The following is a 144,179-nucleotide window of genomic DNA, read 5'->3' on the forward strand; positions in this document are numbered from 1 at the left end:
AAGATGAACTGGAGTGATGCGAGGCCTCAGCAAGCTGACACACTGCCCTAGTCATTCTGGGCCACCAGCATTGTCTGAAGTATGGGCAGTGCAGAAAGGTGTGGGGCAGGAGAAGTTACTTCCAAAGTAACTGGATGGGAGAAATGAAATGGCAGCAACTGTTACCTGATCGACTGCTGTGTGGAAAAAACAGTGCAAGTTGGGAGATGGTGCTGCACTAGACCCGTGCTGTTGATTCCAGGAACTCTACTCTGGAGTGCTGAGCATTACCATAGCGTCAGACCTCTGGCTCTGTGCTTGGCTCTTGAGACTTGCACACATGTACAAACCTGCAAGGTGGCTCTGTTTATGCAATGTCCTAACCAGGTCCCACGCACTGGAATGGTAACTCGAGTTTTGTATGTTCAGTAATGTATTTCAGTCACATATCTGATTGTAACGTCACACTGTTGGAAATAAATTTCAGATTTCACGTGTAATGACTACTAGTCATGCCTGGTTTGAAACTAATGCTTCTAAAATGAAATGTTTTTTTCCCCACAAAATTTAGCCATCACCAATAACTGAGGGTAGTCTGCACTGAGAACAGTGCATTATTCTACTTATCATTTGCATAAATTTTTTACAGACAAAACTGGGATTCTGCAGATTTTTCCTGTACATTTTCTTTGAATTAATGAAATGAATCAACATTTGCTGTGACATACGGTTAATCCATCCAAACTTACATAGAAACATTGGCAAAAAGAGATAAGACAATGATCCCAATTAACTACAAATATTGATTTTTTTGGGTAGCCTCTTGACATTGTTATGTAGTTTTCACCTGAAGAATCACAAAAACCTTGGCAAGCCAAATGTAGAAAGCATACACACCAACACCACAAAACTAAGATATAAAAGCCATTTATTCAAAAAAATGTGGTGGTGTCAAATCACATACACAAGCCAATATTGAGCTACAAACACAGACCAAACAGTTATATAAACAGAAATTGGAGTGTTCATATACCATAGTACCTGAAAAAGACCGTTAATAAAAAGGAGTCCATAAGTATTTAATTTCACTTTTTCTACATGGCTCCTTGCTGAACGTCTCTGCCTAAGTTAGTGTACAATGAGCCAGAGGTAGAGTCCCAAGTAAAGCATCTAATGCCTCAGGGCTCCATTAAAATCCTTTATTCTTCTAAACAAAAGGAAAGCCTAGCCTATAGTTTTCTGTATGACACTGAAGTAAAGCCTCTTTGCTTGAACAGTATGGCATTCCAAGCGCATTTGGCATTAACCTAGATTGAGATTGTGCTTCCTCGAACAATGTCAGTTCTCCTCCCCTTCAGACTCCGACTCTAGAAGAGAAAAAAGTACAACAATTCATGTAGGTTGCACAAGGACAGTGATGCAAGTAATTCTGTAAAAATAAGAAGGTATCCTCCCAAAATTCCAATGAAAATTTTCATCACACCCAGTACTTCCTGGGAAAGGCTGTCAGATGAAACAGCAAGCCAGAAAGAGGCGCACGGCTCCAGAAGACTAAGATGATCTCTGCTGCCCTCCAAGGAGCAGCTCGTCATTTACAGATCTCTCACTAGAATTTTAACCAGATCGCTATGAATTACTCCAGTCCCCATCTGCAGAGCCAGGCAACTGCTTACCTGAGATTAAATCAATAAAGGATCAGCGTTATTTGGTTGCTCTCCTAATCTCTAGGAGTAGGCTGTACTGCCATCATCCAGGAAACACCCTTTATACTTATTTGCTCTGCAAATATCAATCATCATCATCATCCAGCCTATCTAGAAGGGCTTCTGTGGTGTTACCCTACAGCAGGTATGAAATTGTACAAACACAATTCTTATATGATTTATATAGCATAAGACAGAAGTTATTTAGAAGTAATTTAGAAATAGGAACACACATGGTATTTTTGTCACCTAAAGCTACTTTGCATCATGCTGTATTTCTGTCTGTGTTCATCCGACAGGAAAGGGTTTGCAGCCAACAAATATTACACGCTGGATCGGGTTTCTCAGAGTAAACATGGTCTGTGTGTTCTTACGGCAACATTTTGCCTCCATTTGTACTGGACTTTGTAATTAAGGACATCTGGCAGAGGGGGCATGTGGGAAAGGATAAAAATAAAGAACAGCTGAAAGGCAAACGAGGAGCAGATTTAAAGGGGAAAAAATGCTTAATCCAACCAAGATTGCTAGTCTGAAGTTTCAGTTGTGAAAGGAGCCACCATTTTTATACTGCTACCTGTACATGTGAACTGCTGCAAAGTTTTACCTGCTCCTTTGCATTACTATGTATTTGTTCCAAGTTTCTAAAACTAATTACATTAAATGGATGCAAATGAATGCTAATAATTATATCCTTAGCTATTACTCATGGACTGATCTTCTCAATTGATGTGGAATTCCTTTTCCATACCAAAAAAAGTAACTTATTTGTTCAGTACAGACCAATGCAGAACACAAAAATCCCAAACTTATGGACTAAAAAAAAACTACTTCTCTTCCCCATAACCATAATAAAGCAGCAGACATAGCCCACCCCTCTCAGCCTGACCATGCATGCTCAGGCACAGCAGCAGTGGCAGGCTCGTGTTATGCTCCTGCTTCTGGTGCAAACCTGAACAGCAGACAGGGCACCAAGACAGAAAACTCACTTGTAGGTACTTCATGCTGTCAGCAGTACAGCCTTCCTCCTTGCAGAAGCTTAAAGAACTGTCTATAGACAAAAGGTACCTGATGATTTAAGGACTTCATAAGAACACCACACACCTTAAAAAGCAGCAGCAAGTGCTGTTAGGCTCAGACACAGCTGGAAACAAACTGGAGCAGTCAGGCCTGCTGCTTTCTATTCTAAGTCTCTATACTTCATATGCCTGATTTAACTCAAATCTGGAAAAGTAAGTTTGAGTCACCTAGAGACAACCTTATTTCTTTAAATGTAATCCATACCTTCTTCAGCGTTTTGCAGCCACTCCACAAATTTCTTCATCTGGTCAAGAAAAACACTTTTGCCTTTAGCAACATGCGCTTCTTTATACCACTTGAGGATTGCTTCTTCACTCAGAACATCAGCTGAAATACAGATCAGTGTTTGTAAAAAAATCATTGGAATTTTTAGAGGTTAGAAGAATTTCAATGAAGGGAGGAAGGATTTTTTTTTAAAGGCAGCATAAAATAAGTTAACATGATTACAGTGGAACAAGCTTTGCATGAACTACATTAGGCTACAACTACAGAATATCTGATGCATATAAGGGATTTCAGATGCAACAAAAACAAGTAACGTATTAGGCTTAAAATAAAGTACCAAATATTGTTCTTCTCTAAAGGACAATTCTGTATTCTTCTGCTTTAAATACACCATGCAAGATGGTTGTATATTAAAAAAATCCAGTCTGCACATCTTTGAAGTTACCATAATAAGAAATGTCATGTGTTTTCTTGCTGTTGGACAACAGAACTGTGCATGACTCTAGAAATCCAAAGTGACAGACACCTCCTGATTGAACAGTTAAAAGACAGCCAGTAGGGATTTTCTGTAATCATTTTTCCCCTCAAGGTTTTACATTGTCTTTAGCTAGTGAGTTTTGAGGCCACTATCCAGACCACCCATTTTAAAGATAGGTGGCTCAGATGGACAGCACAGCTGACATTTCTCTGTCAAGCATAAAGAACAAAATAGCTGTCAGTGAGGGAATGCGAGGCTGACTGAGATTCAGAATAAAGAAATCCTAACAAACAGCAAGGACACTTATTGTGTCCAATAGATGCAAATCTAGGTCTAGCAACAGACCTCTAGCCCCAGGAACAAAGCTCCTGCAATCCAGCCAAGACAAATAACTCAGTAATTGATGCCTGCAGAGGCAAAATCTGAGAACCACGATGGCATTTTGGCAGTTATGTAATGCAAGAGGCAAGAACAAAAAAATCAAACTGTATTTGCTCTATAAAAAGACCAAAGACAGATTTCTACATCTCATTAAATCTTCCATTCTTTTAGTCTTAGAATAAGCTACCCTCCTTTGCTCTGCAAAATCAACACATTTACGTTGAGCTCTTCAGTGCTGCCTTGAGCTCCTTGCTGCCCTCCCACCCATCTGGCATTCCCTTACCACTGTGCCGACCCTGACCGCCACCTTCTGCTTCAGTCAAAAGGTTACAGCAGACGAGGAAGGGAAGGGAAAAAGGTAAGTTGAAAGAAGGGACACTAGAACCCCAAAGCATCTGACCAAATGAGATGAAGTAGACACATTTCACACATGCTGTTGAAAAATATATGGAAGCAACTAGGGATACATTTGAACTTCATCAAAACTATCCCAAGACATCCAACAGTTATTGAATATGAAAGTCTCCTGGAAAATCTGGAATTTATTGAGTATGTGTGACTGGAAGTTACCTTGTCTCTCAGACACTCTTGCAAATTAAAAACACTTCTGCAGTTTGCTGCAAAACTGTCAGTACGGTGAAGATGCAGACAGAACTGGACTGCACTGGCTCTGGGTGCTTTTCAGTACTTAGTGAACCCTGGAAGTGGCACACAAAGCCACATCTTCCTGAAATCACAACCCACCACAGTGGACTGTTCCTCCAATGCAACTGAAACACTGGAGTTAAGGAAGAGGTTTCAAACATGTTGCTTATGGTCACCACAAAGTACTAAAGTTCACACAAGTGCACACTGCAGAATTACTCAAGGTCTGACACTCATTATGATCTTTAGGGTTAGGCAAAGAAAACCAGGAGGGATTTCATAAATAAAATAGAAATGAGTGCAGCAACCCCCTCCCAAGGCTCTAGCTGGATCTTAGGCATTGTGGATATTTGAAAACAGGGAGTTGCTGTATAGAAGCAGCTGCAGAAGCTTGTTGCTGCATTGCAGTCCATATTACAATACTATACGAGGAAGCTCCTCCAGGTAGGCACATATCTTGGCCCAAGAGTAATAGGACTTAAGTTTACTTCTTCTGATTTGCAGACTAAGCTCAATGAGTTTGTTGCCAAAGTGGAAGAGGGAACTTCTCCCTCCCCAAACCTGGTAATAGCAGCATGCAATCTCACTATGTGCCTCAAAGATTAAAACATTCTCAAAATCAGGTGAAAGAAAAATTTGCCTGTATGTAACTCCATAGCAATAAGCTTCCTACACTAGCAGAGAAAACAAAATGTATTCAACTACAAAAAAGACAACTGCAACTCCTTGTGTTTCTGAGCAGTATTATTTATAATACATTCATGCCTCTAGTGCTTGTAAGAGATCATATTCTCCTGTCAGCACAGAGATGATCCATTAAACAATCATGCAGGACATGATCATATCATCATATCTCTAGGTTGCTTTGAAGCAACAGGAACACTGGGGGGGACAGGAGGAAGGAATGATTAATTTTGTATCTATATACTTATTTCTCATTAAAGTTGATTATAGATACATTTCAGTGGCTGAAGCTGAACGCTGGTTCGTGGGCGTGTGCACATCATTTTCACTGCAGTCCCAGGTGATGTCAGACCAAGAGAGATGGTTTTCCTGCAGGTGCAGCCAACTGCCACTCAAACCACCCACAGCCTGAGCCTCCAGGGACATCCCTCATGAAAGGGAAAAACTGCAGAGCAGAGAGACTGAAGAACCTAGTGTCTTTACTGCAGGGTTAACTGGAAAGCTACTTGAAGTTCAGATCTCAGCTTTGTACTAAATCACCCAGTTCAAATTTCTGCTTTCAACTCAAACTGCATAGCCATCGGCAGTAAAGGGAAAAGCACACCCTGTCAGCTGCCAACACAGGCAATCAATCTGCAAACTTAACTCTATTGCAGCCAGCTCAGTTGGGAAGACAGAGCCTTCAGGCAAAGATTCTTTAAATGCATGTCACCCATAGCACAGTTACAGTCTTTATGTTTTTGGGGTGTTTTTTGCTGGGAAAATTTTGCATCCAAATATGCCAAAATAAAGTACTTACATAATGAAGATTATTTAAACATAATTGTGTCCCATGAAAAAAACCAAAACCTGTGTATTGAGTGGAACTTGAAGATTCCGTTCTTGTAAGCGCAGAATTTACACACATTTGAGGAATAAAGTCTGCATTGTTTGGTCACAACATTTCAGTACTGCACAAAAGTAGCTATGAGGCCTAAATTGTGCTGCCCCACACCAGAGTATTACTTAACACACAGCTGAGATAGATTTTTTTCAGTATTTTGTAAATATTGTCTTGAATTCTAATGCAAAAAGTACACAGAGCTTTGTGCCTGCTGAGGGTGTTTGCTGTTCAAAGGATGAAATTCTTGATCCTCGTGAAAGGAACGGTTATTAATTTTAATAGCATCAAGATTTCACATTTGAAATTTCCAGGTTGGAGACAAACTAAAAATGAAATACAATGAATACAATATGTAGCATGTAATTGAGTAACAACAATGCTTATATTACCCACAGTTAAGGGACACACTGCAACATGGGATGGACTAATCAAAAAAATCAACATACATCTTACAGTGGAAGCACAACTAGCAAGGAGGCTGGCAAACACTAGGTGTCACTCAGGAGACCTTATTAATTCTTACTCTTCAACAGGCTTTTAGGTTACTGGTCAAAATGCAGCTGGCAGACCTACAATTGCACTGGCTTTAGAAAATAACCAGGGAAGTAACATCATAGCCAAAGACCAGTACAGAACTGAACAGCTTATTTTTTTCTGTACTGTACCAGGAATACAAAGATAATGATGTCAACAAGCTTTAAGTGACTCTTCCTTTTGCAAGTGAACTGCTTTTGCAGATTATACCTACAAACTGGTAAGAAGCTGCAATCACATAAGGGAAAAAAGGGCTTGAACTTCCATTGAGGGAAGATAGGATATTCCTCTTTGTTAGAGACAGAATTAGAAAACCCCAGACAACACTGGCTTTCAAGACTTTCTAGGTGCTAATGAGCCCCACCATTCCTGTTAATATATTTAGGTATTTCCAGGTAATTCTCAGGAAAGCAAAGAGCCATTCTATGATAGAAATATGGGAAGGATTTGAACACAAGCTGTTGAACATGCTGATGAGAGTAGTCATACAACTAAACTTGTGAAGGCATGAGTGGAATGGGTGCCTATCATCACTGATGACTATCTTCATGCTCAGGAAGCACTTCCTCATAATGAGCAATAGGCAATAAACTGTCTCAGTTCATGCTGATAGATAGCTGTATTTCCATCTGCTTGTCACTAGAAAAAGTCCACTGGGCACCCTGAAACCTCTCCAGAGCCTGTTACAGGTTACACCTGAAGCACAGTAGGAAAAGGAACACAGACATCTCCTGTTCCCTCACCACTGACATAGCCAATATTAGATTTTGGGGACTCTTTTCCTTAACTATTAGGAAATAGAGGGATACACTGTCATCAGCAACAGACCTACATTAAAGACTTGATGGTTTGTTTCTAGTGGGTAGGTATAAATTGAGAAAGAGAGGGTGAGATCTACCAGCACTGAAACAAAGCAGAGGCAGGTAGCGTGGCTCTGGCAAGCCAAAACCACGAGCCATTAAAACTTGGTAATGTCACATAGGAGAAAGAAGAATTGGAGGTCTAGTGCTTCCAGAATCTTCCCTGATTAAAGCTGTACCATGTCTTCACCTAATGGATACTATTTACTTTCAAAGCTGCCTTAGACAGAGATGATGTCTTCCTTACTGTGTCCAGCACTCAGAAGGGCCCTATGGCTAGTGACTACAGAGTAAAGTGAGCAGTTGCTAGTAGGCAGCAGTAAGTGCCAAGTGGGGCAGATCCAGCTTCAGCCCAAATGGGTCCAAGAAGGGCTGGCACCTGTGCAGCCACACAACTGCATCAGAGGGCAGAGGCACCAGTGCTCTGGCACACCTACACAAAGTGTTCCAGGTGGGAACAGCTCTGCTCTGGTGAGGCCTCACCTGGAATATGTGTCCAGTTCTGGGCTCCCCAGCTCAAGAGGGACAGGGAACTTCTAGAGAGAGTCCAGCACAGAGCCACCAGGATGACCAGGGACTAGAGCATCTTTCCTATGAGGAAAAGCTGTGGAACATGGGCCTGCTTAGCCTGGAGAAGACTGAGAGGAGAATCTCATCAACACTTGTAAATACCTAATCAGTGGATGTCAAGAGGATTGGGCTGCACTTTTTTCTGTGTATTCAGTGTCAGGACAATGGATATTCTGGAACACGAAAAGTTCCATTTAAACACAAGGAAAAACTTCTTTCCAGTGAGGGTGAGGGAGCCCTGGCACAGGCTGCCCAGGGATGGTGTGGAGTCTCCTTTTCTGGAGGTTTCCAAAACCTGCCTGGACATGTTCCTGTGTGACCCGATCTAGGTGGCCCTGCTCTAGTAGGGGTATTGGACTGGGTGATCACTAGATGTCCCTTCCAACCCTACCATTCTGTGATTCTGTGAACACAGACATGGCAAGTACTAAACATGCTGACTCACTCACTGGCAGGCCATACAGTAGCTCCAAACACCCTCCTAGACATCATGCAAATCCTAAACAATATTGTGGCACCTGTAGTGCTGAGGCTAAAGTCTTCTCAGTCTTCCTAACAAGCCTGCCCAAGAACATCCACTGAGCCAGAGCAAGGGCACATGGGGTGAGCGGAGTAGATAGGAACCAAGTTCTTGGAGCATGTGAAGTTTAATGTACAATTAAGTGATTTATTTTATTTTTAAAAAATACTTGACATTACTTGGTAATGTCAGGGTTGCTCCTGCAGGCTAAGGCAGTAATGAATTTATAAAAATTTCAAAGGTAATCCTACACAAGATCATTTCTGGTGTAACCATCACCTATGGGCTAACTACACAGCAGCTACAGCACCCATTCACCGTGTCTGAAGTGAATTTTCTTTTCCAAAGAAAACTGAATAAAGTGCTTGCTGCATGTTGCCATTTCAAGTGTGCTCTTGGTCACTGTTTGCAAATTACAGAATCTGAGGGCAGAATGACAAGGTCTATTGCTTTTTCATATGTTATACTGAAACAAGGACAGAAATAAACCCACGATTCACTCCTGCCCTCTGAAGCCATGAAAATATCTTAACAGTCTAGCCTTGTTTGCCTTGAACATGTACCTGGACACAACAGAGTGAAAAAAGATCAATACTGAGTTTCTACTCCTGCTTATTTTTTTTCTTCAACTATTTATAGTGAGAATGTCAGAACAAACTGTTTGGCACAATCCATCACACGCAGTGCAAGACCATTAGTCTCTATGACAACCTGATCAGAATAAACTTGAGAAGTCAGCTTCACAACAAAAACTAAATCTCTCAAACTACAGCACCTGCAAGAAATTGGCAAGGAAAGGAAAAGAGAATTAGGAAAGCTCTTTCTGGCAGGGAGGGAGTAACAAACACAACACCTCCCTGAAAAATCTTCCTACTGAGAGGACTTGCCAGGCATTTATAGAAATGTCTTCCTATAATTGTTTTTATCCAAGGACTAAACTGCACTTGAACAGACTCTGGATAGTGCTTGGATCCTGCTCACGTTTCTTGACTACAGGATAAACGCAACTGAGAGAGAAGAGCTTGTTTGGACTTTTCCTGCTACCACATGCTCCTTTGAACTATCAAAGCATAAGGTATTTTGGAGTTGAATGCCAACACAACTTTCTCATATACAAAACCTGAAGAATGTATGTTTCTTATTACATTGTACGTGAGTGGTTGACAGAGAATCCACCCACACACAGTATACAACAGTGAATATAGACTTTTTACCTTTATAAAAGAGTACTACTATCTTCTGAAAGGCTTTCATGAAGTGGATGTTGTCATAACAGTACTCCTGCACCTTCTGGAGAAGAATCAGTTCTGACTGGCCTTGAGTGCTGAAGACAGCAAGCAGGGGGGCATATTGCTGAATGGAAGAGAGGTTGAACACCAAAATCCATGTCAGTATATTAAAAAACAAAAAAAAAAAGAATCTATGCAGCATGAATTTCATCCCAGAAAATCTGTTTCACCAAAACCTTAGATTTAGTTATCAGTTGCATTTTCTTGAACACGGACAATGCATATACAAAAATATTTACCAACTTTTCTAAGATGTGCTGCATGCTGTGAGCTAAAACTCTGTATCACTTATAGATACTTAATTTTGCAAAATCAGTTAATGAAGTTCACATCTTGCTGTTTGCACATTTCACAAGGTAGCACACTGCTGATTTAGGAGTGATGCTCTACTGATGTTCATAATACAAGACATCCAATGATTAAGTGCATGAAAATACAACCCTCTAGTTTCACAGGGGTTTCAGAAGCCCCAGGAAATTTAATTAAATTATTCCAGCTTAACTGTGATCAAGTGTCAATTTTTTCTCATTATCACCATCAGAGCATTAACGACAACTTTTGCTTTGGTAAACATAGATGTTGGCAAAGCACAGTATTAGCTGCTAATGTTATTCTGACAATACAGGAGCACTACATTTTGTTGTCTTCTCCCAGAGTTTACAACAAAAGATAAAGCAAAAACTTTTTTGGTTTGCATTTTTTCCCACTTAGGTCTTAAAGTATAAACTACGTTAAGAGACCACATCCTGTTCATTCTTTCCATGAAAACTAGTGTTTATACCCATGTCTCTCCGATTTCTTTTCCTCTTAGCCTGTGACAAGTCCAGCTAAGACTGCAGTCTTAAATTTAAGGTAATATTGAGAGCGTTTTTCCAAGTTGATGAGAAGAAAAATTACCCTTGATCTTCAGAGCCTGCAGACAAAATACACATTGAGGTAACTATTTCAATTGTTTTTGCACTGATCAGTTCAGCCTTCCTTCATCATTTTCAGTAAGGCTTTTGGTTTGGCATTTTTCAGCGGGATTGGCAACAGTCTGATATGACAGAGTTCTGGTCTGTGCAACCTGGGCTGCTGACAGACACAGTGAGGTAACAAACCACCCACCACCTGCAGCACTGATGAGCATGTTCAGAAGTACATACACTTCAGGACGTCTCTGTAAGAGGCTAAGCCCTGAAGGTTTTACTCAACATGATCCATAGAATAAAACTATCAAAATGCATGAAATTCAACTGAAAATTGAAAGGTTGGTCCAGAATGTCGTTTGCAAAATAATTATTGGCTATTAATTTAAAGAGAGCAAGAAATGACACAGCAACTGTAACAAGAGGAGCTAGGCAGGCAGGCAATGTTACTACTTTGGAAGAAACTGTCTTAAGAAGTAACAATGAGAAATGATTAAATGTAGCTAACACCAGAGGCTGAATTTTTCAATCTCTTGCAGATATAGCCTTATCTTTAGAAAAAAAAAAAATCTACTGTTTTGGTAAAAGCACTGCAAAAGTTGTACAGTCGTGCTGTTTTCACACAGCAGATGTAGCTAGAAAGATGCCTGATCAAGACAAGGACAAGATACTTTACCTAATTCAGTGTTGCTACACATAGTTGATGGCTTGGTCAGTGAGATGCATGGGACTAAGCATCCAGTCAACAATATTTGTACAAAGCCAGCTATATTTCTCTTTTCCTAATGTTCAAATATTCAAAAAAGTGTTTGTTAATTTGCCCTGCAGTACTAGACAGTAAATCTCAATAAACACTCTGTTACAAATCAAAGAGATGTGATCAATTTTTACATCAAAAGAAAAACAACATTTCTCCTCCTTCTGGAAACTACCTTGTCTTTCTGCTACTATTTGGGTCACCTGAGAAGACTTCAAGGCATTTGATTTTACCATCAAATACTACACAAGATACCAAACAGGTACATTTCTAGGATGACTGATTGGGAAACCAAATTCAGATGAAAGGACAGCAATAGTAGACGCTAAACCAACGTGGGATCTCCCTAGTATGGAGAGGCATCCAATACGAGAACAAAGGAATTCAGATCAAGCTTAAGATCCATTTTACCATAAAGAATAAAGTACAGATTGCTTCTGTCCTAAGGGAAATCTTTGCACCCCTGGCTATGAGGAAGTATTCTCCTGTCCATGGATTAACGGCTTAAAAGGACTAGTTCTGATGAAAAGCCCTTCTGCCTTTGTTGTCGGTTCAAGTGTCTTGCACCACACAATTCTTTTAGACTTAGATGAGGAATATCAACCATGGCAATGCCTCTGCATTGTTCGCAGGTTTGGTAGTTTTTTTCCCACCTCAAGGTCAAGAGTTTTTTGTGCCAACATGCAACTGTGATACTATAATCCATCATCACTTAGCAAATGAAAGCCCATCTTTCTATGCATTCAGCTTTCTGATCCAAAAGGACAGTACCTGGATCAGAGTAACCACACTGTACAGTGTTCCTGGCTTATTAATTGATGTGTCACTGAGTATCCAGCTCTCACAGTCAACATCAGCAACAACTGCTTCCCAGATTCTGAACTCAGCAGTCCTACCTAGATTTAACCAGCTCTGTGCAAAGCCTGCACAGGTGCCACCTCATCATGCACCCAAAACTGCTTTGCTTCCAGCAAAGACATTGCAAAGGCAGTTCCTACAGGTTACTGGTCAGGTCTGAGCAGAGCCGAGTCCCTGTATTTGCATGGTATTGTTTTCAATGCAAGGAGCTCCTCACGATCCAGCAGTGCTGGCAAGCACAATGCAGAGGCACTTAGACTGTGACCACCGATAATCTGAACTACCTCCATTTTCTATTCATTTAACAAAAAAAGGGACTATACACAATACTTGATGTGCTCAGCATCAGCCCTCAAAACTCTAAATTTCCTGGATTTAAACAGATAAAAACTTGACAGCTGTAGAATGCATTCTGTTAATTCACAGCAGCCTTTCCCCTCTTCACCCATGTACACACCTTTAGATGTTTGAGGGCTTGCTCTGCAACCAGCTCTTCTTTCTTGTTCCATTCCACAGCATTCATGACACAGGTCCACAGGAGACCGATCACTGCCGGCTCTGGCAGCTCATTTCTTTTCATTTCCTCTTTTACATAAAGCACTACCTGGAGCAGGAAATAAACTGCTGTCTTAAACAAGATTTCCAATCAATCAAAAATGCTACTGACTTACCAAATACTTGTAGTCATTTTCAAATAACATCACAGTATAGAAGTAATAAGAAACAAAATTAGAACAAGAATAATGAAAAGGAAGCATTTAACACATTTTTACTTAACGACATTACTATTACTTGACTGTTTTTGTCCCTCTCCTCCAACCTAACAGTTAATGCAGTTAAATGAAATACATTCCAACCAAGTATAACTGAACAAAAAACCCCAAACCCCATAATCAGCTGCACTTGCAAATCCAGAGGATGTTTTGTTGCTTTAGTCTTAAGCAAAGTAAACTGGTATTCTGAACAAGATAATTTAAAGAAAAACAAGGGAAATTTCTGTTCCTCTTTACCTACTGTTGAATTAAGTCTTTGACTATTATTGCATGAACAGAAGTTGCAGAAAACCACTCTTTACCTCTTTAATTGGGCATTCCTGAGAGAGACGTTCTTGCAGCTCTTTTTGAAGTTCTTTACGAGTCCCTAGTGATTGCTGAACTCTAAGGAAATCTGAGAGCTCTTTTAGACCTGCTTCAGTGAAATACTTGGCAAAATGGTCCACATTCTGCCGGTTGGCTGGAAACAGTTCCTAAAAAGACAAGAATGCTCTCTGTTAAATAAATGATCAACTATGACTCTTGATACAATGTAAGGAATGTTTTTAAGAATTAACTGTGTGGATCACCTGGTACTGCAATTAAAAAAAGAGTCAGTCCTTGTATTAACACTGGAAAAGTCAACATCTCATCCATAAAGTTGTGTTTCATTACAGTGGAAGGAAAAATGGTGGTCAGTTAGTTATACAAAAAGAAGGTAACACCCTCTCCACATGAAGTGTGTGTACCTAAAATAGTTACGGGCTTAAGGTGTTGCTCAGAACAGTCCTCAGATAACCTGTACCTTTTTCAGATTTCAAGAGTTTTGAAGGGAAAGTACAAAGGAACAGCTGGTAAAGCCATTACACACAAAGCACATTTACCATACCCTCTCAGTGCATCCAGACATTTACCTCTTCAGTTCTTTAAGCAGCCCAGGCATTCTGGCCTGATGTCACTGCTCTGCTGAGCAACCGTTACCACTAACGCATCATTCGACAAAAATCACACATCCACTACATACTGTTAACGTTAACTCCTGTAGCATTTCTAACTAAGTCCATCCACTCAGAAAGGCGAAAATTATTCCCAAAAATGTGATGCGGCAAATGCTCCATTTTAGCTGGGATTCAACAGCATTTGCTTACCATTCAGTTCTTGGTGTTTAACAATGATTTGTGAAATAGACAGCACTTTTTTTTTCCCCTTTTACAAAGAAACTAGAAACCCTTGCTCTGTTTACTTACTGGAAATGAGATTAAGAGAATTTCTTGAAGGGCAATATCATTTGATACTTTATAGTTGTTTAATACAGCAGCATGATAGTCAATAGCTGAAAGTTTAAGTCAGTCAAGTCTGACGTAGAAATAAGATGCAGTTTACTTCCTTCCCTCCCAATGAACGGTGTAATTAGCTCATTTCTCTGCTTTATGGCAAATTATTTATGACTTGGACCCTTAAAATCAAATACAAATTGAAGAAGCTGCTTCATTTTTGAAAGATTCTTGCTTAATCATAAATTACTGAGGTAGAAACAGGAAATACTGGTGAAATTCTCCAGGCAGGGCTACACAGGATGTAGTGCATTCAACAGGATTACTGAAGCAGCAATCTTTTTGAGGATTAAAAAGAAACACTATTGATCTTCAGAAAGGCACTGGAAGAAAAAAAACACATGACTGCTGCATATTCATATGTGCTCTAAATACCTCAGGCCATTGCTACAAACACAGGTTTTGAGTTCAAAGGCTGAAAGCCTTCCTGCATTGCTTCTACTAGGTCTGCTGTCATGATTGTGTGACTGTTTATGCTACCCAGATGGCTAGTGCTGCAGAAAATTAGCTTACTGTGCTTTCACTATGCTATTTAAACACTGTTGCTTTGGAAATATATTCTAATCATAACCCTTTATACTTTATTTTTTATTTACAAAAGTAAAACATATTTTAAAAAAGTCTTCATACAACATTGTTGTTAGTGTGTGTTTCGTTAGCAGTGGTTAGATAAATAACCCATTTAATTAATTCCCAAATCCCATACATACAGTCTTTCAGAAGGCATTTAACTACAGGAGAAATACAGACAGAAGGTAAAAACACGTGATATTTAATATTTCTGAACCTGTATCAGCGCTACAGCCCTAACAATATTGCTGTGATTCAAAATATTTAAAAAATGCTAAGAGACACTGAGGGGGAGTTAACATGCTTACAGCGACTGCCATCTGCATTTTATGTCCTTCTCTTTCCCAAGGAGAGATGAAGATTATTGAAAGAATATTTTACTCACTAGCAATCTCTTATCAAGGTTGGCTTTTCTTAAAGCAGAGGTAACAGAATTGGCATCTTTCTCTGCCATCCATGCTTTAAAAAGCTTTACAGCGAAAGAGGCTGCAATCCCTGTTTGAGAAAAAACACAGAACACACTTCAGCAATTTTCAACATGGATGAGAAATGGCTGTAAGAATTGCAAGGTTACAAAATGATTACAAGAATATGGAATGAAAATACATTTATTACAGGTAGAATTGAAATTTTCTTCATTTTCTTCTTCAATGCAGCATTAATTTTCTAAAGTATGCTATATTGATTGAAAATCTTTTCATTCTGTACGACCTATCTCCATTCTATTGTTCAAAGATCTTTTTTTTCCATTATTTTCCTATATTGATTGAAAATCTCTTCATTCTGTATGACCTATCTCCATTCTATTGTTCAAAGATTTTTTTTTCAATTATTTTCCTGCCTCAATTCACAGACCAAGTCCAATGTAAAATGAAAACTTACATATGAAATCTGTTATAGGAAATGAAGACACAAAATAAAAAAATGTAGGGATATGAACTGAAAAAAACATACCTTAAAAGGAATTTTTAGCAAGTCCTGGATTAAGGTTAAATAACTTTGAAACTTATAGGTAACTGATTGTACTCCATCCTCCTAGGAGGAATTTAGCAGCTTGTAGGACTAGGCATAAATACTATGTTAAGTGGAAAAATTGCTTCCTCAAGGCACAACCTAGTATTTTGTACATGAAATCAAACAAACTTTGCCTCCACTTGCTGTAGTTTTCCCAGAGGAGCAGGAAACTATTCCCACACCTTTTATTTCCCTCTGGCACATGTTACTAGAGCAGCACCATCATGAATCTCCTCTGGCTTCTTGGCTGTGAGTGGCAAGTGCAGGGAGCTGAAAGGAAGCTGAAAGGTCTCTGAAGTGGAGACCCAGCTCATCCTTGAGGATGGTCCCCTTTAGGCTAGTTCTGCTTCTCTGTACTACACTCATATCAACATTTGCAGTGCTATTGAGAGTCATGATAATGATAACTGTGTGCTCTGTAACAACCAGTTGTTAGAATTTTGTTTCACCTCCAAACAGTCCTGAAGCTCTGAGAGCTAGATGGGAACTACTAAGGGGAAGTAGCCTTGTCATTCTTAGACACTTTATAGATAGATATCCATTCGTTTTATTTCTAGAATTCATCGACTAAATGAGTCATCAAACAGGAACAGAAGAGATTATTCCCGAGGCTGTGTAAACTTCATTAACTTTCATTCAGGTCTTGATTGTTATGACAGTTTTGGCAACCTTATTTCAAAAGCTCAGTTGTAAGGCACAATCCTTAGAGAAATACTGCCTGGAATCATGGGTGCACAATGTCACGCCAAGAGAGGTCAACAAATACTACTTAAGGCTGGTTTTACATGTTGCACAGCAGGTTCCAAGTGAACCTACTAGAAACACACCAGCCTCCCGCAAAAGATGCTTCTTTTTCTATCCACACATGACAGTAAAACACTGAAAAAGGGCAACTCTAAAATGAATCAGGCATTTGTCTTGAATTTGACAGATTTCCCGTCCACATGGTCTACCCTTATGTATGAAGTGGTTTTGCCTGGGTCAGGTTTTTTGGTAGTGCAGGAGCTACAGGGGTGGCTTCTTTAAACAAAGAGTTGCTAGAAGCTTCCCCAGTAGCCCACAGGGTTAGGGCCAGTCAACATTAAAATGGACCCTGCACCTGACCCAGGCCTGGCCAATTAGTGATGGAGGTAATGCCTCTATGAATAACATATTTGAGAAGGGGAAGAAGTTGTTGTGCAGTTGCAAAACTGCAGCAGCAACAGGGAGTGAGAATGAGAAAACATCTTCGCGGACACCAAGGTCAGTGGAGAAGGAGAGAGCTTATGGCCTGAAAGACCTGTGGTGAGGACCATGGTGAAGCAGGTTGTCCCCCTGCAGTCCACGGGAGGCCACTGGGAAGCAGAGATCCACTCGCAACCTGTGGAGGACCCCACGCTGGAGCGGGTGGATGCCTGAAGGAGGCTGTGACTCTGTGGGAAGCCCCACACTGCAGCAGGCTCCTGGCAGGACCTAGGAGTCTGTGGGAAGAGAGAAGCTCATGCCAGAGCAGATTTGCTGTCAGGACTTGTGATCCTGTGAGGGACTCAGGCTGGAGCAGTCAGTACCTGAAGGACTGTTCTCCAGATGGGTGACCCACATTAGGGCAGGGTGTGAAGAGCTGCCCCCGTGGGAGGCCCCATGCTGGAGAAGTTTGTGAGGGACTGTCTCCCGTGGGGAGGGACCCCACAGTGTAGCAGTGGGAAGTGTGAGGAGGCCTCCCCCTGAGAAGAAGCATCAGCAAAGTCCATCTGTAATGAAACAACTGCAACCTCCATCCCCCATCCCCTGCACCACTGATGGGGAAGGAAGGAGAGTCCTGGGAAGAGGGGGGGGGTGGGGGGAGGCGTTTTTAAGATTTGGTTGTTTCTTATCTCCCTGTTCTTGTTCCCTTAATAAATCAAACCTTTTTTTCCCTAGATTGAGTCTGTTTTGCCTGCTGCACGATCTCTCTATCCTTACCTCAACTCACAAACTGTTCGTTATATTTCTCTCTCTCCTGTCCATAATTGTTTCCTCATGTGTTTAACCTCACCTGCCTGCAGTATTTTTTTTTGTAAATAAAAAAAGGTACCAATTTTATTTTCATATGATCTACCTATTTTAAGCCTTGTTCTTTTTCCTGTTTTTCAATTATTTTCTCATCTTTAATTCTTCTGTAAAAAGATCTATTCCAGAACACCGTTTGAACAATCTTTTGCTCAAATGCTGACACACGTACATTTTTAGTGTATATCAACCAAGAGCCAAAAGTATATGTAAGTTCCTGATAAATGTTCAGGGCTCCTAGAAATGTAAGTTCATAACACAAATGGAATTTGTTTTAGGATTTTGTACATAATAAATGTGTTCCTAAAAATATAACACTTTAAATACAACAAATTCAGCTTTAAAAATGTGAGTTTTCAGATGCCTCTTTCTATAACTAGGAACAGCCTCTGATTCTAAAACTTTGCAGCCAATCACCCTAAGATACAGATTAGTGCTTTTTTTGAATTTTCTCCTAGTTTAATTCTGATTCCAAAAGCTGTGAGTGATGAAAGAGAAAAGCTGCAGCTGTGGCTTTTCTCTCTGCATCACTTAGAAAACAAATTTAGCATGCTGCAAACGAGAACATGAAGATAGAATACTTTGTTTAAAAAAAACAGAATACATTTTAGCTAATATATAGCTCTTTAACAAAGCCAAAAACATTTCATAAGAACTGTTAAACACTGACAGTGCATTTGCAATTATTTCAAGTAGTCAGTAACTTACAGAGACAGACATTGTTGAGTAAGTACTTGGGAAATCAGGACTCCATGTTAAATGGCTATAAACAACTAAATAAAACCCCTCAAAAAAAAAAGTCATCTCAAAATGGCATTTTATCCTAAGACTGAAGCTACTCATCTTATAGCAAACACAAGTCCAGTAACTGATCACTACTGGTATGAAGGCAAAATAAGGGTTTGATTTGTTTTTTTTTTTTTTTCTTTTGAAACATCCAAACTGCCTGCATATTCTCTCTGCTCCACTCCACACTCACATGCACAAGATTTTGACAACACTTGAAACAATGCTACCAGACATATCTCAGGAATAGATGTTCTATTTCATGCTTTTATAGTAACATAAGAATATATATTTCCTAAATTTTGCACACACATATATAACTTCCAAAAAACCATAAATCCTTTGAGGTTTCTTTTGTCTTTTTGTTGCTTTTTTCCTGTGTTTTAACTGCCCTCTTCATATATTTCACAAAGCATGTTGACTGTTTTTGTCTTATATATGCTTCTACTTCTAAATACTGACTTCTACTGTACAGTTACAGTCTTCCAAAATACAAAATGTACTGCAATAAAATATATCTCCCATTCAACTTAATGAAAGAAAAAAGTTACTACAGAAAATTACCTTCTTTAACTATATTGTCAGTGAAGAGGCTTGTTAAAATTGTAGCAGGAAGAGTCCCATTGGCTAACAGAATGCCAGAAAGCATTGCCAGCTTTGTCTGTTCTGTCTCCGTAAAGGCTTTAAGAAACAGTAGAAGCTGCAGGTCAGACAAGAAAAAAAGGAAATATATATTTGAACCACGAGCAATGGTAGTAGATAGAACAAATATTAGCAGACAGTTTAATTTCTTAATTCTCAAGAAATTCAACTATAATTAATAACCACTGAAATGTGTTCCAAAGCATGGCAGTGTCATTTCACTAATTGCTTACAATTTCACTTTTCATAAGGGCGCAAGCATGCAGAATACGGCCTTATTTGAGGACAAAAGGCCTGTCTTCTCCAAATACATGTGTATTTGCATAAAAGTAAAAGCGCTTGTTGAAGGCTTGAGACCCACAGAAATGACAAGATTACAGACTTGCTGATTTCAACAGGCTAACAGGAGCCTGTTCTTCAGACCTTGGACTAAGATCCACAAAGTTGCAGTTCATTTTCTAGCTTAAAAAGAAAAAACATTGCTCCTGCAAACAATAAAAGGATAAAGTCTCCTCTTTTCCTTTTGGGGAAGGGAACACAGCACAAATACAACAGATTCTCTATTGGATAAAGAAAAATATTTATTTCAGGTTCAGACATTCTTGATAAAGCTGACAAAGGACAAAGAACAACAAAAGTTGCTTTAAGACCTCACCATTCCAACTACAAATTAGAAAAGTGAACAAATATCTTGAGAAAAATTATAAATGTCACCATCTTAAGAGCTAGAAGATCTGAACTACATATTTACCTCTTAAAAGTCTAAAAGTGGCAATTAAGTCGATTTTAAATATCTTAATTTCATATGTTAAAATGAATGACTTGAAAGTAGATTAATGAAGTGCATTATACCTCTTCTTTACATCAGGAAAAAAGCACAAAATGAGATTTTGTTAATAGCATTACTGTTAACAACATTTTCTGAACATGTTGTTAGCAATCATAAAATGTATGATGGGAAAAAGGGTGCTAGACAGCAAAGGACAACTTCACTGCAAAAAGCTGCGGACTCCATCAGAAGCTGACTTACAAATTTACTGTCACCACAAAAAGAAAAAGAAATAAAAGGGAAAAAAAGAAAGAAGAAAGTCTGCAGACATTCATTTCTGGTTTAAAAAGGAATTCTCATTTCCTTCTTCATCTACCAGCACTTCATTCAGGCACCTTCTGCTGTCGTAACACTGTTTTTTCTTCTTCAAATGAGCAATACATGAATAGATGTAATCAGTGCAGAACAGATTGTTCTGATGGAAAATTCCAAACCAGTTTCCAACTTGGGTATTTCTTAATCACCAAGTGCTACCCATACAAAGGGGCAGAACATCACACGTGTCCCTGTGCTTGTTTGTTTCCACGGACAGGGAAGCTACTCTTCAAGATATCGAACCGGCTCGACATTAATTGCAAAGCTTTCTGAATGTCGTGATAGCTTAAAAATACGGAAAGTAATGAAGTTATTAAAACTTACGCAGTGTTTTATGAATAGCTCTGCTATCAGTGAACAGAAAACACCCAATTCATACAGTAGTACTTACATAATAATATCAGCTTTAAATTACAGCTTACACAGGCCTGAATGATTCAACAACAGGCTTTTTTTTAAGCGGGCTTCAGTTAAATGATTGCAACATACAGTTTTAATCTAAGAGAAAACATTTAGAGCTGTAAAATATCAAGGTGCAGTTTTATTTTGACAAATCACTCACAACCAAAAAATGTATAAAAATTTGGGATGCAGATGAGTGCAATTATTATTTCTAAATATGTGGATGAGAAACAAGCTGTGTGCTGTATATCCAAATGCAGTAATTAACCGGTATATATAATGGTGCAGGTAAAAGAACTCCAGGCCTACATTTAAAGGGAAGACTGGAAACATTTTTACAGAATTTCAATATAAACCTAGTGTCAAATGGAGGCCTGGACATTTAAAGGTTTTCGTTATACAAGCTTTACCAACAATACTGTATCAAAATGTATCTGCACAAGATAAAAAATACAAATTAGACCTGTTGTGCTTTACTGTAGGACTGAGACTGTTAGCAAAGAGGAAATAGCTTTGATTTCTGTGTAGTCTACTTTTCTTCCTTCAGCTCCTGAGGATTTTGATTAGAAAGCAGTCACTCTGACTACTTTAACATGAGAGACCAGGTTTTGACCTACTTCTAAGCATAAATCTTCTGAAATCTATGAACGTCACAGGATCATTGTCTTGCCTTTCCTTTGAAAAATGCTGCTTGCAAGTCTCTTAGGATGAATCTGGATGTTGGTGTTCTTTAACTGTACCCCACTGCACTGTGTTCTAAGCAGGAACCTCATCTTCTACACAGCTCTCACTACTTAAAGTAGTTACTAGCTACTTCAGGTGCTACTAGTATAATTTTTTATTAGCAATATTTTTGAAAAGCAGTTCAAATGAACTTAGACATGTCATCTTCTGCTGTTCAAGAATATTATTCTATACTTTCAAGAAACTGTGAAATGTGTTCTAACTTAGCTGGAGACTGGGTGTTAAGAAGAATCAAAATCTTTACTAAATCAAATCTAAAATCATCAAAAAGAACAAAACATTCAGTTGGAAGCTGTTGTTTCAGATTTTTATTGTTGATTGCTTTAAGAGTTCTTCTTTTAGCATCATGACTACAAACCTCAGCGGGGAAGTTACAGAACATCCAAATCATTTCAGAATAGTACTAAACCACCCACAGAAAGTTCTCCAGGCTGATGCTTCCCTGCTGTTAGCCAAGCACTGGCACTACTGCTTTTGTTACAGATACAGACCGATTTCAGGCATAAAATGCACCATTCTGGCTCAAAATTTTGCATTTCTATCACAGTTATAAGAACTCCCAGCTATTTAAGTGGGAGTTCAGAATGCCTAATAAGTACACAACCAGACCTAACGTGCTGTTCCAGGCTATTTTCGGCTTTAGAGAAAAAGTCTTTTAAGCACAGACTCTGAGTGAAAAGACATGCACAGAACATTAAAAAGGCATACAGGAAGAACAAAAGCTTCTGCTCTCCTCTTGCAATCTGGAAGCATAAATAGTAAAAATTAAGCAATTTTATCCACACAGGGAGTGTGAGATCTCTTTATATTTTCATTATCTGAAGTGGTTTGTTGCTTTAGCATCTGACAGTTTGTCATATCTGTAGACAGCACTGAATTGTCAGCAATGAAGAAGGCAGCTAACGTAACATCTATCTGCTGACTCATTCTTGCCTTAAATTTCGATGATTTAAAGCATCTCATTTTACTTCCCACTTGATCTCAGAATGTTAGGCTCCTCTTATGTCACAATTCCCAGCTTGAGTTAGCCTTCTTTCATTAGGAAAACAGGAACACAAACAAAAGACCTCGCAACATCTCCCAGTACTTCTGATGTCCTCATATGACTCCGTAATATTTACTACTAGTAGGACAAAAAAATACGCTTATCTGTACCTTATGCCAATTTTGATAATAAAAAAACCCCAACTATTTAGAATGTTACTTAAACCTGCAAAACACACACATGCAGACAGCTAATATTGCATTCTTCATCCACTGACCTGAATGGAAATACATATGCAAGGAAGATAAACACACTTTTGAAACGGCTCATTTTCCTGAGCTTACTGCAAACTGTTGACATGGGTCTTAAGCTGTCTATATCAAAAACTAGCAGGTGAGCAATGCACTTAAACGTCTTTGTCTTCTGTTGAAATTGTTTGTACAAAATAATTTACATGTAAAATTCAGACGTATGGTTTGCTTATGTCACTAGAAGAAAGAGTAAGTGGCAATTTTGGGGGGAAGGGAGTTAAGAAAAAGTATTTGAAAGCTAGAAGCACATAAAAAAGAGAAAAGGTACTGGGAAATAATGTCCTAATGACGAAATTATGAACTAAAAGACATAAAGCAGACGTTTGTGAAAAATAATACCATTTAAGACAATCTGTCTTGAAAGAGAATTAGAGAATCATATAATCATTTAGGCCTGAAAAGACCTTTAAGATCATGAAGTCCAAGTGTAACTGATGTCCCACTGAAACCATCTGCTTCTTTAAGAGTGAAACTGCCAGTATTGCCTTAGGTTTTTAGCATGACTTTTTCTGTGAGAAAAGCTAATTTTCCTCCAAGTGCTCCAGCTGCCTAATGACTCTGCCAAAAAAACCCACTTCCATTGCTGGGACAGTGACCCATGAAATAACATCTAGGAGTCACTGTCTTGCTTTTATAACTACTGATTAACTGCAGTAGTCTTTGAACTACCAGTTCCTGCAGATACACCTTCTAGACATACTAATGTATCTATATTCTGATGCTCTGTGAGCAGCTACTCTTATACAAGTTACACAGAATCACAGATCATTACGGTCTGAAAAGACCTTTAAGATCTTTGACTACAACCACTAACCTCACACTGCCAGGCCCATCAACTAAACTGTATCCTTCAGCACTTAATCCATACATATTTTAAGTATCTCTAGGGATGATGACTCCACCACCTCCCTGAGCAGCCCATTCCAATGTGAGATTGCAAAAAAAGTTCTTTCTAACGTCCAATCTAAACCTCATCTGGCGCAACTTGAACCCACTTCCTTGTGTCCTATCATTCACTACCAGAGACAAGAGACTGATCCCCACCTACCTACAACTTCCCTTCAGGTAGTTGTAGAGAGTGATTATATCTCCTCTCAGTCTCCTCTTCTCTAGACTAAACATCTCCAGGTCCCTCAGGCACATCTCATATGACTTTTCTCCAGACCCTTCACCAGCTTCATTGCTTGTCTCTGGACACTCTCCAGCAACTCAATGTCCATCTTGTAGTGAGGGGTCCAGAACCGAACACAGTACTTGAGGTGCGGCCTCACCAGCACCAAGTACAGGGGGACAATCACTTCCTTGGTCCTGCTGGTCACACTATTTCTCATCAAGCTAGGATGCCATTGGCTTTCTTGGCCTTGATCTGGGCACACTGCTGGCTCACATTCAGATGGCTGTTGATTAACATCCCCAGATCCTTTTCTGCCAGGTAGGTTTCCAGCCACATATCACCAAGGCTGTAGCATTGCATGGGGTTGTTGTGGCCCAAGTGCAGGACCCTGTACTTGGCCTTGTTGAACCTCATACAATTGGCCTCAACCCATATCTCCAGCCTGTTCAGGTCCCTCTGTAGAGCCACTGGTGACTGGCCACCAATGGGATTTAACTCCATTCACCATCACTCTTCGGGCCTGGCCATCCAGAGAGTTTTTCACCCATTGCACAGTATGTCCATCCAAGCCATGGGCAACCAGTTTCTCCTGGAGGATGCTATGGGAGACTGTGTTGAAGGCCTTACTAAAGTCCAGGAAGACGACATCCACAGCTTTTCCCTCATCCACTATGCAGGTCACCTTTTCATAGAAGGAGATCACATTGGTCAAATGGGATCTGCCCTTCATAAGGCCACACTGGCTGGGCCTGAACCCTCAGTTATCATATATATGCCTCATGATGCCTCTCGGGATGATCTGTTAGATAACCTTCCCTGTCACAGACATCAGGCTGACAGACCTGTAGTTCCCAGGATCCTCCTTCTGACCCTTCTTGTAGATGGGTGTCCCATTAGCCATCCACAAGTCCTCTGGGACCTCCCCTTAGTGAGCCAGGACTGCTGGTAGATGATGGAGAGTGGCTCAGTAAGCACTTCCACCAGCTCCCTCACCACCCTCAGGTGGATCCCATCCAGCCTCATTGACTTGTGTGCGTCAAAGCAGAGCAGCAGGTCACATACCATTTACTCTTGGACTAAGGGGACTTCTTTCTGTCCCCTGTCCCTGTCTTGCAGCTCAGGAGGCTGGGTCCCCAGAGAAGAGCTGGTTTTAGTATTGAAGTCTGAGACATTAAGTACCTCACCCTCTTCTTTATTCTTGTTCACTAAAATTCCCCCTTCATCCATTAAAGGGCGAAGATTCCCTTTAGCCTTCCTTTTCTTGCTGTTATTTTTACAGAAACTTTTCTTATTATCTTTCACAGTGATGGCCAGTCTATGTTCTAGTTGAGCCTTGACTCTTCTAATTTTCTCCCTACATGACTTCACAACACCCTTGTAGTCCTCTTGGGCTGCCTGAGGTTTCTTCCAAAGATCATAAATTATCTTTTTCCTCCTGAGTTCTAGCAGAAGCTCCCTGCTCAGCCAGGATGGTCTCTGCTCCTCCAACTCATCTTCTTGCACATGGGAGCAGCTTGGTCTTGCACCTTTAAGATTTCCTTCTTGAAGAATGTTCAGCCCTCCTGGACTCCTGTCATGGTTTAGAAAGGAGTCACTTTTGCTTGGTAACTGGCGGAGGGGACTGCAGCACAGACCTGGTAAAGAGTTCTCAGACTTTCCCCCAGCTCTGGGGTTCAGACCCATCTCTGGCCCAGCTGGGCCAATCTGGCGCCTCTGCCAGCGGTACGTAAGGACAGGAATTTGAAGTGCTTGGGAGAAGGTGTAGGTGAGGTACAAGATGGAGGCGATCATGCGATTCCCACAGTCAGAGAAGGAGAAAGGAAGGAGAAGTGACAGACCGGAGAACCCTCTGCAATCCATGGCAAAAACTCAGGCTGTGCCCTTGCAACCTATGGAGGGCAATGGTAGGACTGAGAGCCACCAGCAGCTTTGGGTGAGTGCACCTGGACGGGTGAGAGACTCTGTGAGGAGGGGGCCATGGCGCAAGCTGTGCTGGAGAGTCTGCGCGCTGCAGAGCAGCCCCACATGAGAGGCAGAGAGGAGCTGCAGCTTTTGGAATGAACACACGTTGAAGTGGCCCATGCAGGGCTGCCGTGTGTGAGGTATCCCATGGACTTGCAGGGAGGACTGGCGAGGAGAGACAAATGGCAGAAGCCATTGGGAACAGACTGACTGAAACCCCCATTCCCTGCCTCTACTGAGCCTTTCAGCAGGTGAGGAGAAAAAGACACCGGGATCAGGGCTCTGAGCCCAGGAAGAGGGGATGGGTGGTGAGAAGGTGGTCTTAAAGGGCTGGTTGTGCTCTTCACCATTGTACCACTCTGTGATATTTCGTGCTTGTTATGTTTTGGGGTTTATGGTTATGTTTTAGTTGGTGGTGGGTTAAATTATTTTCTGTTTTCTTCCCCAAGCTGACTAGCCTGGTCCCTTTTGTCTATTGGCTATAAGCAGCAATTAAGCTCTCCCTGCCCTTTGGCAATTCTAAAGTCTGTGGTACTTGAGTCTAATCATGGTCTTTTGTCCCTAGATGGGCCTAAGCCATAACAACTCCTTTGCCCTTCAGGACTGTCTCCAAAGGGACATTGGCTACCAACTTCCTAAACAATTCCAAGTCTGCCTTCTGGAAATCTAAGGTGGCAGTTCCGGTGATCCCCCTCCTTGTTTATCTGAGGATTGAGAACTTCATCATTTTGTGATCACTATACCCTAGGCAACCTCTAACCATCACATCCCCCACCAGACCTTCTTTGTTTGCGAACACCAGGTCCAGCAAAGTGCCTTGCCTCGTTGGCTCTCTCACCAGCTGCGTGAGGAGGTTATCTTCCACACACTCCAGGAACCTCTCAGACTATTTCCTCTCTTCTGTGTTTTGTTCCCAGCAGACATTCAGTAGGTTGAAGTCCCCCAGGAGAACGAGGGCCAGTGATACCGAGAGTTTTCCCAGCTGCCTGAAGAACCTCTCGTCTACCTTCTCATCCTGGCTGGGTGGTCTATAACAGACTCCTACCATGACATACCCTTATTGTCCTTACTCCTGATTCTTACTCATAGACACTGAACCCTATCCTCACCATCACTGACCTCAAAACAGTCAAGACATCCCCTAAGATAGAACTACCCCTCTGCCTTTCCTGCCCTGCCCGTCCCTTCTGAAGTTTCTCTACCCATCTAGTGCTGCACTCCAGTTGTGTGACTCATTCCACCACGTTTCTACAAGAGCAACAATGTCATACTTCCCTTGGTGCACAATGGCTTTCAGCTCTTCCTATTTGTTGCCTATGCTGTGTGTGTTGCTGTAGATGCACTTCAGGTGGGTTATTGATCCAGATATCTTTTTGAGAGAGGAAGTCCTAACTTCCTCATGATCATTTTCAGATGTGTCCATATACTCTAGTATAAAAACCCTTGTTTCCCTGCTGCCACAAAGAACTCCACCTCCCGCCTCCAACAAGGCAGCAGACCCAGGGATGTCGGGAGCAGACCATCCCTCAGACACCTGCATGCTGCCCCCTGGCTTACCTCCATCAAGCCTGGTATTACCCCTTTCACCCTTTGAATCTAGTTTAAAGGCCTCCCATAGCTGCTAAATGTGCAAAGTGAATTCTTTGAAACTTAAGAGTATTCAAAACAACACCAGTTACAGAAGAGAGGAGGCTGCTGAATGGACGTGGCATTTGCTTATTATGCCAAACACTCCCTGAAACTTGAATGCTATGAGTCAGCACTTCTTATGTCAATGATTATAGTAATCAACAGCAAGAACATTAGATTTGTGTGGGAACAGAGGTAAATTTAGGTCTTTAGAAGATGTATTGAGCAATCAGCATCAGTTAATTGGCAAGCTGGCCACAAGTGCAAAAATAATTTCCTCTATGAGCAAGAATATCTAAATTAGAGCTAAATTTATTCAGCCACAAGAGGTAGTGGTGAGGTATCATGATCCAGACTTACCCTCACTTGACCTTTGCATAAATCTTTCTAGTGTTTAAATAATATGGAAACTTACTTTAACAAACATGTTAAAGTAACATGTTTAGTCACAGGACAGGTTTTGCCACTACCAGCAGGCCTATTAACTTACAGTACAGTGCTTATTACTTATTCAGGCCATGAGAAAAATATATTGACATCTGTTGCTAAGACCACAAATTAGACAAGATAAATTTGTATTTTCTTTTTCAAAATTTTCTACCCACACTTCTCCTATCTCCTTAGAATTCAGTATCACAAAAGAGAACAGTATCCACAAATATCAACTACAATCCAACAGGCAAGTCCTGAACATTCTGCCAATGGTGATGACCTTATCTTGCACATATCTATGACCTCAAATACAAAAACTTGTAGTTAGGCTTCATTCCACAATGCAGGAATAGCTTAATAATCGTAAACCAAATGACATTCTGCACAAGAAATTTGTATGCATTCTATGGAAAAAAACCAGAGAGCTGTTCTACTAGCAGGACAGTAACATCAGCTCTCCTTAAGACCTATACCCCAAAGCTTATCTAAGTTCAGCACAAAAAAGCCTGAGGTAAGACGGTGAGTTTGGTCAAAGCAACCAATAGAAGCATTAATTCAGAAATACTCTACATCAAGTGCTGCCAGCAGTATTCTCTAAACTAAACAGTATTCTCCAAGCTAAACTTGGAGACTAAAGATGCAACCTTTAGGTTCCAACCTCTTTTCTTGTAGAGCTAAATAAAATACATAACAGTGCCAGAATTGTACATATACAACTATTAGACATTAGGTAAAAAAGGTTAACACTCAAGGGGAGACCGCTATCAACATTACCTTTTTGATTTCATCTTCAAATGCTTTCTCCAGATATTTGTATCTCCTGATAAGTTTATTGAAGACCTAAAGATAAACAGAGATTAACTTAAATAATGTCAATTGCAGTCATCCTTCTTTGCAAAAAAAAGGCAAAGGGAAATAAGACTGCCACTGTTGAATCTATAAAGAAAATCGTTGACTAATCCACAATAAGATTTCTTTTTGATTATTATCCCCATAGCAGGAAAGAAAAAGTAGGAAGCTTCTGCTGGCTTCTCACGCTCTAATATACTACTGCACAGTCTTCCTTTAGACATTTTTTCCAGGAAATAAGCAGCCAGCAGAATGATATTTCTGGAGCTGTCTGTTGTGTTGTCTCATTACAGACCACAAAACACCCTTCTCTATTAGTTTGTTCACAAGTAGAAAAATAAAAGTTTTTCAATTCTTGCTTCATAAAGCAATGTTTGAATCCGAGAATTTGCTGCAGCTTGAATCATTTGTATTTCTTAAATTTTTATTCCTGCTCTACTTCTCACTCTATCCACAGATCAAAAGCAGGCAAAAGGAGGAAGTTGTCAGGTGTAAGCCAATAGAGTGAGGCACTCAAGGAGCACTGCTGAGCATCTTCCGTAGATGTAGGTTCTCTCCACCATCATGAATGCTTACAACAAAATACACTACTGCTAGAGAAACACAAAGAACATTTGACAAAGCTTTTAACAAGTATGTTCTTGGAAATGTGTTCAGTTTTTATGTTTCTCATCATGCAACCAGAGATTATAAAAGCTGAAGCGGTACAGGTGCAGATTGCATTCAGATGGAAGAAGAGAGAAGAAAGAAATTAAACCAACAAATCACTGTTCTCACTATTGTACAAAGGGCACAAATAATGTGACTCGCTGTCATGGTTTATATAAGGAACAAGTGACATTATTGTCAGGCTGGTTAGTAGTGCAAGAGAAACTAAGTTTAGAAGGTTTCAGTTCACTTTTCGGAGAATGTAAAACACACGTGAACATCCCAAATGGCAGTACTATGGCTCAGAGCAACTGAACATCAAGCTGTGGTCATGCTGAGAAGCAGAGGGACACAGAATTCTAACAAAATAAGGTGTCAAATAAGATGCAAGATGAAAATGTAAGCTAGCATGTTGTTCATATTTCCAAATAAAAATATGTCAATTTTTATAAGTCACTGCAAATGACAGAAGACTACATAAGCAAACAACTAGCTAATATACCAATAGTAGCTTTAGTGGTTTTTTTAAGATGTTTGAACTGTTTCCATGACACAAGAGAAAACAGTCACACTATTGGTTCATTTAGAAGTCAGAGTAATTAATTAACTAGAAGGAAGATCTAAACACTATTTTAGCCTAACTGCTATTTTGTAATACAGTAAGAACTCTATTTCCTACTCTCCATGAAGAAAAAAGACAAGGTCTACAAAAGGATACATCTCTTCATGCATTAACCACAAAATGTTTTACTTTGTTGGCTTTTACTTTGAGAGGCGGAGAATACATTGAAAATGTCATTTCTCCAATTCCTGAAAGCCTATCCTTGCATTTTCCAACATGCATCTTTTTACTTTAAATTTCTCCTTGTAGGACTGGTACTGACAATTTTTATGATAAAACTATTAAAATATTCAAACTCAATCAACATGGTAGAATCAATGCTTTTACCAATATGAGATTTTCCAGAAGCAGAAGGTCCTGTTTTTGAGGGACATTAAAGCTGATAAGATATATTTGACTTCCTTTCCAGAAATATGTATATTCCACTTCAGATTTTTAAAGATGAGTCTGTAAAGGGGCTTTCTGCTATTTAGCAGAAATTTAGTAGCTATGCAGACTCTGATCCCAGTACCCTTTATATCAACCACCTTTTCAGCAGCTTCCCACCCACCCTCAACACCTTAGCAGGGAGAGTGCTTTCACTTATTGTCCGCAGCATCCCAACAAGAACTACTTATTTAAAAAGATAAATATGTTAGTCAATTAACAATAGCGTTTTGACATATGGGAGTTTCAATGGTATTGCATTTTTATGCAATCTTACTTGTATCCAGAATTGCATGGTGGCTTTCAACTTTCAATAGAATTCTTACTGTCTTTTCTCATATAATTATTATGTTCCATTAAGGAGTTACAGAATATTAGCTTCTCTCCAATAATGTTTTAAGCTGCACTGCTTTTTTTGTGTTAATTTCACATAGGCCTCTTTGTGCAAGCCTTATTACTGCAAAAATAAATTATGTATCACGAATGTAGGAGAAATGAAAGCTCTTGGAATATATGCCCAACTCCTAGCGAGTTACACAACTAAAGGTTGGAGGCGTGAGTTTTTGGGTTTTTTTTTGTCATTCATATACTTCATTTATTTCTAAAAATATGTTCATACAAATCATTCAGGCTGCATACAGAAAAGGTCACCAAAATAATAAGGATGGTGTCTAAAAAGATACTGAACTAACAGCAGACTGAAATAACTAAGACTGCTTTCTGTAAAAGAAAGCATTGCCAGCTGTGATCAGGTTATCTTAAGACATATTATTTTCTTAACTAAATTTTATAGGTTAAGACAGATTACTGGTTAATTGGATTTTCAATTGCCCTGTAACTGTATATTGAAGCCCAGACAGCCTGGAGATGTTACACTGTAATACTTTTTGATACGTAAGTGGAAAACAGTGATCAACCACATCTTTACTGACCTGAGCATAATTTCGGATGGCATCATGATCTTCATCTGCAAAAAATACACAGTGGCTGGTCATCTTGGTCTTGTCATTGTCATCTATGCGTGTGCCTCCAGGGGCTAAAAGAAAGAAAATAAAAAGGTAAGAAACAATTTCTCATTTGAGATAATGTGCTATAAGACTGAATATGTCTAATAACTCTTGTGTCAGTACCACTGAGGCAAAAAGCAAGAGTGAGAGCTAGCAGGGGACAAGGGGGAACAGAAAGCAGATCAAGCTTTGTGAGGCTGTGGTGGCACCTGACAGAAGGGACAGCTGGCTGATATGCTGCACCTAAGATCACACAGACCTCACAGGACTTGGAGATTCAGTTCACACTAAGGAATCTTAGCTGGTTTTGAGAGCTCTGAGTGTGATCACTTAGGTATGAATTGGAGCATAACCCTTGCACATATTTTAACTACTACTTTAAACCACACAATGTAAAACCTTTTCAAAGAAAAAAGCATTAACATTGTTTCTAATTTGATGACTTGGAACACCCTCCTAACCACTCTAAGGCTTGCTAGGCCCATGTAAACATTCAAAACGCTGCTGTAAAAGCTTATTTTGCAGAGAGGTTTTTTTCCTAGGTATTTCCACTGGCTTTGTCTTCCTGTATTATCTCAAATCTTAGAAAAACATCTTTTGTTTTTACATATCAAAGAGCAGGAAGCAGGAATCAAACCAACATGACCAGTAAAAAAGAGCCAACTTATTCAAAATACAGAAGAAGGTGAAAGGCACATTTTTTGCCCAAGCTGCCACTGATACTTGAGAGAAATGCCTCACGGACATCCACAAAGCACTCCCCATTATCCTTCATTACTCCTTTTAGCCAGCTTTTGCTGTAGTATCTACAAAGCAAGCTTTGCAACAGATAATAAATTATTATATTACACCTTTTTATGCTACTAAATTCCTCTGTTTCCCCCAGTTAGTGTGTCTCATTTTCTTCACCATTGCATTTATATGCATGCTGTTTCAGCCCAAGTTGAAGGCTTCTCAGAGCTGTATCCACTTTTTGTGATACCTGCAGAATACCTCACACAACCAAGTCTCTAGGTAAAACTGTACTAAAAACAATAAACAATCTTAAGATGTGAGATGCAAGAAGTATCTAAGTGAAACAGTAATATAGTTTATAATTTCCACTTTGCAAGACAGCATACTAAAAGAAGCAAGGCTGCTCATCAAAATTCTGTTTCAGATACACTGTAGGTTACCTAGCATGCTGCCAGCTACCAAAATATCAAAGAGTGTGTCAGCATAGCGGCGATAATCAAGTCGTGAGCCTGTTGCGTCCAGAAATTTGGCTATGGCCTCCAGGTCACTCCCAGCTTCATTGAGGCCTTGGACAATCGTATCCCTGAAGACTGTGGGTTCAAATTTCTCCTTTTCATCTGGAACAGAGATAAAGGAGAAGGAAAAAGAGAGTAATTTTTAAAACTTTCTATTAAAATTGTCTATCAGCCAGCAACTGAAATGACCACAGCACGTAAATATACTCTTCTGATATCAGTCATATACTGATATATACTGACATATATACTGATTCTGGTCAACAAATCAAAAGTTTGTTTGGTTTTTATTGCCTCCGGAAATTTTGTAGTGTTTACTCTCACTTCCCGCTACACCTCACTCCCCCAACACCAAAACACACACAAACATACAGGGATAAATCAATAAAGAGGAGGAAAGGCAATACTGAAATAATCTTCAAGTTTCATACTGTTACTTCTCCCGTTAAAGATAATATAGACTGTGTGTATCATTATGCATTGCAAAATCTGATAGCAAAGGGACTGTCAGTTATGTGTCATAATCTCATTGTGTGAACACTCGATTTTTCATTTCTTGACGTTTTTCCTTAAACAACTATGGCCATGTATCTAAAATGTTTACAAAACGACGAGTCTTCAAGAAAAAGAGATTAAGGTATTAATTAAAAAAAGTTTTCCTCTAACATTTCAGACCAAGCAACACAGTGTAACCAAGAATTTATCTTTCTTATTCACAGACCTAAGCAGAACCAGGAACAAAGAAATGCAGCACTAGGAACATAGAAATGCAGCACTCACAGTGCATTTTCTACAGCTGTCCCTGGTTGAACTTGATTAAGGTACAGTCTGATACCCAGACAACATTTCTATGACAAGGCCATAAGCCACTACAGATGTAACTGCAACCTCCAGATAAATCTAGGTAGATTTACCCATATCTCCTACTGCTTTTTCTTGCAAGGTGTTTAAAGTTTACTACAAACACTTGAAGCTTCTTAATAAAAAAAGTCCTGGCTTTATACTAGGGTATATACGAGATACTCTGTACCATCAAATTAACCCTGAACTTAAAAAACAAAACCATGAACAGTTCTGTGGCACTCAAAAAACAAAACTAGTTTGCCCTCATCTGCTGACACAAACGTTGATACAAATTCTTAAACCTGCACCTATTATATACAGAGGACAAATCCAGAGATTTTTTAGTTACTAAGTGTCATGGTTTGACATAACAGCCTTTTCTGGTAAAGGGGAAGGGGTTGTAAAGATGGCTCCTGTAAGAAGTTGCTTGCAACTCTCACCAGCTCTGAGCCAGACCCACTTCTGGGGCTGAGCCAATTGAACGCCTCCACGATCACTTTTTAAGAAGAAGCCGGAAGAGAAGGTTTCTTCCACCTTCTGTCCCTTCTTCTTCTTCTGGCTGGTAGTGGTGCAAAGAATAGGTACAGTGAGAGAAACAACCATGCGGACTCCAAGGTCATTCAGGAAAGAGAGGAGAAAGTGTGCTGTAGCAGAGACTCCCCTGCATTCTACGGAGAGAACTGGTGAAGCTGAGATCTATTTGCATTCCTTTAAAGATGCCTGCATCAGCAGTAGAGACTCATTTTGATAATGACCCTGTATCAGGGGCAGAGACTCATGTTGCTAAGGCTGACCCTGGACCAGGGGCAGCGATTCACTTCATTAAAGGTCCCAAGCCAGGGGCAGTGATTTTCTTCTTTAAAACTATGGCCAGAGGAGGCTGTATCCTGAGGAAGGTACCCAACATCCACAGCTGTTAACTGTGGGAACAAACCCACAACAAAGCAGCTTATTAAACTTATGCCCAGAAGAGGCCTTGTCCCAAGAGAGGGACCCTGTAACTGCAGAAACTGCAACCGTGCAACGAATCCATGCCAGAGATATTTACAAGGACTGCAACCTGTGTGAGGGACCCTGTACCGGCAGAAGCCGCAGCTGTTGGGAACAACCCACACCAGAGAAGTTCATTAAGGACTGTGTCCCGGGGGAAGAACCCCATATCAGAGCAGGGGAAGAATGCCAGGAGCCATCCTCATCTGAGAAAAGAGAAGTGGCAGAGTCCATCAGTGAGAGACTGACCATATCCCCCATTCCCTGCCCCCCTGAGCCGTTGAGGGGGGAGGAGGTAGAGATATGGGGAGCAGTCAGCTGGGCCCGGGGAAGAAAGGAGGGATGAGGGAGGGAGATCTTAAAGTGCTGGTTGTAATTTTCTCATCATCCTACTCCCTCTTTGCTTTTATTCCATTCTGTTTCTTATAGAATAAGCTTTCCTACTTTCTTCTCTAAGTCGAGTACCGGAGTCTGTTTTCCCCAGAACCGTAATTGGCAGTGAGCCTTCCCTGCCCTTGTCTCAATCCACAACAACCTTGCTTATCTTTTTACTCCCATTTCGCTGGGGCCTCCGCCATCCTAACGAGGGTGGGGGTGAATGGGGGCACTGAGTGAGAGACTGTCGTTGTGCTGCTGTGCTAGCTTGACCAAACCACAACACTAAGACAAATAAGGATTGGTAAAGTCTTGTCTAAAAGATGCTAATACAGTCTGAAGCACGCCAGCTGTGATTACTAGGAGCTCTTTGGGAGAAGCGGTTATGGACTTCACACATCCTCTGGTTGCAAGTTGCCTTTCCCTGCAATTCATAGTGCAGCATTCCACTCCAGTCATTAACCAGAACACCTTAATTTCTGATAGCCTTTCTTTCACTAATTTATTTCCTCATGCCACGATAGTAATTTGACAATTAAATAACTATTTTACACACAATGTCTACTTTTATTAGTTTTATTATTTCTAATATAGAAAAGCATGTATTATTTGCAGGACTAAAAAAAAAAAAAAAAGCTTGGTAAATTATTAACCAACAAGAGGACAACAGATCTGTCTCAGGAGTTAAAAAATAAACCTATTTTACTTCTTCCAAAGTATTTTGCCTAAAAAATTAAGTCATTCATGTCTAAATGAGGTGTTATATGCTTGGTATCATGAGTACACACAGTGCTGAGTACAAATACAAACACCATGATTAATATTTCTTCACTGTTTTTAGACATTCTTCTCCTGTCCCAGAAGTCCTCCTTTCATCTGGAGTACTCTACTATTTTCTTGTCTATCACAATCTAAAAATTTACACAGGGAGAAGGAGCTGAACTCATTGCATTAAAAATGATTTATAATTTTATTGAAACATTTTCCTACCAAGCCACTGTACTGAAGAGGAATATGCTGATGTAGTGCAACAGAGAGAGTAAGAAGCCATAATCAAGAAGTGGTGACAGTATGTTGAGCTGTCAAGTTCACAATTACTAAACAAACACAGTTTCAATCATGGGCTAGCAGAGGCAGGTGTAGTTTGCAGATGTGATGCATACAATCCAAGGCAGCTGTGCTATACACAGCTTTTCATTTTCATCTTGTTCCCAGATCCTTATTTCCTTTCTTTTGCTTCTAAGAAAATCACAAAGTACATTAATACCACTCTCCTTAAAAATTAATTGTAACCCCTCAACAGGAGTCCAACAACTGTGTTTCTGTGGAAGAAAAATGAGATGCTCTGTTTGGCCCCTCTTCTGACTTTACGTTAATGTAAAGGTGTTAACATTTCATATAAACATAGAATGGTAGGGGTTGGAAGGGACCTTTAGAGATCATCTAGTCCAACCCCCCTGCAGAAGCAGGTCCACCTAGATCAGGTCGCATAGGAACATGTCCAGCTTGAAGACCTCCAAAGAAGGAAAATCCACAACCCCTCTGGGCAGCCTGTGCCACTGCTCCGTCACCCTCACAGCAAATAGTTTTTTCTTATATTTAATTTATTCCATCACCCCTTGTCCTGTTGCTAGATACCACAGAAAAAAGGGATGTCCCAACCTCCTGACACCCACCTTTTACATATTTATAAACGTTAATAGGATCTCCCCTCAGTCTCCTCCAGACTAAACAGCTCCAGTTCCCACAGCCTTTCCTCATATGAAAGATGTTCCATTCCCCTGATCATCTTGGTGTCCCTGCGCTGGACTCTCTCCAGAAGTTCCCTGTCCCTCTTGAGCTGAGGAGCCCAGAACTGGACACAGGACTCCAGATGAGGCCTCACCAGGGCAGAGTAGAGGGGGAGAAGAACCTCCCTTGACCTGCTGGCCACACTCTTCTTGATGCATCCCAAGATGCCATTGGCCTCCTTGGCCACGAGGGCACATTGCTGGCTCATGTTTAGCTTATTATCAATCAGGAGTCCCAGGTCTCTCTCTGCAGAGCTGCTCTTCAGCAGTTTGACCCCCAGCCTGTCCTGGTGCGTGGGGTTGTTCCTTCCCAGATGCAGGACTCCGCACTTGTCCTTGTTGAACCTCATGAGGTTCCTCTCTGCTAAACTCTCAAACTGGTCGAGATCCTGCTGAATGGCAGCACAGCCTTCTGGGGAATCAGCCAGTCCTCCCAGTTCGGTGTCACCAGCCAAATTGCTGAGGGTACACTCTGTCCCTTCATCCAGGTCATTTTACTTTTTATTTTCAAAATTTTAAAATTTAAAAAAATTTACTTTTTACTGCGTAATTTTCTTCTGAAAAGAAAGTGATATGCATTGTTTTGCTTAGCTTCTTTTTATGCTACCATTTACCTTTTTGTACCAGTCTTTTAGCAGATATTAACTCTGTATCATAGGAACAAACTTGTGTCTCAAGATATTGCCTGTCAGCTTACTTAACAATATGCACTGTTTATTCCTGTTAATACTTTGGGAAGTTTTTTGTTCTGTAAGTATTTATCAACTGTCTGATTACATTAATTTTCTTTCCCCACTACATACTGGCCTTTTTACTACTCCTATTTCTTCCTGTTCTATTTCAGAATAAACAAACACATAATTTTGCATGCATGCAGTCAATACAATCCAAATCCCACATATCTGCATTATAAGCACAATACTGTACAGTATTATAAGCATAATACTGACAAGATGCCACTCACCACTGACTTTCAACAAAAGAGCAGTGTTCAACAGTACAGCGATTATCCAAAGAACTAACACTATACATACTGCTTACATCTTTCATTAGGTCAACTAATAGAACTGGAAGGAGTGGGATTCACAAGCTCCCCCTTCATAGTCCTCTCTCAAAAGTATTTTAGACACTAAGCACACTTTCAAACTTTTAAGAAAAAAAAAATCTTCTTCCTTTTTTGCTCTCTGAAAGCTCAGAAATTGTTCACATTCAGAGAACTAGTCACAGCTAGCTGACCAGCGATAAGAGTTCATATGGACAGTTGTTTTTATTAGATGCTTGACTGCCACGTCTTTATTATTAAATGTCTGACTGCCACATCATACCTTGCTGTCTCCTCAGATGGCAGTGCTCCTGGGAGCCACAGAAGGGCAAAAAAAAAAAATTATCATGGGACACAAATGAACTGGCAAGAACAAGCAGTCATCCCTCAAACAGCTCACCCTCCCCAGCATTCATGCACCTCAGACCTCACTATCTGTTGTAACAACAGAATAGTCTCTGACTGCTGAAATGCCATGATTAAACCACAGCCACTGGCCTCTGTCTGAGTGAAATTTCATGACTCCATGATATACTGATAGCACAAAAAAAACTAACAGCATGTTCTGATGCAACTCATAGCAGTCTATGACACTGCTGTGATACAAAAAAGTACCTATAAACAGCAGGGAATAAACGTGCTAGGAAGCCATTTCAATGCCTCAAGCTCTCTGCCTCTATAAAGAAAATAGGTATTGTTGTGGTTTTGCCAAGCCAGCAAAGAAGCGCCACGATAGTCTCTTGGTCAGTGCCCCCCATCCACTCCCACCCTTGTTAGGATGGCAGAGGCCCCAGTGAAATGGGAGTAAAAAGATAAGCAAGGTTGATGTGGATTAAGACAAGGGCAGGGAGGGCTTGCTGCCAATTATGGTTCTGGGCAAAACAGACTCCAGTACTCGACTTAGAGAGGGAAGTAGGAAAGTTTACTCTACTACCTACAAGAAATAGAACAAAAAGCAAAAAGAGAGCAAGATGATGAGAAAATTACAACCAGGACTTTAAGATCTCCCTCCCTCATCCTTCCTTTCTTCCCAGGCCCAGCTGACTGCTCCCTGTATCTCTACCTCCTCCCCCCTCAACGGCTCAGGGGGGCATGGAATGAGGGCTGTAGTCAGTCTCTCAGAGATGGTCTCTGCAGCTTCTCTTTTCTCAGATGAGGATGACTCCTGGCATTCTTCCCCTGCTGTGATACAGGGTCCCTCCCACAGGACACAGTCCTTAATGAACTTCTCTGGTGTGGGTTGTTCCCAGCAGCTACAGCTTCTGCCAATATGGGGTCCGTCACATGGAACATGGCCTCCTCTGGTTATAGTCACTGGCCCTGGCATGAGGTCTTTTATGAAGTGCAAATAAATCTTTGTTTCACCAGTCCTCTCTGCTGGATGCAGGGGAGTCTCTGCTCCAGCACACCTCCTCCTCTCTTCCCTCAGTGATCTTAGGGCTGCTTCTCTCTCTCTTCCATCTCCTTGCACCACCACCAGCCAGAAAAGAAAGAAGAATAGAACAAGAAGGAACAGGAAGAACCCTCCTCTTCTGGATTCTTCTTCTTAAAAAGTGATCATGGAGGCATCTAACTGGCTCAGCCCCAGAACTGGGTCTGGCTCACAACTAGGGGAGAGCTCTGAGTAACTTGTCACAGGAGCCATCTTCACAGTTCCTTCCCCCTTACCAGACACAGCTCTATGTCAAACTATGACAAGTATCTACAATTTTCTAGGCAAGATCCTCAAATATTAAGGCAACCAGGATCCCAACATATTTGAAGAAGATATTTTATGCTTTAAGCACATAAAGAAGTATTTGCATGCTAAAATTTCTGTATTAACGCTATTCAATATCTCCAACTCCATTTAAGTAATCTTTGATAAAAACCATCCCCCCCACAGTCTTTTCATTCTTCCATGTATTCAATGAGTTATCTAGTTCCCCTTCCTGTCACTGTAACAAATTCAAGAGACAGGCCCAGAATTACACATAAAATCTCTTCATTTGCTCTGCTTATTACTTGTATGAAAGTGGAGTCAATGATCAGATCTGTACTAGGACCCATTATGTCGGCAAACACACACAGTGCAAAACATGGACTTTTATAAGAGAGAGAATGCTTTCTAAGACAATTTTATCAAGTAACTTATGTACTGTAACTAACTGACCTAGACTGAATAATACATTGGATCCATCCAGTAGTATGCATATGTGATTGCTGTTACTGTTTGATCTGAAAGATGTACTTGTTGAGTGATTGTTAATTCCATTCTTCTAGCTATGTCTATGCTGTTGCTAGTCAATGCAGTGTCAAGCTTCTATTGCGTAAGGTTCTGGACCAGGCTGACAGAAAGCTAATCCTACTGGATTGGAGTAGGAGTATTGTGACATTTAATGATACACAGTATAGGTTTCTTTTCTTTCTTTTTTCAATTAGTTATACCACTGGATGTTGGATGTGTATCAGAGAAAGGACATTTTCCATTTAAGAGACTGCACCAGTCAAATGAACAGAGGAAGTGATGTGTGCAAGGGAAGAAAGACAAGAGAAAGCTGGCACTGCTTTTTAACATGACCAAAAGCAAACTATTTTGCAATTCTCATCCAAGCTCTGTCATGATCTTAGATCTTAAGACATCCACTCAGCTCTTCAGACACATGATAGAATTCGTAATTTTCTGAGAAAGGTTACAAACTCTTCTTGTTTTTCCTGTCCACATTAATAAAATGCTCTTATTTACATTATCTGTCACAAGACCTTAAGATTGGGCATTAGCTTTTGATCAGAAACGTGAAAGTCAAGATGGAAAAAGTCTATTACATGACAGACAGGAACCACACCTTTGTGCTATAATAATCTGCTATAGCAACAGCAAACCAGACTTTTCTTGGAAAAAAACTCCAAACCCAAACCATTTATTATGTATGTTTTTGTTCCTTGTCTCAGAGAATTGGGTATTTATCTCAGACATCTAAACAATGACAAATGAACTCTGATTATAATATGAGCAAGTATGTTAGGATGACACTGTACAGAATACTTGGATGATCAATATAATTAGTACAACTTAGCTTTCTTTAAAAATTGATGTAATCTTGTACATAAGAGAACAGAAATATGACAGGTAGTCCTACAATATATAGCAAAAATAATTAAAAGTTAGAGAGCTTAGTTAAAAGTAACATCTGTACCCTTAACATGGATGAAGGGAAGGGAAAAAACCTTAATCTTATTGAATTTAGAGTTATTGCACCTGCCCTTTTCCTAGTAATTTTAACAAAGAGGAAAATAAAGTAAAAAAATATAACATCACCTACCCCTCTTCCTAGTTTTGAACCGCTGGCCTGTTAGCACCGGCTTCTGATTCTTATTCATAAAATTTCTGGTGAAAAAAAAAAAACAAAAACATTTTTACTAGGCGTTTACAGACAACAGTTTAAGCTAAAGGCAAAATAAACATTCAGTGAAGCATAATCCCAACATGTGAAAGGAAAATAAAGCTCCTGATATATGCTCAAGGAATATTATTTTAAAGATGACGAGCACTAAAATTCAAGAATAACTTCAATGAGACGTGCTCAAAGCCTGGCTCTTGGCATTACTGTTCAAAGTCAAGCAGGAAGGTGACAGAGCCTCTGCCCTTATTGACAGGGCAGGAGTACAGCTGCAGTGCCCATGCAGCTTGCAGGGATGCTCGAGGGCACCAAAAGCACAGAGGCACAGGACTGGGAATCATTTTGGTGGGGCTCACCACAGTACAGGTCTCACTCTCCAGCATGTTACCCAGGCAGATGGACTGCCTGGGCTACATATCATCCTCCTGAGGATATGACTGTGGTCTAACCACAATGTTTTAACTGCCAAATCCCACTCAAATGTTTCTTCCAAGCATCACTATATTTTAAAAACTTCTAGTTCCTAAAAACATGTGGGTACCGTAGAAATAATAAAAGATAATAAAACATCTCCCCTCAACAACTTATTGTATAAATACATCATTAAGGACCGACATGGCACATCATACAACAACAGTAAAAAATACTGGGCTTATATTACTGTAGACCTTAACAGCAAACCGCAACTTGCAATGTTGTACAATCTGGTAAGTGCTCATATATTCATGTCATTTTATCTAAATAAAACTACTTTTCAGCTTTGGATAGAATTAGTTTTATCATACGAGACTCAGCTTGTGCAATGAGCAGCTAACTCGATAGCTGAATGCAAACAGCATCAAGTAAAAGGAAGCTCTACAGCACATGGCCACTCATCATGGGTCATCCCCCTGTCCTGCCAACACCAAGTGACAGTGCCGAGATTCACAAGCCACCTATTTCACAACCTGACTGTCATTAGGTCACTGTTATGTAACATTTGCTCCTCCAGAATTAAGACTTACGATGCAAGAAGCTTTGTGCTTTGGGCATGTTCTTTAAGTTTTACAAAAATTTGTACTAGTGATGTTTCTTCACTGGAAACTCTGCAGGTCTAGTTTAAGAGTACATACATTTGTCAACACTTCTTCCTACCATAAGTGAAAAGAAACTCAGGCTCTGTAGCTACACAGATGCCATCAATCACGTGATACTATCCAAGTAATTCTCTCTACCTTTGAAAGCCCAGATGGGTTGTTGAGTCTCCTTGTCTGGAGACATTCATAACCCATCTGGATGAGCTCCTGTGTGACCTACTCTAGGAGGTCCTCTTCTGGCAGGGGGCTTAGACTAGATGATCTTCCAAGGTCCCTTCCAGCCCTTAAGATTCTGTGGTTCAATAACTCTGTTAACAATGCTCCAGCATGTTCCCATTCATCAGACTACCTCTTCTAGTTGCAACATCACAACTGGCCAATTATGCAGCATTTCAAATGTTTAATTTGGCAAAGCACTGCATTCTAGTCTAGGTCTACCACTAATTTGCAGATAAAACCTGCCTGCATGCACTAGAATTGTCCAGTAAAGTTCAGAGTCAAGATAGGCTTCACTTCCTTCAAGTAATAAAAAGTATAATAATGCAACAAGTAGTTAAATGAAGAAGTTCCCATTCATCACTGAGATTTAAAGCTACAGTTTTAACAGACCAAGAAGCATTCCAGAACAAGTGCAGCACAGTCTTCTGGAAAAATGATTTGCCCATCTACAAAGAGAGTTAACAATTGTAAACCAAGACATCATGGGATCTTTTAAAACACTGTAGGATCCAAGCCTCCCTTCACAGAAGAGCTCAAAAGTCTCTTTTCCCCACTTAGTTGCCTTGGTGGCAGAGTGACAGGAGGTGTTTTGCAAGTTAATTAGGCAGATAATCCAGCAGTCAACAGGGATTAGCAACAGCCTAGCCTCTAGATGGTGACCAGATAGATTTGACATATTTATCTAGTTTGTCTTCCTGACCTTCAGTTATTTGTAAGAGACTGATATATAATACATAATATTCATCCAGGTATTTGTGATTGTTTTTATGCCTGGCCCCAACACCTTATGTTTTCTTCTGGGTCTAAAAATGTTAAATTCAGTATATTGCAGGAGAAGCCCATGAGGTTTGGAAAGACTGTCAAGCAAGCCACAGAGCAGGTAAGAATCAATCCTCTTGTCACAGCTCTTTCAGAGAACAAACGTGCCATCAGGCTGTGATCCACACTGCCCATTTCCTTAATAAGCACATAGAAGCCTTGGGGGCAATGAAATAAATGATACCTGATCTTCAATCCAGCCACACTGGTATGATTTCCCGGTTGCTATAAAAGTTATAAATGCAGATGCTACATTTTTAGCACTAGACTCCTTTCCTTTGATGTAATGTCTTTTTAGACTGTGAGAAGAGTTGCATACATTTGAAGCTTGACTATCAGACTTTAAAACTGTTTGCTGTGAATATAAAATACACCCTTTAAGACAGCTGGGAACAAGATTTTCAAAAAAGCCGTTGAAGTAAGACTCACCATTTGTGGCAGATTTAATGACTAGAGGTTCAGTGCAACAGAAAAGACTCTTGAATAGGTAATTAGGAGCAATGCAGGATCTGCCTTCTCTATTTTTAGCTTTAAATGCACTACACTCTAATCTTCTCCAATGAGGGTCAGGCTTTATAAAGCACTCCCTTCAGCACTGGGCAGGAAGAGCACAGGCACTTTCATTAAGGAACTGCAGCACGAGCCAAGTAAAATAAACTCACTGATCTATACAACAACCCAGATGTATCCAATACTACAAATGACACCAGCTACTGTAAATGAGATTTCAAAGTGCTGTTGCCACAACAACAGTTTGGATGACAGTTGAAAATTCACAAAAGCGAATGCAACATGAATTTTTTTTTTAAACTGGTAACACACAGACGACAGCACAAATGATGCCTAAAGGTTATAAATTCAAGGTGGCAGCATAAAACTTGGACAGTATCTTTGATGCACCTGCTTCTCAGGTGTCCTGTAGCTATAAAGCCTTGAAATCATAAAATACCTTGAGCTATTGTCTATATCCTCCATTTTGAAAGGTACAGCATCTGGGTAGGTCAAAGCCAAAGGCAAGTTTTGAAAAGCCAGCTATAGCAGTCATACTAGTTTCAGGGAAGTAAAGACCTTGGTGATAGGTACAGGTAGGAAGGCAACAGTCTCAAAAAGAAAACCCAAGCCACCAGTCAGACTTACATCTTGAAGTCCAACATCCTCCAGGATTCATACAACTGCCATCAGGCAAGAGAGCAAGAGACGTGGAAATGAAAGCTCCTTCGCACATTCCTTTCACAGACTCCACTCTTCTATGGATGATGAGAGAGGCTCAGTGACAGATGTTTTATTCTTGATTCTCCCTTTAGGATCCAAAAACTCTCTTGCAGAAAACTCAGATGTTCAAATTACATACCCAAATACTTTTTCTGTTAGAAAAGTAGAAGCTGGACTGGGCTGACACAAGTGCTAGATGTCAGTGTGGTACAGAACTAGTTGACACACTTTAGAATGGGCTCATTTTCCATACAAATCCCAAGATAGCTAAGCCTGTTGACAGTAACTTGCACTACAAAATTTATCCAAAAAATAAAAAGACATGACTTACAACAGTTTCACAAATTCCACTCCCACTCTTTTTTAACAGGCTTCTACAAAACACATTCATACTTAAATACCACGTAAGTTGTTGAATTGTTACAGTCTCCTGAATTGCTTCAAGTCCGCAAGTTTAGCTTTCTCTAAATCAGCTACTCATTTACATACTAAAGACTCTAAACAGTTAAAATAAAACTGAGACATCTACAGTTGTAGATATCTAGACATCTACGATACAGAAGTTTCTATGATCAATCCTTCTCACACAATAAAAACTGTAACAGATTGTATTCTGAAAACGAGCATTAATTAATAAAATTAATTTATAAAATCAGCAACAGATGAAGTAAGATACTTCAGAGCTCCAGCAAGTTTGAAGTTGCTTAATGCAATCTTTTATGCATACCTCAGGGAAATTATTATGATGATTAACTCTTAAATTATTTAAAGCCTTGATAAGGCAGGAAGTTTCTACCAAGCTAAAACACAGGAAACTTTTGCTCTTGGAAACATTGCTCAAATTAAAAACCACACCAATAAACCCAAACCAACCAAACTGAAAACAATTATACAAACTAATAATATTTTTCTAAGCATCATCTTATACTTCTTTTAACCAAAATCTCAGAATCATCTGAGATGCTTCAAACATTAACATGCTCACAGTGAATTCAAGAACAGTTGCTTCACAGCAGCAAAACTTGACTGTCCTAGTTACAGAGATGGAAAGCAATGTGAGACAACATCAAAAAAAGAACCACCATTTCACTGAACTCCCTACGAAGATTTCATGGCTCTGTGTCTGCAGGGCACTGTAATAATGGTGAGGGAGCCCACAGAGGTAGGCAGTGATCCTTTGGGCAGCCCACTGGTGGGCACCAGTGGCACTGCTCCATGGAATGCATCAATGTTGTTTGATTGACAGAGTGCTGGAGAGCTGACACAGCACAACCAACACAGCGCCAGTTCCAGCTTTCACAGGAACAGATGCTTGGCAGGAATTATTTCCATCTCCTTCCCTTGCTTGGTTAAAATAAAAGCACAGATAGGGAGAGTTTCTATGAAAGAAAAACCCCAATCCACTTATCAAGGTCAATCTTTTCCCCCTCAAGAAGCAGAATATCCAGGACTTTAAAAGGCTTCATTTGGTCCTTGTCATCCATACTATGTGTTTTCATCCTCTCACTGTTATAGTTCCAGGCTTAGGATGAAAATCTAAAGAAGGTTTTCCTCCTCTTTCAGCAGCAAGCCAGAGTTATGTTAAAAGCAAATTACTGAAATTGAGCAGCATGGAGGAAGAGATGCCCTTATACTTCTGGTGGAGAGGAAATGTGTCATCACCTAGCCAGTAGCTGTTTCTGCTCCCTGGGAAGGCAGCTAGACTAAGAGCTAACAAAATCTGTAGGTGGAAAACTCACAAATTGTTATCAGGAGGGAGGAACAGAGCAATGTAAGGGGATGACAGGAGAAAGTGATGCAATGCAGTCACCAGCTCTCACCAAATCCTTGCATGGCCTCCTACTTTGCACCTGAACACTGAATCTCTGCATGGATTCTCCCAGCTCCTCGTTTTCCACATGCACTTTCCAACACAGTTAGAGGTGAGCAACAATGCAGAACAGTCACGCAGTGTACAGTTGCTGCTGCATTCACTGCTGTGACTGTGGTGAAGCACTGGCTACTTTCACACAGTTTTCACACTCTTGCAGAGCTATGAAATCCATCTCAGCTGCTGGAGTTTCCCAGGCTTGGTCAGCGTGAAGGAAAAGTGCATTCTTTAAGCATTCAAGGCGGTACAATAGTTTGTTCACAAAAAAAAGTGAGAACGCTCCCTATCTCCTGCAAAGCGCACTTTGATACTCTTGAAAAATATGGAATTAATCAGTTCTACTTGCTGCTTCCCAGAGTCCCAAGTGCTGAGGATGGGACCAGAGCGTTACTATTGAGCCACCTCTCCTCTTTCCTTCACTGCACTTCTAGGGAGCTGAGAAGACCAAGCCCCTAAAACCAGTGAGACCTGCCAAGTTTTATTTACACAAATTGACTTGTGCTATTTCATGAGCATTTTCTGACTCCATCTCTGTATTCCTAAAACAAAGGGGCTTTTAAAGGATTGACTAATAACCTGGAGGTGTCTAACTTCAGCCATGGTACAAGTCAGGAGGAAGAGCACCACTGGCAGTGGGAAGATTTGTCTTGCTATTTTGCCCACAGAGGCCACCAGCAGTTACAATGTTGATGAAACCTTAATCCCAAAGGTCCCACTCATTCCAAACAGTAAAGCCAGAGCTAGGCTCTCACCATGTTAAAATTCCCTCACTAATTTTATTGTACAAAAAACCTCAATGCAACATTCAGGAACTAAGCAGTCACTTAATGATGTGCAGAGTAAATACAATCAAATCTCATGTCTTAATATTCGCATGAAAAAAGGGATACTGGCATTGACATGGTTATTGCTAAAAAATACATCTTCTGCTACGGATTAAGTTTTCTTATGAAATTACAGTACACAATGCAACAAGACACCAACTTTTGATTTCACACTTGGAAACATGCCCTAGTCACCAGTGGCTATCATGTAGGATCTTAAGATGGCATTATAGCAGGCTTTCAACATGCACCAAATGTCCATCTTTCCCCAACCAGCCCTCCAGAAGCCCTTAAAGCGTTTAAATCTTTTTAAAAAAACAAAATTAAAAAATATGAGGGAGCGGTGTTTTTCCACAGTAAAGACTAAGTATCCAATCCTGTAAAAGTGCTTGTTCTGTATTAGTATGCCTAGTGGGAGACAGAAAGCACGAAACAAGTGGAACTGATTCCATTTAGTAGCAAGTACAAATACCAAAGGAGAATAAAATCTATCACATATTAAATAAAAATTTAAAAAATTGTGCATTCTACCTGTAAGTGGTTATTCAGATGAAGCATAAGTAAGCCCAGAAAAAATGAGCAAATTCATCAAAATTTGCACCATAAATCTCATCACCTAGCTGCTAAACTGGGACACATATGAAGATGGCCCTTGAAAAACAGTCAAAAAAACCTCACTGTCACCAGTTATCGCAAAATCACATACTGAGATCCAGTTCATTGCACATATTTCAGGACAGTATGTATTTCTTAGGTCACTAACCAAGAATTTCTGCAGAAGTGGCTCAGCTGAATAACAAGGTAGAAAGACAGAAACCTCTCATGACTGAAGCACTCCAGATAGACCTCACAAGGTCAAGAGAACCATAAATTGAACCACCAAGGCAAAGGACTCCTCTGTCTCACAATCAGCAACCATATGAAAAACACGCAAGTTGTGACACACATTCAGTGAAAAAAAACCAGACCAAAACAAAACACGAGAGGAAAAAAATATCAGAACCATTGGTAAGTGAGAATCCAAGTCAAGAAAATGAAAGTATACATTTGGGTTGACACACAAAAAAGCTATCTTTCAGTAACAAGGTTTCTTTCACCAACTAAGAGAAATAAATAGATATAACTTTTCAAGGACAAGGTATGGATAAGAGCTTCTCTCAGACTGTTGAGAGCTCTCTTAGGCTGCTGTGCTCTTAACTGGAGCACCCTGAGATAACGGAGATGGTGTACTGCTACAGATCAGTTCATATACAATTAATATTAATTTTAAAGTCATCAAACTACAAGCTTGTATGTCTTGTCAGCAGGAAAACCTCTTAGAAAAAGAAGGGAAGAAAAAGGATTGACAGAGACAAGGACCAGGTGAATTTAGTGAAGACGGTAACTCTTTCAAAGCTAACAAGGCTTCTTCCTTATATGCTAAGCAATCACGTATAGCAAAGTTTCCTCTGTTTTGCACAGACACGGATGTTCTCAAAACACATCTAAATTTCAACAGTTCAGCTTCCCTTTTGTTGTATCTGGACATACATGACCTTAAATGTAACATTTCTCTGAAAATGCAAATGTACAAAGCAAGAACACATCCTTGCTAGTAATCCAGATTCAGCAGACTTTGAAGTCCATCAAACTCAAGATTTCAATATCTGTAAGCACAGCATTGCAAGCAATGGCTATTAAAATGCTATGAATGCATTTCAATATCTTTGCTCCTCAAAAAGATAAGTTACAAACAATTTTGATCATAACTGCAATCAGATGAAAATCCAGTTCTCAAAAATACATTTATACACACAGGTGGCCAGAATATCAGAACTAAGAAACATTGCCATGAAAGGATGTTAAATAAAATTGCAATATAATTAATCTAGTTAGGAAATAATTGAATAATTAGCCTTTTGCTTCATTAATTTATATCTGTTTTCCCATGTTACTGTCACATGCTAACACCATAATCATATTAAAAAAAGCTAGCAGAAGTTAGAGACATCTGCTTCACCTAGACATAGACCAGAGCAAATATACAATATTTTACTCCGCTCCATCACAGAGGTAGCAAATCCCACCTGTGGACAGTACAGTTCACACTGCAGCAGATCCTGAAGTACGTGGTGCCCACACACAGGAAATGGAAGCACAGATAGCTGTCAGTCATCAGCTCAGTTTGATGCAAACTGCAGCAATTCAATTGATGCTACTGCTTGTGAGGGCCACTACCCATTTCACTGTTTATCATTTTAGAAGACAATCAGCTAAGCCAAAACCCATATCCACTTTTTTTTACCAAATAGTCAACTTTCAGAACGCCAAAATGAGGTACTTTTGACCTAAGTTTAAAAATCAGTGACAACAGATATCTAAATCCAATCTGGTGATCCTAATCTCTTTTCATCATCAATGGAGAAATGTAAACATTTCCAGGAAACAGCTTAACTAAAATATTCTGCTTTCCCATTTTAAGGTGAGATCTCCAGGGATTTCTTTGTGAACAGCTTGAGGCTTTAGGTACTTTTTAGATATCTGAGCTAGATCAAACTTCCCCCATCAGTTTCTACAATTAAAATTCATACCTGCAGATTGGCAACTGTAGGAAAATCTGTAGCTCAATGACACCTAAAAACATCTAGAGTTAAATGTTTAATTATGCACTCAAAATTAACAATAGGACAATTACTAATGGTATATTTTTCAGTTCTGTAGATAAATCAGTAGACCTACTTGTTTATCTTCTTAAATGATTCACAGAATTTCCATTGTTATCTGAGAAGTTTCAAAATCCAGCATATCACAATTACACTGAGAGAACAGGTTCAGCATCAGACCACAACCATCCACCCACATCCAACCCAGATTCCGAAGCCAAGTGTTACTGCAGCAGTTATGGTGTTCTAAATCAAATAGCTTTCATATCTTTTCAAATGGACATAAAGCATCACTACATTAGCCAGTCTGGCTTCCTTTGGCAGAAAAAGTATACACACACTTTGCAGTTGTTTGGGCTGTATCAGTATCAGCTCAGTTCAATGATATTTGACACTACTTACAGGAAAATCTATTTTCTTGTTTAGAGCATCATTGTTCACGCACTGGAAAGGCCAATATCAGCAATCTACTTCTGCAAATAACCTAATAAAGGTTCCATAGAATGTATACCTATAGGTGTATGTATACATTTATATATACAAGAGAGAATGTCACTAAAAGCTATGTTAGATTTCCATAGCTCACTTCATATGAGGATGTCAGGTATAAAGAATTTGAAAAGCTTTATTAACAAGACAGCTAAAAGACTTTTTTTTTTTTTTTCTGGAGCAAGAAAACACAATGAAAGGCTTGGCTGGTTTCTCCGAGGACTTCATGAAGACATGCCAGTTAACCTAAGGTTCTCGAATGGGAATTTTAAAAAGGATTCAACAACATATATTTACTTTCAGTGTTTCACCTCCTGTCCTTTCAAAAGAAACAGAAGCTCATCAATAACAAAAAGACACATAAACAGACACTGCATCTATCATTCAACAAGGAAAATAAAAGTCATAATTACTTCTAATTTGAAGAATTGAACTGATGCTAGATCCCAAAACATAGATCTGTTCAGTCATGGATACAGCAAAATCCAAAGCCAATGAACTGACTGTTAAAGCCCATGCAGACCAACACATTTGCATCCCATCTCAAACGCTGCTTTGCCCAGCTTGATATGCTTTGCAGAGCTGAAGAACTAGACAACCTGTCATATGTTCTTTGCTAATGGAAAATAAAATGTAAAGGTAGCAGAAGTGCCAACATAATTTTTTTTTTAAATCTAAAATAAAAGAAACACGACTCTCAAACAGCAGCTTTGCAACAGTTGGTATTTTTCCTCCATTTTAAAACACTAATTAAGGTAGCTATTCAGTAATCTAATAATCCAGTTATTAACAGGAACTGAGTAATTTATGGTGGGATTACCAAAAAAAAAAAAAGTGATCTTGGCCTACACTAGGAAGACAGTGCCTTTTTCCTCATCACTGACAACTTGCTCATAAGGAGGAAGCTTATGAAGCTCCCTCAGCTTCATAAGATTTTTTTTTTGTTGTCTCCTTCTGCAGTGATGACACCTACCAGGTCAGACTGAAAAGGTCAACAATGTTTAAACTGACAAGACAAAAACGGGGAAAGAATTAGGCCTTTTTATACCCAGGAAACAATTGAGGGAGGGCAATAAGCTACTAAGCTAATGCTAGTATCAAATAGGCTACCTATGAAATGCTTTAGCTTGACACATTTGGCTTCAGGGAGCTGTGGACCAAATGAAAGTTCAAGAAGCACACAACATCACAGGAGAGACCTGAGAGTCTGATGCCTTGATGATTTAGCAGTGTATGTCACTAAACATCCAGTCCGCTGTCATAATGAAGGATCTTGGAGGCACAACAGCACTGCAGGTAAACTGACATACTGATGGCAACACGCTTTGGGAAGAGGGCACCTTTCTGCATATGCCAATAAACATTTTAAAAGGAATAAAACAACTGAAAATAAGCTCTTCTGTTGGCTCCTTTGGAAAAGCAAATTATGAGTATGCTTTCCTTTCTCTAATTCAAGTCTTCTAATAAAGTTCCAGAAAACAAGATAGCCAAACTCAAAACCTGGCAAAAGACATCATCCAAGCATATAAGCCCAGGAGAAGCAGGTGTTTCCCTGTGCTGGGAAGGGAGCTGAGACTGATGCACAGGATGACAAATTTCAAGAGCAAAGACAAGGATTCAGGTAGACCTCGGAATGTGCTGCCTGGGGTCTCTTTTTGCCTCAAAATGTAAGAAAAAAAACCTATCTCAGACAGAATATGGGATTCAACAACACACCTGGCTTTCATAGAACTGGCTAGTGGTTGGGGAATCCTCAAGTATCGGTCACAGGAAACCATGTGTTAAGATAATATAGTCAAAGCAGATCTAAGACAGGAAAGATTAAACAGTATAGGCTTCAGAAGCAACCTCAGAGAGGCGCACAGACAAGGGACAAAGTGAGCAACAAGATTTTAACCAAGCTCATATCAATATTCGTGCATATAGAGACAGCTGTGGATTGAAAAGAAACTCATCATCACCCCTTCTTTCTAATGGGTTGAACTCTCCTTGAATAATTAAAAACAAATAACATATTTCATTTTCCTAATTTTCTATCATCTGAGGCATGAAACTGTAGTGAAAAATCAATTACAAGCTCTTCATCTGCTAATGCTCAGAAACATGTTCCTAAGATTTCACTTCTGTGCCTTATCAGAAGAAAACTAACATGTAACTTGAATCCACTGAATGAAATTTCCTTCCTAAAAACACTTCTAGAGAAGTAGAGGATTTTATTTATAGAAACAAAACCTAAAATGAAAAGATCACTTAAGCTTGCAAATTACAAACTGCTGTACTGCTTAGACGTTTTTCTGCATGAAAACACATGACAGAATGGCTACTACAATGAAGTACAGTCCCTAAGCCTTCTCTTTTTTTTTTTTTTTGCCCGCAGTAGCTGAAGGAGCTGCAGAAGGGTATAACTTATTGGGATCCAAGGCATCACAGAAGATGCTTCTTGCTTGTCTACCTGACCAATCTCTCTGTCCGAGACTGGGTTTAGCATTTTCCTTGCCTAACCTGTCTATTGTCAATTCTAATTCTCACCAGAGGTAATCCATCCTTCTCACAAGCTGACTCGAAGTGAACTTGAAGTGAAGTCTCTTAGATGCATAGCAACTAACAGTTCTTATGGACAAAGTCCTTATTATGGTAGGAATGACTAATTTACTTCCTGGAAATATTTTCCCGACTTGGCTTTAAAAACCAAAATACATAATAAAAGATTGTTTTATATGGCACATGTGAGGATTTTTTTTTCCATATTAAGACATACTTAGTGATAAAGGCATATCTAAAGATGGAGTGGGAATAAGACTGAACAGGAAAAATCCCTCTTAGCACATGTATCAGCCATTACCCAAGGTTTCAGCTTCCGTACTGACCCATGAGCAGTTGACCTCTTAACTACTTTCCCTTTGCCTAAAAGTAAACGCTAAGCACTTCCTAGTCTTGCAATCTGATCTACATGAGCTATCACTTGCTCATATTCGACACCATTGCAAAACTGTGATCCAAGTCAGAAGGTTTACCAGCAATATATTATAGCTATACGATTTCCCTTCATTGTGCTTGCACTATACAACCACAGTATACAGAAGACCAAAGCTGTTAATCCTGAAACTCAAGTGTTTCTTTCTGCTCCAAGCTTTACAGTACCAAAGAATCTTGAGAAAAACTACAGTGTTATAAATATGGCCACCACAACATTGTAACAATAACAACCCTTTAGTCACTGGACTCTGTTTTGGTATAGCTTTTACTGTGATTTTTGCAGTCTCTTAACAGACCTACAGAGAGATTTAAAAAGTCTGGTAAAGCAAGCTCAAAAGGGTTTTAAGGCATGGTAGAGTATTATCGCACTCGACAGACCTCTCTAGGGAGAAGCAACAGATTTTTTTCAGTACTTCTGAGTGACTGAATATTTTAGTAACCTTTGACCAGATAATTACTATTTTAATTTAACAAGTAAGTACCACTGAAGAGAGGATTCATTTAATCAACAGATCACATAGAAAAAGAAACAGCATCAGAAATCAAATACAGCTTAATGGGCAACCACAGCAGTTCATGGGTGAAATTTATTGCCACAAGATATCAGAATGGAATTACTCTACCTGTAGACCCAGGTAGCGAGACAGATATAAGTGACAATCTATTGCCTTATGTGCATCACAAATGTAAGAATTATTGAATTGAAACAGGAGGAATAAGGACAGAAAATAAGCCGAGTAAGAGACAACTCTTAAAGCAACCTGAACTTAACAGCACATATCCATTCAATACATAATCTTATTCTTCTGTCCTAAACAATCACCTTAAGCCTGCAAACAGGTACATATATCTGCAGATAACTAAGCAGAGTTTAAATAAACTTGTTTTGTGTTAAAAAGTTACTCTCAAATTACATCAACTAGATATGCTTAACCCAATCATCTCCACCATTCTTCCCCAGGTGAAAGGCTTAATTTGTCACTGACTGATGATGACATTCCCAGGGTCTTTATTTTTCCCAGTATCCCAGGATTCCCCAGAAGTGGTGCAGTGTCTATACATGCTGTAGTTTTTTCAATGTCCTTCTACACGGAGATATATCTCCCTTGCAGTTTTACATCATTTTATTTACATCATTGAAGTATTGAATTTATTTTAGCAACACTTCTCTAAATTTATTTTAGCAACACTTCTCTGACATTGCATGTCAACTCTTACCAAAGCTGTCCTAATGCATGATTGGGTTATTGCCACCACTTCCAAAGCTAAAGCAGGAAAGAACTTAGTTTTGCAAAGGTGCTCCACCCGCCCCCTGAAACATACTGGTCTGCAGTCGCTAAACATCTCTCAGTCCTTTATCAGCAAATAGTTGCTTGTATGTCATTTCTCCTATTAAGCTTACAAATAAAATTCAGCTACTTCTCTATGTGGAATTCACATGGATGAAACAAGTTGTTTGAAGTCCAGATTTCTCTTAATCAAAACCTATCATGACTGAGTCTCATATGATGAAAGCCAAAAAGATTTATTGTCTGAGCAAGATGTTTGTACTAGGATGATCTAGAAGAAATAATTAAGAGCATATGAAATCAACCTGAAAGAGAGCTTTTTTCCCCCCCAAACTACAGATCCAATGTTGAGTATATAAACAGAGCAAGGGGTACACATATCTGTTTTTGTTAGGAAAACAATGCTGATTTTTTTAGAAATAGGCTTTTAACCAGGTAACTGAAATGCACATTTATCTCAGGCACTCATATTGCCCTCATCATCACAATACTTGAGCACCTCAGAATTCCTTCTTTGCACTGTTAATCTTCTCACAAATGGCTAAGGTTATGTGACCTACCTTTGCATGATTGGCATTTAAAGGTATATACAAAAATAAAAGCATTTACTAAAAATGCACTTAGCAGCTTATAAAAATAAACTTCAGAGTAGTTTTCTCTAAAGAAACCTCTATAGATGGCTGCTACGCTGGTTATACTCTTGGTGCAAAACCATCAAGGCACATTTAAGAGCAAACCACCAACATTCACGCTAAATTGGAATACTAAACCCTGTCAGCACCATACAGTTATGTGAACCTTCAAGTCCAAAGCTGGTACTTTCACACTGTTCTATATTTCCCGCTGCAGAACGCTGCTTATCTCATCCCTGTTCACTTAGTGGTCTGGACCAGACAGTATTTTGGAGGATATTTTGCTGTCCTTCGATTCCATATGCTTGGGAATCTTTCAAGACAAGATGAAGTGAGCACAGGTCACATTTTCCCAGGCTTTGGATACAGCTAGAGATAAGCGTTGCGATTTGCTCATAGATTTCCAAGTGTAGAGAAAACCTAACTTTGTGCAAGATCCCACAGGGAACTGGTAGAAGACAGACGTCTCTACTCTTGTATCAGATGAGCACCTTGACTACAGGAATACCTTGTCATTCAAAGGTATACCTGTTGTGTTCAAAGATGTATTGTGCTCATCAGTCCCTGGCTGCTTTGAGTTATTCTTTGACCTTCTTTTGACAATCTAACTTCTGCTACAAAACAAGACTTAGCAATTTTGACAGATCATATAATACATCCTGTGATCCAAACCCATATGAAGTCTAAAAAAAACCCGTCACTTACAATAAAATAAAAATACTTCAGGAAGCCAGAGCTATACAATGCCAACCAACTGGAGGAGAAAAAGTAACCTATCCACGGACCAACATTGGTGAGCTCTGAGAGTTAAAAACAGAGACTCTTTCTAGCAATAAAAAGCCCTTGAACCTCCTTGCGTTAATCTGAATAATCAATAATCCTATTAGATACTCATCATTTCGGTCAGGATATAACTATAAGGTTTGGACACAGCAGTACCAAAATCCAGCAGATGTCTATCTGAAGGTCTATCTTCACACCTCCATGTGAAGATTTCCCATAGCCCAGGTCATGCAGAAGACAGAATCATTTCACAAAAACACACTTGAAAACCATATCAAATGGCTTTTATATAGGAATGCCTAAACAAATCTAAGACTTGAGCTTGGCAAAAAGACAGTGGCAGAGGATAACACAGGTCTGTCAAGGCATGACTCCATGTCAGGAGTGAATAGGGAACAATTTGTCATTGTTTCCCAAAAGAGGAATTGGAGGTTGGGGGTGGTCAATCAAATGAAACCATGAAGTAGCAGGTTCAAAAATAAAGAGGTCCTTTTACAAGCAGCTGTGAAAGTTATAACTGTATGATGCTGTAGACACAAATTTTACCTAAACTCAAAACACTCATGTCAGGCTTTCAAATACAAAGGTAAACACCATCTTTTGTTAGGGAAGTCCTTAGCTGTGAACCAATGAGATAGGAGCCAGGACAATAAGTCACAGGAATGTCAGGGCTTGTTTGACATTTTACTTTATCTTTCCTAGATAAAATGTAGTGGGTCCCATTATGTTTCTGATCATGCCAATCCCAGGCACAGAAAGAAGATATAGGCTGACTCATACTATCACTAGCAGAGCAGGAGACTATATGGCCATAATTCAAGCTAGTCTCCAAGATGCAAGCGAAGGCTTCAAGCTGTTTTCTCTCAATGGCTGTAGCCTTCACTTGTGTTTCCCCTCTTCCATGTCCAAAAACTGAAGGTTTCATGGTGCACTCTTGAAGACATAAGGCAATCTCTTCTCCCCTAGCTTGACCCAAGAACAGTTCACTGTTTTGTACTTTCACCAAAAGTGAGTACTACTCAATTAAGTAAATCCTTGTTATTTTCGCTCATGAAACTTGCTCTCAACAACTGCACAAAACATCAGGTGTTTCAGACCACCTGTACATTTACTACAACTGCCATTATAAATTCCCAGGAGCAAATTGCACACACCAAAACCATCAAACTGCAGGAAAAAAAAAATGTCACCATTGGTACCTGCTTCACAAATCAAAAGTACCAGATGTATCATGGATGAAGAAATGGCGGGGGGCTATATATATATATATACACACACACACACACACATATATATATATATACACACACACACACATATATATATATATATAATACTGACAATTTGAAGTCTAAACAATATATTTAGTTGTAGTGAGGTTAACATTTCCTTCTCCCTCAGTAATACTAAAAACTTAAATTATTCATTACCATACGGTAATACTCACAATTTACATACACAGCAAACAAATACAGTCGAATTAAAAAAACACCAAAACAAAAATGCATTAAGGGGCAAGACACAAAGGTACAGAATCTATATTTTCATGTTCCATTTCCTCACTCTGACACAGACTTCCTATGCTGCCTTGCAAAATTCACTTGCTGGCACCATGTTTCAAATTCCATACATAAAATGGAGGCAATACTGTGTCGTTACCTCATCATGGTCTCACAAGGATAAAGCAAAGATTGTGAAACGTCTGCATAGTAAGGGATTGAAGGTCATACAGAAGCCTTTTATATATAAGAGTAAGAAACATTTTTAACTACTGTTAAAGTATTTTATTACCCTTGCAGATGGAGCACTCCTGCAGTCTTAGTCACCAAGTGGGCTCCAGTGAGGTTGCCAAGGAAAAATTCACTGTGCACTAGGGTGCAATGACAGTACTGACATTCTCACACACACAAAAAAAAGGAACATAATATGCATACTTTCATATATTGAATGCCTGACCGGTGATTTTTGGAATATGGAAGGAAGAATGTAAACTCTTGTTATTTAACAGTGTCATAGAGATTATCACAGTACTAAATATCACAACATTTGTCATAGCAGGTAAAATTCCTACCCTGCAGTGAACCAACAAAAGACCACTTACAAGCTAATTTCATCCTTCATGGTTGAGCCAGTGACAACCTCCTGTTAACACTACACAAGGATGTCTTTCTGCATAATAATGAAAAAAGGATTTTTGTCTTTAAAGCACCTCCTTCAAGGCATTTTCTGTTTCCCCGCAAAAAAAAAAAAGTCAAACAGTCTCTTATAGTCTAAAGTGTAAAGAAATATCTCTTATTTACACTTGTTGATTCAAGTAGAACTAGATGGTGGTATATCCCCGTTTTTCTATTATTTTTAAAATCAGAAAAACATACTGTTTTTTTCTGTTTTATTCAAATAAAACGATCACATTTTGGTTTTGTATGCAAATAGTTACAAAGATATATTAGATCCAGAAATCGTGCTCTTCTATGAACCAGAAAGCAAATAATGGGACTTCGCCCTTCCTTGAAAGTCAGGCATGCCATTCACAAATGTGAAAACAGAGAATAAGATTAATATTTGAGAGATACACTCCAATATGTAGGCAGCTATGAGAAGACCTTCAAATAGTAACTAAAGGAAAAAAACCCAAACAAATCAACACCTTGGTGATAAAACTATGTCTTCAAAAATTAGTTCCACGAAAAATTAGGTATCCTACAAGAAAGAATACAAAAAAATATACATTGAAGAGAAAGATAAAGAAGGGTAAAAAAGTCAGCACCAAGTACCAGGGTTCTGCTCTTCTCTCTCATACAAATACAAGCAAAAACGAAGGACGTTAAGCCTCAGTCTCTGCCCCTCGCTGAGGATCTGCAGTATCCTCCCTGTACCTACCCAGATTCAACTGGAGGAGTGGAAAGTTGGACTCGTAACAAAGATCATTTTTCCACTGACTGTTTAATTTTAGAAAGGCGCTAACAAAAGGCACTGCTCTAAATACCCCAAACGCGTTACTTCCCAATTCATCAAAGCCTACTTCGAGACACGATGCCGTGACAATCAGGGCTTCATTCGGCCGCTTAAGCCGAATGAACAGCTTTTTCCTGCCTAGAAAAAAAAAACACCTCAAGAACCAGTACCATCAAAAGGCACAAAAGCGGCCCCTGCGGAAGGAAGACGGAAGGAAGGAAGGGCCGCCGGTCACCCGGGCGGGCCGGCAGGCCACGGTGCCAGCCCAACCGCCGCCCGTCCCGAGGGCCTCGGGGCTCCCAGTGGGCTCCCTCGCGCCCGCAGCAAGCGCCCAAGCGACCCTCGCGCCCGCCCAACGGGCACGCAAGCCCTGTTCCTCCGCGGACACCTGGTCAAAGTGGCCTCAGCACCCTGCCGCCCCCGCCACGGCAGCCACGCACAGGCCCCGCGCCTCGCCGGCCCGCCTGCCCGGCGGTGCCCCGCCGCACCCCGCGGACGCCTCCCGTCCGGGTAGCGCCGCCGCGGGGATGAGGCGCCGGTCCTGCCCGCGGCGGCCGCGCTCTCTGCGTGAGGGGCGGCTCGGCCCTGAGGGCGCCCGCCTGCCGCACCTGTCGGGTGGTTGCGCGGTCCGCGGAGAGGAGGGCAGGCGCGGTGGCGGCAGCTGCAGACAATGGAGGAGTGAAGGACAGACACATTGACACACGGGTGCCTCTGCGGCCGCCCCCTCCGCCCGGCCACACCATTCCTGGCACCTTCCGGGGGGGAACGAAGGAGAAGACGCAGGGAAACCGGGAATGGAGCAGCAAAATAATACAAAACCCCATTTCTTAACTTTATATCTAAGGAAGAGAGAAACAGCCGCCTTCTCTCTGGTAGAACCTAGCTAGGAATCCTGTGGAGAGGGAAAACCGACATCAAATCCTCCCTACGTTTAGGCAGGAATGGTTTACCCCACGGCCGGACCTTGGCAGGGCGGAGCTATGGGCGGAAGTCGCCATGAGGTGCAGCGTAGGGGGGGTGGGTGTTGCTGGCTTCGCGACAGGGAGGGGGCGCTGGGGGTGAGCTGCCGGGCTGAGCTCACCTCGCCGGGCTCGCCTCGCCGGGCTGAGCTCGCCTTGACGGGCGGCACCGTCCCGAGTTCGCTTTTTTCTCCGCGGGAGGCAGGGAGGGACCCATGGCTCCCGCTAGGAAAGGTGACCTGAGCTCGGAGGAGAAGGATTTACTGGGAGTGATCGCCACAGGTGAGCCTGGCCCTCGCCTCTCCGCGGCGGTGGCCGGTAGTGCTGCCCTGGCGGGCCTGGCTTCTGCGTCGTCACTGCCTCGCCGCGGGCTGGGGAGTTATCACCGCCGCTCCTCCCGCTGGAGGCCGTGCGGTGCTGGGCCCTCACGGTGCGGGCTGCAGCTCTGGCGGGCCTCGTAGAGCCTGATTGGTTACCCCCTGTACAACCGCCTGTACCCCTGTACAACCTCGCGCGGACCACGGGCTCCCATCTGTCCCGAGCCTCAGGCACGGCGGGTTCTCGGGGACCCGTGAAACGGAGCTGCCCGTCTTCCAACTCCCGCCTTTGAGCCCCGTTCCGCTGCTGTTTACTGAGGAAAATAACCGTTCCCCGGGAAGCGAGAGCGGGCTTTTCTCTCTCTCTTGTCAGAGACCCAAGTATAGGATAGTCTGTAAGGAATTTCTTCTGTATCAGAATCTCATTGACTGACTTACTTTAATCAGAGTTTCAGGCCTTCATCTTGCAGACACTTCTGTCTCATCTAGTGCTTATGATTTGGATCATGGGATAATTCAGTTTGGAAGGCACCTCAGTAGGTTTGTAGGCCAACCTCCCGATCAAAAGAGGTAAAACGAGATTGCTCTGGGCTTTATCCTGAAAAGGCCTTAAAAATCTCCAAGGATGGAGACTGCACAGGGTTTTGGACAACCTGTTCTGCTGCCTTCCTGGACTCATAGTGAAAATGTTTTTCCTTATATCAAGTCTGAAGCTTCGTTTAACTTCCGCCTGTTGTCTCAGTCTCCTACCGCATTGCCTGCAATTAAATTGCCTGGCTGCAATTTTAAGCTTTAGCCAATTCTAGAAGTATGGTTTCCAACTGTTTAGTGACTTGTTTGGAAATCCTTCAGTGTTTTGTCATACAGAACTCTGGACTTGTAAGTGCAACTTTTCTTTGCTTTAGTTGCATTAAAATTTTCTTTGAAGATCACCTGTTTCTGATGTGTGTTGTTTTGGTGGGATATTCTTCTGAAAACTATTCCAGGTCTTAAGAAGCTTCTCCCATGTTTAGAACATAAACATATACATGTTTGGAGAGGTAGGCTAGTTGACAGCACCCTGACTGTCAGTGTATTTTACTGGGTCTTTTATCAAGTGTGGGAGCTGACTCAGGTGACTGGCTTTTTTTTCTGTGGAATAGTTTGTTTTTTTAAAAAAGGAGTAAAGAAACTGGTTTAGTTAAAACACACCAAATACTCTATGAAAATAAATTGTTTCTAGTATTTGGGCCAAAACTGAAGTTGTAAGAGTTAATTTGCCAAAAATTTGCTGGAAGAGCACCTCCTTGTGATACAGTGAAAATAGATGTGAAGCTTGTTGTTGATGAAAGGAATGTAACTTCAGTTAAGCACATAGTTGCTGAAAGGGTTTTGCTTATAATTAAATCAGTGATCAGAAGTTTCTGTTGATTTGCAATAAATTTGATTTCTTGAACTTCTAATACTTGAATGTTCTTTTCTTTCTGTTTGGATGCCTGTTGAAGCTGCATTGATATTACTGAGTAGTCCTTCAGTGGGCTTTAAATCAGATTCTTAGATCTCTCTCTTAACTGAAAGGATTCTTCTAGTAAATTGAAAAATTCAAAGTTACAGCTTATTTTTCTGTGCACAATTTTTTATTTTTTTTAAGACTTCAGGCGCCTTCATGCATTTGGCAATTTTTAGAAAAGTCAATGATCAAGCTGCCTTGGGCCTGGTCCTTTCCACCTATCTTCTTTATTACTGAAAGCAAATTCCTTCCATTTCTGTGGGCCTGAGAGGTGTGATGTTGCAAATTTAAAATTTAAACAGGAAAGGAAATGCAAATAAACAAAAAAAGCATATTTCATTCAGACCAGAGAAGTCTGAAATGGGATCATTTCCTTTTATAAGAATTTAGATAGCTTGTTCAGGCATAAATAAGCTTCAAAAGAGATCAAAGTACAGAATACGTTTAAATGCTCAGTATTGGTTTTTTTATTCAGATATGTTCTGTTAATGTTAGAGACATATTAGCGTCCTGTTCTTGTGTGTGTCTTAGATCAGTTACTTCACAGAGAGTTGATATTTAGTGCTAGTGTGCTCTCACACCACTCTTCGATGTTTCAACTTTTGGCTTTTAGCTTCTGGAACAGAACACTAGCTAAATGAGATTGATTTATTGATGGTTAATCTATATCTCAAGCGATTCATTTAGAAAGATTTTTATTCAGGAATGCAACTGATCTTTTTCATCTTCATTCTCAATTTATTCCCTTTCTCACCCCCTTTCTCTCCGTGTTGTCTTTTTTTGTTTTTAATTAAAGGAAACACCGAGGAGGCCGGAAGGCTACTGGGCAGCAAGAATGTCCGCGTCAATTGCTTGGATGAGGTATAGTAAAACTCTACCAGTATTGTGCTGAGTTTGGGAAAGAAAATAATGTGTCTGAATGCATTCTTCATGTTAAATAACACTGCTATACAGACTCCTGGAATCAGAGTTATTCTGAAGACATTTCCAGCCTGATGCTGAATAATGAACCTTTGAAGAGCTCTTTTTTTAAAAGAAAGTTTAAAGATTGTTGCTTGAAGTACTACACTGTGTTTTCTCTTAAGTTCTGACAGGAACTTTGGTGCCTGTAAGGTAAGATCAATACTGCAGGAAGACATCTGGAGGTGCTCCCAGACTTCTTGTCACTTTCACCAAGCTGTAGTCTCTCTACTTAGATAGCAGCAGATAGTGTGGGTAAAGAATACTTGTCCCCATCTTGTGTTTTCCACTCATCACCCAAAGCCCTATCTTTGCAGAACCATAAACATACTCTGAGAGCGAGCAGCTGCATCAGAAGTAAAAAGCACAATGTTTTTTGCAGAGGCAAATATGATAGACACGTAGAAGATAAACACTTCCTGAAGATGAGAGGAAGTTGGTGGACAAAGGAAGCTTGTGTGATGTTCCTATCTGTTTCCTCTCCTTTGTCTTTTTACAGTGCATGATGCTACTATGAAGTGTAATGTGGAAGCAAAGCTGTAATTGCTACTATGTGTGTTAGATCAATGTGTAATTTATCAATTTAAATGTCAGTTTGTATTTTTTCCCAACTTTATCATTTTGTAGTATCCTTGGGAAGTTCAGGTCGGAAGGGACCTCAGAAGGGACCTCTAGTTCAGCTAGACGAGGTTGCTCAGAGCATTATCCTATCTGGCTGTGTAAACCTTCAAGGATGGAGACCACACAGTGTTTCTGGGCAACTTGTTCCAATGCTTTACTGTGCTTACGGTAAAAATGCTTTTCCCTTATGTCTGAATCTCTCTTTCAATTTGGGCTCATTGTCTCTTGCCCTTCTGCCACCATAACTGAAGAGCTTGGCTCTGTCTTCTCAGTGATCTTCCTGTATGCACTGGCAGGCTGCTGTTGAGTCCCACCAAAGCCATCTCCTCTCCAGGCTGAACAAGCCCAGTTCTCTCTTCATTCCACAAGTGCTAAAAGTTCCCACTGTGTCTTGGTGGTACTCTGCTGAACTCCCTGCAGTTTATCCATGTCTTTGTTGTACTGGAAGGCCCAAAATTGGACAGGGTATTGCAGATGTGGTGTCATGAATGCTGATTATCTTCATAGAACTTTGTTAGCCTTCTTTGCACTGCTAATGGATTAATTTTCTGATTATACTTAAATACAGTTAAATATTTAAACCTTAATTTCTAAAGTATGAATTTCAACAAGTTTCTGACAAACTAGTCAAACTAAGCTTTACAACAAACTGTAGGAGCCCAAGACAGCATGTAAGTATCTTTGCATGTGTGCTTTGTTGTATGGACTTTAAGAGCATTTCTTTTAGTGCAATTGCACTAGAGAGAGCAACTGCACCCTTGATGCAGTAGTACTGTAACATGCAGTATCACTCTTGAGAGGATAGGATTTATTAATAGAAATCATAACTGAATTGTGCCTCAGGCTATGGTTAAAGAAGAAATAGTATTAGTAATACTTGCTTAATGCTTACATATTACTAAATACACTCAAGGCAGATAAGATTTAAAGTCCGTGCAATGGACTTCTTGCAGTCTCCTTTTTACCTCCCAGAGAGGTCTGTAGTGATGCGTATTGAAGAGGAAAGGGGTGAGGTTTGTTTACGATTCTTAATCCATCGATCATCTCATGTCAACTTTCATACTTTTTATATTATAAATGATTTTCTGTCTAATGTGTTATTCTAATATCTGCAGTAAATAGAGTGTGTGAAACCCAAGTTAAATGTTAATTTTATCTGTTAATCTATATTGCTACAACCAGAGACTGCTTTGAATGCATTTGGTTTTATTTTCTTCCTCTGCTGTCTTAGCTATTTATCCTGAAATTCACATTGTTACTTATGTTACTGCTGCTATCTATTTTATTAATGTTAAGAAAAGAAAAAAAAAAACTAGCCTTGAAAATTGATGGCATAGATGTCTGAAATGGAAATGCAATTGGGAACTAAGAACTCATTTACTTCCTTAAAGTCCTTTTTACATTAGAGAATCCAGAGAATAAGTACAGATTTAAAGTAATTCTCTCTTATTGTTACAGCAAACATGCAGTCACAATTTAATAATTTCCACAGGCTGGAGAATCCTCAGCAGGCAGAAGCAGGCTGTTACATATTGCACTTCCCAATTTAAAAAAATAAGCACATAATATCCCTTTAATTTCTTATTTGACCATATATTCTAGCTGCTTACATCTGCTTTTTTTCTAGATTAAAAACTACTGATAATGAGCAATCTTTTCTCTGTGTGCCTTTAGGAAGAGGCCATGTCACATTTTAACATTCCAAATGCATTGACTTGTTAATTTTCTTGTTAAAGTTACTTTTCTTCAGCAACTGATCTGTAGTCACCGCCTCTTTCCCATTTTTTTTCAGTTGTTTCAGCTTTTTACAACAAAAACAAAGGCATGAGCTGGAAACAGTGTTTTAGCGTTGATTCTGCAGTTACATGTATTTAAGTAGTAAAAAAGTGCTCTGCTAAGTTTATTTCCTTTTCCTTCTCATGTGCCAAGACTCACTCACCCTTCACCTCCTATCTACAGTACTCTACTGGGAGCAGTAGATCATTTGAAAGCAGAGCAAAGATCCTTTCTTCAAAACAGTTTGACTGATGCCCACCTTTCAGTAGATTTTAGATAACCAGCAGATACAGTCTTGTGTTTTTTCCGAGCATCATTTCTGATGAAAGGGGTTTTTTTGGTGGTCATTTCTCTGTGGGTTTAGGTAGTTGGAGAAAGGAAAGGTTTTTAGGCTTAATTTCTGGTTTTATGAAAAAAAAGAAGTACATACCTATTTCACAAAACTTGTCTTTAGCAGTTTGACAACTTTAAAACTTCAGGGACATTTTAAGCTCAGGTGTCCCAAAAGATTAGGGCAAATAGATGGGCAATGGAATTGACTGCAAAATAAACACACATATATCCCACTTAAATGCACACTGTGTAGTTGGGGGTTTTTGCCCTATTTTAGGTGGTGTAGTTGCTAACTTGGAAATGTTTTGTGGAAGAAAGTGTTCAGGAATTTTCACTGAGGGTGCAGAGCTCGTAAATAGTGCTGTGACTTCATGTTGGCAATTTGTTGAGTTTAACTCTGTGCATTTACAGGATGTGGCTAAGGTCTTTCAGGTTATTATGGGAAGGCAATCTGGAGGAAATGTGTGGGTTTTCCAGCTATGGAAGTCTCTTCTGGTCGTGTTGGTAGTTAAGGCTACAGAGGAGCACTAGTAGTGCTACAATCCCATATTTTCTGCAGATCTATGCATAGCAAGCCAAGAGACTTGAACTGAAGAAGCTTCAGAGGCTTTCTGTCTTTGAAATAATTTTATGGTCATTTGTAATCTTCTTATACACAGAACTATCATTTAGCATTAGCAGCATTACTTTTTTCTTCTAGTTTGGTAATTCATAGAATCATAGAATGGTCAGGTTGCAAGGAACCTTTTGAGATCATCTAGTCCAACCCCTCTTGCAGAAGCAGGTCCACCTAGATTGGGTCGCATAGGAACGTGTCCAGGCAGGTCTTGAAGACCTCCAAGGAAGGAGACTCCACACCCTCCCTGGGCAGCCTGTGTCAGGGCTCCATCACCCTCACAGTGAAATAGTTTTTTCTTAACGTTTACATGGAACTTTTTGTGTTCCAGCTTCATTCCATTACCCATTGTCCTAGAAAAAAAGGGATGTCCCAACCTCCTGACACCCACCTTTTAGATATTTGTAAATATTAATGAGATCTTAGTCTCCTCTTCTCCAGACTAAACAGCCCCAGTTCCCACAGCCTTTCCCCATAAGGAAGATGCTCCAGTCCCTTGATCATCTTGGTGGCCCTGCGCTGGACTCTCTCCAGAAGTTCTCTGTCCCTCTTGAGCTGAGAAGCCCATAACTGGACAAAGGACTCCAGATGAGGCCTCACCAGGGCAGAGTAGAGGGGGAGAATAACCTCCCTTGACCTGCTGGCTACACTCTTCTTGATGCATCCCAGGATGCCATTGGCCTTCTTGGCCACGAGGGCACATTGCTGGCTCATATTTAGCTTATTATCAATCAGAAGTCCCAGGTCTCTCTCTGCAGAGCTGCTCTTCAGCAGTTTGACCCCCAGCCTGTCCTGGTGCATGGGGTTGTTCCTTCCCAGATGCAGGACTCTGCACTTGTCCTTGTTGAACCTCATGAGATTCCGCTCTGCCCAACTCTCAAGCCAGTTGAGATCCTGCTGAATGGCAGCACAGCCTTCTGGGGAATCAGCCAGTCCTCCTAGTTGGGTGTCATCAGTGAACTTGCTGAGGGTACACTCTGTCCCCTTATCCAGGTCGTTGATGAAGATTTTGAACAAGACTGGCCCCAGAACCGATCCCTGTGGAACTTCACTGGCCACAGGCCTCCAACTCAATTCTGTGCCACTCGATTCTGGGCTCTCTCATTCAGCCAGTTCTCGATCACTGTGGACCTCACTGTCCACTGATCCAAGCCACACTGCTTGAGCTTTCTGATGAGGATGTTATGGGAGACAGTGTCAAAAGCCTTGCTGAAGTCAAGGTAGATGACATCCACTGCTCTCCCCTCATCTAGCCAGCCAGTTATGCACTCAGAGAAGACTATCAGGTTGATCTGTGAATTTCCCCTTGGTCAATCCATGTTGACTCCCCCTGATAACCATCTTTTCCTTCATATGTTCAGTGATAATATTCAGGATTAGTTGTTCCATCACTTTTCCAGGGATGGAGGTGAGGCTGAGCAGCCTGTAGTTTCCCAATTTGTCCTTCCTGCCCTTTTTGAAGACTGGCATGACATTGGCCTTTCTCCAGTCCTCAGGCACCTCACGTGTCCTCCATGATTTTTCAAAAATGATAGAGAGGGGCGTAGCAGTCACATCAGCCAGCTCCATCAGCACTCTAGGATGCATCCCATCAGGATCCATTGACTCATGAGTCTTAAGCTTGGCCAACAAGTCTTTAACCTCTTCCTTTTCTACCCAGGGCAAGTCTTCTGCTGTCCTGGCCATTCTGTTATCCTTGCTAGACTGGGCTTCCTGAGGGTCAGCCTTGGCCGTAAAGACTGAAGCAAAGAAGGCATTCAGTACTTCGGCCTTCTCTGCATCCTTGGTCACCAGGGCACCCTCTGTGTTCATCAGCAGGCCCATACTCCTCTCAGCAGAAGTCTTCCTTCTGCTGCTGATGTACTTGAAAAATGCCTTATTACCGTCCTTAACTTCCCTAGCTAAATTTAATTCTAGAATGACTCAAGCCTTCCTAGTTGCACCTCTGCATGCCCTGGCAATGTTCCTATGCTGTTCCCAAGAAGCCAGCCCCTGTTTCCACCTCTCATAGATGGCTGCTTTCTGCCTGAGTTGTCCCAGCAGAGCCTTGCTCATCCATGGAGGCCTTCTACCTCCTTTTCCTGCTTTCTTACATGTTGGGACACACTGATGCTGCACTTGGAGGAAGTGGTGCTTGAAGATTGAGCAGCTCTCTTGGGCACTTAATGTATTCATTTCTCTAATAAAATGCATCTTTTCAGAAACAATCTGCTCCTGTATGCTAATTACAGAACAGAATGCGTTCTGGGATTTACAGCAGTAGCCAGCTTCTTAGTGTATGAGATGTGTAGCTTTAGTCATACTGATTATGTTCAGTAGAAGCTTCCTCAGTCTTGTTATTCCAGTGTGAATTTCCTGTGCTAGCAGAAAAATGACAGGTCCTTGGCCTTTATTAAAGAGAAATATTTCAGTCTTCTGATATTTTTTTACATAGTATTTCAAGATACACAAACCAAGAAAATTCAGCAGCTATTAAGAATGATCTGTTTTCAGTTCAGGTCACTGACTGATATAGAGATTAACTTTTCATCATTGTAGATGGACAGAGGGATCATCATGGGAATCTAATGTGTTACATATGTGAAACCAACAGCTCAGCAGGGTGGCTGTAAAGGAGGAGGCCTATAGTTATGACCAATGCTCACTGAACAGTATCTCATGTTCTTTTTAGGTCATACTTAGCTATAGCTACAGTTATTTGTGCACGTGTCTGTTGACTACCTTCCAAATCCTGCTTGCAGTAAGCTCAAGATAGGTGAGGGCTATCTTACTCCAAAGCTTTAAGAGTGAAATTTCCAAAGGCTTTTATCTAGTGAAAATTCAAGTAACGTATTTCTAGACCAGCAGCATTCAGTACCATTCCTGTTAAAAGTCAGAAAAATTTTGCAACCTACTTGCAAATGCCTACCCAAACCCATCTTAACAAGTTGGTCTAATGTCAGTAGTACTTTTCCTTTTTATTTCAGAGAGTTGTTTTTGAAGACATAGATCAGATAGTACTTCAGCATTCCCTGCAGTACCTGCTCTTTTTGCATCATTTGTTTCCTTTTTAGTAACTTCCCCAACACTGTCTCAAATAAAAGCCAAATCTGTGGTCTATGTGTTTAGTTTGGAATTTTATGAATTAATAGTAAACAAGAAACTGGGAAAGATTTTTGTCCTAGAGAATGAGGTTAAAAGACTAGATTTCTGGTGAGAAGAATGATACATAGTGGCTGCTAGAAAATGGATTCTTCATCCTATGTTCCATACTGGAAAAAATAAATCTGTTTCCTCTGTATGCTTAATAAGCCATCTGCTAGTTTAGTCTTTTAAATGTGTTGTGTTGACAAGACAAATGTTATTTGTCAGACTGTTGCTGAACCTGTCTTTGATATTCAGCTTGAGAAGGGTACTAGCAGTCATTTCAGTTTCTGCTTAGGGACCTAATACAGAATACCAAGCTTTCCCAGATAAGTGTGGGTCTAGCCTGACCTTTTTCTGTTTGCTGTGAAAGGCTGATACTAGTGTGACTTAAATATAATTTTTCTAACAGCTATCTGCATGCTTTCTGCTTGGTGGTTTTTTGGTCCACACCACAACCTGGCACTGTCAAAATTTAATGCAGAAGTTTCCCAGGAGAGGATGGCAAAAAAATCCCAGCCACCGTGTTCCTTTGTCCCGTAATATTGACAGATTTTTTTAAAATTCAAACAATAAAGCTAAAACCAAACTTAAAGTCATTGTTTTGTTTAAAACATTGTTTAAAGTTCCTTCTACAGTCACAACCCTTACTGTGTTCATATCCCTTTACAGCAATACTTTTCTGTACTGCTAAAGGAGGCAAATCTATACTATGATTCCAGACTAGGACTGACCTGTAAAACTTGCTGTTAATATAATATTGTGTAATACAGCATAACAGAATATAATAATTACAGTATCATATATTTTATATAGTGGGATAGAAAGCCTATACTTACCTTTGTGGGTAGTCGGCTTGTATGACAAGATTTTGGTACAGGGGGCTTCTGTGAAAAAGCTGATAGAAGCTTCCCCTGTATTTGGTAGGGCCAGGACAGAACCCCTGCTGTTTCATGTTTGTGAAGTCATCTCTTCAGGTCTTTTGTTTCTTTAATGACAATCTATATTGCAGTTTACCAAAATATAATGTGTCAAGTAATTGTTATTATTTTCAGTTATGTAATACTCTGTTATTACTGAAAAGTATATATACTTGGAAAGTTAAAATTATAACAATTTTTCAATTTCCCTCACCTTCAAAACTTTTAAAAATTATGCTTGTAAGTGTAATTCGGTTGGGTTTTATTCTGTCATAAATTGAAACGAGATATTTAGGCTCAAACTGACAGTTACATTATTTCAGGGCACCACATTAATATGTGTTTATAGAGCTGCAGTAATGGTGTACATGAGTGTATTCATGCATATGGCCTTAAACTCCAAAAAAAGGAAGAAAATTACATTTTGATTTCCTTCAGGGGCAAACTAAAGCACACTGTTCAGTGTTGTAGCATATTCTTGGGCAGTTACTATGTCTTGGCTGATAACATTGAGTCAGTATTCATGTTAAGCGAAAATAAGCAGCCTATTGGACAAAGTATATCAAATTCTAAAAACAGAATACCATGCAGTCTTCTCAACCAGAAATGTGCTTCTCCCTGCCCTTTGTGAGTAAGGAGGCCTGCACTAGCAATTCCCTCTAGAGCTAAAAATTTTCCCTAGGCTTTGTCCGAGTTTGCATTTATAATTAAAGACTGCAACTCTAATAAAAACCCAGTGCCTCCCTTGCTGAAGCTAATCCTTTTTGTACTAGTGCAGTTCTCTCAAAAGGCAAGGTTTGAAACTAGTTAGAACTGTGTGTCTTTACAAGCACCTTTAGAGCTCTGGCTGATATAAGATCACAGACACAATGCTAAAAAGATGGGTAAGAGAGTGAGCCAGAGAGCACAATTACCAGTAATGAGGACTGAAAAAGAGCAAGATGACTTTCAGAAACTGCGACTCTTCATAATGGCAAAACCAACAACAGGCTACTCCTAATTTTACAGTTGTTTATCATATAATGCAGAGAGGGAAAGTAATAACTTACAAACCTGACAAATTTTCTAAAACAAGCTTCTCCTGCTAGCAAAAGCATTAGTTTTCTTTAGCACTGACATCTTACACTAAAGGCTAATGTCAAATCAGTGTTAAATGTTTTTTATTCTCATATATATATATGTATGTATATAGCACAGCATGATCAGAAAACTGACATGGAAAAGTCTTAGTAACCATATTTTTAAAAGATTTCGTGAGCTTTTTTGTTGTGATTGACTTAAATGCTATGGGAGGCCTTGGTAGTTATGCTGAATATGTGTGTACTAGTGAAAAATCATCAGTAATATGGAGATCAAGAGCTATAAGAATTTTTTTTTGTATGCTTTTCCATCCTTTCTTTTTGCTAGCATGGCATGACCCCTCTGATGCATGCTGCCTACAAAGGGAAAGTGGACATGTGCAGGTTGCTCTTGCGACATGGGGCTGATGTTAACTGCAACGAACATGAGCATGGATATACTGCCTTGATGTTTGCTGGGCTTTCAGGTAACTTCCTGCTAAATATAGATCACTGATTTTTTAGTTATCGTTGATATGGTACAGTTTTCCATAAATTAATAATTTACAGGAAAATGTTGACATGTTTTACTATTCAGGCTTACTGTTACTTGGGATCATTTTTCATAGAAAATTTGATTTTGTTCAGAAGTAAAGCTGCAATCCACCACCTGAGACAAGGCAAGATATATATAGCTATATAATCAGTCTCTTAAAAAAAAAAAGGTTAAGATGAGAGGAAAATCAGTGTGAAAGAACATTGTTTTAAAACTTATTAAATACATTTTTAAAGCTCAAAGACAATGGTAAAAATAATGTAGGAGAAAGGAAAAATTTGAAAAATATTGGATTCATTTGACAAGCTGCAAATATTACTAAAATCTACTGATTTGTAGTCCTAAAAGAAGCATTTCTAGTGTAACAGAGTGTAATAGTTAAAGAAGATTGTATCTCTTTGCACCAGAAAGCTGTTGCAGGAGACTGAATTTTGAAATGTGTAAAACAGAAACAAAGCACAGATAGGCAAGATGTCTCAAAATGCTGAACAAAATCAAATTTTCTATGAAAAATGATCCCAAGTAACATACTACATAGAAAACATTGTTCCTTCTGGGGAAAAGATTAGATTTGGAACAATTAGGTTTTTTAAGTATCTTCTTTACTGGGCCATTTAGGCCTTCTCAAAAGGAGATTCTAGAGAAGTAATACTCAGAAAGCAGAGTTTAAAGTCTGCCTTCTTAAGTGTAAAAAAAGGCATCCATGTGAATATGAACCTTAGCTGGATCTTCAGGCTGCATTTCTTACAAAACTTGGGTACAAAGATTTGGGAAGTTTCAGTGTTCTGTGACAGCTCTTAGAGGTTGTTAAATGACTGCAGCTTTATGAAAAATACTAGGTTTTTACCATTTTTTTACAAATGAGCTTTAACTATCATTTTGAGTTTGAATGCTTCTCATTGTTGACTTTTGCACTCACAGAGAACAGACCTTAAAGGTACATGAGCGATACTGACTCAATGGCTTTGTTTTTAAAACAGAAATGTTCATCTCCATCCACCCTCCTTTTCTTTTATATGCACTTCTCTGTACTTAGCATATGCACAAAAACTGATAAAGAAAACCTCTAAAAGCAGAACCAGCATGAGTGTTGACAAGTGTCCTTATTGGACTCTGAAGGGCACCAATTAAGTTATCTAATCTTCCCATCACATTTTAGCTTCATTTTACTTGGTATTTAGCCCAGTCTGAACACCCAGTTCCCGCTGCAGAGAAAGGAACAATCTGTTCTCTTCTCTGTGTTCCTGCTATATAATAGTACTGGATTTGTTTTTCTTCTTAGAATAGCAAATGTTGTAGTTGAACTGTCAAACTAGATTAATAGCGTTTGCTTCTATACTGCTATCCAGAGGGACCAAGCTCTAATGTACTCGCGTGCATGCGACTCCCATTAGCTCCATGGGGAGCTGAATGTGCGTTACAGAGAGCAGGGAACTGCCTGAATTGAGATTTGAGTTTGATTTCACCCTCTGGAACCATAAATAAGGAGGCAGCACCATGCCTGTCTTGTAATTAATTCTTAAAATAATGACATTAAGAACATTAATTTCCCTCATGTTATTCCTGGTCTTTAAGAAATTCACCCCTTGGTTTTCTATAACATAAATAATTACAAGGTCTGGTTTATTCTCTCTTATTCACAATCTTTTCTCCTCAAATTCAGGAAACAAAGAAATCACCTGGATGATGTTAGAAGCTGGAGCAGACACTGATGTTGTCAACTCTGTGGGAAGGACAGCAGCTCAGATGGCTGCTTTCGTGGGTAAGGTGAAAGTCTTATTACGATTTTCTAAATTCCTGAAGAAGTCAAGTGTTAGATTCCGATGCTTTTTATTAGAGAAATAGTATTTAATGACCTTTTTTTTTTTTTTAACTGACACAGTTGCTGAGGTTTTTTTCCCACATCTCTTCTGTAGCAGAGTCAATTTGTGTTCTATTCCCATGATTTGTTTCATAGAAGCACAAGGGATCTTACCTGTAAGAACAGATGTTCTTGTTCTCTCAGACTGCAAGTTTTTGCAGTGTCATCACTTTTCAAATAGCAAGAGAGGAGGCATCTGAAATGCCATACAAAGTGCATAATTCCTTTTTGGGAAGGAACGAATACCGTGCTAGGAGCAATGCTGCGAGCGTGCAGTGTCCTAGTAGTGAGTCTCCTTTGCATTTGGGAGAAGTCTTGGAACCTGTTCTGAGGTGGTCAGTAAGTACTGATCTGAACTTGATTTGAAGAAAGGGATTTGTCATTCCAGTATGCTGGAATGGAATCCTGAGCATGGAACCATGAAACTAGGCTCTTTCTCTGTTGTTACCTTTCTTTTTTTCTTGTCTTTGTTTTTATTTGGGTTTTTTTTTCTAAACGTTTTTTAATTCTTTACTCACCTTGACAGTTACTGGCTTAACATTCTCAAATAGACCACTTTTTCCCTGTTCGTAGCGGGAGGTGTCATAAATATTACCAGAAGAAGTGGAATCATTTTAATGGCTCAGCTATTGCTGTCTAGATATCCTTCCCAAAAAACAAAAATGAAGACCTGTATTTTCCCTTCAACACAGCCTTCTTGTATTGTTGAAATGTCCAAGAGTTCCCCTGCAAGGCCATTAGGTGTCCTGGATTCAAGAGTTTACTGTGCCATTTAAATTTACTTCCTTAAGTAGTGAGTTAGTAGAGTTTCAATTTCAACCTTACCTCATTCTGGCCTTTTAAAGAGGAAAGGATTGAGATTGCTCACTTGAGGTTCAAGCAGCAAAACCTTAACTGTTCACTCAATGTTTCAGAGACATCCACTCTAACTAATTGTCTGGATTTAGAGGGTCTTTTCCAACATATTGCTGAACTGAGTTGTTAGTGAGTAGGGAATGTTACTGCTGCCATCATTTTGGAGAGTTCTTGTTTAAAATCTTGTCATGGCACCAAGATAGAATAAATATTTTCTGGCACACTAAGATATGCTACTTTGTAAAAATCTGAACATTGGAATTCATTCCTGTTCTTTCTTATTCTGTGATCAGTCAAGATTAATTCATCTTTGTGTGTAGGAGGTGAGGATACTTCTTTCCCTGTCTTTTGCCTTACACTGTGCTCTATTAGCTTAGAATAGTCTCTTTTAACAGTGGAGGATTTTAAATGCTGGATTTTGGTTGGCTGTGTTTTCTTCTACTGATTAATAGGATTAGTGCCAAGATAAATCAAATGAATGTAAAGAATGTGGTCCTGAACTACACATGCTAAGTAATCCATCATATTGTCAGATGTAGACAACAAGAAGGGGATGTCACTTCTCTCATCTTGTTAACTTTTATCACAGTCCGTTTTTTGTTATTGTTAAATTTTAAGCGTGTTCTGTTCTTGTAATTTCTCCCACTTCAGGTTAGTACACTACTTATCCGTGTTAGGTCTGAAGACTTAAAAGTCTTGATGCAAATGTCATTAATTTTTAAAAGTACAAAGTGATGAGAATTTTTCTTGGCAAGTTTTAACACAAGTATGAGATTACTAGTCCAGTATGACTTTGTGGAGAAATACCTGTTCTTTTAGCTTTGGCTTACCAGGAGAGAGGATGCGAGAAGGAAACTGAGTTCTCAGTGACATTTCCTGAAGTCATTCCCTGCAGGGAGTCAAACTTACTGAACATGAAAGTTACAGAAGAATGGCAAGAGTTGCCAGTTATCAGTGCAAAGCATCTCTCGTTAAGCTCCTTTGTGGGTACCTTTGGCCTGTACTGCTTAGGTTAGATTTTTTTTTATGTTATTATTTCATTTAATTGCTGGTTATTCTTTTTTTTTTGTGTACTTTTTAGGTCAACATGACTGTGTGACTGTCATCAACAACTTCTTTCCACGTGAAAGGCTGGATTACTACACTAAACCACAAGGCTTAGATAAAGAACCAAAACTGCCAGTGAAATTAGCTGGGCCTCTACATAAAATTATTACTACTACTAACATGCATCCTGTTAAGGTGGAGTAATATGTAAATTTTGTGTGTGTCGTCTGGGAAATTGTTTCTTTATGTCAGAAAGCATTCAGCTTTTCTGAGACTCCAACTGAGTTTAAAAGCGTTATTCACTAATTCAGATGCTTCTGAAAATGAGAAAGAATGGTGCTCGACATTTCAACGTGATTAAAAAATGAGGATATAAATAGCTTTCTTTTTTGGCTTGCTTTTTTTTTCTTCCTAGCCCCACTTGAAGTGGAAACATAAAATAATTTTCTATCTTAATAAATTCTCATTGTACTCTCAATACTTGTCTCAGCATGTATCTCTTCCTACCTTCATCACTGATTCACCATAGTAACATCTGCTGCTGCTGCTGTTTCTGAAAGTACATGCAAGAGATGTTTCTTTTTTACTTCCCAGTATATTTGCGGAAAATCATGTATTTTATGCTTTGCTTCTTCCATGTAGTTCAGTGAAATTATTACACCCAAATTAAAAGACAAGTTCCTTGGGCTTGCCATTCAACAGTTGCCAACCAGTTATCTGGAGTACATCCAAAGAGTATACAGTTTCCTCTTAAAATGGTTAGTTCGGTTCTTTCTTAGTCTACCTGAAGTACTCGCAGATTATGTGAGGCTGACGTGTTCTATGAAAGTGTGTATGTCATACAAGTCCAGTTCATTTTAGGTGTGCAAAAGAAAAGAGATTTTAGGACAGTGTATGGTAGTTTCCATAACTGTTTCTTTTGAAATTGTTTTGATTCTTCAAGTTCTTATTCTGAAAAAAATCCTTACTAATACCAGTCTGAATTTTAAACATTTCTTGCATGGAACTGTGAGTTAGTGTGCTAAATAATAACTGAAAAAAGAAGGGGAAGACTGCATGAGACAGAAGTAGAAGAAAATTAGAAACTCCACTGAAATGTAGTTACAATGAGCTCAATAACCTTTAATGCTAATGCACAAGTTAAAAAATGTTAGTTCTTGGTGGGATTACATTTTCTTTCATCTTTCTTATAGATTGTGTTACTGGTGAAAGAGAACCCTCTATTGGCCGAAGTAGAAGCACTGCAGAAATGTTACAGGGTTCTGGATCTAATTTGTGAGAAATGTATGAAGCAGAAGGATATGAATGAAGTACTTGCTATGAAAATGCACTACATCAGTTGCATCTTCCAGAGATGTATTACTTTCTTAAAAGAGCGAGAGGATAAACTAGATGGATTTATCAAAAGGTACGTGTTTCTACAAGGACCTCCGAAGGCACGTGTATGAACCAGCTACACAGATGCCAGAAAAAGACAACTGTAATAATAGGTGGGATTGTCTTGGATAAAGACTATGCCAAGTGAATTTTGAAATGATCCCAGCTGCAGTCACTTCAGGGTTGCACTGACTCCCTTGTTTTCTGTCTGAAGTGGCATTGTCCTTTCCTGGGGTACAAAGTAAACATTCGTAGAGTTTTAGCTCCCTGCTGGAGCTGGTTAGAGCTTGGCAGCCACACATACACCGTGAAACAGCAGAGAGCAACGTGTGGTGGAGAAAAAGGGGAGTGATAGGCTTGAAAAAAGAATTTCTCAATGTCCGATATGGATCATGTGGGAACATTTCTCTTGCCTTTTGTTCTCAAGCAGTCATCCAGGGTGAGATTTTTTTCTTTTTTTCCCCAAAAACATTTAAACAACTGAGAACTGCAAATGCCCCAGGCTCTGGATGAGACTTGGACTCTTAAATGACTTGCATCTTCAGAACCCCCTCAGAGTTACAAAACTAGCTGCACGATCTTACATATCAAGGGAAGTTTAGATCACTGTCTCCATAGATCTCCGTGATGTGATATCTGTGTGATACTGAACATAAATAATGAAATCAGCTTCCACATACTGAAACCAAATTGTTCATCAGTGATCTGCATTAAAAAGTGGAAGCCAACCAGATAGTTAAATATAGAGGCATCAGGACTACAACGTGTTATTAAACATAAGCAGAGTTTGTATTTTGAAGTATGGTGTATTATTCACTGTTCATTTTTACAGTGCCCATTTTTAAACACAACAAAGCATTTTGCTACTTCTGTCTGATCTATGCATTAGTCTACCTGTGCAGGGTTATTTTGCTTTATGTGGTTGAATTGTAAGTAGTGGTTTCAGAGCATAGATTTAGTTATTTTAGATTTCACATGTATTGAATGTACATTAGAATAAAAATAATTTAATTTGCATTTTAAACAGTTACAAGTGAAGTTGTCAAATTATTTTTATTCTCCTCTATAATTTAAGAGGGCAGAGTGAGGGGGACAGAGTACAGCATGCTCAGTGCTTGTTACAATGTGATTTCTTACCTGATTTGGGTTTTTAAAAATTTAGTCTCTTGAAAGGGAGAGAGAAAGATGGTTTCCCTGTGTATCAAGAGAAGCTAATTCGAGAAAGTATCCGAAAGTTTCCTTACTGTGAAGCTACATTGCTCCAGCAGCTTGTGAGAAGTATTGCTCCTGTTGAAATAGTAAGTTTTTCCTCTCAAGATAATACTTTCTAAGCAACATGCATAGTTAATTCAGTTTAATCTTTCTGTTTCTCAGCTTCTGCAATGCGCTATATTAAGCAAAGGGGCTTTCTTATGACCCTGACCTTTCTGGCAAACTGGAATTTTATTTTAATTATTGCAGGAAAATACTCTAAAATACTTTAGCTAGTAGTTTTTTCTCGTACCCATAATTAAAGCTTAAATACCTCAGCTTTTAAAGAAAACTGAATCAATTTGTTTCTGTGTCGGAGCTTTGTTTTCCCACTCTGAGATGTTTATTCAGTTTTTCTTTGCCAATTTACTTTTACAAATGGTAGGTTCAGACACAGCTGAAATTCACTTTGCACTCTTTTTTCACAATGGCTAAATTCAATGTACGATCAAATAAATTCCTAGATCTGATGCATTCATTATTTTTATTATACAGGAAAAGTTAGTAATATGTGATGGTAAAAAAAGAAAAAAAACCATTCTGTGAAGCTCATTTTACCACAGGGAGAGGCAAGTTGATGCAAAATAGAGTGAAATGTATATCTGTATTAGAAAATTAACATTGCAATTAAAAAATCTAACTTTAGTTTTCCTCATATATGCCTTTGCTAACACATTCTTCATTATAGTACTAGTAATTAGTTCACAGTAAATCTTACACAAGATTTACTGTTCTTAAAGCATGTTCTTCCTGGTCTCCGAGACCTAGATGTTGCATGTGCACAGGGGAAGTGGAACAGTTTTCTGATGTGTTTGGATTATGCTGAGTGAACTAAAAATAGCCTCCATTTTAAGTGGCTCCAGTTTGCTAAAATGTCCTGAGGTATAATGCAATCCCTACTGTTAGTCTAAGCCAGGAAAATAAACATGGTGTGAAAACATAAGTCATCATCATGGATTAAGAATTGCTTTAGAGTAAACATTTTCCTTCCTGTTCCTTTTCTCTTGGAAGAGCTTGCTGTCTTTTCTGCTTTCTCCTTTTAAAGGATGGTTTGTTGTATTGGATTTTTGGCCATTATGCAGATCTGGGAGCAAGGACATGCTACAGATTTTTTCATTGTCTGAAGGGCTTGACCTTTGGCATGCACAGTTTCTTGGATTCAGTCTGGGCATCTCAGCATTGTCATAGTAGTTATGATTGTGCATATTCCATAACAGTGTTAACAGCTTTAGGATTTACTTAAGAGTTGGAGCAATTTAGTGCTTTTTTTTCTGCTAATGTTTGCATCATTGCCTAAAAGAATAGTAAAATTCATGGTTACCAGTAAAATATACTAAAACTTACTGCTTGTATTGCAAGGGAAAGATACTGGAAATAATATGTAAATAATAACATGGAAATAATTGTTATGAAGATTCCAGGTTGTGACCATCTGGTCTGTAGTCTCCAAGTACACTGAGCATGACAGTGTGTCAGTGACTAGTAAAATACCTTTCAGTGTCCACCAGAGTCTGTCTGCTGCTTGTGAGCTACAAGCAAATTACAGTATGTAAAGAACTCTGACATCTTTAATAGTGGTGTTAATTTGCAGACTAAAAAACCAAATATTTTTATCCTCTCTTCTTCAGAAATTAAAGACTAGGTTAACTTGATATACAAAAACTTACGTAACCACATCAACTGATACGTTCAGTTTCACATTTAAGTTCTGTGTTTGTAGTTTTATGTTCTTGACACTGCAGCCTCTTCAGTGAGGCTGCAGCTGGCCCATTGCATCTTGTGTTTTGTTTTTCTCTTGCTTGTCCCTCTTCGTGAGAGTACTGGCTTTTAATCTCATTACCATCTCTTCTCTCACCTTTCAGGGTTCTGATCCTACTGCTTTTTCTGTACTTACACAAGCTATTACTGGCCAAGTGGGTTTTGTGGATGCTGAATTCTGTACAACTTGTGGGGGAAAAGGAGCAGACAAAAGATGTTCAGTGTGTAAAATGGTAAGAGTCCATAAATAGTTACAATGAATCACAACAAAATAGTGCCACTGAAATGCTGAGGATTTTGAGTGCTTAAGTGCTTCACTATTTACTGTGTAGACTTAAGAGGAATGGCATGTTTGCCTACACTGAAAATGTGCAAGCCATCTACTTCTGGGAGAGAATCAATCCACAGTATTGTGGATTGATTGAATCCAAGTCCTTGGATTTCCAAACATGTTGCTCTAAGAATTAAGGAAGGGTAAAATTTGTGTGTGTTCAGAGTCCTTTGTAGTTTTGTAGAGGTTAGAGCTACTCCATATATAACCTTACAAATTGTTTAAAAATACCATTTAGGACTATATATAGATTTAACTTGGTACACTGTGAAATGGAAGAATGTTGTATATTTTTTTTAGTACATAAATTTGATAGCTCTGGAAACTTTCAGGTGATGTACTGCGACCAGAACTGCCAGAAAATACACTGGTTTACCCACAAGAAAGTCTGCAAGACCTTGAAGGAAATTCATGAGAAACAAGAATTAGAAGCTGCCAAAGAAAAAAAGAAACAAGAAAAAACGCAAAAGAAAGGTTAGGATCTAGAGTTTGCTTGCCTGCAGCTAATGCTTCATTAACCGCATCACGAGGATCAATAGTAACGGGTCTTAAAATTTATAACAGCTGAGGTTGAAAGGAAAGTCTGTTGTAATATAAAACATACCTGCATTGGTTGGAATTCGAGTTTTTCAATGCAAAAATGGTGCCTACTTTCTAGCCTCTGGTTGTCAGTGGCCAGGTGCTGCCCTCTTCACAGAGAGAGAGAGAGAGAGAGAGAGACAGGGTCTTGGTGGGTATCTCTTCTTTCCTTCCTAGAAAGGGAAGCTAACACTTTTGTTTACATGTTACTGCTGCACTATCTACACGTGTATCTTCATTAACATCTTCAGATACATGGATAAGGTACTACACACCTCACCAGATTATGCACTGTTGGCAAGACAGTGAATTCATCCAAGCTTCAAATCACCTTGTTAATGGTGGCATATCAAAGCTCTCTATATCAATAGCAGTTTTATCTCAAAAGGCTAATAATATTTCCTTCAAATGCTATACATCATGGGGAAAGAAAAAAACAAAACATCTCACAGCTGCAGCTATAGACAAACACAAGATTTTGAGAGTTTCCACAGTACAGGCTGAGCATTAAAGAAGTCTATGCTTCAGCCTGTGCTTAAGGCAGGGAGTTAGCTCTGTCACCAGATGAGACCTTGGCAGTGCTGTGGGTGACTGTGACTGTTTTTCAGCTGGCTATCACTCAAAGAATAAAAAACCAAGATTAAATACTTCTGAAAGTGCCTGGGCCCCCAGTTAGGCTTTCCTCTCTTTTCAGAATTGCTAGCACACAACCCTTGCTCAGCACAATAAGGGCAAAAAATTAGTTAGTTTTTATTTTCTCCTCAGAAAATATTGCTTGATAAGTAAAGGTGCCATAAATAAGTGATTCCATGCTTATACATTTTGTGACTCACTTCAACCAAAGTTCATTGTGGTTAACCGTTCATTAGCAAATAACTTTTTCAGTGTATTATATGCAAAAATGCTTCCTACTTAATCATATACATGCCTTTTGGTTTTCTTAAAGAAATGCAAACCCCATCTGTACTCAGTGTTTAACCTGCCTGCAGCCATTCTGTAAAGCTGGCTGGAAGAATAGTGTTGGCAAAGCGAATTTGAATACAGAGTTAAAATAATTGTAGCGTCCTACTCTGCTCCTCTGTGTATTACAAAGTATAGCAAAACTGAGGATTCATTAATAAGAGCTTTGTGTAGGGTAAGTTTCAGAGTTCTTGCACCAACCTAAGCCAAACTCTGGTATCTTAGGTATTTTTTTATGAAGCTTGGTTAAATTAATGACTTCTGTAATTGATGCCAAGTTTCTTAGCGTTTTTTACTCTTTATTAGTGAAGTTTGCTTGCAGGTGAGTGTTTACTCATGATGCAATTTCTCTCATGTTTAGATGAAGTGCAACTAGTAGAGGGTAGTGGTGCAACTGAAGAACAGTCAGATCCTGATCTGGAAGCTACCAAAGAAATGGATCCAAGTCATGCAACTGACCAAACAGAAAAACCTGAATTTACCAAAGAGACAGAGGCACAGGCTCTGCATCCTGAAAATCCACTGGAGAGTGCAACTGGCTTAGCTGACATTGCTCTTCAAAAAATTCAAGATCCTGAGGAGTAAGAGGTTAAGGAAGGGACTAAGTTCTGGCTACGTCTCTGTACCTCAATCCTATAGAGATTTTTATTCTGACGATGTCTTGAGTTCTTCTATGGCATATGCAAAAGTCCCTTTGAAAGACAGCATGTGTCTGTCCATCAACAGATGAAATATTGGCTGATTTGTCTATATTTCAGGTTCTGTTCTAGATTGTGAAAATAGGTATTTATTATCTTATAAAAACTAGAGTGGCGTAGATACATCTGTACGTATACCAACAGTAAATATAGTAAAAATCTGAGTATCTGTGGTTAATCAGCCACTTAGTGAAAAATAAAAAGCATTTTATCAGGATTATTCATGTTTTCAGAGACTGAAATGTATTTTATTTGTAATTAAAATATTTTTTTCCTGCAAGTACCCAGAACTGCAGTTAAAAGCACTGAGAAGCCAACAGCTAGATATTTTTTTACACTGCTTTATGAAGTGTTATCAGAAGGGATTCAATTTGTGAAGATGCTCCTCTGAATTCTCAGCTTTTCCTGACACAACTATAAAAAATTTTGACTAGTGAGTGACACAACAATAGTGTCTATTTTGTGGGAATTTTATTAGATGATGCTGCTGTTTCAGACGTCTCAAGTTGACTGTGGAATGTGTGTTTTAACAGAGTTATTTCACTATTGATTTAGTCAGAAATATTCAAAGTTTATCAAAGCCTAATGATAGATCAGAATGACTTAAAGTATTTTGACTGACAAGAATAATGTGCCTTAGAGCACACTGGGGTAATTCTTATTAATTATTTCATAAACATAAACAATATCAAGCATCTTTTATGGTGAACCTGGTCACAGTGAATTAGAAGGGAAGATTCACATGTGGATTGATACAGCTGAAGTTTCACTTAGGCTTTCAATTCAATACCATAAAAACAGCTTCCCTGAACCATGCTGGTTTCACTCAGATTAGTACTGTATCTCATGAAATCGATCGGAATGCCACAACCAAAATCACCACTTGCTGCATCAGGATGATAAAAGCTGAGGATGACAAAAGCTGAGATTCCCTAGTTGTGGATGAGTAACTGGTGTTTTGAACGTGGCAGTATCCCTCAGCTTAGAGGAATTAGGACCATCCTCAAAGCAGGAAAAATGCTACTAATTTTTTACTTTTTAATATATTGGAAGTTTTTGTTTAATATTCTGAAAACTGTAAGAAGGAGGATATACAAATGTACCTGTGCAGGGAATGCACCTGTGTTTTAATGTCAAGGATTAGCAAATTGTGAAAAATAAAGGGAATTTTTTTTAAAAGGGAGCTTTGTGGGAATTTTGTTTCCTGCATCTGTGGTGCCCATCGGGACATGGGGTGATGTTCTCGTTTGACATGCACAGGCCTCCTGTAGCTCTGGTGTATGAGTTAAACATCATGCCAGTGGCCAAGCAGGGGATGGATGCCTGGAACTTAGATATGGAGTCATGATGTAGTCACCATCCACTCCTGCATCTGGGAATGCAGCAGTGCCGCTGGCTCCATATTCTGCACTGCACATTTGGGGCTTCTGGGCATGTGCTGCTCTTTAAAGCTTCTCTGGAGAGGCCAGCCCTTTATAGAATCATAGAATCGTTTTGGCTGGAAGAGACCTTTAAGTCATGTTAAAATTCTTAAAGTTAATCCTGTAAAATGTGTATTTTCTTGGCAGAATCAATATCCTTGGGCAAAATGTTAAATTAGTTGTTAAAAAAGAATCTGTGAAAAATGTTATGCTGAAACACTGTCTTGCAGCCTTCTCTCGGCAGAAAACTGAAACAGTTCTTCACTTCAGTTTTTCTTTAATTGAAAGAGGACGGGAAGAAAAATATTCCAGGCCAGAAATACTGTGCCTCTAATTTGATCCATAAATGAAATTTACCCTGAAATGTCATTGCTTACTACCTCAGTCCAGTTCCAAGTGGGATACACTCTGCTTTTAGAGAAAATCTCTTTAAATTCAGCATTTCCCATGACTGTTATCACAGGTAAAATCTACCGATTCTGGCATTGTGAAGCTGCTGCTATGAAATGATCGCCATAGCATAGTCAGCTGTCAGAGTTCAAAAGACTCAGACAAAGTAGGGACTAGACTTAGTAAATCCTAATGGATGGTTAGTTACTTACAGAGGACCTCTTTCAGAAAACGTGTCAGCCAAAGCTGTTGATCTACCTTTTAAGCCACAAAGATGAGGCCAATTTAAGAGCATTTACAAAATGCATGGAACTTTAATCAAGAAAAATAGCAAAGCTGAAATCAAAAAGGAAGGAGTCTAACATCAAAAAGGTGAATGATGAGATTCATCAAAGATAAAATGCTGTATCTGGGATGGATAATCCCAAGCAACAGTACAGACTAGGATCTGTCTGTGTCCGCTGAAAAGCTCGTGGGGGTCCTGGCAGCAAGCTCATCCATGAGCAGCAGTCTGTCCTGGCAGCACCGAAGGGAAGTGGTGCCACACATTGCTGAAGGCTGGTAAAGGCAGCCGATCAAAGGTGTAATTATGCTGCTTGTCTCAGCAGTTGCTAAACTGTGTCTGGAATACTGTGTCCTGTTTTGGTCATCTCGGTTCAAGAGAGACATTAAAAATACGAGACATTAAAAAACCCAAGAGACATTCAGCCAGGGTACCACCATGATGACCAGAGGGTTGGAGGAATTTCGCTTGTTCAGCCCAGAGAAAAGAAGAATCAGGGAGAATTATACCCAGTTGTACAATACCTAGAGGTAGTTACAGAGAAGATGAGGGATGCACCGTGATGGGAGAGTAGCCAACAGGCCAAAGTTGTTGCAGGTGAAGTTCCATCAGAATAGAAGAAAAATGCCTTGGAGTGCAATGAAACTCGGCGGTTGCCAAGAAGTGGTGGTACCACCCTCACTGGAAATATTTCCCTCACCTTGACATGGCACTGGATAACCTCATCTCAGACCTACTTTCAACAGGAAGGCTGGACTAGACAAACTGTAGAGATCCTTTCCAACCTTGGCTGTCCTGTGATTCTGTGCTAACTTAGGAGAGAAAAGAGAAACTCAGAAGACATGCCACAGGCTGAAGAAGGGCTTTGATAGGCCAGGTAGCATTGAGTTTAAGCCTTTGGCTGAATGGGGAGGGGAAGGATGTGAAGAAATATATTATCTGCCATCTATGTGGGCATCTCTCACTACCTTCCTTAGTGGCAGCAGGCTTTAGAGGAGGCATCAGGTGTAGCATCACAGTGCTGCATGAGCCATGTGGCTTTAACAGAGAGCATGTCGGAGCCAGCCAGCACGTGTGGGGCAGCGTGTTGGCAAGTCCTGCACTCCAAAAGGACCAGTAAGCAGAGGCCTACATTCTGGGAGAGCTCATGGTTCCACTGCATTGCAACCAGATGAGTATCCTCATCAAACTATGAGTTTTTGGTGCATTCATGCAGCACACAAATTAGCAAATTGAAGTTTTAATCTCTCAGAAATGAGAAAAGCTTAGTGATTGCTTTTCCATATCTTTATTTTGATGAAGACAAATTACTGCTAGTGAACATGATCAGTCTAATTCTCCAGTAGAAGCATAAGGAATGAAATTATTTATCCTTAGTTTCTTAAAAATTAACTTGCAGTTCAGCTTTAATAATTTCTGATAACAAAAGTATGGTGAGAATTGCATTCCAAGCAACTTTTATTGTAACGTCGTCACTACTTAGCATTTGTTTTCTTAATTTCTTCTCTCTTCATATTGCAAATCTGATGACGAAATGAATGCTACACTAATACTGTTTTTCTGAACGTTCATTTAACTAAATGCATGTTTTAGTGTACTTGGTTTATAGAGATATTAAGTTACTTAAGGGGCTCTTCTCCATCCTCGAAAGAGGAATATTTTTTTTCTTCTGGAAGAAAGGACTTATCTAAATTGGACAGTCAGCTTCTCATGGTGTTCTCCTGATTTGAGAAGCCGTCTTTCTTGACAGGTGGCTACTTTGTTCCAATCAACAGAGGAAAATTCCATTAGAGATCTTGTCATTGCCCGATGTAAAATGGCATCTTCAGGGTTCTCAAAGGGTACTCTGCAAAAAGAACAAAGCAAATGCACATTATCTGAATTTCATCAAACTACCGTGGAGGTCATTTACTACATGAACTCTGTGTGGAGTAGTGAAGTTAGAAGCCATGATGACACTAACAGGATTTAATAAAGATGTCCAAAGCCTTTTAACTCAGATACAATATTAATGCCTGACCTTACAAGAACTTATTTCTTAAAGATGTACCTGTAGTAACAGACACTTAATAAAGGTGATAAGACTATCTCCACTGACTATAACATGCTTTGTCCTGACAAAGTACCTTGCCAAGCTTAAGCATCTACATAAATAAGATGGAGAGGAAGCTGTATGTCCATTCTTTCAAAGAGGACAGATAACTCCACTGAAAGCAGGGAAGAGTAATTTTAAAACATAAATTAGCTTGACTGTAAAGAGCTGTACTCAAAGTGAGTAGCTATATAAAATCAAATTGTCAAAGGATATCATCATATGTAGGCTTTTATGAATTCTTTTAATAGATTTTTTAAGTATTTTCATGTGTAAAGCTAGAAAGTAGTAACAAGCCTGAAATTTGTAAATTTGCTCTTATAAAGATAGCATCCAAAATCTCATCACATTAAAATGCAATATTTATACTGCCCCAATCCAGACACAGAGATTACAGAGATCAGGTTTACATTTATTTCTGTGACTTTGAAACTGAACAGAACAAATGTAACATCACGTGCAGACTACAGTAAAATTTCCTTCAAGTCATAATATTTTCCAGAATATGTGGTTTTGAACGGCCAGTCAGGAAAAGGTTTTCTGAGCCGTAACATGGACCAGCTATTCTGATGCTCTAATACTCAAAGCATGCTTATTCTAGCGATCGCTATTTGATCTTATCAACAAATAGCATTTTTGTACAGCCACTTCTCATGCAGAATACCTTTCGATATGACGTTTCAGACAGCAGTGGGTCGATTGTCTCACCAGATAATACAGAGCTGCAACCAGGTTAAATACAAAGACCAGACATTTTTTTCAAAAGCTTGATTTAGCTGATGTTTTCTCTGGTTATTTTTTAGGCATGAGAAGACAAAATTAAGAAAGATGTTTGAGATACAGACCAAACCAACCCAAAATCCAACAAATTACTTACTTATTTGTGTGATTTCCAAATTCATAACCTATAATAAAAAGTTCAAATGAAGACATTAATGGCTCTACAGCTTTCTGATTGGCTGAGAGTTACCATCCTGATCCTAAATTACTTATACAAATGAACTGAAAACTAACAGATTATTTGAAATTTTCAAGGCCATCTTTTATGAAATTACTGTGGAGACAAGTATTTGTTGGGGTGGTTTGCAAGTTTTTATCGCTGTTGTATTTTATTTCCCATAGACACACATTTCCAAGAATATTTTTTTCTTTCACAGAAAGATAATATCACAGTCTATGGATGTGAATGATGGCATGCTGGACACAAGGGCAATTTTATGACTACTATAATAATTACTGTCAAAACAAATTTAAATATGATTCAACTACCTTTTCTTTCCCCCAACCTTTACAAAGGTGTTGTTAAATACACTGCTTTCAGGTTTACTATTATGATGTATACTTTTTTTTTTTTAATTGCAGGTCTTACTGTTTCAAACTTCATCTATACCATTGTTTAAAGTGCTACCATTTCAGTCATCTATGCACAATATTGTTTTTCTTATCTTTAAAACATAAAAAAGTAGGCAAGATTGTGTGGGATTTCAAAGTTTGCTCTGTATTCCACACAGTAAAAGTCACAAGGTTCTAGGTAGTACTCACCTACTCCCTTATGGCAAGGTCTGTCTTCCAGATCTGAATGTTTTAAGAACTCTAAGAATTACTTTATATGCTATTATATGAATAGAATAGTCTCACCTTAGAAAGCATAAAAAATAATCTCTTTACAAAACTAGGCAAGATATGTAAAATGTAAACCGCTAATTTGGAATACCTTCTTCAAGAGATTATTTAGTAGAAGCACTAGATGGCATCAAAACTCTGTGATGCTGATCAGTGCCTGACAGAATTAGTATTGAGATGGTTTTAATTAAATAAACGTAAAACTAAACACTCAAAAGACATATTGAAAAAAAGATATTTTTTTCTTTGTTCAGCTATCTTTAAAAAACATTCTGTAACTACTGGGAGTGACTAGAAGTTACTTGCAACAATACCCTTAGTAGAAGGATTCATTTATTGCCTGTTGCTGCTACTACTACCACGTTACTTTATGAAGCAGTTTGGTTGAGTTCCAGATACATTTATACCTTATTACTAAAAAAAAAGTTCAAACCACCTACAAATGTATGCTTTTCCTTACATCATTATAAATACCTGAGGGCATCATCAGTCTTCTGGCTGGTTGAGTGCTTCTGCTAAATCCCACTGTGGTCCTCAGGGGTGTGTTTACTCTCTTTCCAAAAGCTACTGACTGCACGACACAAGACCTTTCATGGTTATGAAGATGAAGTGCTGACTGCCTTTCTTTCTGTGTAACTACTGTTAAAAGGGATATAAAATGTTAGTTTTTCCTGCCAGCTGAAAAGGCTGCTATTACCTATCTGCATGCAGAAGATGATTAACTTTTGTGTGTGTGTGTGTGCAGGGGTTTGTTATAACAGTTTTGTAAGTCTACATCATTTCACAGCAATTCATTTGTCCAGGAAGTTTTATGGATATATTTCTAGGGTTGTAAATGCAACACATATTTTCCAGCACATTGAGCTTCAGTCATTCCTCTCTAGTAAAAAATGATCATTAGTCTGAGAGATGTGCCAAGCACAGGTGTAAACAAATATTCAAGAGACTGAAGATACCAGTGCAAAATGAACGTGTCAGCAAATGGCCATGTGGTCAGATCCAGCAGCTCCTCATAAACCCCTAACACATGCTGTGGCCCATCCACTGTCTTGCTTTCCTTCATGACAGATCTATACAGTCTGACAACATCTGCAGGTGGCCTGTGGCTGTCTTGCTCAAGTCCTGAATCCTCATTCTCATAGAGACTGGGTCTCACCAGGTGACATTGTTATTCCTTGCTACTTTCTAAGAGGGTAGAGCTGGGGTAGGACCTTTCTCAGTGCTCTGCAGTAATTTTCAATACTTCTGCCAATCACATAGCTCTCCAAACACCAGAGACTGATTTTCTGCTGATTTTCTGGGTCCCCTGAGGCATGTTTATGGAATGGCTGATCCATAGATTCATCTGCCTCTTCTTAAGAGGCATTTTTTCTGTAGAATTTTCAGAGGACAAGCTGTGACAGATCTCTTGATGATTTATGAAGAATTATATTTGAAAGCTTGGTCAGCATGTAACACATCAAGAAATGTACATGTACATATTTAAACTGTATAGAAATATGTAGACATTATCCATACCTAAGTAAACACACCCACCCATGTGAATATACCAGTTTGAATGCACAAATGTAGGTACATGTTTTATCTATCTTACTCAAAAATATATAGACCAAGATACAAGATGTGTACAATTAAAAAAGACAGAAATCAAAAGCATTTGGCAAATTGCTTATGCCATGTAAACTCTATTTGCTTGACAAATCTTGCAAGCAATGGGTATTTGTTCATTAGATGTTTTGCTATATCAACAAATGCATGCAAAGAGAACAGTCAAGATTAATTCACCCATTTTTTTTCCAAACTGATTAAAATGAAAAGCAATGCTTTGTGAGAAGAGGAAAGCAATCCTTACACTTTCTGTCAAGGAGCTGTACTGAAGGAAGTAAGTATATCACATAAAGCCTGTAGTCTGGGTCTTGTGCCAGAGGGTTATGGAATAGATCTGCAAAATGTATACAGCAAAAACAAACATCAGAAAAAAAATCAAACCCAGCAAAAGAAAAACAACCAACTTCATAAAGACAAGAAAATGAAAGATCACTTGAAGCCAACAATTTGGTACAAAACACTATCAAATTCCAATTGTTCTTATGTTGGGTAAACAAAGCACAGTCTCTTTACACATGTAAAATTACTCAACACAGAATGCAAGAATTGGTTTATTGCAGAGAAAGCCAAATACCACAGGTAAGCACTGAGTAAATGAGCCATCAGGCACTCTAAACCTTTGGGCTTTTTTCTATTTTTTATGATATGTAGACAAAATCACTAAGTGTTTTCCTTTGATTTTCTTATGTTTTGTTAGGTGATGCCTATTTTAATTACTAGTGGTTGTTTAGGTGTGACAGTTTAAAGATAAGACAAAATTTGTAGGGGCAAAGGTTATTAAAACCAGATGAGCTTTAAGACACCTTCTGATGTTTTGACAGATTACGTTTGAAAACTCAAGAAGCTTACGGTCAAATGTTTAAAAGGGCCTAAGTTCCTGAGAACCTGGGTCCCACTAACTTGCATTGAGACCTGAGGTACTAAGCTCCAAAAGCCCTTCAGCAGCTTGACTAAAATACTTCCATTCAGGTTCACATGACCTGAATAACCAAACCTTTGCAGCACAGAGACAGGTAGTAATCCTGTGCTGCTGCTTTGCCAGATGTGGGACACTTGCCTAGTTGACATGCCAGATCAGTTTGTTTCACAGAAATTATATCTGATGATGATTAAAATAGAGACTGGTTCATTCCTAAATCAAATAACAAACAAGTGCTGTTGGGTGGTTTTATTCCTAAATGAGAAACATATTTTTCTCCATATAAAAATGTTGTTCTTCTGAGACAGTGAAAATAATCAGAAGGCTGCTACCTTGAGATCAGACCATAAGAAAAAAAACCCCACAATTTTGACAACTTCTACCATCTACAATGGTCTGGTTTTATCTTTTTGAGGAATGGCTGTGGCTAACACTCCATTGTAAAAAAAATCCTGCTATGTGTGATTTTAGCAGTTAAAGAGGGAAAGATGGTATTACAGAAGCAAGTGAGAGATACTAGAAGACCAAAAAAATCTGGTAATATTCCACACAGATTTGTAAACTGCAAGATGCCATTTTATGATCTTCAGGATAAACGATTGCCAAAAAGGCTTAGTGCTGGATGTGTGTTAGCAGTTGCTTTGAGGGTGCAGGGATGGGCATTTGGTATCTCCTCCACAGAAAACACCTGTTCATGTATTCAGAGAACTTAAAATGTTTTAATTCTTAAACTTTTTTAAAACCTCATTGTGCTGCTGAGCTGTAGTTGGTGGCTGTAGAAGTGGCGGGAGATCCACAAGGTGGCAGCAAAATAAAGTTCCGGTTTTACCAAACCAAGTGGCATGTATTTTTTTTTTTCCTAGAACCTTTTAATCTGAAAGAGATTAACTATATACCTGATAAATCTGTTAATGACACAAGAACACATGTGATTGAATTCCAGAGAGAAAAATGTTTCAAAAAGATCAAGGAACCTCTTGAGGTTCAACAAGGACAAGTGCAGAGTCCTGCATCTGGGAAGGAACAACCCCATGCACCAGTACAGGCTGGGGATCGAACTGCTGGAGAGCAGCTCTGCAGAGAGACACCTGGGAGTCCTGATTGATAATAAACTAACCACGAGCCAGCAATGTGCCCTCGTGGCCAAGAAGGCCAATGGCATCCTGGGATGCATCAAGAAGAGTGTGGCCAGCAGGTCAAGCGAGGTTCTTCTCCCTCTCTACTCTGCCCTGGTGAGGCCTCATCTGGAGTCCTGTGTCCAGTTCTGGGCTCCTCAGCTCAAGAGGGACAGGGAACTGCTGGAGAGAGTCCAGCACAGGGCCACCGAGATGATCAGGGGTATGGAACATTTTTGATACGGGGAAAAGCTGCGGGAACTGGGGCTGTTTAGTCTGGAGGAGACTCTGGGGTGATCTTAACATTTATAAATATCTAAAGGGTGGTGTCAGGAGGTTGGGACATCCCTTTTTTCTATAGTAGCTAGCAACAGGAGAAGGGGTAATGGGATGAAGCTGGAACACAAAAAGTTCCACTTAAACATAAGAAAAAACTATTTCACTGTTCAGGTGAGGGAGCCCTGGCACAGGCTGCCCAGAGGGGCTGTGGAGTCTCCTTCCTTGGAGGTCTTCAAGACCTGCCTGGACATGTTCCTATGTGACCTGATCTAGGTGGACCAGCTTCTGCAGGGGGGTTGGACTAGATGATCTCTAAAGGTCCCTTCCAACCCCCACCATTCTATGATTCTGTGATCTCTAAAAGCCAATGTGTTTGGTAGTGGAATGGAATGAAGCTTCAAGAGATATTATTCCAAGGCACAAACCAGGGTTGATACTAAGTATTTCCAAATGAGGATGCTACTTGGAGCATGTCCTTTCTCATAAATGCTGTTTGTAGGTTTGTTTTAGAGTATATTGTTTTTTCTACTGCTTGTTTTTCAAACAAATCTAATCATTGTATGGATCAGATGGCCGTATTTAACCCAAACATCTGGGACCAATTCTTGGCTCTGTTTTCTTGTCAAGGTCATGCAATTTTATTTCTATAAATTAGGGATAACGTGCCTTCCTCCATAGTGTAGTCTGTTTTCTCTATTTGGGTTGTAGGAAAACAGTGTGCCTGTCCCACATGGGGAAGAAAGGAACTACTGCCACACAGTGAGGAACAAAAAGTTTTCTGAGGTCCAGCAGCAAGATGTTATCAGCTGTGAGTAATAAATCAGTTGAGGCAATTTACAGAGTACATAAGAAAAATCTTGTATTCCAAAAGGGAAACGTAAGCACAAGGTGAGCCCATAAAGGAACCCTCCATATCTCCCAAAAGGATGCAGTTGTGAGTAACCCATCCAATAATACTTTAGCAGCTGTGTCTTCCCTAAATGCCTCATGATGAATGGTGTTATGCTATAAATCCAGTGCAGGGCAGTGGCTAAAAATCACAAAGGAGCCTTAAGGAAGAGAAATACATTTTGGCAGTTGGATGTTCCTTCTGAAGTTAAGAATAACAGTGTATTAGACTGCCCCATTTTCATCAATCTAATGTACCCAAGAGCTACAAAATACTAAAATGTTATTATACATCCAGAAGCTCTGCTGAAGGCTAGAAAGCAGGTTTTTCTGTTGGATTGTCCAGTCATAAAAAAGATCTACCTCACAACATTAAGAACTCTTCCATTCCCAAACCAGTTTTTATTTTACAAAGGTAAGCTATGGGCACAGCCCTTTTCAAAGATACACAGTGTAAATTCTACAACACACTTCACATTTCTTAATACTGTAAGAAGGCATATAAATTACATAGTAATACGATATGATATACAGGATATGTCTTTTAAAATGTATTTTAATCATTTACTGCTGTAATTGACTTCAAATATCACAGCGCATTTTATTAAACCAAAAGAGTCCTGTTAATTTGAGAACCCATTGTTATGAAATCTCTTTGAAACAAACGCATTGACAATTTTTTCATTACCGCAAAGATCAAAAAGGAATAAGTGTAAAGTTGAGGTTCTTATCTTTGTTCCACCCATTCACATTTACTCTCATATCTTCAAACTAAAAAATTAGATTGGTATATTCTTAAACACTTGCTTTTCTGTGGTGATGGACAGTCCAACATGTACCTGATTTTCACCGTGTCTTTGTGACTGCCATTCATAATAACTTGGCAGCACTTTTAACTATCTGCTACTTACTTCCCAGAGATGGCTGCAACAAATACAACACATACTCTGTGCTTGTTGTAGCTCCTTATTAATTTGTAGAGTTTTAACATTAAATTCAAGTGACTGCACCATTCATTCATAGGATGTCCATCCAGACTTTGCCTAGTCACTTCAAAAAACTGCATTCTTAAGTGGAGTATTTTTCAATTTCACATATAATGAAAAAAACTGCAATAATTTGTTTGGCATGTTGTCTTCCTAAACACTTGATGTGTTTTTAAATTTTGGCCCAGTGTCAAGCTCAATTAAAAATATACTTTTCAAGCCATATGTCCTCTCCTGCAACCAGACATTCAGATTTCTGAATTCATCAGGAGGTATGGCTTGAAGAAATTCACCTCCCTTAACTGTGTCATTGAAACACAAAACTTCTTACCTGTTTTCTCAGAGTGTTTGGCATGATCTATGAACACGTTATTTTCAGAACTCCAGAAAAAGACTGCTTTCATTTTCACTTTGAATAGGTTAATAGCATATAATCCTTCTTTCCCTGGAGGTTAATTCTTACATTGTAACTTAGTGGCGCCAACACTGTCTTGTATAAATTAATTTGAAATTTCAGAGCCTATTTTACTTTCATTGCCAGTCAGTGTACCAAAAAGTATGCTACTTAACAGATACTAGATTGCTAGAGTCTAACAATAAATATACTTAATATCTAAGGCAAATATACTTTAGATATTAAGTATATGTATTGTTAGACTCTAGAAATCCAGTCCGACAAAAAGATGCAGAAAGTAAGTTCCAGGATGAATAGAATTAACGAGACAGGAACTTGGGTTCAATAACACTCACATTCTCAACAGCCATAATAGCTCTATATAAAATCCTTTAATCTCTGTGATAATCTGACTGTACTCCCATGTTCCAAGATACTCATCCCTCAGGAGATTGGCTAGCCAGCAACTGGAGTTAGCTTCTGAACTCATTTGGCAGTTTCTCCTTAGTTGAATTATCCTCTGTGGAATTTTCATGTCTCAGAGATCTCTTTCCTCTGGTTGAAATTCATAATTAGCTTCAAAAGCTATTTGCAAATTATGTAGCAACATCATGATAGGAAACACTAAAAATAAGGTATTACTTAGGGTCTTCAAGCTTATCATTCCTTTCAATTCCTTCACTGTTTTGTCAAGTTGTTTTAGCTGGTTGTTGTGAAGCAACAGAATCTCTAACGAATGTAAGTGTTTCAGAGCACCTGCAATAAAATGAAAAATAAGTGATTATTCTCACCATACCTGACTGCCTTTATTAGATAATTATATTGGTATCCTATGCACTGAATTTTATATTCTTGTTATCAATCTAAGTCTGCCTTAGTAACACCTTGCATGAGATGAGTAAAATCAAAGATTATTGGACATTTCAGTATCGCTTTTATCTTTCTAGTCAAATCCTCTGAACATACACCTAACATTTTCATTCTATTTGTGCCCATCGCTCTTGTCTCAACAAATGAATATCAACTGCATCCACTCTTCTTCCTTCCACATCCCAATAAGCTTTGGTTAATTCACCTTCACTTCCTTTTACCCTGATTGACTGAGGGAACTGGGGTTGTTTAGTTCAGAGAAGAGGAGGCTGAGGATACATGATCATTCTGTATAACTACTGGAAAAATGATTGTAGTGAGGTGGTGATTGGTCTCTTCTCCCAAGTAATGAACGATAGGACACGAGGAAATGGCCTCAAGTTGTACCAGGGGAGGTTTAGATTGGATATTAGGAAGAACTTTTTCATCAAGAGAGTTGTTAAGCACTGGCACAAGCTGCTCAGGGAGGTGGGGGAGTCCCCATCCCTGGAGATATCTAAAAGCCGTGCAAATGAGATGCTGAGCGATATGGTTTAGTGATGGCTTTGGCAGTGTGAGATCAGTGGTTGGACTTGACAATCTTACAGTCTTTTCCAACCAAAATGATTCTATGATTCTAATATTACCAATATTACCTTTGCCTCACAAACAGTAGTGTATTTCTATTACTATCTTTGTCTCACAAGCAATAGATAGTAAATTACTTAGAAAATAGTTAAGTTTAAACTATTAAATTTCAAATTATAAATGTATTCCAAAGTTATTATGAACTACTGTTGAGTCTGACCCAGACTATACGTTCATATCCTCACACCACATCAGGTTTAGACATCTCATTTTCTAAATGCTATAAAGTATTTATCATCAACATTTCTCTACCAACGATAGTTGCCCTTCCATTTACCCACACTTTGTTATCTTCTGTATTGCCTCAAGTGCCTGTTTCTTTCTTTCAAACACTCTTTTTCTCAAAATCTCACAGAAACTAATCAGCATCATTTCTCATCCAATATTTTATAGGGACAGAGAAAAGTAGAATATTAGCACTTATTAGCACAGGTTGTCTAAAATATTTACAAATCTATTATGCTTTGGCCTCTTCATTCATAAATTCAACAGTCTGGTACAACCACTTTAGTTTACAAGAGCAACCAAAACTAAAACAGAAGTATACAACATGCAATTTTACAATAAACCAGTTTTGCAGTAACTGTGCAGAATACTTCTGATTACAAATGTAACTATATCATGAAGAAACTGTAGAACCACAGTGACTGCCTTACATGTGCGACACCTTATTAATTTATTACCCTTTATTTCATGTTAAGTCTGTCAGCACTGCTATCAGTTTTTCATCATAAAAACACACATGGCTCTCAAAAAGAACTTTTATCAGAGTAGCTGGTCAGCAAAAGGATTGCAAATCATAACACAGAAAGAGGTTTGCATGTTCATTTTCAACACAAAATATAGCCATGTAAGACCAAAAATATTTTAAAGTTGCCTGACATTGAAGTGAATGACATCTCATCCCAGACCTCAATAAACAAATCCCCTTTTTGCCACTCAGGTATGCTGGAACAATTAAATCTCTAATAAGTAACACGTATTGTTATGCATGTGTAGGTGGGAGCTTTCAAATATTAAGTTATTTGCTGTTGGCTACTTTTACAAATTTGAATGCTAATACACAGAAAAGAAGGTACAGGATTCTGCTCAACAACCTAGAAAGAGAAGATTGGTACCTGATACATCTGTCAGTTCGTTATTGTTGAGATAGAGTTCAGTCAAGCAATAGTTTTTGATCAAGAAAGTTAAATCTTGGATCTGAAATCAGAGTTAGGAAAACTGTTACATGCCAGTCTAAATTCAACTTCGGAGAAAAGCACAAGCTCTTGAAAACTGTTTAACTCTAGCTAGTTTCTTATACTTCTAAGACTCTGGGTTTAAGGATTATCTTGGCAGCTGAATGAACACTAATTACACATCAAATATACTTAGTACAGCCTTACTTCATTTTTTTGAACTATACATCTAATATCCGTATTTAGAAACAGATTTCATTGAATTACTGGTCTTCACATTTACTTCTATTGACATCTGAATTTTTTTTTTTATTGTGAGAACAATCTTGTAGGATGTGATAATTCTATGTTCATTTAATAACACTCCTGAAATATATCCTCGGAACAAGCCTAGCATCTAGTTTGAAAATTATTTCTCCATCAGTAGGTCCATATTTGGCATCAATTTTCAAAAACTACAATCAGATCTACAGAATCAATTACAATTACGGGGCGGGGGGGAAGTATGTATGGGTATATTCCCAAAAAAGAGTTATTTTCAGTCCCTATGAAGTCTCATCCCCTTGCTTGCAGAAGCTCGGTTCTAATATTGTCTTGACTTCCATGCAAGGTAAAGTATATGCAATAGGATATTAAGCTGATCATTGTAAGAGTTGAGAACTGAGAGTACTAATGGTGCCCAAGTATTTATCCCACACTTTCAATGTAAGAACAGCAAACAGAATTTTGTTCTTGACACTACTTTTATTTCTGTGATGCAAAGTCATTTGTTGACAGGGGAGTGATTTCAGTCCTTGAATTGTGCCACGGACTTTAAAACGAATGTGCTTTGCTCTGTGTATTAACAGAATCTGAAAGTTGGAAGGAGGAGAAGAAGACAGAGGTTTCTCCACTCCTAAAGTTCTCTGAAATCATCTGAGGAAAGATACTTTAAAGTTCAAAATAAAACCATCCTCTGAGTCCTGCTTCACCTGAGAAAAACCCAATTCAGTGAAATCAGCAATATTTTACAAATAAAAAAATCCCATTCTTCACAGTGATTATCGTATCTTGTACAGTATAAAGCCCACACATACTTAGTGTATATGGTGCTGCCTCTTTCTAATTTTGATAATTATTGTGATGCATTTTTAAGGAAAGAAAGAAAATCTCAGATCTTCCGAGTTCAGAAGAACATGTTCCCTCTATTAGAGCATTCAGCTGACACTTTTCCTAACAAAAGCTACTGAGTTGCGCCTCCACACAAGTTACACAGAACAGCAGAAGAATGCTCATTGTTACTGCTTAGGTAGGAAAGTGAGATCTGTGCAAAAATCTAATTTATTTGTCTTTTATAGTTAATAAGATCAGTTCTGCTTAGTCATCAGCCTATTTCTTCTTCTTTAGCGTCTTTTAGAAATACAAGGGAAAGTCTTAATATGCCTATGATTTTAGTTCAGCCTTTTAATGTCTCCATGTTTTTGCATTTTTTTTTTGAAAACAGGTGGATAAGCACAGGCCTTTCAATGAAGTCAGCATAAGATGCTATATAATTGATGCTAGCTTGGAGCAGTACATACACATACACTTCAAAGTGATACAGAATGCAGATTTTTTTTTTCTGCTCCTCACAGAGCTACTTATTTACCTGAGCAAGCAATTCTGGTGTTTTAAGAACTCAAGCCCACTGTGAAAGTCATGTAAACTACTGTACAGTAAAGGTATTTAAAAGCAGGTTAGTAATTCATGGGCTTTATCACTTTTCTTGCTTTTTAATTACCAGTGGCTAACAGTGATCGTTTGGATACAATTTGATCATTTAATAATGGTTGGCTACATATTTAAAGACTTTTAAATCAGAGAATTCTACAATCAAATAGATGATTTTCTGTAAGATATAATGTGCTTAGACTTGTCTGGAAACGATAGTGCCCGGAGATTTTGACAGAGCATTGTCTGAAAACCCTTACAGGATATAATAAATATTATAAGATTTGCTCAGATGGCGAGAGTAAGGCACGTAGCTTGAGTAAATGATTTAGGGTGGTGCAGTGCACTGGAAAAAAAAAGAGAAATTAATGTGGCCCAAAGTCATACTCTAATCACTTGCCTGGAAATCTCTGTTTAGATGACACAATGGCTGACATAACTGCAGAAGATAAGCCTGGCAGTGCAGTGCTGCTTCCTGCACACAGGGATAGGCACATCTGAAAGAGCTGTATGTCATTCTTGTGTCCGTGAGGGCAAAAAGGAGTCTCACTCACCTCAACCACCAGATTGCCAGGAAATAAACTATGGATGTCTGCAAGGGCATAAAAAAAAGCTATGCATTTCCTGCAGTCCATGCCTTTCCTGAAACACTAGGAATCCCAGAAGTTCTTATAAGAATGTATGTGGAAGAGTGGTTAAGGGAGAATGGACATGGATCCCAGGGTATAATGTTAGGCCTGATGGGGCAAGGCAATCTGAGTTCTAGTTATATGAATTTAATGCACAATCAAGACCAGAGTCAGAGCCATGGTTAAAGCAGTTGCTGTCATGCAGACAGCAGGCCGCTTTCTGCTCCTTCAAGGTCGGGCTGTTTTCAGCTAATGAGCTAACAGCCCAAGGTGGAAAACAACTATGGGGGAAAAACAAGATGGGAAAATGTGAGGGAGCTTGCTTATCACAGAAACCGCAAGTAGGATGAACATAAGAATGTAATCTATTAGCTGCTGTTGCTGAGCTAGCTTTGAAGCTGCTGGATATAAGTTAGAGCCTGCTCTCAATAAAGAGAAGATTTCTGCTATCACTCACATTGAGTAGGACTGATTTCTTCCCACCCAGCTGAGAATCGGACCCTGGGTTGATCACCGCATGAAGTAGGCTTGGAGCTGGTTGTTCAGGCTTTGAGACTGGGTGTTTCAGGCTTTGAGCCTGGGTGTTTCAGACTTAAGAGTCTGGTTTCAGACTTAGAGTCTGGTTTCAGACTTCGAGCCTGGGTTTTTCAGGCTTCGAGCCTGGGTTTTTCAGGCTTCGAGCCTGGGATTTTCAGACTTAGAGTCTGGTTTGCAGACTTCGAGTCTGGTTTTTCAGGCCAAGAGCCGAAAACTTCGCAGCAAATGTATCTAGTAGACAGTAAACTAAACATGAGCCAGCAATGTGCCCTCGTGTCCCAGGTGGCTGATGGCATTCTGGGACACAATGAGAGCATGTCCAGCGGGTTGAGGGTGGCTCTCCTCTCCCTCTACTCTGCCCTGGTGAGGCCTCATCTGGAGTACTGTGTCCAGTTCTTGGCTGCCCAGCTCAAGAGAGACAGGGAAGAGCTGGAGAGAGTCCAGTGCAGGGCCACCAAGATGATCAGGGACTGAAACAATTCTCTTGTGATGAAAGGCTGTGGGATCTGGGACTGTTCAGCCTAGAGGGGGGAATCTCATTAATACTTACAAGTATATAAAGACAGTGTCATGAGGATAGGGCAGCACTTTTTTTGTTGTCTCCAGTGACATGACAAGGGGTAATGGACACAAGCTGGGGCACAGTAAGATCCACTTGAACATGAGGAGAAAATTCTTTGCTGTTCAGGTGATGGAGCCCTGGCACAGGCTGCCAGGTTTCCAAACCCACCTGGATGCATTCCTGTGTGACCTGATTTAGGTAAACCTGCTTTAGTAGGGGGGTTGGATGATCTTTATAGGTCCTTTCCAACCTCTACCATTCTATGATCCTAATACCTTACAGCCATATCACCCTTTGATCTGTTCCAAGAACTGCCCACTCTGCTGGGCAGGGTATACTTGCTACGAGCTACATTGAAACTGCTATCCCAGACCTCAGGTATCAGTATGCTATCAGGAAATGTTACCAATAGCTTAATTCTAAATATACTCAATCTCTATTTTTGTTGCTACATTATTAGCATAAAACCTCAGCTTCTTAAATACACAAAATTTATAAATTTGATGTGAATCTAATGGAAAATATATCAGCTTAAACTGTGTAATGTTTAAAAAGTTTCTTCAAATCTGTCATATTTAAATCAGTTGCATTTGCCTGGAAATAAACAAAAATAAAATTACCTTGACAATTATAGAATGCACTATGTAACAAAAATTCAAAACCAATAATCAGGATCTATAAGTACATTATTCTGGTCTTTAAAAGAATATCTTATTACCTTATTGCTGTTAATCCACAAATACTTCAACCTATGAAATTGTGATAGACTTGGGATACTTCTTAGTCCTCTGGTGGAGGGGAAAAAAAAGAAGAGTAACGTTAACATTAATGGTGCCTAACCACTTTATAAACTTTGGAATTTTTTTTATAAATAATATTATACAAGCACTAAAAAGCCACACTTCTGTAGAAATCATAGCAGAGAAAGATGCAAAGAACAAGATGTCAGAGACAGTGCAAGCTTTCCACACTCCTGAAAGCATGACAAAGCAGCAGGTGGTAAAGAAACGGGAAAAACTAAGTGATATACTATTTTTTTTTCCATAACAGCACTTATTTTCCCAGGGAGTATGACTCTCATGTACTTTGCAGTTTGTAGAAATCTTGCTCAGAGCACAAGAGATGTTTGGCACCCTGGGGACACAAATATAAAAGAAAGTGTGGACTGTCTGGCCACAGTGCCAGAGAAGCCAACAGAAGACAGACTCCAAACACATTAAAGTGCATTTCTTATTATTTTTCATATTAGTACATATATGGAAATCCTCTGTCCTTTTTTCACCCTTTTTCCCTCTTGTCCTCATCTAAACTTAGAATTTACTTATATTCATTAATACCCCTGTTTTAAATCAAACTGCACACCCAGTGACGCTGGAACTCTCTCTTACGTGCCGGCAGGGTTCTTTGTTTAATTGTGTATTCAGCACTTTGACCTTGCAAGAGTACTATAACAAATTACCTACTAACCAGAGAATATGAGTGAGCGGCTGAGTAATTTTCACTAATTGCTCTCTGTTATTTTTCATTGCTTTACATAAATGTTCTCAATTTCCACTAGAATAATTACAGATGACCTTTTCATGACAAATTTTAATTTACATAATAAAACCTTCCCCATTAAAATGGAAAAACATATTTCAAGACTAGGGACACTGTTTCAGATAGAACTAACAAGATTGATAAAAAAGAATCTCATGTATTCAGCCTAAAATGATCTGTTCATTTTCCAACCGTGAAGCTTGGTCTCCAGCTTCCCACGTTTGTTGGGTTTTTTTTTCTCAAAGGGCCCTCCAGATACAGACAAAGGCAGAGGAGATGCCTTTGCTGATCTTTCACTTTAAAAAAAAGTTGGTCAAGAACAAACTCTACAAAGTTGAGGTGATCTACTTTTATTCTCCTTTATTTCTGAAAACCAGATTAGCCCATGTTGCTATTTTGTTATTCTATTTGGCTTTCTGAAATAATCCATAAAAAACAACCTTGCAAATACCTATTTATCTGTCTGTTGTGACAAGTAATAGGAAAACACTTCACTGCAAGTAGTAAATACAAGCAGATGACTCTTGCCAGGACATACAGAGCTCTTACAGGGCTACTACTATATTCAGTATAGTTGTACCTGTACATCCCTGAACTATTTTTCAGGTAGCAAAGCCAAAATTTCCTTCATATTGTTTGTCACTGCCATTCTATGCCCGGTTTAAAGGTTTACATTTTAATTGGCTTTACTCCCTCTCCAGTACCAGTCTCATCTTGACTATCTTCAAGCCTTGATCTGTTTTGGTTTTTTTTCTGGTATTAAGGAATTTAATTTGCCGCAGGTAGAGCTTAATTCCTTGAACATTTTAAAAGAGCCTATCCCTTTCTGTATGCCTTTCAGACTTTGCATGTATCTTACAAAGTGATCCTTTTCAGCCTGCAGCAGTCTTTTCCTACCTACTGCTAAGTTAATCAGTTTTCCTAGGCTGACAGCTTTCAGTGTCCAAAAGTACATTTTTTCATGTCCCTGGAATAGCACTGGTTTAAAAATATCAACTCATTCCCTCTTATTTGACTGATTTTAATTATTATTTTTTAATTTTCTTATTTCAGGCAGCAGCAAATTATGTCAAATCAATTGTTAAGGATACCGAAACTGGCTGAGGTCCAAGGTTTATGGTACAGAATAAAAGGAACTCTCTTCTCTCCAATCATCAAAGAAGCCAGTTTGCATCACCTTTCTCAAAAGGGTTTCATTGGAAGACAGATCACTTCCATATTTGACACCTGAATATTTCTTTTTATGCCATACCAAAAAATATTTCAAAGCCGGTGAGGGCACACATTTAAGTATTTAAAATCAGAAACTGTGCCTATTCAGAGTGTATATACAGTCTTAATTCTTTTCCACATATGTATTATAATAATTTTCTTGCATTGTTTAGAAAATACATATAAGCATCTTGTAATTTTCTAATTGTTTAAACTTCTTCCTTAGATTTTATGTGTGTTTTCTTCCTTCTAAAATATATATTTCAATAATTTTGATAGTAATTATGTTTTACATTTTCTTTTCACAAAGTGTCAAACAGTTTCTTGGCATAAATCAGCACACACGCTAAAGAATTTACGAATACCAGTGAGACCATTTAGATTTTCACAAGTACCTGATTTTTACTAAAAATAGCTTAGGTAACATTGAAATGCTGTAACACTTTTTCTAAAATCTTTTTTTTTCATTCATAGGACCTAGAGACCTTGAAAGCCTTGTCCCTGAATTATTAAAGTACATTAGTTCTTTATACATGATACCAACTGTACAAAGAGTAGATACAGTTGTGAGGCTGCAGACAGGTATGCAACACTTGGAATCATGCCCTGGACAGAAATCCAAAGCACGCTTTCCAAAAACTTTGAAGTATGCCCTGTCACATACCCATCTTTCTATGGTAGCCTCTTAGTATGTTCATCCTACAACATACACCTCTATCAACCTAGATCACCCACAGGTTCATGAAAGCTTTGCCTTTCTTCACTCAGTATGGTTTCTTCTCCTCATCTGCCCTACATCTTAAGCTGTTTCATAAAGCTCCCAGGGGGAGATCAGGTCTCTGATCAGTACTGTCAGACCCAAACAACTGTTCTTGTACTCACTTCATGTTGCCCTGCCCTCCCTTCAATTCTTAATAGTAGAGATGCAGGTAATTTCAAAGGTGCTACCACTGAGTCCTACTGTTGCAATAACACATATATTCAGGGAGGTCAGAAATTTGGCAGTTCTTAGACTAGGCAGGCCCTGTGTTTTTTCATTTGCCTTCTTGATACTCTTTCCACCCAGCCTTAAAGCCAGTTACAACAGGCAGAGATCAGCCCATTAAGCCTCACTCCTCTCTGCTCCCTGTGGTAGAAGTTCATGCACAACTGTGAACTTACAGACCCTCAAGCAATTCTGGGTTGCTAGGGAAGGATTGTGTATCTACGGCTGAGGCAGTTAAATTCTTCACCGTGAGCAGAGCTTTGCTGTGTATGTTAGTGTATCTTCACCATTTCTTCCTTCACAACATGTAGGGACTAGGTATAACTACAATTTACTGTTATTTCACGTACAAATGATCTTCAGAGAGTATCTGATGCAGAAAGCACTATAAAATGTCATCATTTACTGTGTGCTCCACTTTCACTAAAAGACAAAGTGACAAATATGTTTTACTTACTGTCCAGCCAGACACAATACCAAGACATCCCCATTCCTCTTAAAGCCGCAGATCTTCAGCTGTTTTTCTATTGCCTGACAGTACACAGTACATTTGTCAGCATAATATACAACATATGCACGTTCAGTGTCTAAATTAAAATGGACACCAAAATTAACACATGCATCACAGCACCTTGCAAACTATAACATGGTCTGAGAGATAAGGAGATGTTAAATTAGCAGTCTCTATTTTAAAGTGATAAAAACACTCCAAGATTAATGTTACAGTTACAGTATTTTTCTTTTCCTGTGGAAAATCATAGTTCATAGACATGAAGTGAAAAAGTACCATGTGTTGACTGGAGAACAGGCTTCTCACTCAGGTCAGCCAACCCAGTACTGGTGGATGAACAAGAAAACTGCTTACCTTCCAAACAGTTGCAACTTTATTTTATGCAACCTTACTTCATGCACACAGCGTTTTAAAATTATGCATCCAGAAAACTCTTCTTGTATATTTAATGTTGAAAAACATAGACGCAATTTTGATTTTTAGAATATGTAACTGGTGTGCTATAATTTGTAAATGCAATTAATCCTGGTAACATAAGGATTACAGACCTCAGTTACTAGTGGTTGATAAAAACTAAAGCATTCATCAGAAAAAATGGGTTTACTAACACAGTTATCGTGCCCAACATCGTTATGATTGCTATTGGTTAAAACACAAAACTGATACAACTTTGCAAACAAAATAGATTGGCAGTGCTGACAGCCATGTCCACAGAGGCCTGTACTGGCTGCACTTTCACTCCACCGTGTTTAGCACACATTGAATAAATGTAAAGCAACGGTGGGTGCACTTGCGAATGTGCATGTTGTGGCACTTTCTGAACGCAGGGAGCAACGAGCTCGCAAGACTCACAGTGCACACTGGCTACATATTCCATGCACCTGATGTTGGCACAGCAGGCAGTTGCCCAGGAATGTGGTACGTCCAGCAGCCTGATTGCAGCTGTCAGGTATGGAAAAAAAACATCTGGCACAAATGGACATATTTTTTCTTCCTGCACCGACAAGATCTGCAGATGGAAGAAGAAATGCTCTCTGGAGAAAAGCAGCTGTGCAACATCCCCGAGCATGTTGACCTCTGTCCCTGAGACTGCAGAAGGTACACGGCTGCCAGACATACCAATGGGGAATGCACACCCCCTTCAGAGAATGAAAATCCCAGGCACTGCACTCGGCAGTCAAGACTGTGCCCTAAAATTTGTGTTTGTCAAACTCCGTTATTTGAGATCTCATCCTCTCCTCACCCCGGAAAACCCCTTCCAGTCCGCCCTGGCTCTCCACCACAGCACCCAGCGGCCCGAGGCATCGGCAGGGCTCAGCTGTGCAGCTTCTCCCGGCTAAACCTTTCCCGGGACGGGCGGCCTGTGTTCACGATGGGGCTGGCACTCTCGGAGGAGCCGAGCCGCACCGGGACGGACGCGGGGGTATCGGGACCAGCCCGCTCTGCCAAGGAGAGCGGGAGAGGTTATCTCCCTCCGCCGTCGCGGGAGGACCGAAGCACGCCCTCGCTTGGTATGCGGCACCGAGCCTCCCCCTCCCCTCCGCGCCCCCAGCCCGGCTGAACGAGGGGGCGAGGCCGGCGCCGCCCGCCCGCGGGGCCGCCGGAGGCGCTGCGGAGGCGGGCGGGCTGTGAGCGGCCGCGCCAGGGGCGGCGGCGGGCGCCGGGCGCCGGGCGGGAGGCGGCGGAGCAGCGGGGCCCTGGAGGCGCTCCGGGCCGGGGGGAGGGGAGAGGCCGCCGCTCTGCTCACCTGCTCACCGGCGCTGGCGGCCGCCGCCATTTTGGCGACCGGTTGCTAGGCGGCCGGGGGAAGGGGCACGCGCCCCGTGGCGTTGCGCCGCGCGGCGGGGCAGCAGCGTCCCAGCGCTGCCTTAGAAACAGCGGCAGCTACCGAACTCCGAAGTGTGACCCCGAAGGTCTGCCGGGCAGCCCGAACCTGGGCGTTAATCAAGGCAGGGTTTCGTGCTGAGGAAGGAGGGGCGTCGGCCCGGAGAGCGCGGGCAGCCGGGGCGCGGAGGGGTCCCTGTGGGAGACCCCGAGACGGCGACGGCTGAGGGAAGCGGGGAGAGACCCCAGTTACTTCGAGAAAGTCTCCTCGGTCGTATTTGCTTACAGTCCTGAAAATATTAAACTACGTTCCTGGGTGCGTTTGGGGTTTTGGTTCTTTTTGTTTTTTAAAGCACAAATCCTACGTGCACGTATGTGACAGAGGAAACACGTGTGACTTCACACCTTACGTTCTACTCATTTGCAACTTGCTAATCACCTCGGTGCCAGAGAAAACGTCTTCCATGCCCATTTCTGGAACGGGCCTAATGCTGCAACTGTGCATTTGATTAGGTTTGGTTGTAAAGTAACACAAAATGTTTATGACATCCACATGTGCAAGCAACTGTTGCCATGTTGGTATGTTTATAACCATTTTACCACATAGCACAAGCTGAAAAATAGAAAAGGCCATTTCCTCTGTGTATGTGTGTGTGTGTGTGTGTGTGTGTTTGTGTGTGCGCGCGTGTGCACTTACATGCATGTAGGACAATAATGTTTGAGCAAGCCACAACGAAAATATGTCAGAAAACTTGGAGCTCAATTTATAATTTAATTTATGCAGAGTATTCAGGAGAAATAGTAATTATAAATTATGTGCAACTGATACACAAAAAAAAAGCGCAAGAGTTGTATGTGCAAATATATGAATAAGCTGTCCCTCATGGAATTAATTATGTGCATGCCTTTGCTTGTTCAGACCACTGAAACTAGATGTAGTGTGTCTGATGGAGGAATTGAACTACAGTACAAGTATTATTTTGCAAGTATCTAATTTTCATGGAAATATTGTGTGGGTGGCTTCCTTTTCAGCTAGGTAGCTTTAAACAAAACCTCAAATAAGAGAGACTAGACATATTAAAAGTATAAACCTGACATCAAATTGTCTTCAGTCACTTATTTTAGCTTCTAAAAATATCTCTAGGGTATTTAAAACATAAAAAGAGGAAATGTACTGGAAGATAAGAAACTGGTACACAGATCCATGTTATTTTCATTTTACGTGAGTTCCGTGTTTTCAATGAAAAAGATACTAGCTTTCAGAATTGTGAAAGGTGAGATAGTTATTGAATAAAAAGTCACCTTTAATAATAATATTCTCTTATGAACTAGTTCAGTTAAGATGGCATGATAAGCAAATTCAATCAGGTAACCTATGGAAAGAAAGGGAGTCTCTACAAGACCTCCAGAAAAGGACAGTCCACAACCTCCCCAGGCAGCCTGTGCTAGGGCTCCCTCACCTGAACAGGAAAGAAGCCTTTCCTTAAGTTTAAGTGGAACTTTTTGTGTTCCAGCTTTTGTCCATCACCCCTAGTCCTATCACTGGACACTACACAAAAAAGTGTTGCCCCATCCTCTTGACATATACCTCCTTCCTTGACATACACCACTTCCTATCAGAAATTTATACAGTGCTGTACACTTACAGAACATCCATCAAAAAATAAGATAATTATCTGGGGCAAATTTAAATTTTCCCTGTGTAACACTAATACTACATTGGAACTAGTACAAATAACTTGCTTTTGAGGTTCTAAATAAATTTCACCTGGAAAAGTGTGAAGTAAATGCAAAATATTGTAGAAAAATGCATATTTCCTTTTTTCTTCTTGTTACCGGAAATATTTTATCAGTGTTTTACCAGGTGAAACCCAGAAGCCTGAAGAAAGATCAGTAGGATATCCCACCTGCATTCCAGCTATTGCTCCAGGAGAGTGTAGGTCTGCAGGTCCAGTAGCTGCAAGCCATGTGCAGGTGTTTCAAATACTCCACACCATCTAAAGCATTCAGGCATTCGAAGCACCACACTCACTCATACTATTAATCTTGCTGATGGAATTGACAACATCCCAGTGACCCTATCAAGTTCAGGAGCAGAATTTAGGGACTTCTATTTTTCTAGTAAATAATACAAACTTGACCCTGTATTTAAACAGTTCAGACTGTTTTCAGTTTTAAGCTAGTGATTAACTTGAATGGTCACAAAAAAATTTTTATTCTTTAGTTTTTCTAGTATAATGTGAAATATAAATTGATCTACATTACACAGTGTAAGTGTAAGGAAAGAAGGCAAAATAGTCCACATGCAGCTTATGGCAAAATTGTCTCAGCAGACTGCATTGTATGGATGAACCAGCTCATTCATATCCAGCTTCAGCCTGACATGACATCTGAGTACTACCCTGGAGAATGAAGACCACCACCACCACAAATGTGACAGGTCTGATGGAGAAGGGTTCCAACAGATAAATAAATTCTTAATCTTATTTTTCTATCAGCACAGTTTGGATGTATTGTTCATTTCAACATAACCAACTCCTAACTTTGTTCTCTGGCCATCCTGCATGTTGGGATGTTCCTGCACTTCAGCTTGCAAGTTTGATTGAAAGTCAGAAAAAAATTGTCTGCTGCAGCTCTTTCATGGATATATAAACAATGTTATGTCAAATGATCCTATTACTCTAGTCTCAGAAATTTACATCCTAATGTTTCAAAATGTTGTATGATGTGCACTTCCACAGTTATAATTTCTATCCTCACATGTATTAAAGATCTCCATTGCTATGATCACGTATGCTTTCTGTAACATGACCACTGGAATTTTCCTCCTCTGTAATGTGTGAGCTTGGAATGCCTCAGGCGTCATAGGAAGGTATTTTAACAGACTGTAGTGGTTTTGGCTGGGCCAGATTTTTTGGTAGTAGAGGGCTACAGGGGAGGCTTCTTTAAAAAGAGTTGCCAGAAGCTTCGTGTGTAGCTCACAGGGTTAGGGCCAGTCAATTCTAAGCTGGACCTTGCACCTGACCCAGGCCTGGCCAATTAGTGATGGAGGTAACGCCTCTGTGAATAACATATTTGAGAAGGAGGAGAAGTTGTGCAGTTGCAAAACTGAAGTAGCAACAGGGAGGGAGAATGTGAAAACATCTCTGCAGACACCGAGGTCAGTGGAGAAGGAGGGGGAGGAGGGTGCTTAGGCACTGAAAAGGCTCCCCTGTGATATGTGGGGAGGACCATGGTGAAGCAGGTTGTCCCCCTGCAGTCCATGAGGGCCACCAGGAAGCAGAGACCCACTGGTAGCCCATGGAGGACCCCATGCCGGAGTGGGTGGATGCCTGAAGGAGGCTGTGACTCTGTAAGAAGTTCATCGTGGAGCAAGTTCCTGGTGGGACCTGGGAGTCCATGGGGGAGGTGCCCACACCAGAGCAGGTTTGCTGTCAGGACTTGTGATCCCATGAGGGACTCAGGCTGGAGCAGTCTGTCCCTGAAGGACTGTTCTTCTGGTGGATCACTGCTGGAGCAGTTCGTGAGGAGCTGCAGCCCATGGGAAGGACCCACACTGGAGAAGTTCGTGAGGGACTGTCTCCTGTGGGAGGGACCCCACAGTGTAGCAGTGGGAATGCCTCTCCCCACAGGCCTCTCCCTGAGAAGAAGCAGTGGCAAAGTCCATCTGTAATGAACCAGTCGCAACCCCCATCCCCTGTGCCGCTGAGGGGGAAGGAAGGGGAGTCCTGGAAAGAGGAGGGGTCGGGGGAGGTATTTTAAGACAGTTTTATTTCTCATCTCCCTGTTCTTACTGTTTCTTTAATACATCAAACCTTTTTCTTCCTAAGTTGAGTCTGCTTTGCCCGTGATGCTAATTGCCGAGTGATCTCTCTGTCCTTATCTCAACTCACAAACTGTTCCTTATATTTCTTTCTCTGTCCTGTCCAGTTTAGGAGGGGGAGTGATTTTACGACTAGGTGGACATCGGGCTAAACCACTACATGGAGAAGTTATAAAAGTGTTGCTGTTAGTCAGATAGGTAAAACTTCTGTATTCAGTACTTGAAATCAAGTTACTAACACTGTTTGTATTTTTCATAAAAACATGTTATGCATGTTTAAAACTTTTAATACCACTTCCTAACAAAATTGGCCACCTTAGCTTTTAAGTAATTGTTTCTGAAAGGATAATGTCTGCAAAGATTAGTCAATACTGTTCTTACTGATGTCTGATGACAGCGTACCTATTAATTCAGAGAATTCTTTGTCACTGGTATGGTTTAATAACCTGCAGATATTGAAAAAAGCCTGTAACTTTTCATTTTCAATTTTTTTTTTTATTGTGTTGGCTGCCAAGGTAATTTTCAGATGTAAACTTCTGGTATTCTGCCTTAATATGTTGGCAACGAGGCTATGTTTATATGTGCAAAACTATGCCATGCAGAGATGCATAAAAGCAGTTATAAATTAATTAACTTGGATATTGGCAGTTCTGTATCCATTGCTGACCCTAAACACTGTCTGTGGAACCACGAAAGTTCAGGGAACATGTTCAGAGAGCACAGGCATTCCTAGTAACAGCAACAACAAAACCAGAAAATGTAATAACTTAATTGCTCATTTAATGCCGTGAAGATACAACATAGCAAATACATGTCCTGTGGTGAATTCATACTGTAATATGAAATACATGCAAATGATTATATGTAAACAAAAAATAAAACTACAATCTGAAGAAGAGTTTGAGATTATACATGTAAAAACTTGCATGTACATTGATTCAAGGAAAATGGAGTGCCATCACAATAACAGAACTCTTAAAATTATTATCTTAATCATACAAAAAGTCTTTATTTATGTAATACCAACCATGCATCTTAATCTAAATATGGGATAAATCATGTTTATTGTCTACCTGGTTCTGAAATTGTTTCTTCATGGTTTCTGCCTTGGGAAAAACCCTGACTCATCTGTCTAAGTGATTTGATATCTTGGGATGCTGCAACTTCTGCTTAGTCTATCAAAGCTTTACTGACCTTAGCTGTGTGACTGAATTACAGATTCACAACATTACTACTAATACTACCTCTTATTCTCTTGATTATTACCATATACTCATTACTGTACCTAAACTAAAGGTAGTAAAATGTAGCTAACGGCAGTAAAAGAGTTAGGATCAAATGATATCTGGACTCTGCGTATCAAAGCCAATTAAATGGATTAATTATCAGTTGAATCTGTGTACATGGCAAAATCCACTATTAAAATATAGTGCTGCACAGAAAATCTAGGCCCATTATTTCCCTCTTATGTTCATATAATCACATTCATAAATTTGTTATGTTATTGACAATTAGCAGCAGAATGAAAATAGCATAACTATGTTTCATAACTTCATAACATATATGAAAACATTCTGGTTAAACTAGTCCACATAATCAAGAAACAATTATTGTATCTAGAAGGATAACCTTAATCCTAAATTCACCCAAGATTAAAAAAAAAATAAAATCTAAGCAATAAACATATATTCCAGGAAATTCATGCCAAAACAGCTATCACTGTATTTACAGTTTTGGTTCCCAACTTGATGCACTTTCATTTTTAAGATTTTCAGAAAGTAACAAATATTCATCCTTTCAAAATCCTCTACTCTTTGTGACTTTCTAATTCATTCTTTATGTCCAGGAATTTAGTTTTTACACCCTGTTCCAGACTCCTCTATCTAATCTGTGAGTATGTCCAAGTGGGAAGAAAAAGTCATACTTCTAAGCTGAAAGTACTAACCCAGCTTCAACAGATTGTGTTTATTCTTCAACCTTAGTAACCAATATCCTCAATGCAAAAGTACAGTAGCTTGGGAGAAAATTAGAGATTTCTCAAAAAGCATCCCCACTACTGCAGTTTCCCTTTGGTGCTTGGGATAAAGTGAAATTTTAGTAAATTTTTTTAAAATCCTAAAAAATAGCAATCTGATTCACTAAGGAAATTGATTTATACTAGGTGTTTTGGAAGGTGATGTTAGATGCTAGTGACACTAAATGTCTGAATGGCTTTTAAGTCTAGTCCTTGGTTTCAGCATGAAAAACAACAAAAATGTACATGTTTTCTGAAACTAAAGTTTATATATGTAAATGTCGTGATTAAAATATTTTCATATAATCATAGACACATAGAATTCTTTAGGTTGGAAAAGACGTTTAAGATCATAAAGTCCAACTATTAACCTAGCACGGCCAAGTCCACCACTAAACCATATCCTTAGGAACTATATCTACATATCATTTAAATACCTCCAGAGATGGTGACTCAACCACTTCAGTGGGCAGCCTGTTCTGATGCTTGACAGCCCTTTCAGTGAAGAGTTTTTTCCTAAAATCCGATCCAAACCTCTCTTGGTGCAAGTTGAGGTGGTTTCCTCTTGTCCTACCACTTGTTACTTGGGAGAAGTGACTGACCCACCTCACTACAACCTCCTTTCAGGTAGCTGTAGAGAGTGACCATGTCTCCCCTCAGCCCCCTCTTCTCCAGGCTAAACAGCTCCAATTTCCTCAGCCACTCCTCATCAGACTTGTTCTCCAGACCCCTCACCAGCTTTTTGCCTATCTCTGGACACGCTCCAGTGCATCAATGTCCTTCTTGTAGTGAGTGGTCCAGAACTGAACATAGTATTTGAGGTGAACTGTGTAAGACCAGAAATGGAATAATGTCTAGTCTGCACTGGGAGAGTTTTATACAAGATTTCTGGTGTCTGCCAGTGATTTTTTTTTTGGTGTATTTGTTTTTTTCTGGAGCTGGATATACATCTGCAAACTTTTTTATACGGTACCATCTTAACTCTCAGAATGGTCTACAACACATACTATCTGAACATTCATAACTGGCAGTAAATCTTACTGGTTTTAGTGCTAATGCTAGATCAGTAGTAGGCAGTGCTGAATATTTAACGCTGGGGTAGATGGGATTATAGTTTTATACTGTTTTATTCCCAAATGATCACTAGCAAAAAACTATCATCACAAATAAGAACCAGTTAAACTGCCGTTCTTTGCAACTAGCTTTCTGGGTTTTTTGTTTTGTTTTGTTTTCCTCTGTCTGTTACTGTGCTAACCACATACAGAAACAGATGGCATACAATGTATGTTGTAAAATTAAACAGCACATCCTGAACATTTTTCTCTGATCTTCTTCCATACTGCCTAAAAGATGCAAAGAAGTCTCTCAGTGATGTCCAATGATAGGACAAGGGGCAACGGGTAGAAGCTGGAATATAAGAGGTTCCAAAGAAACATAAGGAAAAACTTCTTCACTGTGAGGGTGACGGGGCACTGGCACAGGCTGCCCAGGGAGGTTGTGCAGTCTCCTTCCTTGGAGACATTCAAAACCCACCTGGATTTTCTATGTGACATACTCTAGGTGGTCCTACTCTGGCAGGGGGATTGGACTAGATGATCTTTTGAGGTCCCTTCCAACCGTTAAGATTCTGTGATACTGGGAAGTCCCAGTTAATTTATTAGAAATAGCTTTAACAAAGGTAGAAAGCAGTTTTGCTGACTTCACACAGAAGTTAAAAAGTGATATGAATGAATATTTGGAACTGGTACCTGAGATATCCCACAGTGAAATTCCAAAATGGTGCCCCACAACCTCAAAGCATCCTCAGGCACCTCATGAAGGCACCTCATGACTCTCACAAAACTGTCAGTGTGGACAGGAGCCATTGCCCTCATGACAACACCACAGCACAACTCCTCTATCCTAAATGCTCTGATCGCCTTCAGGACTGCTGGCCTTTAAAGTTTTAATTGTGCAGCTTTTCATTATACTCTGACTGTCAGCAGATCAATTCACATCACCGATTTGGTATCACTTAAGTTGTATATAGCCCATCCCATTTTGTATGTCACAAGAATAGTGGACAAATGGTAGATAGAAGAAAAAAACAAATACAGTTGTGGAACAGAGACATAAAATTTAAACCCTCAACAACCAGAAATAAGTGCCCCTGTTATAATAATCCCATTATGTAACATAACTGTGAAAGTTAGGGGCAAGCAGTGTCTCACTTCACTGGCATTCTTCACACAAGAAAGATTATCTCCTTTTTATCTAACATTGATACATAGAAGACAATTATCTAGATTTACAAGGGAGACATGTGACTCATAAAATTTAATATTGCTGTGCCCGACTCCTGGAAACCCTCTCACCCACAGACTTTTGATTGGGCTTGCAGTGCCCAGTGCTCTGGAAAAATAGGTGTCTGGAAAGGAATAAACTGAAATCTTTTTGCAAGGCAGATTGTAAACTAAAATAGCCAACCAAAAATCAATTTGCAGCTGTGATGTACGTGGGAGTCAGGTGCCCAAAGCAGCCCCGTGCCCTCTTCCTTTGCCTGGAAAGAAAGAAGAGAACATTCAGCTGTAATTTTTGGGCAGAGGCACAGTACTCAAAGAGACTGCCCATGTCCTGGAGACTATCTAGCATCAGCACAACAAGCCAGTAGCATCAATCTTTCTGTATGCACAAGAAGATCTTCTATGCCCCAAATCCCTTCTCTGCCAGATTTGCCACAGGAATTTCAATCGAAACATTCCATGAACAAAACGTAACTGCTACTCTACTGGATATACTGCAATGCTGAGGTTATTCTGCTTACTTTTTACCTTTTTTTTTTTTTTTTAAGTTTTGCTTCAGTTTTGTTGACAACAGAAACTCTCCTTTAAAAAAGACCAGTGTGGCTAGTGCTGTCTTTCCCTTAGCCTGGGACAGCCTGCTTGCCTTTCATTCAGGGGAAAGTTTTTTTAATTATTCCCTTATAGAAGGATCAATCATTTTAGGTCTCAAAATTATTCTAGGATATCTAGATACCTTGCACCTTTATTGCAAGCCCAGCAAACAAAGTCATTGGTTTGTGTGAAGAGATACTTTCATCAATAAATCCTGACACTTTAAACCAAGGAAATTATTTTTATCCATGGTTTACTCATAGAAAATTCAAAGCACACAATTCTAAATGCACAGAATGGCAGTGATGGAAATAATTGAAATTAAGATCTACTGACTCTCAACTCTATGCCCAAATAACAAAGCTCCCTGCAAGCAGAACGAAAAATTATTTAAAGATACTTTAATAAAATGGCTTTTAAAACTTTATACTTAAAAGCATACAGTGGAGTTTCAGTCTGAGAAGAACGTTTTGAAGTGCCTGAGAATTGGTATGTTAAAAGTGATTGATATTCTTACTTGACTTAGATACGGATAGAATATAGTGATTCCATATTCCATCAGAAATTTTTAAATAACTTTTTCTACCAAATTTTGGCTGAAAAACATACTGTCTCTCAGCTTGTGATTTGTCAAAGTGAATCTGGTCACTTTTCTTGAAAGATGTCTCTGTATTTAATATTAACTTTTGAGACAAACAAATTTTAAATGGGAACATTGTTTTATTCTCTCAGCCTCAGTAAGAACTTCCTTTATATCTTATTTTGAGAAGGCAGAGTTTACTATAAAAACACATAAGAAAAACTGGAAGTTGAATTAAATCCAAATCTATACTGTGAGAATGTATTTTCATATTTATATGACAAAGATACATCTTATACAAATAAGCAATTTTAATTGAAAAATGCTGACAAAACCCTAACTATTGAGATTGTGCAATCTGTTTTTTATTTTGGACATAAAAGAGTCTTAATTTTATAGAAAAGACGTGATGAGACTATGTATTGTTCAAAATTCTCAACTGTCAATATAAATATTAGAAACTTGTTCAACAGTGACAGGATTGTATTCATTTTGGCAATATTAAAAATGCAGTCAAACATAGACTATGAATGTCTTTAGATACTGTGCAATGGTGCATAAAACCAGTTAATTATCCTTTTTGGCTAGGCTTATCTGGCACTGAGACTGGAAACCTGTTTTATTGTTCTATTGCAAACCTGTGAATTGTATGCACATCAAAAATACATACAAACTATTTTCTTGTTTGTATTTGCTTGATTAGTATACGTGAAACTCCTAGTTTTACTGGGCATGAGAATCTTTACCATCTAGTTTTCACATGTGTCCTACTTCTATGAAATTTATCTAGGAATTATATAAAACCAATTTATTACTCTTTAAAACCTTGTTGTATGTATCTTCTTGTCTTAGTCTCACGTGGTACCTCAACACATTATTAATTAACGCGTGCAGCTTGGAGCTTACAGTTGTGTGTCATTTTTGCAGCATTTTGAACTCCACGTGAAAGTAAAGGACTAAATGTGTTTGTAGTATGGTTCCCTGAATAATTACTCAAATTGCGCCACCAGTGTAGGTTAGTTGGATCTTTGCCACCCTTGCTATTTGTAATCCTGATCAGAAATAGAGAATTGTGCCAATCTGTACATCCTGTCAATTTGCTCATAAGAAACTCTGCAGCATCAAGGTATTTCCTTGAATGCTATACAGTGGCCTCCCCCAGAGGAACAAAGGAGCTAGAGAAAGATACTATATTCTCTGAGCTTCCTGCTCATCACTCTGTTATATTCAAAATGTCAACCGCCCTCTCTTCTTGGCTATATATGGCATTCATTTAAGACTTGATTCCAATCAGTAACCCAGTTCATTACATTAAAGAAGGCACATCTGTGTGTCATGGAAGTTTTCTTCACATTTCTCAGTATATGTTGCATTTAGAAGATGCTCTCTTCAATCATATTACTGTCTTGACAGTTTAGCCATTGTTATTCATGAAGACTTCTTGATGCTTATCTGCAAGTTGTTCAAAGATCACATAGCGATGACCTTGAAATGAGAATGAATGAGGCCCTTCATGTTCTGTAAATCAGTAACAGTCAGCAAAAGGCTTGAATTTTTATGGGAGAAAAGAAGACAGCTACCTGTAACCACAAACTTCTGCATTTGTGCATAATACTTCTTTCATAGAATCATAGAATGGTGGGGGTTGGAAGGGACCTTTAGAGATCGTCTAGTCCAACCCTCCTGCAGAAGCAGGGTCACCTAGATCAGGTCACATAGGAACATGTCCAGGCGGGTCTTGAAGACCTCCAAGGAAGGAGACTCCACAACCCCCCTGGGCAGCCTGTGCCAGGGCTCCCACGGTGAAATAGTTTTTTCTTATGTTTAAGTGGAACTTTTTGTGTTCCAGCTTCATCCCATTACCCCTTGTCCTGTTACTATTTACTATAGAAAAGATAGATATTTATAAATGTTAATAAGATCACCCCTCAATCTCCTCTTCTCCAGACTAAACAGCCCCAGTTCCCGCAGCCTTTCCTTGTATGAAAGATGTTCTATACCCTTGGCCATCTTGGTGGCCCTGCGCTGGACTCTCTCCAGCAGTTCCTTGTCCCTCTTGAGCTGAGGAGCCCAGAACTGGACACAGGACTCCAGATGAGGCCTCACCGGGGCAGAGTAGAGTGGGAGCAGAACCTCCCTTGACCTGCTGGCCACACTCTTCTTGATGCATCCCAGGATGCCATTGGCCTTCTTGGCCACGAGGGCACATTGCTGGCTCATGTTCAGTTTATTATCAATCAGGACTCTCAGGTCTCTCTCTGCAGAGCTGCTCTCCAGGAGGTCAACCCCCAGCCTGTACTGGTGCATGGGGTTGTTCCTCTGCAGATGCAGGACTCTGAGCTTGTCCTTGTTGAACCTCATGAGATTCCTCTCTGCCCAACTCTCAAGCCAATCAAGATCTTGCTGAATGGCAGCACAGTCTTCTGGGGAATCAGCAAGTCCTCCCAGTTTGGTGCCATCAGCGAACTTGTTGAGGGTACACTCTGTCTCCTCATCCAGGTTGTTGATGAAGATATTGGACAAGACACCCCAGAACTGACCCTCGTAGAACTCCACTGGCCACAGGCCTCCAACTCGACTCTGTGCCATTGATCACCACCCTCTGGGCTCTGTCATTCAGCCAGCTCTCGATCGACCTCGTTCTTTCTAATGCAAAAAACATCCCTCAAATGAAAGCAAACATTAAAGTTTTCAAAACCAGTGTGATTATTTTATTTTAAACATACAGCTTATATTTTAAGATCCTATATTGTATTATATAAGGTGAAAGTACTGCATGGATGTATGTGCTTACAAATTTACAGCCAGGCTTAATCTAGAAATCAGCATATAGCAATGTATTACAGCTCATTAGAAATACAGTGGTGCCAATATGATTTCCCAACACACTGCTTTTTTTAGAAAAAATTATTTATGATGTAGAAAAGTCCAGGCTGTAAAACTTATTTTGTTGGCATAAAAAGGGGATGACGGTGAGGTTTTGTTGAGGATGCGCTCACAATAGATCTGCAAATTTTCAGCACAGCAGCTATAACTATACACAGATGGGATTCTCTGTCTCCATTATTTTTTAAATTTTAAAAAGTACACCCTGACTCTCTATTTGCCTGCTTCATAAGAAATATAAAAGTGACAGACAAAATGCTTTTTTTTGTGCAAATGTATCATGTACATATCAGTAATGCTGTCTTCAAAATGCTAAGAATTTCAGCAGAATACCCTGCTTCCGAGGAGATCTCTCAAAACATTCATCCTATCACACCAAGAGGAAAAAGAGAAAAAAAAAAAAGTTTTGAAAATTAATTGTTGTGGACTCTGGCCAAAGAGGAAAGTTTTGATCCAGAGCTTTTTGCTTGGCTAATATGTTACATACTGTAGATCCATGTAACAAATCTTCAAGCATACAGTAGCCTGCCCCCTCTGTGTTTCTCTTTTGAAGTTCACTTTGCTGAGTGGTCCCAAAATTTTCAGTCAGATTTACAAAGCCCATCTAGGTAGTCTTTGCTCTGCAGGTAGGTTCAAGTGAGTCATAAGAATTATATCTACATTAGTAAGTAGTGCAGGCTAATAAAAATGGATTTGTGGCCCAAAAGAATTAGTGCTGAGAGCTTAACATCCACACCACACATTTCAGGAAGGCTTATTTAGGAGTTTTTTGAGTCCCTTCTATTCTCCTGCGGCTGGAGAGCATGAGATATGCTTGTGCCTTTGGAGCATTCTCTCCTAGTTTGATCTCAGTCAAAAGCAACCTAGTTCCTATGCTTTGAGATTGCTTCATGATCTGAATAGAAGCCTGATAAATACTCCAGAAGCCCGTGTTAAAATGCTAATGGTGAAATGCAGCCATGAGTATCATCAATGTTCAAAATTAGTTACATTTCAGTGCTTGAAGCACAAATGTCTTTTACTGCCTTAGTTACTTAGAGGATATGTTTGTGAAGGATTTTCATCAGAATAGTACTTCTGACCTTTGTCTATTGTGAGACTAGATAAGGCTAGGGAAATTGTAAGATATCTGAGCAAATACGAACTTCACAGAACAAGAAAAAAAGAACTTGATTGCAAATGTAAGTATTTGCTTTAATTACATTTACTTACCATATAGTGTCCCACAACATAGCCTTTAGGAGCTGCCTGAGGGAATGAGAAATGGTTCTACATCTATTTCACAGATACCAACATAGCATTTTTGAAACTCTGAAATATTTTTCAGTGCTTCAATGCTCAAGGACAAGTTTTAAGCTTTATCAAAATGCCATACCTAGAAAAAATCCTGGTAAATGGTGCTCTTTATTGCTACGTTACATTTCACCAATTTTCATCTTTCAATGAGTCATGGAGGCAGGAAGCTCCTAAGCATCCATATTTTACTAAAAGGGTAAAAAAACTTCTATGATTTAGAGAATACTGACACACAACTAACACTTTCAAGCTGCTTTAGAAAAAGGTCAGGCTTATATAAATAGAAAATATTCAACAGTCTACTCAATGACAAAATTTTTAGAAGTGAAGGCCACTAAAAATTGGAAAAATAGATCATTTTAATTAATGACTCAATAGTGGAAGAATGCTGCTCATACTCATCTGTGCCCCAGATGAAGTGAAGGAGATGGTTTATCTCTTGCCAAGGCAAAAGCCAGCACAAAAGGACGATCTTACAATGGAGAATTCTGGTGAATCTTCACTTATGGTACCCTGTGGGATCTGGACTAATAATAAGGAAAAGAAACATAACAGTGAGATTTTTTAAAAAAATCTCACAGAAAGACAGAAGATCAGATTTTTAAATTTTATACTGAATGGGGCTACAAGTGTGCATTTGAATGTAATCTGGTTCTAGGTTTACAAAATATACAATATCACTTTAAATTCTCTCCTACCGGAAGTGTAAGACAAGAAGAAACAAATAGAAAATCAGAATAGAATCTATGGTTCCTATAGTGCATCATTCATTATGTATCTGTCAGCTAAACTGAAAGAGCTCATGGCAAAAGTCTATATTAATGTCCTGACAGAAACTTGTTCCAACGTTGGCCTCCCACAGAGTCACAGCCTCCTTCAGGCATCCACCCGCTCCGGTGTGGGATCCTCCACGGGCTGTGAGTGGATCTCTGCTTCCCAAAGGCCTCCATGGGCTGCAGAGCCACAGCTGCCTCACCGAGGGCTGCACCACAGTTGGTAGGGGAATCTCTCATTCAGTGCCTGGGCACTTCCCCTCCTCCTCTGCCTTGGTGTCTGCAGAGATCTTGTTACATTCTCACTCCATTCTGCTGCTGCCATTCAGCAACTCTGCAGCAACTTCTTCCCTCCCTGCGTTATTCACAGAGACATTACCTTGGTCACTAATAGGCCAAGCCTGGGTAAGTGGTGGATCCACCTTAGAACTGACTGGCATTAGCCCTGTCACATACAGAAGAAGCTTCTGGCACCTCCGTGTTTAAAGAAGCCACCCCTGTAGCCCCCCGGCTACCAAAACCTGGCCCAGGCAAAACCGCTACACACCCTCAAATTTTTTTAAAATATTCTTCACTTTGGTACTGATGAGAGTTTTACAGCACTGTTCTTAAATTAGTTTTTTGTCATGAATGCCTTGATGTTTTGTACTCTGCCAATAGTAGGCCTGATGCCATATTCTGAGAGACAAAAATAGCTCCTTTGAGTTCATTTGAGTGGCTTGGTAGCTGTCTGTCAGATTGAATGGTGATAAATGAAAGAGAAATACAAGAAGACTTAGAGATTGCTGAAACCTTGTGTGCCTGTACCTTTAGAATGGAAAGTACCAGGTAGTATTATAGATGTGATTTTTTTTTTGAGGCCAAAAATTAAAGCCCTACCTTTCTAATAGCAAGGGTGAATGTCCCAACTAGCAGAAGATATGGATTTTGCATCTGCTGAAATCTTCCTTAACATTTCAGTGCCTTTCTGAAACATATTCTTTAGTCAAATACAGGTTATGAAGCTTGATACAAAAGTATATGTATTCTGTGCAATCATCTAGCAATCTCCTCTGGCCTTCCAATATTAGAAAAGCTTTAGGAAATGCACTAAAACTGGATCCATGCTCTGTTTACACTTCTATTTAAAAAAGAGTAACAAATAACATATAAATATTTTTCATGTGTGCGTCAAGTATTTTGCCATATCTGTACCTTTAGAATTAATAATTTGCACTTTTTTTTGGCTTCCATAGTCTCAAATTCTTGGGCTCTAATGAAAAAATAGTACCTGTGTTAATGCTTGTATTTTCAGGCAAATGTAAGCTCATAGAAACTAAACCCTCCTCATGATCCAGCTAAAGACTTCAGTCAAAAGCAGTTTTCCCTTTTTATATTTCTCCTGCAAATACAGAAACAGGAAAAAATTGCATTCCACACACTTAAAAAGAAATACCGTATTTTCCTTCTGTTTTTCTAAACTCATCCTTGAAAGAAATATTGTATAAGAGACTTTACAGCCTGTGTCATGGAACAACACAACTTGGCCAGCAGACTGAGTATGGAAAAGAAAAAAACCTATTTTAATGCACAGTAGGTCCCAAGAAGCAACATCAAATGTTATAATTACTTTCTTTTTAAATTACAATGGTCTAATTTTAAGAGAATTCCTCCAAAAATGTGCAAAAAAAAGGCATGTAGATTATAGTTTACAATTAGGAGAAAGAAAATGTATACTTAAAGATGTTTGGTTTATATACATGTTTATTATCTGTACCATATCAGTTGTACTTTTTCCATAACAGTGCTCTTGATAATTTACTTAAAACGGTTTTACAAGGACTGGCTGTTTGGCAGGAGTGAGGTAGCATGGATACATAAAAGGAGAATGAGTGTAATCTGTTTCTTCTAGTGAAACATATTTTTATTTTGTTGACACTTTTGTCACAATGTACAAAAATAAAGTTTCAATTTGATTTACTATTTCTAATGCTGTGTACAAAGTCCCTTAGTTTTCCAGTCTTAACTAACAGCATGGTAAATGGTGAGAGAATGGTGCAGCTACTCTTCAGCAAGCTAGATCCTGCCTCACTTATGCACAATTGCAGTTGGACTCCATGAGAGTTTCTCTAAAGCAGGCATTTGAATTCTACCCTATATCAAGAATTTGTAGATCTTTCAATGTGCTAGATGCCAAAATATAATGCCATATGACAGTTTTGCAATCTAACAAAATGAGTACTCACTATATCTTCCATTTTATTTCCACTGTAACAAACAAGCTCATGATCTTAATTTATACATTTGCCTAATGTTATTACTTGCATTAGTTGCTTGCATGCAGTACTTATTTTATTTCTAAATTACTGCTTTATTTCCTATTTTCTAACTTTAACAGAGCATACCAGTCTGGCAAATGACTGCTAATAATATTCAGTTCATCACTCTTTTGTAGGAAAGCGCTTTTGCTTATCTGCAGCCTTGTTAAGCCTTTGTACCCAACAACTGCCTCATCTGCCTGAAAACATAGGAAGCTGGAACTAATATCAAGATATATTTGGCAAGGAAAGCCAAACACTCTAAGCATTAGTTTTAAGACACACCTATTAAGGCTATTACCATTTCAGTCCCAACCAAATAATTTCATTATTTCTACCTTTGCAGGACTTTAGTGGGCTGGTAAAGTTTACAATCAACTGAGTATTTTAAAAAATGCAGGATCCTGACCATTTCATATAGATAAGAAAAAATATTATTCTTTCTATAGTGATAAAATTTTAGTCTAGAGTTTTTGGCCAAAACTTCTGTGGTCCAAGGTATGTGTGTGTCTACCTCTGGTTGTTGTTCCCCATGCAGTATAGTCTTATTTAGGTGATTTTGAACAAATGTGGTTTGCAAAGTCTGTTGGGAATTTTCAGGATGAAAAGCACTTTATGAATGTAAAATATTATATTATTACAGCTGCCTCCAAGAGAGAAGTTGTGTTTAGCAGAACATTTGGAAAGAAAATTTACAGAAACTTACTAGAAGCTTAATTTTGTTTCCAAACCACAGTCACTAGAGATTCAAACTATTTATCATGAATTGTACCTGCCAAATTTTGACGAGATGAAATTTCCCCCTCCCCATTTAAATGAGGAGGATTGACCACAGTCATACTGCAGACTTTAAAGTAACCTGCGTTATTAGGTTTTCTCCACATTCCAACCCATCTGCCTTAGGGTATTAAATCCTACTTTCATCTCTGTGAGGTTCAGTATTTTCAAATCCAAGCCATAAGGCCATGTCTAGACTACAAACTGAAAAGTGAGTTTGACTGAACGCATGTGCACGTTAAGCCGCATATGCCACAAATTTTCCACCTATACTTTTGTGTACATAGCCCACTCACAACTTGGTTTTAAATAATCTACACTGTTATAAAGAAAAACCTCCTCCCGGTACTAGCTGATGAGCCGTGACTATGATTGATTTTGCCTTGGTGCAGGCCAGGAAGACGGCCTGAACAAAAGCTTGGCCCACACAAAACCACTGAATATAATCAGTGTTTCTGAGTATGGCGAGAGTTTTCCCACCTCCTGGCACTCTGCATAAAATAACATCTTGGTATTAGTTTAAGGGTTTGTGGTGTGAATTTTGGGAGAATTAGGTCTTGAGAATTTTCTGAGATCCACACATGCTTGACAGTATTGGATGCAAATCCTAGACGTAAAAAACATTGTAATGGCCCCAAAATCACAAGATTAGATTAATTAAAGTATACCACCAACTTTTAGTGCTGGAGCCCAAACTAGTTAGAGTTCAGGATACAGCCTGAGCTTTCACCATGTGAAGATTACATACACCACAAAGCTGAAGGCTAGATTTGGAGACCAAACTCAGTGTTCCTGCTCAGTGTTATGCTGAAGGTAATAAGGCAAACAATCAGTGACTTCAATCCTCTGCAACATCCCTAGCCAAAAAAAGACTGTAAAAAACAAGAGTAATCCTGAAGTATGATCACATTAATCAGCCTCTGTATTCCTGGGACAGAAGAATAATCCTTCCTTTAATCTTTGTGTGGGATAATTAAGATATTTGGAAGTTCTTTCACGTACTGTAGTTTCAGAAAGCAGTGTTTAGTCTTATGTGGTGATGTGATATTAAGTCACTGCTACATTACCTATTGTATCAAAATAAACAGATACTGATAAAGAGGACTTGAATAGGAATGGAGGACTCCCAAGCCTCCCTTTCAAGGACAATCCCAAATTTCTTATAGTGGCATTACTACATGTGGCATGAGGTTGAAATTGGAGCCTCAGTGATGAATGCCCATAGGAAGCAATGCATATAGGAGGGGAAGAGGCTTCTAGAGAATGATATATTCACTAATGATCTGTAAGCAGAATAAACTGACAGGAAAAATGAGAAAAAGTCCTCCATCAGATCTTTTTACTGAGAGCTTGGGAAGGAATGCCAGCACATCATAAGCACAAGAGTGCTGACATTATTAGTAAACACTGGGGAAAAAAAGTAAACTATTTTTAACAAGCTGGATAAATAAAATATTTTATATCCATGCTATTAGTAAATGAGTTCCTTTTAACATGGAAATATGAGTCTAATAATGCTAAATAAATAAAAACTAAGCAAATGATCATATTGGTTGCTGCATTTAGACAGAGTTCCTATCGACCTTTTAGATCTAACTGGTGAAACACCATTTTCCTGTGTTGGTGGTGACATTCCGTTGCTTTATTGACATTTTACACCATGGGATCGCCTATGCCACCTACTGGACAAATGTTTTAAATTATTTTAATCTGCGTGCTGTGAACACACATTATTAGAACATGCCAGAGTCTTGGTGATTATTTTACTGCATGGAGGCTCAAAACCCAATTCTCTTTAAGACAATTGAAGGATTTCTATTTTAATTTTCTATTGAAGGATTTTTCTAATTTTTTTCTATTTTCTATTGACTTCAACAAGGTTTGAATTGGACCCTTGAAGAAACTTAATGCTGCAGAAAAAGCATACGTAGTTCTTCCTTCTGACAATTTATAAAACAAACTCTCTCTTACACAGATTTTTCTTGAACGTGTTTTCCAGACTGTAAAATAAAATTAAGCATTTCATGGCCATATATACCTTTGTCCTTAGTAACTATATCTATTCATTTTTGTTTATACTTGACCAAATGAATGGACACAAAATAACTGCTTTCCTCACTTCACTGAAGAAAAGATAAAGTCATGAAAGCCTTCTTTTAGTAAACTACTTCCAGTAGTTCAGTTTTAATGCTTTCATTGGATCTTAGGATGATACTGAGTGTTGACAAGAATTATGGATTGGATTGCCCCAAACAAAATATTTTATTCTGACTTAGTGGTTTTTCCTGGGGGGCTACAGGGGTGGCTTCTTTAAACACAGAGCTGCCAGCAGCTCCCCTGTAGCTGATAGGGCTAATGCCAGTCAATTCTAAGATGGACCCACAGCTGACCAAGGCCTGGCCAATCAGTAATGGAGGTAATGCCTCTGTGAATAATGTATTTGAGAAGGGGAGAAAGTAGCTGCACAGTTGCTAAATGGCAGCAGTAGCAGAAGGGAGAGAGAATGTGAAAACTACATCTCTGCAGACACCAAAGTCGGTGGAGGAGGAAGGGGAGGAGGTGCTCAGGCACTGGAAGTGAGATTCCTCTGTGAATTATGGTGCAGCCCATGGTGAGGCAGGATGTCACCTTGCAGCCCATGAAGGTCCACAGTGTAGCAGAGATCCACTCGCAGCCCATGGAGGACCTCACACCAGAGCAGGCAGATGCCTGAGGGAGCCTGTGACCCCGTGGAAAGCCTGTGCTGGAGCAAATTCCAGGCAGGACCAGGCTTGCTGTCAGGACTTGTGATCCTGTGGGGGACCCACGCTGGAGGAGCCTCTTGCTGGAGGACTCTTCTCCCCATGGATGACCCATGTTGGGGCAGTGTATGAAGAGCTGCACTGCATGGGAAGGACCATGCTGGATCAGTTTGTGAATAACTGTAGCCTGTGGGAAGACCTCATGCTGGAAAAGTTTATGTAGGACTCTCCCTTGGGAGGGACTCCACACTGTAGCAGTGGAAAGAGTGAGAAGACCTCTTCCTGAGAAGAAGCAGCAGCAAAAACCATTTGTAATGAACTGACCCTAAGTCCCATTCCTTGTGGCCCTGCGCTGCTGGGGGAATGGAGGTAGAGACCCGGGAAGAAGGAGGGGTGGAGGGAAGCATTTTAAGATTCTGTTTTTATTTCTCATTTTCCCTGCTCTGTTTTGTTAAGAAATAAAACTATTTCTCCCCAAGTTCAGTCTGTTTTGCCCATGATGCTAATTACTGAGTAATCTCCCTGCCCTTATCTACACTCACAAACCTCTTGTATTTTTCTCTCTCTCCTGTCCCGTTTAGGAAGGGGAGTGCTAGAACAACTTGGTGGGCACATGGCACCCAGCCAGGGCTAAACCACTACAGTAGGATGTCCTTTTTTTAATGTTCTCTGTGTTACTTTTTTAGAAGGAGCATAAAATATCTATTCTATGCACGACTTATAACATGTTACATATGTAAGTGTACATATGTAGTTGCAATTCAAATAAGAAGCAGCTGTAAAACTGGATATAGGATACAGTGGGCACAACCTAAAAGTTCATGTAGGCATTTGAGATATAACACCAATTCATGACATTCTCTACAACAACAAAATATGCTGTAACTTCTCATACATATGGAAATGGAAATAATTTTTAACTAATTTGCCTTTAGATAAATTATTTAAAGGAAAAACTACACATATGATTTGGTTCTTTACTATTGTAAGGTGCTCTACAGCAATAAGTATTTTCATCTGTCATAGAAACTACTAAAATTCTTTTCCACTCACTTTTGACATAAACAGGAGTGACATGCATTGCCACCTACTAGTTAACAGAATTTTCTGAGAATTTGTCCCAGAATTGGCTAGTGGACCAGCCTGATCTTTTTGCTATTGTGCAAGTATGCAGCCTCAATAAGTATCTCAAATGCTTTTCCTCTCTTGAAACTTCAACTATGGAAAAAAAAATCCCTAGAAAGATACCCTCTCAACACTCTCTCTGTTCATTACTAAAAGGTGCTTCCTGCACAGAGTTTGCAATGGAAAAATAAAAGGAGAGAGTCAGCAGGGAACACTAATTCCACTCATATACACAAGAGGTGGACTGAATTGAGCATCTGTAATGGAAAACTCTAGAAACTTTTGCAAGAAGCTGGAAGGCAAGATTTCACGATGCTACTTTCCCAAAAGGCAGCAAAGGCAGCAAGTAAAGAGAAAAACAAAAAATATGCAAAACATCATCTCTTACTAGCTGTTAATACAAAGGTGGCTTGCTACATCTACCCTTAAAAAGGAAACATGCATCTGCTGGACTTACGGGAGGACACTCTCATTACCATGAGGGAAGAATCATGACAGGGATTTTCACCTGCAGGGTTTTCCATTTACAGCAAAAACTCTTACTTTGTTCTAATCAGGCAGGCATGAATGTGTGAGATGACAGCTACATTTCAGATGAAAACTACCAGAGGGGAGGGCACAATTTTCTGGTTTTCGTCAGAGTGAAAATTTATTGGAAATATTCTTCCTGGAAAGCAAATTCAGATGTTGACAGTTATGAAAGCTTTATTTGTATAATATTTCCATGTTAGGCTACATTTTAGAAAAGCAACCCTGTGAAAAGCTTTGAAGAATTGTAGAAAGGCCAAGTGAACAAACAGAATGTTCTGACATTTCCTGTTTTGAATACTGTTCACATGTCTTCTAAACCAGTTTGTAATTCCAAATAGACTCGAGGCTGAAGTCCCAAAACAATTGTCTCTCACAACCACCATGTTTTGCATTGAAGAAAGAATGTCTTCATTGCAGACAATAATAATAATAATGAGGTTTTAAATATGAGGTAACATACGTTCATTATGGAGCCTGTCAGTTTCTGGCCACTGGTATCAGGTGAAATAGTGACAAGATCTTCTGTTACAGTCAGTTATGAACAGTATATGTAAATTCTGGAGAAACAGTCATTTTAAAATTCATAATTGCTGATTATCACTGCTGACAGCAGCCTCATTGTTAACTTGTTTTGTAACTATATTACTTTAACTACATTTTAATTCTAAATACTAATCTATTGTGATCATATACATACACAGAGCATTAGCTGAAGCCTGAAATCCCACTGCGCTTCAGGCTAAAAGATAGTTTTCCTTAAAACTGTGGTCAAGTGAATACAGCTAATATGTATTTATTACCATAAAGGTATACTGAGAGACTTCTAAGCTTAGATAAGGTAGATAGATAGTCCTTTAAAACCTAATGTCACGATTACCCTACTGCTGTTGAACTGCCATTATTAAAAGGCAAGATTAATCATAAAAAAAGGTCAAAATATTAACATGTGGTTAGAGTTTCTTTTTTTCTCTGAAATTTGTTCTGTAAGGAGTCTCAGAATGTGTGGATATTTTTCTAACTTGGATTGAAGAAAAAGTTTTGAAATCTTAACATCTACTGCTGCAAAGAATTTCCATGCTTCCCTGAAGTAATCACATAATGGCAGAGCTTGAAAAGGACCTCCAGAGATCATCTAGTCTAACCTTCTGCTAAAGCAGGTTCATCTAGATCAGGTCACACAGGAACGTGTCCAGGCGGGTTTGGAAACCTCCAGAGGAGACTCCACATGCAATCTGGGCAGCCTGTGCCAGGGCTTTCTCACCCCCACAGCAAAGACATTTCTCCTCGTGTTCAAGTGTAACTTAATATGTTCCAGCTTGTGCTCATTACCCCTAGTCCTGTCTACAGGTGCTACAGAAAAAAGACTCACCCCATCCTCACAACATCCACTCTTTAGGTATTTACAAGTGTTGACAACATTCCCCTTCAGTCTTCTCCAGGCTAAACAGCTCCAGGTCACCCAGCCTTTCCTCATAAGAGAGATGCTCTAGTCCCTTAATCATCTTTGTAGCCCTGTTTTGATATTAAATTTTACATACAACTTTGAGAATGGGTGGAATTTCCACCTCTCAACTTTATGGCAATAGCATTTTTCACACTCTTAGACAAACTGGGTGTGCATATGTTTCTATATATTTTTATTTGTAAGTTTCTGTATATTTTTAAGCATAAGTCAACAAACAGCAACAACAAAATGTTCTCACTGTAAAAATGCCTAAGGAACTGTTAAGCACTTAGCCATTTTGGAAACTTCACCCTTGCATTTTGCCACTTTACTTGTAGTAAATTTACTGTACTTTACTTGTATGCTATACTGTAGGCATAGTAAGTTTTACTAAGCTTTAGTTTAGTAAAATTGTAATTTTATTGTTTTAAAAGAGATCCTAGAACATTCCAGTGAGATATTCAATTGTCTTTCTGTAACATTTTCTTTTAACTGTGAATTACAGATAGTTGAAACTGCTAGAAGTCTGGAATGGGCTCTAGTGGCTGCATAGGCAGGTGGTACTTGGTTGTGTGTCTTAATTTCATTCAGCTCGACTCATTCATTTATTGCATGGAACAGTTTGAGACTTATAGAACTAAGTGACTGAAACTAACTTCAACTAGGAAGAAAAGTAGCTGAGAATGAAAGCTACTGCATCACGACATTCTTACAGATCCTTTAAGAGAGAGACAGATCTCAATTTTAATTACAGTTCCCAGTGTTTATAACTGTGTTTAGGGTGATATTGTGGAAACATCTGGTGGATTACAGTGGATCCTATATGTGCAAATAAGAGAATTTTGGCACCGTACAAATGTACTATAATAAAGGATGGATTAATATTAATAAAATAAGCTGTACACACTTTGTTCAATTATATTCTGCTTCATGGGTTATAAGTGAAACCTTGATATCAAGTGTGTGATAAGTCTGAATTTGTTGTGTGGGATGGGCCATTTCTTTCTCTTGGCAGGGAAAGGAAACACGGTATTACAATTATTAAAATTCTAATCTGGGGCCAGGTTCTGCCCTCAGGTACTTCCTTAATTTCAGTAGGGAGTTGCGCATGTTTATCCGACTGAAGAATTTAGACACTGACATTCTTAGCGAAGGTAACTTTTTTATTTAACAAGAACATGTACTAGCCAAATCTAAAATCTGAATGTAGCAGGGATAGGTTTCTTACTAGAAGACAAATGTCAGTAACTGTTCTATTTTGATAATGTAAAGCAATTTCCTTGTATGAGAGTGGGAGATGGAGCAGAAGGAAGGAAAGAGATCTTCCAGATACCTTCTAGGCTTATTTTTAAATTATGACTTTGGATCTAACAACAGGTTTGGCAAGTGTTCGCCTAGGAAATCCTGACACTGTGCCAGATTTTCTTAACTGGTTTGTTGTAGAGTATGCATTTTTTAAATAAGCTGTAATCATTTCAGACCACGCAATTAGAAACACAAAGCAGTTTACTGAAACATGGTGATATATTAAGAGTTCAGTTAATTACACAGAAAGAAACAAGTCAGATGTTAAAATCTTTACTCAGTTTCTCTTTTATTTGCAACTGGAGCATGTTGATAGGACTTCACCTGCTTAACATTGAGTAGGAGTTCCAGAATTTTAACCTCAGGGTAAAATTTTCAAAAGCATTTAAGTGACTGTCTCACTGAAAATCAACAGAACTTTCACTCCTAAGGGCAACATTTTAGAAAGTATGTAGATATTGAAGTCCGGTTGACTTCAGTGTTTATATATATTAAAAAAACCTGGTTTACTGCCCTAAGTCTCTTTAAAACACAAGTGTTACATTTCAGTGTCACCTAAGAGTTTCCAAAAATGTCACCCCAAAGAAACAAGGTGTTATTCTCAATTGGTTTTTTTTTTTTTTTCATTTGTAAAACCCAGGTTTGTTTCCCTTTCTTCTTCAACATATGCAGAAACCATAAAACATATTTTGGATGATAATGAGCCACATCATCTTTATTGTGGTCTTAAAAGTTTACTGCAAAATACTCAAGAAGAGGTGGCCATTATATTTAGTGCAGACAGTTCCTCACTTGACTAGAAATTTTCCTGGAATTTCAAAATAAACTTAAATGTTTTCCCCTCTTCAGTCTATTTATTATTTGTCCAATAAAAGTGATAAATTGCCTCCTTTGAAGCCACTGTTTGACCTAAATTAGTCAGTCTACATTACGTATAAGAGCAAGTAGAAAAAAAAAATCATACAAAATCTTAGGGAGATTAAAACACAAATCAGAACTAAGTACTCATTCTTATGAATAAGACTGTATGTTATGTTTTCTTTGAATCTCTCAAATGTAATTTACTGAAAAAAAAAGTTTCACTTAATATAGAAACACCTAAGCACTAAAAAAATCTTTGGTTTGAGAATTTGCAGCAGGAGTATCTTGGTTCTCTAACATGTCTTCTGTATTAGCTTTAAAACTATGCTAAATTGTTGCACAACAGCTTACAAGTTCTCAACAGTTGCATTTATTACAATTTTACCTCACTTTCAGACATGTTCTCTTATCATGCTCCAAATCACATTTTACACTGCTTTGAAGTACATTACTAATATGCTTATTGCTTAACAGAAAATAGCCTGACAGTAATTTGTGTTCTAAGGTGCAAAGTAATAAATGTCAGTTTCTTTTTTTCAGTCATTTATCTGGGCCTATACTTATTCTCAAAGTATCTGCCTTTGGAAACAAGTCAGAAGTACAGTACTTTAATAGCCTTCTCTTTAGGACTAACCATAAAAATATAAAAACAAATGTTGAACCTTTCCATACAACCTTCATTCTCATTCAGGCCTTTTCCTGTCATTACTAAAACTGTGCAGGGCCAAGTTTTATGAAAAATTGGAATTCTTTTTTATTTTGTGCATGTTCAGTGATCACATGGTTTACAAAGACAAAGCTCTCTGGCAGTCATTTGTACTTGTCAGTGCATACCCTTCTATTCCCTATGGCTGTTTTGTGCTGCTAGACAGGTGTGTGCACTCCACACAAAACTTTGCCCTTTGGACATCATTATAGTGTCTAAGAAACATGGAGGATGGGATCCTGACAGACTTATAAATGACCACAAATAATTCTCTTTGGGCATCTTTGCAGAACATATACCTTGCATTATTACATATCCATTGAGAGAATGGTTTTTTTCACCACAGAAAATGGAGAGAGCACGATTTAAGGCGTGGATACCATTTTCTCTGAAGAGTGATGGATGGCTTCACCGCTATGTTTAGGTTCATTCAGAAGAAAAGCTGTTAAGATACAAGAAGCAGTTAAGTTGAAAAAAGTGTGTAGTTAAATGTATCAATCCCTGGATACATGTACAAACATTTAAATTAACCTAGGTAACAGGTTTCTTCCCTGCACCTTCCCCATGGTCACCTTTCAAGGATCTGACTAAGCAATGGCTTTTGCACTGTTCCAAGCAGCAGAATGGGCCTCTTGTGGATCTTTAGGAGCAGTGAAGTCGAGTCTCCTGGGCCTTTCACACTGAGCATTCAACCTCTCCTGACAATGAGGTATCATCAGTATGCCCTGGCTGATCTTAAGCATCATAATGGAAGATAAAGAAAGGAGAATTTATTGCCTAGCACTCAAAGCATATAGGGTTTTATAGATCAATAAGCACATCCTGAGTTATGCCCAGAGGCAGAAAGGAAGCCAGTATAGACTTCAAAGGCCTGTGTAATATATTCCTTATGGCAAATATTACAGATTAAGCACAGAGCAATGTTCTACATAAGCCATTGAATCTGACTAGAGTAAGGCCAGGCTATACATTGTGCCTCCTGTACCTTGGAGGCTACAAAGTTAATTTACAGACTTTACATTTGAGAATTTATCACAATCATCTAACTAATAACAACAAAAATATTTTGTCTAGGAACCCATTCTGAACTCAGCATCAAGAAACACCTTTCAATTGTGAAGCTTGTTCAAGAATAAGCAAATCAGACTGACCAGCATCCCCTCCCTTCATATGACTTCTAATCTCTTCCAGGAGGACTTAGAAAAAGTGAAAGACTGCAAGCTCCAAGTATAAATCAAATCAACTGAAAAGATCCACAGAAAGCTGTTTACCTTTCAAAGCAGGGAGGCTGACACTACTGACCAAACTGAAATCATAACATGTTCATAAAATATTTGTAACAAGTGGAAAATACCAGGTTATGTTTAAAATAATGTTTACTCTGTGTCTAGTGCACACACAAAAAAATGAGGTAATCTGTATTATCTTTCCTATGGCAAATCCAAGGCCAAACTTTGCATTCACACAAGCTGTAAGAGGCTTGTCTTTAGGTCTTCCTTCTCTAAGTGACACGAGCAAGAGACAAACTTAATGGTTACATTTAACCCAAATTTAAAAGGATGATTTTTAGCTTTCATCGAAAGCTCAAAATGTTGAGGTTTAGCAAGCTCCTTGCAGACCCAATCCTGTAGCCACTCCAAGGTCCCATCCATTTTTCCTGTGAGAAGAATGTACACCTTTTTTCAAAGGAAACTTCTGACTTTCCCGAATCACACCTAATGTGAGTAAATCTTTCTACTAGGAAGACCTGACCTGACTGATATACACATGTACTGTGGATAACTGAAAAATGAGTTCCATGTTTTAAGTTATATTGGCTCAGTTCGGCACAGAGACTATCCTGCAGGGAAGGAGAGATGTTGTGAAAGTCTGTATGATCTGTGAATATGAGAAAAAATGAAGAAGGAAGTCAATGTTGACAAAGTGGACTTTTTGTTAGCTGCTGCTGAAGAAAAAGGATGTCCAAATATTAATGGTCGGTAATGTACATATCTTCTTTCATCATTTGCTTAAGGAATCTTTCTACTTTTTTTAAAAGGGAAGGTAAAATACACATATTTCCTTTTGTGGTTAAATAAGATGTTCCAGGAGAGTGGAACTTGGAGCTTTGTCAGGGGTTAAGAGTGATCCCACTCCTCCATACATCCTCTGCTGAAAGATCTCACTCTGCCTTGCAACATTCTTGTTATTCCAGAACAGGGTTGGGCTAGTCATAATAGATGCAGGCAAGCAACTCGACTTCCTCACATACAGCTCTGCCAGTTCACCTTGCAACACTCCTGTTTTTCCTGTGTCTTTTAAGATAAGGCTATCAATTTGACACTTACTGTGGATCTGCCCTTAACTGCTGCTGAAATTTGGGGTAATTTTCTTAGTGACACAAGCATTGCCAATACAGACAAATGTCTGCTTGTGACTAGGATGAAACAAAGCTGTCTTCTCTGAATGACTGAGATTTTGACCCTGAAAGTAGAGGCTACTGACCCATGTTCCACTTGTGCTTTCATTACAGCAAATAAAATCCAGGATGACTAGAGATAGCAATTCAGTTAAAAAGAGTTTAAGTGAGGTTAGAGTCTAACCTTTACATAATGTGGCCTCCTGCATGGTTGTGGTTTTTCCCAAGAAAAATATTTCCTTTTAATTAGAGTACTATAGCTTTTGGTGCTGGTTACTGTTGTTTTATTTATAATTAAAATCTACAGAGCATTCACCAAGGTGCAGACAAGCATTGCCTGCTGACAACATCTAAATTTACCCTAGTGTTTGCATTTGGGCCATGAAATTTTATGTGAAACCGAGTAAGTGTGTGATGCAGTAAAACAGCATTCCAAAATAAGGATTATTTTTTCCTCCTTGTTTTCATTATCACATGAAATAGTTCATAAAAAATATAAGAATGCTCTATGCAATGTACAAAACTAAAAAAGACTAGTTTGGTGAATGAGCACAGTAGAGACTATGAATATGGATATGTTTGTACTAAGGAGCCTAGAGGAGATAGTTTTTATGCATGGTGATACAGAATACATAGTTATAAAACTGCGCACCAGGGAGAGAATATTCCCATAAAACAAGTAGTTTCTCTAGAAGCGATCCTTGTTGATCAAAGCTGCATAATTTAAAGCATATAGAGGCAGCTTTAAAATATTCACTTTTTGGGTTTTTTTTAAGTGATCCTGGTCTATTGCAAACAGTATTTGTGTAAACAGCAGTCTTCTGCGTCCTTACAGAGCTGGCAAGTTTTCTGAAAGTCACATTTGAGAAGAGGGGACATAACTATGTATATTAGGAGCAAGAGAGACTCATTCTGACACCGAGTTAGTCACATATCCAAAAATGCTAGGCACGCAGGGCCATATGGAGTAGCAAGGCAGAGCCGGCAGCCTTTGGGTCTCAGCCTGAATTCTGCTCTGTGGTTCCTGAGAGTTTTCTGATATCCACAAAAGCCCCAAATAGGAATCCTGCAATTAGTGCATCTAACTCCTCCTTTACTGCAGTCTTCTCTCCTATTGGTAAAAGGTCCTCACAAGCTCATGTAGGGATCCCACCCCTTTTGAGGGTTTTCATTCTGAAGCTATCCACAGTTTTACACCTGAATGAATGCCAAGCCTCTCTGAATATATAAAGGAAACCTTCAAGAACAATTTCAGAGTTCCTCAGAAGAAGCAGAAGAAAAAGATTTCATCCAGATCTGTCAGACAGAGACCGAACCAACCATGTTTCTCCCTGCCATTCACTTCTATGGCCTTCTCCTAGCTTGCATCTTCACGAAAAGCTACTTGGCTTTCAAGAACGATGCCACAGAGATACTTTATTCACATGTTGTTAAACCCGCTGCAGCGAGCCCAAGCAGCAATAGCACCTTGAACCAAGCCAGGAACGGCGGCAGGCACTACACCAGCACTGGATCCGACCGTAACAGTGAGTATCCCGCCGGCGTCGCTTCCACCGCTTCCCGCAGCCTTCGGCTCTCCGGCGCGGGGCATCGCGGCGGCGGGCGCGGAGCCACGGCCGCAGCGCGCCCTTCCCCGCTCGGGGAGCTCGCGCCTCGGCGACGTCGGGGCGAGGGCAGAGCCAGCTGCCTTCCCCGTGCCCGACCCGCAGGACAGGCTCTCTCAGGCAGGTTACTTCCCGAGGGAGGTTTCCCCAGGAACGCCGGGATTTGTGGGTTATCCGGTGGGGAGGCAAGATAAAGGAAAAGGAGCGAGAGGCATTTCCAATGCGCTCGCTGTCTTAACTCGCCCTCCCGCTGCCGACAAGGGAGGTGTCTGGGCTACTTTTCAAATGCAATAAAAAACACTGAATTTTGTTCCCGCTGTTTAGTTTTACTTCCTGCTGTAGCGTTTATCTGCTTAACACCTCCAGCAAAAGTAAACAAATCAGCTTATAATTTACCTATGATCGCTGCTCCAACTTGCCTTTTTACATCTGTTCTTTTCCTGATGAGTTTTATGTGCGTGTATGTCAGATACATAGGGATCTGTGAACCTTCTGCTGACTATCTGCTCCCTCCCCTTTTCGCCTCCATAAAAATCAAAGAAATCTAAATAGAGAAATACGCACACCCAAACCCACCCACGACAATTCGATTAAAAATAGCGTCATCCCTGGAAAGTGAAGGCAAAAAGTGACACTCATACCTTGCAGCTAAGCCAGGTGTGTCAGCTTCCATGAATGCAAAGAGTTTAAGTGCACAGGAAACATCTCATCATCATGAGATTACTGGGGCAGCCGAGTAGGTATTCATTGTCAATGAGCTGTCACTGGGGAAAAGCTGAGGCAGCAAAGACATTAAAACAGTAGGAGAGACAAATCTGTGACCAGCTGCTTCCAGGTACATTCCTGAGCACAGCTGCCGGAAGGCAAGCTCGAATCTCTTTTGCCAGGCAGGCAGGAGAACAGTCCCTCTGATCAGCCTGTTAGATTTACAGTCCCTCTGACTGCTCATCCTGGGGGACAGGGTGAAGTAATCTTGACTCAGTGTCTGTTCAGAACTTGCTTCCAAAAATCCAAGTAGAAACAGAAGCAGCCTGTAGCTGTGATATGTAGATGTACCTTCAAAGCCTTCTATGATTCATTCTAAAATGTTTCTAGTAATTACTTCTATTTTAAAGATGTTCATTAATTGCATTGTGTGTAGAATCTGAGCCGTAATTGTCTATCAGAAAGAGGGAGAGTACAGCCAGTAAAGACTGCTTATTAAAATTAAGCACACTGTGGGCGTTTATTTCAAAGTGTAATTACTGAAATAAACAGTTGTGTTTATTGCAAAGTGCAGAGCTGCACATACAGACGGGTACAAACATGCCTTTATGAGAAGCTCTGCGTGTTGACTCTATGTCAGTTGCCTGAGAGAATTTGCAGGATCCTCTACCTTACACACAATATAAAGGCTACAACAGGTACAAAGGTGGTGTTATCCTGAGGGCAAAATGACCACTCTGAAATCACTGCTGCCAATCATTCAAACTCTACATGCAGGACCGCATTCCCTGGTAACTTCAGCCCTTGTCAGTTCTCCAATATCTGTATACAGGGCAGGAGCCTTCATGAGAGAGTCAGTCCACTGTAACTGTGGAACGAGAAGAAACGCACTATTTGAAATTAATTTAAAAGTATATAAACAGTTTCCAAAGCATTGTTTCCCCCCTTGCTAATGATCCAACATAATTGTTGTTAACATCTCAGAGCAGATTCCCTCGGCTGAGAGCAAGCAGGAAACATTTCTTCCCTTGGGGCATTTTTTCTCTTCTAAAAGGTATGTCCCTGAGAAGGACAGAGAACTAAATTGCCTCTTCTACCACAACTGCTGAAGTGCATATCGTTACGATTTCTTTATGCTGTGGTAATACCCAGAGATACCATCAGTGCTTGAGGCCCTTGTGTTGAGGGACACAGCAGTAAAGAGATGCCCTGTAAAGATTACAGTCTACTTCAACTTCTGCAAAATATAGCTTGTTAATGTGAAAATGACTGATTAACGAAACCTCTCCATTCTGAAACTCAGTGTTTCTTGTTCTGTGTATTCTGCAGATCGTGTTCAAGTTGGCTGTCGGGAACTGAGATCCACCAAGTACATTTCAGATGGTCAGTGCACCAGCATCAATCCACTGAAGGAGCTGGTGTGTGCTGGTGAATGCCTCCCTTTGCCACTGCTTCCCAACTGGATTGGGGGAGGTTATGGAACCAAGTACTGGAGCAGGCGGAGCTCACAGGAGTGGAGATGTGTCAATGACAAAACTCGCACTCAGAGGATCCAGCTTCAGTGCCAGGATGGAAGTATAAGAACCTACAAAATAACTGTGGTCACAGCCTGCAAGTGCAAGCGATACACCAGGCAGCACAATGAGTCCAGCCACAACTTTGAGGGAACCTCTCAAACAAAACCTATCCAGCATCACAAAGAGAGGAAAAGAGCAAGTAAATCCAGCAAACATAGTACAAGTTAGAAGTCAGACACTCTCTTCTCTCTCATCTCCCTCTCTTCGTGCCAAAATTGAACTCACCTGTAACCATTTCCTTTACTATTCTGACTGCTTAAAGACTAGTCTGCCATTGCTGTGTTCTCAGTTGACACTACATGCTTATGGCTTTGGCCAAAATCAACAGGGGCATTCTCACTCAGCATATGGACCCTTTGGGTGATTTTCCAGATGCTCAAGATGAGGAATAACACCAGCCTTTCAAACTCCCACTATAAACTTTTACACTTTCTTCAGTCATGGAGGCAAAAAAAAATTGCCATCAGTATTCACTGAAATCTGTTTTGTAAAAAGATGCTTTATTGTGTGTTTTCATGAGAAGTTATCAGGTCTATTGCCTTCTATATCATGCTTTATGAACTTCTGACAACAGCATAAAAATACAGCAGCTAGTATCTGCTTTCAGAATAATTTTAAACAAAACACCCTGCATGCTGATCTTTCTCTTATCTCAGTATACCAAAAATTAAAATATGCATGGCAGCAATCAAAAAGTAAAGCTGAAAAAACTATTTATTTGTTGTTGTAATTATTTAATGAGCTTTTATGTGTGTTATCTCCCTCCAAAATGTTCTTCTGTTTATAGCTTCTCATGCATTGAAGTATTTTCCTATGATTTGTGACTGGATTAGAACATACACTTTGTAGATAATGTAAAATAGATATTTTAGTTTTCCTGGTATATATATTTTCATTTTGAGCATTTGTAGACTTAGGTGTTATTTTGAGGTAGCAACATAAAAAGCATTTTTTTTTCGTTCTCCCCTGTAATATTTTTGTTTAAAAGTGTGCAATCAAAGGATAGATATGATGACTTCCTTTTAAATTCATTGGTTTCCTTTTTTTTTTTTTAAAGCAAAAATAAACACTGCTAAAAAACTGTATTGTCTGTCTCTATGTATGAAAACGCAAACATTGACATCAGTAACACCATTTAATCTTAAAAAGTGGGAGAACATTAATTTGTTTAAAAGATCTGCCCATGATATTTACATTAAAGCATTTTTTCTGTGGAGTCTTTTTGGGTGTAAAAATCTTCATAGCTGTTGAGCAGATGGTGCTTATGAACGGTCCAAGCTGGGTTCTTACTTAACAATTCTTGAGTTGTTCGTTGCAGAACAACTGGAAGTTTTACAAGCTAGTAAGACACCATCATTTTTCTTTAGTGATGATCAAGTCAAAGACTTGTGGCATAGAGACAAGTCCTGCAAAATACCCACAGATTCTTATAGAATTCATCAGGAAATATATGGTAAGCAATCTACTTTTCAAAACATATTCCATGAATTACCTGTTGTTGATCTTTCAAACTATACTGAAATACTATGGGCAAGATTTCATCGTGGGATTCTGCCGTTCTCAAATCATTAACTTTTACAACTCACTTGCACCCAAAGAAGAGATTACACAAGAAGAGAGTAATGAGAAATTTTGCCTGATAAGGTCTCACACAAGCTCTTTTTGACCTTCTCTTTATCCCATTCAATTTTTCATTTTAATTACAGAAGATTAATCATGAAGTTTATGGTAGAGATCTTCATTGGTCATTAATGTAGAGTTGTTTGAAAATCACTGCTACTCCTTGACTTATTGAATCCTAAATTTTATTGGTGACATTTAATGATTTTTCTTCAAAGTTACTTTCCAGAATTATCTTCAAAATCTGTTATATGCAAGAAAGAGAGATACTTTTTTTGTTCCCAATCTTCAGTGATCTATATAGTGAAACAATTGCATTAATGACCTTGTTGCTTCTTTTTAAGCCTAAGAGGACAGAAGATGAGGAAAGGAATTAGCAGGGAGAGAGGTGACATGATGTTGCTCCTAGGCATATCAGTCCAGAGGACCTACAGATACCCCATGTTTGTTTTGTTTGTTTTTTTCTTTTTAAACAGACATTATAGTGTAATTCAATTCCTTTTATGAGGGAAAAATTATTCTTAAATGACAAACATCTATTCATTTAAAAATTGCTCTTCAGCTACTTCTTCAAGATGATAAAGCACAAAAGATTGAGATAATGGACTAAAATTTAATCAAAATTATCTTAAAAACTAATAGTCACTACACATTAGCAAAGTTGCCCTGTATGTTCTGTTTGACTCCCAGAAATAAAAACGGTGAAAAACCCCACACTTGTCGCTCATGATTCTTCTATAGTCAGTGAAGTTTGACTCTTAGCAACAATATGCACATTTAAGAAGAGATTGCATTTAGCAATAGAGACAGTAACTCCTAGTTTGTCTTTTAATGCAGAATTACCTGAAGGAGAATGATTTGACACACTTTCATTAAATTGACTTCATGAAATTTTGGTGGCCACACTATAGAAAGACAATGGAGTCCATCTCTAAGTCTGGCATATTTACGAGGTAAGCCAGTAAGAGCTTTCTCCGTCAGCAGAGTTAATTTTTTCTTAAGGAGTAATGTTACTCTTTGTGACTCATCTTCTAGCTCTGAATGCTTCAATCTAGCCCATACAATCTGTCTTCTGTTGCATCTTGTTACATAAGAACTCGTAGGGGTCTGTGCAAGGATCCAGTCAAAAGGCATTATAACAAGTACACAGAACTACTTTTTCTATATGGAGAGTCTCTGACATGTAAAGTTGCAGTGGGTAGGATATGGGCCATTGCTCTTGTATTTGTAGTAGAGAATCTTGCCAAAATTTTCAAATAATCAATGAAAAAAAACCAGTACTGCTTAAACTGACATAATTTTGAATATGGTACATCTTTTTATGTTTGTTTCAGAGTTAAAAAGGAAAGACAACCACTCCAGAATTTTCTTAGCTTTCACATGAAATATTAAGCCAAATAGACACAAGCATGTAAATATTTTGAAAAAGCACAATGTCGAGGCCGATCAGATAAGTTTTTACACAAATTATACCACTAACTACTCTAGATTTGTTGCACTAAGAATATATAGAAGTCGGCTTTCTCAGTAATATCCTACCATATGGGCAGATTACTAAGTCCGGGGGCTTCTTAAAAAGCATTTCAAACATCTTGAAAAAAGAAAAAGAACCTAATAATGTTAAAAGTTCTCATACCTGCTTCTTTAGAAAGCTACAAATCAATAAATTAGAAATAATCTGTTAATCTGCCATCATTATTTCGTTACTTTTGAGCTGATGAAAACTGCCTCCAACTAAGGGGTAAATTGTTGTATAATGAATTGAAATCAACTTTCCTTTGACATCACTAGAAACAAACTTAGCCAGCAGCTGATTGTTTTAACAGCATGGTAGCACTCAGAGGCACACTTCATAAAGGCAGTCATAGATAGTATGTGTTAAGACATTATCAACTTCAGAAGTCAGAAGGGCCTGACGCAGTTTCAACTAGAAAGACCTTTGAGGAGTCTATTTATTCAGTTTTTTTTAGTAAATCTGTTGTATCTCTCCCAATAGCTTTGGAATTAAAACCACCCAATCCAAGTTCAGTCTTTTGTTTGGAATTAAAGCAGACATTTGAATAACACTCTTCAAAATACCCAGTAGATTTCTGATAGTAAATCACAGTAGTCCTCCTAACCTTGACCTTTATATCCTTCCTGGAGCAGCATAGCATTAATCCAGAAAGAATTGTTCAATACATTCCACTGTGAGTGTCGTGTTGCTACAGTATTAACCTGGAGGTGTTCAGTGGAAAATTATAAGGAATTCTTAGTGTTTGAAGGTATCCTACTCTCACAATGCATTTCCTTTCCTGTAGGCCAGGCAAAGGCTTTGATTTTAAGTTTATTGACATAATATAAACATTGCTTCAGGCTAAAACTGAAAATTCTCTAGAGATTTATGAGTTAAGCAGACATTCTGTCACTGGATTTGTTAATTTTGCCTCAATGTCGCCCCCACAACAAAAAGCCTGCCCATGTATCTTTCTAAAAGACATGGAGCCTTTCAGCTCACTCATCATATGAGTTATGTGGACTGACATAGCAGAACAGTGTAATTTACAAGTGATACTGCCTACCATGGAGGCAGTCTTCTTGTACTTCCACAATGAGAAAATACACTTCACTCTTAATTAGCTGGAGTTCAGGCCTTCTTAATGCCTCTATACAACCACAAAAATACACAGGATGTCCTGAAAACCGGGACCACTGACTTTAATAGGTCTGCTTGTGGAATATGGTACATTGTGAATGTAAATGAAAACTAAAAAATTCAGCTCCCTGGAAAAAGAGGCCTAAATCAGAATACACTGCAACAATAATATAGTTCTGTTTACTAAACCCCAAAGACAATTGCTGACAAAAAGTGACTTTGACTATCACCTACTTAAGTAAAAAATATTAAACCACCTAAAAATGTTTTGTTGAATACTTTGTCTATTTCTTGTTCCTCGTCCTATTTTAGTAGTTGTACAATAGTGTTTCAACCCTTAACTGTTCAGAGTTGCACTTACTACAGCATATTTGCTTTTTGATACAGAAATATGTTAAATCTCTTTTTAAAATTACTTGATGCATAAGTTTTTAATTTTGACTACCGAGAAGAAAAGTCATGCTCTCACTTGACCTAGGAGTTACACATTTTATTTGTTTTTTTAGCCCCAGTGAAAAGTGACTTAGTGAGGAAACTGCAAAGAAACTCAGTAAAAGCATAAACCAGTCTGTGAAGTCTGATGCTCTGGTGGGCTAAAGAAGAGCTAACCAGCCACATCCATTAAAGTTCTTTTATATGAAACAGTGGAGAGTTGAGGGACAGGGCCTAAGGAGAAAAGTAATCGTCTAGTCCTACCAGAAAAACATCCACTGAGAGATGGAGGGACTATGCAGAGTTTTAAAACAGACCCTGTAGCACAAAGACTTTGTTTTAATTCCAGCTGAAGCAAGTTT

The 144,179-nt window shown here is 39.3% G+C and overlaps 4 protein-coding genes across 5 annotated transcripts; 2 read left to right on the forward strand and 2 right to left on the reverse strand.

Moving 5' to 3' along the window:
• Positions 1-890: 890 nt before the first annotated feature.
• BZW2 (basic leucine zipper and W2 domains 2) lies at positions 891-59,929 on the reverse strand. Of its 2 annotated transcripts, none has more exons than XM_061996962.1 (12): positions 59,817-59,929; positions 41,345-41,409; positions 32,928-33,104; positions 31,678-31,781; positions 28,975-29,040; positions 19,400-19,535; positions 15,393-15,502; positions 13,427-13,597; positions 12,809-12,955; positions 9,754-9,892; positions 2,964-3,086; positions 891-1,346 (listed from the first exon to the last, which is right to left on the reverse strand). In XM_061996962.1, exons 2-12 carry the CDS (start codon positions 41,400-41,402, stop codon positions 1,318-1,320), a joined length of 1,260 nt encoding a protein of 419 aa, XP_061852946.1. In that variant the 5' UTR covers positions 41,403-41,409; positions 59,817-59,929; the 3' UTR covers positions 891-1,317. The 2 variants fall into 2 exon arrangements, with proteins under 2 accessions (XP_061852946.1, XP_061852945.1); XM_061996961.1 differs by lacking the exon at positions 59,817-59,929 and adding an exon at positions 44,674-44,816.
• Positions 59,930-60,249: 320 nt separating this feature from the next.
• ANKMY2 (ankyrin repeat and MYND domain containing 2) lies at positions 60,250-83,836 on the forward strand. The gene is made up of 10 exons (XM_061996445.1): positions 60,250-60,449; positions 62,770-62,834; positions 71,730-71,868; positions 73,600-73,698; positions 75,734-75,894; positions 76,893-77,107; positions 78,239-78,374; positions 80,190-80,318; positions 80,749-80,890; positions 82,317-83,836. Exons 1-10 carry the CDS (start codon positions 60,383-60,385, stop codon positions 82,538-82,540), a joined length of 1,377 nt encoding a protein of 458 aa, XP_061852429.1. The 5' UTR covers positions 60,250-60,382; the 3' UTR covers positions 82,541-83,836.
• Positions 83,837-86,126: 2,290 nt separating this feature from the next.
• LRRC72 (leucine rich repeat containing 72) lies at positions 86,127-106,767 on the reverse strand. Its single transcript, XM_061996446.1, has 9 exons — positions 106,738-106,767; positions 104,937-105,010; positions 101,462-101,531; positions 97,267-97,348; positions 95,294-95,407; positions 90,315-90,404; positions 88,937-89,101; positions 87,717-87,744; positions 86,127-86,593 (listed from the first exon to the last, which is right to left on the reverse strand). The coding sequence occupies exons 1-9, from the start codon at positions 106,765-106,767 to the stop codon at positions 86,431-86,433; spliced, it is 816 nt and encodes a 271-aa protein (XP_061852430.1). The 3' UTR covers positions 86,127-86,430.
• Positions 106,768-136,550: 29,783 nt separating this feature from the next.
• On the forward strand, positions 136,551-139,536 carry SOSTDC1 (sclerostin domain containing 1). Its single transcript, XM_061997225.1, has 2 exons — positions 136,551-136,770; positions 138,883-139,536. Exons 1-2 carry the CDS (start codon positions 136,566-136,568, stop codon positions 139,296-139,298), a joined length of 621 nt encoding a protein of 206 aa, XP_061853209.1. The 5' UTR covers positions 136,551-136,565; the 3' UTR covers positions 139,299-139,536.
• The last annotated feature ends 4,643 nt before the right edge of the window (positions 139,537-144,179 follow it).

Source organism: Colius striatus, chromosome 5, assembly GCF_028858725.1.
Source record: "Colius striatus isolate bColStr4 chromosome 5, bColStr4.1.hap1, whole genome shotgun sequence".
NCBI lineage: Eukaryota > Metazoa > Chordata > Aves > Coliiformes > Coliidae > Colius > Colius striatus.

Bases quoted from the DNA above. Each gene is read 5' to 3' on its own strand.
- BZW2 (XM_061996961.1), bottom strand. The intron at 19,536-28,974 runs GTAATGTTGATA...TCTGACCTGCAG, and splicing joins TTGAAGATGAAATCAAAAAG to CTTCTACTGTTTCTTAAAGC. The intron at 3,087-9,753 runs GTAAAAAGTCTA...TCTGTATTTCAG, and splicing joins AGTAGTACTCTTTTATAAAG to CTGATGTTCTGAGTGAAGAA.
- ANKMY2 (XM_061996445.1), top strand. From the start codon at position 60,383: ATGGCTCCCGCTAGGAAAGGTGACCTGAGCTCGGAGGAGAAGGATTTA. The intron at 80,319-80,748 runs GTAAGAGTCCAT...GGAAACTTTCAG, and splicing joins GATGTTCAGTGTGTAAAATG to GTGATGTACTGCGACCAGAA. The intron at 80,891-82,316 runs GTTAGGATCTAG...TCTCATGTTTAG, and splicing joins AGAAAAAACGCAAAAGAAAG to ATGAAGTGCAACTAGTAGAG.
- LRRC72 (XM_061996446.1), bottom strand. From the start codon at position 106,767: ATGGCGGCGGCCGCCAGCGCCGGTGAGCAG. The intron at 105,011-106,737 runs GTGAGCAGAGCG...GTGTACTGTCAG, and splicing joins CCGCCAGCGCCGGTGAGCAG to GCAATAGAAAAACAGCTGAA. The intron at 86,594-87,716 runs GTAAGTAATTTG...TTCTTTTTGCAG, and splicing joins TTTGGAAATCACACAAATAA to AGTACCCTTTGAGAACCCTG.
- SOSTDC1 (XM_061997225.1), top strand. From the start codon at position 136,566: ATGTTTCTCCCTGCCATTCACTTCTATGGCCTTCTCCTAGCTTGCATC. The intron at 136,771-138,882 runs GTGAGTATCCCG...TGTATTCTGCAG, and splicing joins CACTGGATCCGACCGTAACA to ATCGTGTTCAAGTTGGCTGT.